Source organism: Artemia franciscana, chromosome 19 (assembly GCF_032884065.1).
Source record: "Artemia franciscana chromosome 19, ASM3288406v1, whole genome shotgun sequence".
Classification (NCBI taxonomy): Eukaryota; Metazoa; Arthropoda; class Branchiopoda; order Anostraca; family Artemiidae; genus Artemia; species Artemia franciscana.
Genome location: NC_088881.1, coordinates 5921581 through 6048070, shown reverse-complemented (window position 1 = coordinate 6048070; position 126490 = coordinate 5921581). Strand labels below are relative to the sequence as shown.

Genomic DNA, 126490 nt, shown 5'->3' with positions numbered 1-126490 from the left:
TCCAATTGAGAATTATATTTCGCAATTAACTTGTTACGATATTGTGACGTTTAACGTAAGTTGGCTAGTGCCCAGAAACAATACATTGATTGCCTAGAATTTATCACTAAGAACATAATAATAAAGAGCCAAAAATGACTTTGGCTCAGTTGACTAACGTCTCGTTCTTTTAACATAGGAAATCTTGGGTCTCACGCTCGTTTCCTACACCAGACGAAAATGTCATAATATCAAATGGAAACACTGCTTAGAGGCAAACCAATTTGTCGTTGGAAAAGAAATCTTATCGCCATCTATAACTGTAGTTAACAGTGATGCCACCTATGACTTTGGTTATGATTTCAGCATTGAGGGTCCCCATCCTATGTGGTCTTAAAAAAAAGTGCCAGTATCGGGATTAAAAAGGGTAGGGCTCCGCATGTACTTGTTGACCCCATACTACTTATTAATAATTGAAACTTAAACTTATCTCAAATATATCAGCAAAAAGTCAGAAAATAAAGTAATAATTTCGATCCTTCAAATTACCGGCCTATTTCCCTTCTTTCCACATTTTCAAAGATATTTAAAAAATTCATGGCGAATTTGTTACAACCCCGAGTTAGTGTAAATGTTTATAGAACTCGTAACTCTAAGGTTTTATTGGTTGCTAGAACTCCAACCGTGAGGTCAGGTTTTAGCCCTATATACGCGTATAGTAGGGTTTGGAACTCCCTGCCGAAGAATATCAGAGATTACCACTCCTTCGGGTCTTCAAAAGGTTAATGAAAATTCATTTGGACTAATTTTTCTTTTCTGCATGATGCATATATATATATATATATATATATATATATATATATATATATATATATATATATATATATATATATATATATATATATATATATATATATATAAAACTATTTGCATTTTTCTGCTTTTCTTTTTAGTAATTTTTTTCCTCTCCGTGTTTGTTTCCCTTATCTTGTATTATGAACGTTGATAGATATGATTGTAATGTTTTTTCCTTCGTTCACAGGCGCTGGAGCCTTCTATGGGGATGTATGTATTGATTATTTGATATCAATAAAGTTGAAGTTTAAAAAAAAAACAAGAATGTAATAAAAGAAAAGATACTTATGCGATCATCTATTAATTGCATAGCGATTTTTTTAGACCGTCCAAATCCACACACGCAGGTTGATATATGTAACCTAGATGAAGCTGTTTATGCTCTAGCTATTTATTAGTGCTATTTATGCACCAATGCATAATTTTTTAATATAAACAAATATAAAAATATAAATATAATATGTTTATGTCCAAGATACTTGCTATCCGATCCGACACCTATAAGTTCAAATACACTTATTGTATTTCAAATTAAGAAGTTTTATTTATCTCAAGGAAATCCATTGACAGAATATGAACGTGCTTTAGGAAACCTGAAGTGACTTAAAGGTCATAACTGTCAAAAATGAACACAGCTATAGGATGGCCAAAACGACGCTGTGCCGTTGATTGAAATTGTGCCGTTGATTATTGCCGAATCAGTGAATCTAAAAGGAGAAAATTCTTATAGAAAACATTTTAAAGCAACAAGGGCGCTAAAAATTAAATATAGTTGTTTGAATTGATTAAGTGGAGATTTGCACAATAATTATATTTTAACAAATAGGTAACAATCGGAAATTCAGTTTATAGTGGGAAATACCTTCATATTCAGTTATGAAGTCTTGGTAGTCGCAGGCGAGAAAAAGAAAAAAAAGAAAAAAAACTAAGTTGACACTGAGTATCGACGGGTCGTTAATGTTTGAATTTTTATGTCCTAAAAGTGAAGTCTAATTGGCTAATTAGTTATTTTTTTGACTTATTGACTAATTGACTTATTTATTTTGACAGCTCGTCTTTATCATTGACGGTAATGTGAAGGTGTCCTAAGACCTTCATAAGTTTTTATCTACAAAAATCTTAGAGAATTACGGTTTTGGGTATGAATAGACCTAAGATGATCAAGCGGGCAAAATATCATTTCATTTTGATGTCCTTGGTAGCTTGACCAAAGAGGAATCGTTTGCTTTTTAGAAAAAAAAGGGTTCCACCCCATGATTTAATTTGAGTTATTATGTGATCAGTGCTTTCAGTTAAGTTTTCATCGAAATTTTGGGTTCAGTAAATTTAGGCTCGAAATTTGACTGTACCGTCGCAATTCATATTGTCCTTTTCTTGTTAACAATAAACAGGCTCTTTAGGTTAAGAGACATAAAACGTTTCTAATTGTTTTTCTCTCGTATGACAGGAAACGACGACGAAATTGGCTCTGAAGCTTCTGGTTTGAACAGCAATCCCCCATCAGTGACCCCTCAATCGGCTCAAGTTACTGGCAATACATTCTTTGGACCTGATTTTAACCCAGAAGTTTTTAAAAGTAAGAAATCAGTCTCATGGCTCCTCGGGTTTTATTTAGTTGTTTATATATATATATATATATATATATATATATATATATATATATATATATATATATATATATATATATATACATATATATATATATATATATATATATATATATATATATATATATATATATATATATATATATATATATATATATATATATATATATATATATATATATATATATATATATATATATATATATATATATATATATATATATATATATATATATATATATTGAATTAAAAAAAGGGAATAGTTGTGGGAAAAGTCAAAGTTATGGCCAATTGTAGAAAAAATCAAGACAGATTGTCCAATTAAGTGGGCATCAAGTCAAGGTTAATTTTACCCCTTTGATTGCCGTTGTTACGTTGTTAGCATATATATATATTATATATATATATATATATATATATATATATATATATATATATATATATATATATATATATATATAATATATATATATATATATATATATATAATATATATATATATATATATATATATATATATATATATATATATATATATATATATATATATATAAAATATATATATATATATAATATATATATATATATATATATATATATATATATATATATATATATATATATATATATATATAGGGGACACACTAAATGAATGTTGTCTATTGTAAGCAGAAGGGTGTTCAAAATATGTAGTCTATGTAGGGGAATAGGTACTGCTATCTATGTCCCGTCATTTCAAGACAATATGTATGCACGTAGATGGCATATTGATAATAATTATAATAATTGAAGTACCGAGGACACTGGAACTTAAATCTGATTGTTTGAATTCTTTAAGCAGAAACTTACTTAACCATGTATATTTTAAGAAGTAAAAAAATTAGGAATTCAGTTCTTAAAGAAATAGTCTCCGTTGGTAATAGCGGGAGAGAAATGTTAAAAAAGTTGAAGCTCGGGTCAAAAATTGACAAAAATAAGGTTAATACGAATGGTACCGAACAGCTTAAGAGGTTTAGCTTTCCTATGGAGACTGTAGTTACCTTCGTGAATCCGCCGATTGTTAATGTAGGATTCCTTACGGCCAGAGCGCTTTGAAATTTATCTTATTAGTTTTTCTGGTTTCTTTTCACTATCCAACATCACAACACTGACAAAACTATCGTTTTACCCTATAAAACTGATAATTTTGAAAAAAAAACCTATAAAATGTTAGAAAATCATGGTTTTGGGGTATGGAAAGACCCAAGGTGGGGTCAGTGGTTTGTAACTCATCTAATCCAAGCCCCTGGGCAGGTGATTGGCTAGGCTGTGCCCAGTAATGTCTAGTCATTTACTGCAGAGGTCATCGGACAGGTTCTACTAACTCCTCTATATAAATTACATTTTGAGGCATTTTTGCTGAAACCAAGACCTGTTAACTTTTTTATACTTAAATAGATATTCGTCATTTTTTATTTCTAAGCTATTTAAAAGATTTTGATATATAAACGGGACAGTCTGAAAATTTTATAAGTTGTATTATGTATATAACATAAGTTATAAAAAAAAGTACGAAAATTCTGTAAAAGAAAAGTTTGGTATTAAAATGTTCTTTTTGGCATGTTGGTAGTTCTTCAAGCTAGTCTTCAGGGAAATTTTGTTGCCTATTTTATACTTTATTTTTTAGCCTACACTTCAGTCTATACTATAAAAAAAATGTACTTTTTTTTTTAATTCATTATAATACATTTTTAGTATACAAAATACGTTACGTTGTTGGACTCGAATAAATAAAAGTTACAATTTCTGTTTCTAGGGCTTTTTTCCTTTTAGCACTTTTTTAGGAGCCTCTACTAATTTTTTTTGTCTTTTTTTTTTATAGAACGTAAAAGAACGTAATTTTTAAAAACTTAAAAAACATTAAGCTTTTTTGTGTTTTATTATAACATATTATAACGTAATATATTCTATATTCTATTAACATTCTATAATATTAAAATATAATAGTGTATTTTTCAGGTGGTTATGTCAGTGATCCGACTGATGTGGCGTCACCCACCTTACAGTCGCCTCGAACCCCAAAAACTCCAGCTACTGCCTCCTCAGTGTCTGGGGGTGAGAAAAGTTTTTCATCCCTTAGGAAAATATTGGATCAAAGACGGCAACTAGTTATGCAACTCTTTAATGAACAGGGTATGTTTCCAACAACCCAAGCGACTTCAGCGTTCCAAGTAAGTGGTATTTAAACTATATTAGATTATATAATAAAGTGGTATTTATTTTTAATTATTCTAAATATTAATAATACATTAAAACTTAACATTTATTTAACACTTTGATTTATTTTATTACTTTTGATTTATTGTTGTTGCATATTGTGACTGTTTATTATTTGTTCTAATTATATTATGTTCATTATTTAAAAAATTAACAGCAATAAAAAACTAATTCGGAAATGTTGTATGAAATAGAAAATTATGTTCTACGGTAACTTTTTATAATCGAAAATTATTTGTTAAACGTGTACAAGACTAACAAATTTATATAGTTAAAGGTATAATTAATATTGTTAATTTACAATACTACTACTACTATTAACAAATTACTGCTGCGCTTCACCGCCTGAGAGGCGAAGTGACTCTATTGCGAAGTTCATGAGTCCTAGTAGAAGTTCGCTGAGGTAAGCATGTTGGGACTGTTTTGAAAAACTGTTCATTTTAGTTTTATTGATTTTATCCTCTTGTAAGTTGTTTTTTCTTATTTGTATTGCTGAGGACGGCCCTTGGACATAGGTCCGAAATACTCATTCTAATTTGTTTCCCACTGTCTTGAGAAATTCCCTACTTTTCTTCTTGTTTTTGGTGTTTGTTAACAATGTAAACTCTTTGTTGAGGACTTTCTGGTAAAAGACGCTGAAGAAGGGAGCATTGCATTTGCCCGACTACTGACCATTTGATTCCTGATTTGAAAAGATAGAGACATTTATTAATAAAAAGGTATGATATACTTTGCTGCAGGGAAAGTCTCAAGGGAGTTATTAAATACCAGATGAATGAAAGTATTTATATAAAACAAGTTAGACTGATTGCATATCAAAGAACAATCTGTATGAAAAACGTGGTTGGACCACACTTTCAAGTGCTCTGATGAAAGAAAGGTTAACATGGCTAGAACATATTGTACGGATGAAGGATGGTAGATTGCCAAAGATTGTTCTTTTTTGGTCAGCCTTCTGGGACCAAACGGAAAGCCGGTTATCCCCGAGAGTATTGGGAATAGGACACAGGTTAGCATGGCTAAGAGTAGGACATGTTGTGCGGATGAAGGGTGACAGATTACCAAAGATTGTTCTTTTTGGTCAGCCATATGGGACCAAACGGAAAGCAGTTCATCCCCGAGAGTACTGGGAATAGAACATATGTTAACATGGCTAGGACGTATTGTACGGATGAAGGGTGACAGATTACCAAAGATTGTTCTTTTTGGTCAGCCATATGGGACCACACGGAAAGCAGGTCATCCTCGAGAGTATTGGGAATAGCACATAGGGAAGGAGTTGATGGAAATTGGAACTTCTTGGCTTGAATCATACCCTGTGGAGGTATGATTACCTCCACAATAATAGAGCAAACGGTTGCTCTATTTTTTAACATTTATGTTTTATTTTTTTTTTCTATTTCTGTTTAGGGTTTAGTTGACAATTCATGCTTTAGCATATTATTATTTTAATATGCGTTCTCAGTTCTGTTTAAATTCTAGGCTAAGCATAGTGACGTGTTTCCTAATAAGAATTGCCTGCAGCTGAAGATTCGAGAAGTTAGACAAAAAGTAATGGCTCAAAATCCGCCACAAACACCCGGCCAGTTACAGCAAGATGAACTCCTTCAAAACCAGGGTTAGTTTTCCTTTTTTCTGAAATTCTCTTTCTTGATTTTTTTTTTCCGTGGGGGAAGGCAACATTTCTAGGACGGGTGCAAATCCGTGCAAAATAATGCCCAAATAGATGAGTCGTACGATCGGTCCATGTAGCCATTCTAGTTCTATTGCTTAAAAAAAATTGGTTAATAGAAAAAATATCTCCATTTTTATTTTATCGTCACTTATTATAAGTATTAGTATTATATATATTATATCATATATATTATTATTGTAATATATATATATATATATATATATATGATTATATTTTATTATCGTCACCGTAATCACTGCAATCACAGGATTTACGTATTTCCAGGTGACCCTATCGGGAATTGCTTTAACTTTCGCCTTATCCTCATCAGTATGCTTGGAGCATATTTTCTTTAAGAGGAACCAGAGCCTAGCGAAGGTACTTCTCCCAATCATCTAAATAATATTAATAAGAAATTACAAGTTGAATAAGAAGTGCCTAGAAATATGAGAAAATTTAGGATTGGAGGGGCCCAGGTACCGAGGCACACCCCAACGTACGTCCCTGCCCCAATGTCTATTATATGCCCAAATCCGCCTTATATACGATGAAATGCAATTTATAGTTTGTCTTTATAGTTTGGTCTAATCTATAATTGGTCTGTAAGTACCTTAATGGTGACAGACCTTTCGCCAACTCCTTCGCAGGCCAGATTAGTGACATTAAACATTAGCACTAAACATCGTAGCCATAATATCGGTCCATGTAGATCGGTCCATGTAGCACTAAATAGATCGGTCCATTAGCACTAAACATCGTAGCCATTATATCGGTCCATGTAGCCATAATATATATATATATATATATATATATATATATATATATATTTGATTATATTTTATTATCGTCACCGTAATCACTGCAACCACTGGATTTACGTATTACCAGGTGACCCTATCGGGAATTGCTTTAACTTTCGCCTTATCCTCATCAGTATGCTTGGAGCATATTTTCTTTAAGAGGAACCAGAGCATAGCGAAAGTACTTCTCCCAATCATCTAAATAATATTAATAAGAAATTACAAGTTGAATAAGAAGTGCCTAGAAATATGAGAAAATTTAGGATTGGAGGGGCTCAGGTACCGAGGCACACCCCAACGTACGTCCCTGCCCCCATTTCTATTATATGCCTTAATCCGCCTTATATACGATGAAATACAATTTATAGTTTGTCTTTATAGTTTGGTCTAATTTATAGTTGGCATTAAGTACCTTAATGCTGACAGACCTTTCGTCAACACCTTCGCAGCTTTTGGTTATGTACATGGGAATTTCTTTCATGTGGCCAGATTAGTGAAACTAAACATTAGCACTAAACAAAGAACTTACATTCCGAGCAACATTCTTCAAGCACAGGGGGGTGGGTATACAACCCCAAGACTTTCACCTTTCTATATTTTGAAAAAAAAAATACCTTTTGGTGATATTTTTATTCAACAGTGCTATTTTGGTGTTTTCGTTGAAAAAATAGAAAAAGCAGCAGATTTACTCTCCTCCTGATATTTTGAAAGGTACCCCCCCCCCCCTCCACCTTTCATAAATTTTGATGAATTGACGCCACTGTGCCTCTTCTGCTAGGGAGTTGGGTGAAGTAAGGTGGAGGCTCTAATGTTTGTGGTTCTGTGCTGCCAATACGTTTAAGTAAACCGGACAAGTTTTCCAACTAAAATCGTACCACAAAAGGTTAATTTGTGCCATCGTAATAACAGGTAAAATACTTGCCTTAACAAGAAGAAGAATTTCGATTAACTTTAATTTGAACAGATATTTGAGCATCAAGTATCACAAACTTAAAGAAGGAACCTTTTGGACGAAGAATACTTTGGCAATGCTTTTACTATGCATTCATCTATATGCTACTAAGAAACATAAAAAAATATTGTTAAGTTTTTCACTGGCATGTTATTGTCTTTGTCATTGTTATTGGCACAGACCTGTATCTGAAGTGAGATGTAGGGTGTTTGACCCCCCCCCCCCCTATCTTCCGAAATGTTTGTCTGGCTTGTAAAAATGTAACAAAATGCATGAAAAACTTTGATGCATTTTGTAAAGTTTTTTGTAACCCTCAACCCCCCCCCCAAACAAAATTCAGGATACGACTCTGCGTTGGCAGTTCATGTTCCTTCCTCACTGCCTATTATTTGCCACAAGTTTGCAACTTTCATACGATCAACGGATATAAATAGCTTCCTTTTTCTACTGGAAACATTTAACAATATTATAACTTTTTGGCAAAAAGTGACTCTCCATTATGCTTGAATGCCCCATTTTTGGGGTTGAATGCCCACTACCTATCTAAGTGCTGCTGGAAATAGGAATTCTAAACAGAGTGACTAATCTCCGCTTGATACTGTTAAACTAAATCGATTCTAATGAGTTTGGACGTTGTAATTAACTTGATTACTCATCTGTAAAACCCGACCACATGTATTCCCTTATAAAAATATAAGAAAATATTTATCCAAGTGCATTATCTTTTTTTTTTTTTTTTTTTTTTTTTTTTTTTTTTTTTTTTTTTTTTTAGCCTATTGTCACTCTTGCATGATTCTGAAAAAAAAAAATCTGTTTTTTTCTACAAACTCATGCAAGGATGATTATATAAATGAATACAAATTTGATTTTAAATATACTTACTAAACATTCGCTTGCACTATAGCCTCAACTTTGACTGAGAGGGTTAAAGAATAAATCCACTGCTGCCTATTTTTTTAAACATGGTTAATAGGTTAATAGTTAATATATGGTTAATAGTTAAACACGGTTAATAAACATGGTTAAACATGGAGCAGAGTTTCATAGCAAAAACGTTCAACATTATTATGTCTTTTTGAGGGAAAGCCATCTCATGGAGAGGGCCCTCCATGAGGTTTGAATGCCCTAGCTTTATAACTACCTTTCTAAGTATTTACTGGAAATAGGAACTGTAACCTATCCAAAAAATCTCTGCTTTATGCTACCTTTTATGGAAAATTGTCCCCAAGATTGAACTCGAGTGATTCTGAAAAGTGATGCTAATCACAGGCTCTAGAGATAATCTGATATTACCGTCTGTAGTATCAAGTGTAGAATCTTATCTACTCGCTTCTATTTCTTTTTATTGATACTCTTTCCTTTCATCTGAAAAGAGTTCCTTGCTTTTATTTTAGGAATAAACTTGTCATTCTCAGTGAAATCGGATAGCTTGAAATGGTTAACTGGGACCTTGTATAACACAATGGGAATGTACACGTGGAAAAATATCTTAAATATTTTTAGAGAATTCAGTTTTTTCAGATTTTCAGATTTGGGTTTTGGATAAATTGTTCAAAGACAATTTTTTTTTTTTTTTTTGTATTTTCCCAAAAGTCTTAGAGTTTTGAAATCGATAAGAAATTAGAAAGGAAATAAAATATTTTTGGATATTTTAATAATATTTTCTAATTGTGGGTTTTTACTTTCTTGTTTTTCTTTCAAAATTTTCCGTTATGTAAATACGCGTAAAAAAATTGTTTGTGGTTCGGAAATCCTCTGTAATTAAGAAGCCAAAAAAAAAACAAATAAAAAACACAAAGTCACTTAGTTGTGGGTAGCCTATTTTCTTCGTTTAATTCTAGTTTTTAAAATTGTATTTTTTAAATAAAATGGAAAAATTTCTTGTTGCAGGTTATTATGGTTCATCAGAGCAAAATACCAATATGGACACATCAACCGACTAACTACAACAGACTGAAGCTACTAACCCCTTAGCATGTGGATTTGTCTTTATGTTTATTGGAAACTGTGCTAAATCGAAATTTGATTTACGAACTAGCCATCTTCCTGCAGCTATTCGATAAAAAAAAATTATATGCCGTTGCTGTGTCGCCTAAGGTTCATAATTTACCTGTCATGAAATTAGAATAAAATATGTTTACGGAATATAGGGGGAATGAAGAAATGCATTCACGCCGAGCATAAACGTCAAACCTACCCAGGCACTTACTAGATATTCCAGATAAGACTTTTAGTGGATAGAGTGAAACTGCAATGTGCAAATTTGTGTAAAGCTTGGTTTTCAACAGAAACTGCAGTTACGACCTTTGGTTATACGAATGTCTAGGTCGAAACGAAGGAATGTAGATGCGTCGATTACAAATGCTGAACCAAGCTAGGCTCCTAGCATTTATTCCAAATAAGACTTTTAGTCGATTGAGTTAAATTACAGGATACAAAATTTTTGTATAGTTTTCAAGAAACTACAATTGCGACCTCTTGAGTCATAAGGATGTTTAGATCGAAGCGAAGAAACGCAGATACATCGAAGCTTAAGTCGAACATATCCAGGCTCCTAGTAGTTATTCCAGATAAGACTTAGTCGATGATGTTACACTATAGGATGCCAAATTTGTGGATTATTCGGTTTTCAAGAAACTATTGTTGCGACCATTTGAGTCATAAGGATGTTTAGGTCGAAAAGAAGAAACGCAGATACGTTGAGCTTAAATTCTGAGCCTACTCAGGCTCATAGTAGGTATGCCATATAAGACCTAGTCGATGGTGTTACACTACATGATGCCAAATTTGTGGATTGCTCAGTTTCCAAGAAACTGAAGTTGTGACCTTTGAGTCATAAGGACGTTTAGGCCGCAAAGAGGAAGGGCAGATACGTTGAGCTCGAATGTCGAACCTATCCAGGCTCCTAGTAGGTATTCCAAATAAGGATGGAGGTGCACAGCATGATGTAAAATTTGTGAATAGATTGGTTTAAAAAAAAAACAAACGAATGCAGTTACGGCCTTTAAGAGAAATGGAGAAATGCAGTTAAGTCGAGCGTAAACGTCAAATCTATCAGGGCTGCTAATAAATCTTGCAGATAAGGCTTGTCGACTGAGTAATGCTACATCATCCAAAATTTACAGCTTACTTGGTTCTTGTAAAACAAATTGCAGTTAAGACCTGAAAGTGAAGTGAAGAAATATTGTCACGTTGACCATCCATGTTGCACTTATGGTATATTCTCCAGCTAAGATATTTAGTCGATGGAATTACACTACAGGAAGAAAAATCTGTGCACAGCTTGTTTTTCAAAAATTTGCAGTTACATCCTTAAGTACAGTGAAGAAACGTATCGGCATTGAGAATATATATTGTAACAGGCTCCTAGTGTGTCTACGCATGCAGTTAAGAATTTGAAGTGAAATGAATGCAATTACATCCTTAAGTAGAGTGAAGAAATGTATGAGCACTGAGAATATATATAATACCAGGCTCCTAATGCGTCTACGTATGCAGTTAAGGATTTTAAGGGAAATGAGTGGAGTTAGATCCTTAAGTAGAGTGAAGAAATGTATCGGCACTGAGAATATATATTATACCAGGCTCCCAATGCGTCTACGCATGCAGTTAAGAGTTTCAAGTGGAATGAATGCAGTTACATCGAACCTAATTGGTAAATATACCAGGGCTGCTAGTAGAACCTCTATTTAATACATTTGGTTTATAAAACTATACTATGAGGTGTTAAATCTGTGAATAGATTTGTTTTTGAAACACGTCAGTCAAGACTTTTAGGTTTAGCAGGGACGATTTTACATTATTCTAGAAGCATCATTAATTTATTTTTGTTTTTTGTGTTTTGGTTTTTGACTTAATCGTCAAAAAACTACTCCATTTAATCTGGATATTGTTTGACAATCAAAATTGTCCAGTGAGCTGTGATAGTAAATAAAGTTTGAGAGATTTTTGGTAGGGTTAAAAAGTATGTGCAACTTAAATTAGTGGAAACTGTCGCTAGTGTTGACAAAATACCAATGTCATCAAGCACTTGTGTTTTTTTTTCTGAATGTTAGATCAGACACTTACTACTACACTAATTTTGCTAATTGCGCTAAGTTCTAATTTTTCCAATAATTAAATCAGAAATAAAAAAACAAGAAATGTCAAATGTTAGATGGCATTGGTGCTTGTTCGGCGACACATGTGCCAGATTTCTCTTTTTGAAATACCCTATAACCCTTTGGATAGGATTTTGGAGTGCAAACTTTTTATTTTGGAAACGTGGCTTAGTCTTTGATTTAACCAGACGTTGAATATGTAAAAAAATATATTTTTTTTGTACTCAGAAGTAGCAAAAATAATGCAAAAGGAATATCTAGAATATTATTATACACTTTATTATATTATATATATTAGATATATATTATAATATATATTAATATATATATTATAATATTAGAATACACATGTTTTTGATTCCTAGTATCTGAATGCATATCCGGGAGCTGAATCCTGAAAATTAATAACTGTTTATTATAATGAAGTAGACAGATGAGCAATAATTACTTAACAAAACAAATAAAGTTTGAGATTAAAGATAACATGATGCTTTAATTAAAGTAAGTAGAAAAATATGCTTCTTAAAAAAAAGCAGGTCCCATTAGTCAAACTGTCTTTTAATTATAAAAACTGTCGTTAATTATAAAAATATCGGTAGTTGATACTTTATTATGTGTTTTCGAGAGTCTAGATGCATCCCTGGGAACTGAGTTCCAGGTTCATTTCAAAAGGAATAACGTGCTAAACACCTTAGCCATGTATTTTTGAGGGTCTAAATGCATCCCTGGGACCTGAGTTCCAGGTTCATTTCAAAAGGAATAACGTGCTAAACACCTTAGCCATGTATTTTTGAGGGTCTAAATGTATCCCTGGGACCTGAGTTCCTGATAGTTTATGACATACAATTTTGATATATGATTTAAAAGAAATTAGGCTTTAGATTTGTTCGACCAGCAATAGTTATTGTCTGTTCAGACACATGGGAAAATTGATTGGTACGCGCGGAAGTATTCAAATGAGTGGTGATTTTTTTTTCTGAAAAACGCAGTCAACATACACTTATACGCGCTAAGTCTCCAAGCCAAGTTTTCTTGCCCAGCATCCTCCTCTTTTGTGAAGTTTTATGCAAAGTATCAGTTTTGCTGGATAAGAACTGATGGTTCTTGAACTAAATCTCAGAACTTTGACTTGACATGCTTTCCACATTTAAAAATGACTGGTCATTTTTGCTCCAAGACACACCAAAAACTTGTCAGTATCATAGGGAAACTAGAAAAAATTTTCTAGATCAAAAATCGATCAATTTTTAAGTGTTTCTCCATGTGCCTGAACGAGCTATTGTTCAATAAAACGTATGAAGCTTTAAATTCATTACGTAACTTAAAGATTTGAGTTAACTATATTTAGTTAAAAGTAAAAAATTACTGTAGTTCATACTTTATCCTATATTTTATTTTTGAGGGACACAATGTATATCCGAGTCCTTAATCTCAGAAAATAATGGTTAATAATTGCCACTGGCACACGAAAAGACAAAAAAACCTGCCCGTGTTCCCTTCAGAGTCATCAAATACATGTTATTAAATCTAGTTCTGTCAACTTGACCAAATCCTCTGAAAGTCATCCATCGTAGAAATTGGCGTACGTGCCTTATTATAGGTAATCGCGTAATGACGTAATTATTAGATGTTAATAATTAATGATAATAAATGCAACAAAAAGATAGAATTTGGGTTCCAAATAAATTGCCTAATTAAATGTTCCAAATAAATTGCCTAATAAATTGCTAATTAAATTAAGGCTCAAATGGGGGGGGGGGAGTGAAGCAAATAGGAAGTGCACAGACAACTTTTGTAAAAAAAGAATCGAAAATGTGAAACATATTAATAAATATTCTAGCAAAAATCGGAAGAGATACAAAATATTTCTGTAAGATTTATTTATTTATCCAACTGGAGTCTCTTATCCCATGTTCAACCCTATACGTAAAGAGTTGGCAATTTGCATAATTTTTGGGCCTTGCTCCAGGGGCTGGGAGTCGATGCAATCGCTAGAGATTTTCTTTGGACCTTTCGAACGTTTTGAACAAAGCAACTGCCTCAAAATATTGATCTAATACCATAAGGAGTTCTTAAAACGAATATTGGTTATATATTTTTAACGCAATCTGTTTAGTCTGTTGAAGAAAGAATATGAATTGACTCAATTAACAACTGTATTGAATGGTCAAATGATTGGTTGGTAAATGATTGACAAAGGATAGCAGGCTGTTTTGGAAAAACATGATTAACAAATGATTGACAAAAACATGATTGAATGATTGTCAAAGGCAAGAACAAAGGATAGTAGACTGTGCATACAAATTTACTATAGACGATGTTTCTATAGACTAGTGAGACTAGATTGATTGTTGAAAATGAAATAAAAGTCTCAGCAATTTTCGATTTTTTAAAATGTAATGACAAAGGAGAAACTGTTTACAACAAGGGCGCAGAAAATGTTAAGAGCTTATGGGCGAGATGCAAATGATGGTGTATATTGTATTATGAACCGAAGTGTGTTGAAGAGAATCATCCAACACTCAGGCCGATTGGGGGAGAAAATGCATCCTTTATATTTTTTCCATCGCTCTCTAGATTTGAGTAGCAATTTCCTTTGTATATTTCTTGTGAAATATTCTGTATTGGACATTAAATTGAAAAAAAAAATCGAAAAATGACGATAGATTTTGGAAAATACGCATTACCCCTAACTTTTACATTTTTGTGAATAGATACTCAGCTAACAGTTATTAATTCCCTATGCGTAATGTAACTACTTAACCTCCAGCTGGATTACATTTAAAACTATTCTAGAACTATAATATTACGATAATACAAATATTTAATATAATTGATAAGCCACATTGTATATTGATATTAAACAATAGGTTAAATTTTTCTCTTTTTTGATCGTGATGCTTTTAGAATAATGAATAACTTTTTTTTGTTTCTATTGGTGTATAGAAATTTATTTGATTTAAATTTATGATATATATCTTAAGGAAAACTGCTCCTTAATGGAAAGTTAGATAACTGTCTGTGATATGTAGTTATCTGTTTAAATTTAGTTTTTCTTCCGTTTTGAAATGATGATGGTGATTTTACTGAATTCAGTCGAGTGGTTGCTGAGATTTTTGGTAGAGTTGCTGTCTTCTAAACCGACGGAGAAAGTGCATTTTACTGTTGTTTTTTTTTCTATTTAGCAGGAATTTTTATCGGATCATGTATCTTTAATGTGAAAAAATAAACCTATCAAAAGTCAGGATTCAGTCTCTAATAGTAGTGTTTTGATGGTTAATTTCGTGTGAAACATACAATTTTTTGGCATGGTTAGAGTTGCCATGAAGAACGTCTGGATGATTTTTTGTTGGAAGGGGTAATTTTTAGGGTATTTTACAAAAAAACACAATACTTTTTATATGCATTTTTGTTATGTTTCTAAGTATCGGATTTTTTTTGGGGGGGGGGGGCTCAAATCCTGTACCTAACCCCCCTGGGTATAAACCTTTGTCTATAGCCTTGGCTGTAATTTGTTCTGAAAGGGTAACAAACAAAGGGGCCACAAGTATTGGTTAAATTTATTTGAAGTACTAAGGACATTGAAAATGAAATCTGGTATACTATGTGGTCACTCAAACAGCCGTATGTATCTTATAGATAGAAAGAATCTGGGATTATATTTTTTTATTGAAAAGAGCTTTATTTGCATTTTTCAGCTCTGGTAGTAGTGAGCGCCAAATTTCAATAAAGAAACACGAGTGAAAAATTAGCAGAAAGTCAGCTAAAAATATTTGGCACCAACAACCTCAAGAAGATGGATATGAACTCTTTAAATTTCTATTGAGGAAAAGTGTTGTCAAATTTAACTAATCAGTTTTGCTTATTTATTTTCACAGTTCAATATGACAACACTGATGAAAAAAATGGAAAACTTTAGAAAAACGAATCAAAAATTTGTTTATATGTATTTTTGTTTTTTTAAGGAGTTTGACACGATTTTTGGAGGCAATGTCAAACCATGTACACCTCCCCCCCCCCCCTGAATATGGTTTTTTTTTTGAAACAACAAATACAAAATCCTAGAAATTGAAGTTTTCAGGCATGAATTGAGTTAATATTAGTTCTGGATGCAATTTTTTTTTTTATGTCTTTGGTGCTTTAAGTTTCGTATTTTTTCAGAAACATACGATTTTGCGACAAGCCTAAAAATGTAAGTTGCATCGAAAGGTCAAGACGCTTGTATAAGCACGGGAATGGGTAAGGGCAAGATATCATTGAATTCATTATTTCATATTCGGAAATCTGACGGCGGAAGACGAAAGGTTCATTATCGGATGCTCCCAAGGGATAAGTCGCCATTGAAATATGTCAAGAATTCGGGGGTGGACGATGAATTTTGATTGAAAAGGCAGTGAATCTGTGTTGGCAAGTCTGTAATTCAACGTGGGAAAAATCACAGTTACTGTCGAAGCAGCCAGGTTTTTTGAATGGCGCTTCTTTTCAACAAGTTTTCCGAGCAGGTATCCTTGAACATTTTTAGGGACTGCCATTCCCTGAACTTTAAAGAGAAAATTCTGTTTATACTTCCTGAACTACGATCACTCATGGGAAAAAAGTAATCAAACAGTTCGTGGTAACGAACTGTAGTAAGGAGCGACCCGGCTCAATAGTAACCAAAACTCTAAAAAATGGAATTTTGATACCAATAGCTACATCAAAAGAATCGCATTTTAATGCTGATTTTAAATATATAAGTTTCATCAAGTTTAGTCTTACCCATCAAAAGTTACGAGCCTGAGAAAATTTGCGTTATTTTAGAAAATAGGGGGAAACGCCCCCTAAAAGTCATAGAATCTTAACGAAAATCACACCATCAGATTCAGCGTATTAGAGAACCCTACTGTAGAAGTTTCAAGCTCCTATCTACAAAAATGTGGAATTTTGCATTTTTTGCCAGAAGGCAGATCACGGATGCGTGTTTATTTGTTTTTTTGTTTTTTGTTTTTTTTTTCAGGGGTGATCGTATCGACCCAGTTGTCCTAGAATGTTGCAAGAGTGCTCATTCTAACGGAAATGAAAAGTTCTAGTGCCCTTTTTAAGTGACCAAAAAAATTGGAGGGCACCTAGGCCCCCTCCCACGCTAATTATTTTCCCAAAGTCAACGGATCAAAATTCTGAGATAGCCATTTTATTCAGCGTAGTCGAAAAACCTTATAACTATGTCTTTGGGGACGACTTACTCCCCCACAGTCCCCGTGGGAGGGGCAACAAGTTACAAACTTTGACCTGTGCTTACATATAGTAATGGTTATTGGGAAGTATACAGGCGTTTTCAGGAGGATTTTTTTGGTTTGGGGGAGGGGTTGAGAAGAGGGGGATATGCTGGGGGAACTTTCCTTCGAGAATTTGTAATGGGAGAAGAAAATTTCCATGAAGGGAGAGCAGGATTTACTAGCATTATTTAAAAAAAAACAATTAAAAAATAAAAGTGAAAAAGCTTTTTCAGCTGGAAGTAAGGAACAGCAATAAAACTTAAAACAAACAGAAATTATTACCCATATGAGGGGCTCACCTCCTTCTAATACCTCGCTCTTTACGCTAAAGTATTTTCGGTAATTTCAACTACTTATTCTACGGCTTTTGTGATTCAGGGGGTCATTCTTAATGAATTGGGATAAAATTAAGCTTTAGTGTAAAGAGCGAGGTACTGACGATGGGGCGAATCCCCTCATATATGTAATAAAAACATGAGAATACAAAAGTTCTTTACGTAAGCTAATTTATAAGTTACGTAAATCTTTTACCAATAAAAAGATTTGTAAAAAAATAAAAGTTCTAGTTGCCTTTTTAATTAACCAAAAAATCGGGGGGCAACTAGGCTTCGTCCCCCGCTCTTTTTTTCTCAAAATCATTCGATCAAAATTATGAGAAAGCCATTGAGCCAAAAAAAAAAAAAAATATGCAAATTTCGTTTTGATTATTCCTCTGCGGAGAGCCAAAATCAAAACATGCATTGATTCAAAAACGTTCAGAAATTAAATAAAAAAAACAAGTTTTTTCAACTGAAAGTAAGGAGTGACATCAAAACTTAAAACGCACAGAAATTACTTCGTATATGAAAGAGGCTGCTTCCTCATCAACGCCCCGCTCTTTACGCTAAAGTTTTTTTTACTGTTTTAGAAAGAAGAATTGAGAGAAAGAGTCAAACTTTAGCGTAAAGAGCGGGGCGTTGATGAGGAAGCAGCCTCTTTCATATACGAAGTAATTTCTGTGCGTTTTAAGTTTTGATGTCACTCCTTACTTTCAGTTGAAAAAACTTGTTTTTTTTATTTAATATCAATAAACACACATCCGTGATCTTTGTTGTAGTAAAAATACAAAATTCCATATTTTTGCAGATAGGAGCTCAAAAACTTTTAATTAAGGGTTCTATGATACGCTGAATCCGATGATAGGATTTTAATCAAGATTTCTTGACTTTCAGGCGTTGTTTTCTCTTTTTTTGAAAATCTGGCAAGCTTTCTCAGGCTCGTAGTCTTTGATAGGTAACACTAAACTTAATCTAACTAATCTAAACCTAGCAAATAGATCTAGGGCTATGTTCTTGGAGATGGTATTTGGCGTTTCAAAGTCACAAAACTCGCAAATTTGAAATACAACCTAACCTGACTTGCCATTTTTATTACTGCCGAAACAAGCAACTGTAAGCGCCTGTTCTGAACCCCAGTTTATTCAAGGCATTATTCTTCACCCCCTCCAATGAAGTTCTAATTTCCCTTAAACACTTTCCATCCCGTTAAGGGGTTAACTGCTTTTCTACTTTCCCAGATAATAATTTTAGGACGTAAAACGTATTGTCCGTAAAACGTGATCTAGCTGTCTCAAACTCTCTTTCAGTCCATCTCTAGAATTTGTAATCCAACTACTCTTTCAATAATTTTAATGCTACTTTAATAGTAAGCGTTTTCACCATGAGTGACACTTTCAAATAACACCAAAAAGTTGCCATTGGTGGTACAGTCTTGAGAACCATTCGATAAAAAAAAGGCTTATTGGCAATCTATGTTTCCCCATGAAAAACGAAATGTTTATTGTATGGTTTAAAAGGGAATTTCATTTACTTAGCATCTTGTAACTGATTTGTTCACAGCAACTTCATTTATGAGAGAACAAATTATATTCTACATCATTTAATTCAGATGAGGATATTATTTTCATTCTCCCAATTATATTCCAAATTTGATTTGCAATGCTTACAAAATAATCAGATCTTGAAAGTGTTTATGTTTCTGCTTGGTCATACACTTGGCAACTAAAACTAAGGAAGAAATAATGTTTGCGTAAAAATATAAAAACAAGGTAAATATGGCTCTACAAAAATTCTCTAATATGAGATTATAAGATGGACAATGCATTGTTATTTGGGCTACAGAATGCTTTGTACCATAACGCTTGGATCTGTTTTTGTACCTCCTCCCTAACATCATTGCTAAAGTACAAGTAACATCATAGTATGGCGACAAAACTTAAGTTACGTGTCTCTCAGAGGCTTTGCTCTATATTTCACGATTTTCCCCTATCTAAGCCCCTGACTGTTAGTGACAATTAAGCTAGTTAAAAAAATACAGTGGAAACTGTCAAAACTTTCGAGACAGTCTCCCTGCCGGGGATGTTATGTGAATAGTTTTAAATATGTATAGTCAATCAATAAAAGAACTTGGACTTGAGTCAACTTTCTTTCCTAAAAAATGCTATATAAAGGTATCTATGGCATAAATTTGGGAATAGACTGTCCCCCAAAATTATTTCTCCTTTTAGATTTTATAAGAAATAACTTCTTTTTTTTTTTTTTTTTTTTTTTTAAGAGTGTCCTTATGGAAAAAGTGCATCCTTCATTTTCATTGGACATGCTTAATACCAGAAAATTTATTAACAACTGAGCCTCTTGAATAACATAAAATATTACCTATATGAGGGGGATTGCCCCCTCCTCAACCACTCGGTTTTACTCTAATGTCTTAGGTACATATTGATCTAATTAAATGAGCCTTGTGTTCCAGGAGTCGTTCTTGAAAAATTGACACAAAATCCAACCTTAAGCGTGAAGAACAAGGTGATGAGGAGGGGTAATTCCCTTTATATGCGTAATAATTTCTGTTTGCTTTAAGTTTTAATGTTGCTCCTTACTTTCAGCGGATTTTTTTTATTTCTTGTCTTTTTTTAAATAATGCCAAGAAATTTGGCTTCACCTCCCCAAAAAATCCCACCCTCCACCGAAACGATCTCTATAAAATTTAATCCTGGTGAAAATTTACCCCAGACAACTGCCCTTAACCTCTCCACGCATAAAAGTGAGTCGATAAAGAGAAAGCAAGACATGAGGAGAATTTCGCACAGGATTTTTTTCAAATTTCCTAAGTGTAAAATTTCCCTTGAAAAATTCACCCCGTACCAACTTCCCTTCCCATTGAAAATTTTCTCCATGGAAACTCCCTTCAGCAGAAATTTCGTCCCCCCATACGAAATAAATATGCACACTTCCCAATAACAAATACTATACGTAGACAATGGGCAAATTTTATAACTTAAACACCTTTCCCCAGGGGCTGTGGGGGGTTTTGTTATCTCCAAAGCATAGTTTTTCGGCCTTTTAACCATGTTGAACAAAATGGCTATCGGAAAATTTTGATTGAATGATTTCGAGAAAAAGGGGCTTAGGAGGGGGTCCTAGTTGCCCTCTAATCATTTTGGTCACTTAAGAAAAGCACTAGAACTTTTAATTTCCATTTGAGTGAGCAATCTCTCGATATCCCGGCATCACTAGGTTGGTGTCACCCCTGGAAAAAAAAAAACAGGAACAAATAAACACGCACTCGTGATCTTTTTTCTTGCAAAAAACACAAATTCTACGTTTTTGTAGGTAGGAGCTTGAAACCTTTACAATAGGGTTCTATGATACACTGAATCTTATAGGATGATTTCCATTAAGATTATTCGACTTTTAAGGGGGTATTTTCCTTTTTTGGAAAATCAGGCAAATTTTCTCAGGCTCGTAGCCTTTGATGGTTAAAACTAAACTTAATTGAATTTACATATAGGCCTACGGAATCATCACAATAAGCTGATTCTTCTAGTGTATCTATTGTTATCGAAATTCCGTTTTTGGAGTTTTTGTTACTATTGAGCCGGGTCGCTCTTTGCTTACAGTTCGTTACCACAAACTGTTTGATTTGGAAAACTGATTTTTTTATTTAATGGATTTCGTATCAATGAATTTATGTTTATTTGATTTTTCGATCCTTTATAGCATAAACACTTTTCTCTCAACATCCCCCTCAACAAATTAATTAGTTCATTAAGGTAGTTCTTACAGACACAAACGGATAATTTTTTTAGAACTGTTTAAAATGAGAAGATAGAAAAGCAAATCAATGGTAAAATTTTATATGCTTTTTTAGGTTTCAGAGCCCAGTTTAGACTAACGTTTTTCATTTTTTAGGATGTTTTACAGTAAAAAAAAATATCCTGCAATATTTTGCAACTAATTCCAAACTATAAATTAAAATTTTAGAAACTTTTTTATAGATTTAGCAAATTTCAATTTGACTATTTAGTTTATTAAAATCTAATATATTGAATTGCGTAAAAATTTTCAATTGAAGAAACTCGAGGTCTACCATCTAAAATCAATTTTTGAAAGGGTTAGCTTACTAGGTAAACCCTAGGATTTATTGATAACCACTTTCTCTTTCTTCTAAGAAAATTAGCTTGTTAAACCAACATTTTGTCAAAAATAGAAAACTTGGTGAAAACCAGGGTTGCAACTGGTGGTTATATATCACTAAGTTTGTTGATTTGCTAAAAAAGTGGAGGGCACTCCATGGATGAATGGTCTTACTGAGTTAAAATAGTCAATGACTTTCACATTTTGTGTGTTTTTGTTCTGTATAACACAAGGTTGCCATCTGTAGCACGAAAGTGCTACTTTAGTACTATTTCAATATTTATAGCACTTGCTGCTTTGAAAGTAGTGTTTTTTCTCTTATATGACTAAAACGAAAATAGACATATAAAATGCAATTACCTATTATTTCTAACATCAATAAATATATAAGAAAATTTTTTATGCGTAACAATAATCTAAATGCATTTAAATACGGGGTATTTGTATTCGTGTACTTTTTCCAATTCAGCGCTCTGTTCAAGTTTAAATAGATTCTTATTCCTTTACATTAGAAAAGATAATAAAAAAAATTGACCTAATAATTAATCTAAGGACATTTAAACGGACCATGCGAGTGTCGTGGCACGAGCCGCGACACGTGCAATGGTTTTTTGACTGTAATACCGAAAATCGCCTTGTAGCACGCAAATTCGGGTGATTTTAGCACTTTAGAAAGTGACCATGAAGACAACCCTGTACCTGAATAAAGAGTTGCCTATATCCTGTATAGGGTGCCCAGTTATGGCCTTATTAGTTCATTTCCTGCCAGACTGTGATGGTGACTGGGGGGGGGGGGAATTTCTTACTTTTCCCGCCAGGCTTAAATCTTCGTTCATTGTATTTTGATAGGGCTTCTTTTTGTTGTGAACTCCTTTTTAGGGAAGAAATTAGCGTTTTTCATTTGAATCCAATAATTTATACGTCATATAACAAAGCTCTAATCTCTGTGTTCACAAAAGGCTGGAAAGGATAAACTAAATGACCTCCGTTGGTTCATTCATCCAATTGGCCAGGGTTATGTTCTCAGAGATCGCATTCAGCGCTTCAAAGTCATAAACCCACAAAATTTAAATACATATATGACTTATCATTTCTATTACTACTGAAGACTCACAAAACATACCGCCCGAGGCCGAAACAAGCTGCTGCACACGGTTATCTTCACCCCTAGTTTGCTCAAGGCATAAGTTTCATCAAGTTTAGTCTTACCCATCAAAGTTACGAGCCTGAGAAAATTTGCGTTATTTTAGAAAATAGGGGGAAACGCCCCCTAAAAGTCATAGAATCTTAACGAAAATCACACCATCAGATTCAGCGTATTAGAGAACCCTACTGTAGAAGTTTCGAGCTCCTATCTATGAAAATGTGGAATTTTGCATTTTTTGCCACCCCTAGTTTGCTCAAGGCTTTCTTCACCTCTTTCAATGGAGTTTTAATTTTTCTTAAGCACTCCCCCTCTCCATTATGGTATAAACTGCTTTTCTCTTTTCTTCAAATGTTTATCGTTAGGAATATATTGTCCGTAAAACATTAGCAAGCTGTTGTAACCTCTTTTTCAGTTCAGCTTCAAAAAAGAAATCCAACTACTTTTTGATTGTTTATTGAGTTTTAAGGCTCTGTGTAAAAATTCAATAAAAAAAACTCAGATCTTACACAATTATATTATGCACACTGAGCAAATATAACTTTATAGGATAGTAAATTAATGATATAAAATTTCTTCGTGGCATATGGTTAATAATTGAGAAGTCCCTTCGTTGTCAAACACCTTTGGTCCTTAGTTTTATCGATTATGAGCAAGCTTTCGATTCTGTTGATAGAACAGCGTTAACAAAGGTCTTACCGTTATATGGTATACCAGAAAAATACATTCAAGTGATTTGCGCTATGTACGAGAATAATACTGCTGCGGTTAAGGTAGGAAATGAGGTTAGCAACTGGTTTTGTATTAAATCAGGAGTTAAGCAGGGTTGTGTTCTATCCCCCTTTATATGGATCATTTTGATGGACTTCGTCTTAAGGAGCACAGGAAAGGCAATTGGAGACCATGGAATCAAATGGGGAGGAAGAACGCTCCTGGACTTAGATTATGCTGATGATTTAAGCATATTAGATGAAAGTGTGAGCAAAATGAATGAATTTTTAGAGGTTTTACGAGTTCAGGGTGCTAAAATAGGCTTGAAAATTAATGTTAAGAAGACTAAGTCACTAAGGTTAGGAATAAGTGAAGATGAACAGGTGACCTTAGGTAACGAAAAGATTGATCAGGTTGGGAGCTTCAGTTACCTTGGTAGTATTATTAGTAAAGATGGTGGGAGCAGTGAAGATGTTAAAAGTAGAATAGCTAAAGCTCAGGGTGTTTTTTCACAGTTAAAAAAAGTTTGGAAGAATAGAAAGATAAGCCTACAAACCAAGATTAGAATATTGGAAGCTACAGTGATGACAGTGGTCAAATATGGCTCTGAAGCATGGACACTCCGAAAAGCAGATGAAAATTTACTAGATGTTTTCTAGAGAAATTGCCTACGGATTGTTCTGGGTACCCGGCTGACTGACCGTAAACAGTGACCGTCAAACAGTAGGTTGTACGAAAAGTGTGGTTCAATCCCGCTTTCTGGGGCTATAATGAAAGAAAGGTTGAGATGGCTAGGCCACGTTCAACGGATGAAGGATGACAGATTACCGAAGATTGTCCTTTTTGGCCAACCGTCTGGGGCTACACGGAAAGCAGGTCGTCCTTGTCTGGGTTGGGAGGATGTCATAAATAAGGATTTAAAGGAAATGGGAACTTCCTGGGAGGGTGTAAAGAGGGAGACTTTAAATAGATTAGGTTGGAGGAGGAGCGTGCGTAGCTGTGTTGGCCTCAGGCGGCTTGGTGCTGCAGTGAGTTATTAGTAGTAGTAGTAGTAGTATATGGTTGCTAATAACTAAAATAAACTTTTTAACAAAATATGGGTTTCAAAGAAAAGTAAAAAACTCTATTGAGCCAAAAATGATAAAACATAGAATCAAATAATCTACCAAGCGTAGAACTACTATAAATCAGCATAGATAGATAAATGAACCCCAGAACGAACAGAAATTACAATAGATAACCGAGTCAAACTCAAAACATGCCCAAATTAGCATGAGTAGGGCTCAAAACCCCCCTATGTTTTCCCAAGGGCGGAATAGAATTTGCACTTTACTGAAAAAATACAAATGAATGTAAATTGTCAGTTTATGTACATATGCTGATATTTATTTCTTAAAATGTTAACAGTATTTGATTTATTAAAGCTATAAAAGTGAAAACATCCAAAAAAATATTTCAGCAAAGTTTAAATCATATTCCGACCTTGGGATGGCATAAGGGTTTTGATCCTCGTATCAGCAAACTGTATACAAGTAGTATGTTTTGATTTAGTTCAACTTTCATCTCAACTTTTCGCTTGGTATTTTTTTCAATATTCTTAGCCTTAGTAGTACTCGCTAAAGAAGTAGTAGTTTTAGTGATAGTAGTGGTAATATTAATAGTACTTGTGGTAGCAAAAGAAGCAGCAGTAGTTGTAGTAGTAATGGCGTGCAAATATTGCCTTTTTGGTCAGTTGATTATCTCTCTTATCATTTCCTGAAAATTCAAAATTAAAATACTTAGTCGCACCTGATTTACACCCTTTTGACAACCCATATACACATAACATGTTTTGACTTAGTTCAACACTCCCCTGAACATTCCCTAAGAGAAAAATCTTAATGACCGTTATTTTACAAAATACGACTGTATTTATAGTGAAGTATTTTGTGAGTTAAACTAAAAATTTTGTCCATCGGGATTTGAACCCTGAAATTACCAAAACCTCGTCGATCAAATTAAGTTTTGAGCAATAGTGATCTTGCTTCCGGCCAAAGAAATTATAGTGAAGTATTTTATGAATTAAACTAAAAATTTTGTCCATCAGGATTTGAACCCTAAAATTACCAAAACCTCGTCGATCAAATTAAGTTTTGAGCAATAGTGATCTTACTTCCGGCAGAAAAAAATTATGGTGAAGTATTTTATGAATTAAACTAAAAATTTTGTCCATCGGGATTTGAACCCTGAAATTACCGAAACCTCGTCGGTCAAATTAAGTTCTGAGTAATAACCAAAACCGCTTCCCCAACTTGACATATTGATAAATAATATTGAACGGATATTATAAGTTAAATTCTTTTTGAAAGCAAAGAAAGTTCGTAAGTAAAACTGAAAGTAAGGAGCAACAATAAAACTTAAAACAAACAAAAATACTTTGTTGTTGCTAACACAATAATGGGCCACCGATAACTATTCCTCTTGATTAAAAAGGTCCTTGCATCGGTTCTACAGTTTCTTGTTACATTTGAGATCTAACTCTGGATCCCGTACTACTATGCTGAGTTCAAACCTGCTGTGACACAACAGGGCTAAAATATTAAGTAGGAAGCATGCCCCCTCCTATATAATAATTTATGTTGGTTATAAGTTTTATTGTTGCAACTTAATTTCAGTTAAAAATACTTTTATTTGTTTGATTTCTGATTTTTTCAATAATGAAGGAAAATCCAGCTCCCTTTTCATGGAAAATTCTCTTCCCCCATGAAAAATTCGTCCATTGGAAGATAATCTTAGCTTCCACCTACCCCTCCACCCTTCCCTGTGAAAAATCTCCCCCCACAAAAAATATCTATACTTTTCAATAGCCGATAATATATGTAAGCTATAAGCCAAGTTCATAGATGTCGGCCCACTTTACAGGGTCTCTGCTGGGTCAAGTATTCCCAAAAGACATAGTTATTAGGTCTCTCGAATTTGTTGAATAAAATGGTCATCTAAAAATTTTGTTTGAACAACTTAGGGAAAACGAGGCGTTAGAGGTGGGCTGGCTGCCCCCCAATATTTTTCGTCATTTTTTAAGGGTACTTGAAATTTTTATTTCCTATCAAAAGAACCCTGTTCCCATCTTCTAGAATCAATGGCTTAATACGATAACTCCTGGGAAAAAATAATATTATCACGCATCGGTGATCTTGCTTATGGCAAAAAAATCCATGTTTTTTCTTCCATATCACAGCTCTGAACTGCTGGAGTGGGGTTCTCTGACATGCTGATTCTGACGGTGTTATTTTTACTGGAACCACTTGAAGTGTTAGGTGTGTTTGACTCTTTTTTAAAAATTGGTAAAATATTCTCAGGCTCGTAACTTTTCATGGTTAGTTGGCAGGGTTGTCCAGTTGGCAACCATGTGACACCAATATAAATACTGAGCCCTAAATTAATAGTTACGGTCATCTTAACATTTGCCATGAACCAATCAGGACATTTATTTAAGACATTTCTGGCAAAACAAGAAGTATAAAAAAAGTGTTGGGAAGTGTTTCGTTCTATTCTTTTGCTGAACTATATCTTTTGCTCAATTTCCGTAATCACATTAAGTCTGATTAGGGTTTATAAGAATATGTAATAAATTGGGGGCAATAACTTAATAAAGTAGCTTGTGGTTTGCGACAAAGGATTTAGTTATTAAGTTGCTCATTGCTTACGTGCAGGATTTGTCATTGGATGACGTCATAACTAACACAATATATTCAATACGAACAACGCTCCATAAAAAGACTTTCCCCATAGTTATGTTCAGTTTAGGTCAAATTTTTTAAAAAATAAATGAGAAAGTCTATTTATAAAAAAAATGTGGAGCCATTTTCGATGATGAGGAAACACATTTACAACAAAAATACCTTTATAAGATTATGAATTTGAGTAAAAGTTTCGTCTGGTGGGTTTTGTACCCACAAACTAGCCGAACCTTGGCAACCAAATCGAGTCAGATTAGATTAGAGACACTAGACAGGCCAGACCAAACTAGAGGGACCAGAAAGACCAGACAGACCATCTGGTGTGTCTAGTCTGTCTGTTCTGTCTAGTCTGGTTTAGTCTGTCTAGTCTTTCTGGTCTGTCTAGTATCTCTAGTCTAATCTGGTCTGGTTACTGAGTGATTGTGTGCCTGTCTGTGTCTTTCGGTATGTCTGTTCTTGTGTATATGTGTCTTTTTGTCCATCTGTATTTGTGTCTATGTGTATTTTTTCTGTCTGTCGGTTTGTCTTTTTTTAGTCATTTTTTTGTGTCTTTGTTTCATTTTTTTGTCTGTCTGTGTATCATTTTTTGCGTCGGTATTTGTCTTTTTGCTCCCTCTGTCTGTGTGTCTATGTCTCATTTTCTATCTGTGTGTCAATTTGTCTATTTGTGTGTCTGTCCGTCTGCCTATTTGTCAATTTGTAGTTCCTTTTCTGTCTGCCTGTATGTCTTTTTGTATGTTTGTCTGTGTTCCTATGTGTCTTTTTCTGTCTGTTTGTGTGTTTTCTGATCCGTCTATGTGTATTTGAGTCTTTGTCGGTCTGTCCGTGTGTCTTTTATCTCTCTGACTATGTGATTTTATGTCTGTTCATGTGTCTTTTTTCTCTCCGATCGTTTGTTTTTTTGTCTATTTGTCCATCTGTCAGTGTTTCTCTGTGTCTTTTTGTCCATCTATCTGTGTTTCAATGCGTTTTTTTTTCTGTCTGTGTGTCTATCTGTCTTTTTGGCCATCTGTCTGTGTGTCCCTATGTCTTTTTTTGTCTGTATTTGTGTCTCTGTCTGTCTGTGTGTCTTTTTATGCGCATGTCTGTGTCATTTTGCCCTCTCTGTCTGTGCTTCTTTATGTCTGTCTATCCGTGTGTCTTTTTTCTCTCTGACCATGTGTTTATGTGTCTATCTTTGTTTCTCTTTGCCCAACAGTCCATTTGTCCTTGTCACTTTTTGTCAATCTGTCTCTGTGTCTATGTGCTATTTTTCTGTCTGTCTGTTGTCTTTTTATATGTCTGTCTCTGTGTCTATGTTTCGTTTTTTCTGTCTGTGTTTCTATATGTCTTTTGTACGTCTGGTCTTTACATTTTTTGCTCTCTCTGTCTTTGTGTCTATGTGACATTTCTCTGTATGTGTGCCTTTGTGTCCTTTTGTCTGTCTGTCCGTCTGCCTTTTTTTCAATGCAACTTTTTCTGTCTGTCTGTGGGTCTTTTTGTATGTCTGTATGTGTGTATGTAAAAAATTCTCCAGAAGTCCACCTCCAAAAAACATTCTAAGGTCCAAAAAAGGTTGGGGAAGGGGCTAAAAGTTGGTTGGTGGTTTGGATTGCCTAGTGGTGGACATGGGGCCCTGAGGGTATATGTGGGCCCAAACTTATGCACATACCCGGTAATGGGAAACCATTGTGCTCGGGACCATTACATTATAAAAAGGAAACCTGCCGGCCGCAGTGGTCATGATTTTTGGCACCGTTACAGTTTATGTATCGAAACAAGTCTTCGCATTAATTAAAAACGTTCTGAAATCTATATATATAAAAATAAGTTGTCTGTCTGTCTGTGGATGGATCAGGTGACGTCACCTGAAAAAACTGGATCAGGTGACGTCAAAACTGAAAAAACTAAAAAAAGGCAAAAACTACAAAAAAAAACTAAAAACTAATAAAAAAAATAAAAAAGCTAAAAAACTAAAAAAACTAAAAAAACTAAAAAAAGGCAAAAACTACAAAAAAAACTAAAAACTAATAAAAAAGCTAAAAAACTAAAAAAACTAAAAAAAGGCAAAAACTACAAAAAAAAATAAAAACTAATAAAAAAATAAAAAAGCTAAAAAACTAAAAAAACTAAAAAAAGGTAAAAAACTAAAAAAACTAAAAACTAAAAAAAACTAAAAAAAAAGGAAAAAACTGAAAAATAAGCTAAAATAAAGGTAAAAACCAATAAAAAACTAAAAAAAAAACTGAAAAAACTAAAAAAAGGCAAAAACTACAAAAAAAAACTAAAAACTAATAAAAAAAGTAAAAAAGCTAAAAAACTAAAAAAACTAAAAAAAACTAAAAAAAGGTAAAAAACTAAAAAAAATAAAAAATTAAAAAAAAACTAAAAAAAAGGAAAAAACTGAAAAATAAGCTAAAATAAAGGTAAAAACCAATAAAAAACTAAAAAGAAAAAAAGGAAAAAACTAAAAAAAATTTTCATCTAAAAAACTAAAAAAAACTAAAAAAGGTAAAAACTAAAAGAACTAAAAAAGAAAAAAATAAATGACGAAACTCAAAGAGAAAGCGACCAGGACAAAAGGAATGTTCGATTAGCAATCAACAAAGCACCGGGACACAGGGAGTATAAATGACGACCAGGACATAAGTAAAAAAAAAAAACTATCTATATATATAAAAATAAGTTGTCTGTGGATCTGTGGATCGTGGATCAGGTGACGTCACCTGAAAAAACTGGATCAGGTGACGTCAAAACTGAAAAAACTAAAAAAAGGCAAAAACTACAAAAAAAACTAAAAACTAATAAAAAAAATAAAAAAGCTAAAAAACTAAAAAAACTAAAAAAGGCAAAAACTACAAAAAAAACTAAAAACTAATAAAAAAGCTAAAAAACTAAAAAAACTAAAAAAAAGGCAAAAACTACAAAAAAAACTAAAAACCAATAAAAAAAATAAAAAAGCTAAAAAACTAAAAAAACTAAAAAAACTAAAAAAAGGTAAAAAACTAAAAAAACTAAAAAAAACTAAAAAAAAAGGAAAAAACTGAAAAATAAGCTAAAATAAAGGTAAAAACCAATAAAAAACTAAAAAAAAAAACTGAAAAAACTAAAAAAAGGCAAAAACTACAAAAAAACTAAAAACTAATAAAAAAAGTAAAAAAGCTAAAAAACTAAAAAAACTAAAAAAACTAAAAAAAGGTAAAAAACTAAAAAAAATAAAAAATAAAAAAAAATAAAAAAAAGGAAAAAACTGAAAAATAAGCTAACATAAAGGTAAAAACCAATAAAAAACTAAAAAGAAAAAAAGGAAAAAACTAAAAAAAATTTTCATCTAAAAAAACTAAAAAAAACTAAAAAAGGTAAAAACTAAAAGAACTAAAAAAGAAAAAAATAAATGACGAAACTCAAAGAGAAAGCGACCAGGACAAAAGGAATGTTCGATTAGCAATCAACAAAGCACCGGGACACAGGGAGTATAAATGACGACCAGGACATAAGTAAAAAAAAAAATTAACAAAACTAAAAAGAAGGTAAAAACTACAAAAAAACTAAAAAGAAAAAAAAACTAAAAACTAATTAAAAAAACTAAAAAATCTAAAAATCTAAATAAACTAAAAAAGAAAAAAAAAGGAAAAAAATAAAGGAGAAAAACAAAACTAAAAAACGAATGTATATACAGACCGGTACACCGGGATACAAATGACGACCGGGACACAGGGAATATAAATGACGACCGGGACACAGGGACACAACTACAACGGGGACACCGGGGGAAACAGGGGGATATAAATGACGACCGGGACAAAAAAACTAAAAAGAAAAAAAAACTAAAAACTAATAAAAAAACTAAAAAATCTAAAAATCTAAATAAGCTAAAAAAGAAAAAAAAAGGAAAAAAATAAAGGAGAAAAACAAAACTAAAAAACGAATGTATATACAGACCGGGACACCGGGATACAAATGACGACCGGGACACAGGGAATATAAATGACGACCGGGACACAGGGACACAACTACAACGGGGACACCGGGGGAAACAGGGGGATGTAAATGACGACCGGGACAGGGAATGGTCGATTAGCAATCACCATCAACAAAGCTCAAGGGCAATCATTAGAATCATGAGGTATAGATCTGAATACAGATTGTTTTCCCATGGACCATTATATGTTGCATGTTCAAGAGTCGGTAAACCTGACAATCTATTTATATGCAAAGACAATGGGACAGCAAAGAATGTTGTATATTCGCAAGTTTTACGTAGTTAAAACCATATATATATATATATATATATATATATATATATATATATATATATATATATATATATATATATATATATATCTATCTATATTCACAGGTGGGACATAGGGACACAACTACAATGGCGCGTAACTATTATGGCGCGTAACGACTTACGCGCGCGGGGGGGCTTGGGGGGGGGGCGCGAAGCGCCCCCACCAACTAGGTGTTGGGGTGGCGCGAAGCGCCACCCCAACAGCTAGTTAAATATAAAAACAAGTTTTTTAACTGTAAATAAGAAGTGAGACTAAAACCTATATATAAAGGAGTTGTCCCCTCCTCAACGCCTTGCTCTTTACGCTTAAGTTTTTACTTGTTTTAAAAAGTAGAGTGGTGAGAAAGAGTCAAACGCTAGCGTAAAGAGCGGGCGTTGAGGAAGGACAACCCCAGTCATATACGGAATAATTTCTGTTCGTTTTATGTTATACAAATTAAATAAAAAAAAGTTTTATTATTTAATTTGTAGAAAGAATCAAGTTGGGGCTGTCAGGTAGTGCTGGCTTCTCAGCATAAAGTTGGCTTCTTAGTTATTCAGTTTCGATGCATATGTGGCACCATTTGAAGCATCAGGCACAAACTACAGCTAATGCCATATTTTAAGCAACAGAAAGAGCTTATCCAAGATCCTTTAAAAATTTATTTTCTTTTTAATTGTAACTTCGTTATATTTTTTATCAAGAAAGATCTGAGGGCTTTTGGCGTGCGTTTTATTTCCTTCATAGAGATTCCCCCTCCTTTTGTAGGAGAGCCAATGAAAACAAAATTTACATTTTGTGCTAAAGTGATTTATATTTTAAGAGGGCATTGGATTCCGTTTTTATCTAGCTTTGTTTTGGTCAAATTTCATTACGCTCCAAAAGACGGAGAAGGATATTTAAAGAGACTATTTAAGAGGATATTTAAAAATACTCTAAAGAGAAACTGTCAACGTATTCTTTTGAGTATCCGTCTAACTGGCTGTATTTCAAACAGTAGGTTGTACACAAAATGTGAGTCTTGGGCAATAATGAGGGAAAAAATGGATTGTTTGGACATGCTGTACAGATGAAGGGTGACTAATTGCCAAAGATCGTCCTTTTCGGCCAACTGTCTAGGATCAAACGAAAAGCAAGCTGTCCCTGAATTGAGTGGGAGGAGGTCGTAAGGAAGAACTTAATGGAGATTGGAACTTTTGGGAGGGTTTAAAGAGGGAACGAGCGTAGCTGTGCTGGCCTCAGGCAGCTTGGTCCTGTTGTGATTTGTTAGTAGTAGTGTGATATGGATTATTTTTTATATTTAGATTCTGGCCACTTGTATTTCAGATGTTCGTATTATGTCTTTTTCAACTTATAAAGAGCTGATCCAAGTCCCCACATGACCAAGACTTAAATCTTACGACAAGTCTTTTAACCAAAGCAATTTTTAAATCCCCATGATTTTTTTAAATGTAAATATTACGAATTTAAAATTTTAAGTTGAAGCAGATGAATAGTAGGTAAATATTGACAATATATGCTACGTCAGATTAGCCTGTCACAAAGATTAACTCAGCCTCGGTTATACTTTTTAGACTAGCAAGGCTTTTCTGGTTAGACTAGGTTAGTTAGGGCTAGTTTAGCTTGTCAAAAAGAAAAAATTTTGAGCTTTTTCCAAATATATATTATATATATATATATATATATATATATATATATATATATATATATATATATATATATATATATATATATATATATATATATATATATATATATATCGCCAGAAGATACCAATCAATTACTCATTGTTACAATTACACCATTATAAATGCCTTACAATGTCATATTTATTTTCCAGTCCAGCACATAAAAACAAATTATTCTTTCGATTAATTCCTCTAGCCAATCCCAAGTAACCCTGCTTCCCTCTTGCCTGGTGTGTGCACCGTAGGCACATCTACATTTTTTGGTTTGGGTGGGGGAATTGCCCGTATATAGGGTTAGATACCTTAATCTGAAAACAATGAATAACGCTCGAATATGATGAGCAAAGTTATGCGCTGTTTGTCTGGTGGCAAACCTGACATCTATAGCACAGATAATTCTGAATTTAACTCCAGGCTTGGTCAATCCCCATGACTACATCTCAAGAACCCTTATTTCAGTCAAACTTTATTATTGTTGGACCAATTCTAAATCACTTTAAACATCAAAATATATTAGAAAAAATAACTTTAACCACACGAGAAAATTGACAAATTATGCAACGCTGTCATACTCAGCGATTATATACTTCAATTTCCGAATCGCTGCTTCAATATCTTTTCTTGACAAGTCAGCATGCGTAGTTATGCGCATACGTGTTCGAGTCATTCCAAAGCAACGCACCACAATCTTCTCCTTTAACTCTTCAGATTCCTTTTCCGTTATCTGAAAAATAAATTACAAAATTCCTCTAAAATAACTTAGACAAAAACTGTGATCTAGTTCTTTAGCAAATCAATAACCTTACTTCTTACTTCTTCTATCTTACTTCTTAGGCCCTTTTTTCAAACACCTTTCTTCATTCATCCCCTAATCAGTGGTCTAAGGATGTCAACGATATTGTCATCAAAGTTCTCTTTTCGTTTTTCTATTTGGCAAAAATATTTGATTTTTAGCCAAAAATATTTGGCTAAAATCAGCAAGGTGTTAGATCTCTGCACTTCGGTTGCGCAAAAAAGCTATAATTTGAGCAGAAGGAAGTAACATCATAGGTGAGGATCTTAGCACTTTGATTAGTCAAAAACAGGCTTTGTGCTCAGTGAGGTTCTTGCATTTACAATCCTTCCCCCCACGCATCCCCGTTAAAAAAAAAACTTCCTCGACATTCGCACTAAACGACTTTCTGTATTAAAATTACGGATTTATCTGGAAATCATAACTTAATATATTTCGAGTTCTATTTTAACAAAATGTACCAACAAGCTTATCACCAACAGCAGTCGACAACACTGGACATCGGTCCCTTCCTCAACCTGGGCGTTTGCCCTTCCGAAAAACCGTTATAATATAACTACCACAAGGAAACGATCTTTTTGATATGTCCGTGTTTTGCCATATAAGGGATAATTGCAAAATAAGGGGTCACCAGCCCTTATAGGTTGCACTAGAGTTGTATTGCCTAGAGCTGTACTGAAAAACAAGTTAAACTTTAGTTTATAGAAAATGGTCATTCGTATATAATATAAAAACAAATTTGAAATTCTCAATAATAATTAAAAATTTTCGATTTTCCCCATTTCTCTTCGTGAAGCTCTAGCATAAAGGATTGGAAACAATCTGTAAGAAATTAAAAAGATCTTAAAAATTTATGGAACAATTTTACATAACATAATGAAATTTTTCCATATAGGCTACAGCATTTGTTTTTTCTATCAAATAAAAACAACTTAGAAAAAATGGGGAAATTTTTCCCTCATTTTTGTTTTTGTTTGATACGAAAAGGCAATGTGGACTTCGTCGCTATTCTTTTGCTGTTTTTTTTTATTATTATTATTCTTTAACGCACATTTGTAGCTAATTCATAATAAAAGCAAGAAGTAGACGATTTTTTCGGTACATTTTCTCTAAAATCTTCATCAAGAAGATTTTTAATCTTCTTTTTTAATAAAGACTTTTTAAGAGACATTAAACTTTACCATCAATAAACTCCAATTAGAAGCTACAAAAATGCAGATAATCACCAACAATTTATGAACTATTTATGAACTAAAAATAATAAAAACACCTAAGTGGTAGCCTATTTAAAGCACCCCTGACAAGTGGCACTTGCTGTCATTCTAAAAAAAAAAATAATTCGGAAGAAACTAAATTAAGGTTTATTTTCGAAAAATGAAAAATGAATTACAAGCCCAGACGGGCTGAAGCTGCACTTTAGAATACACAAAAACGGCAAGAAAACAAAATGAAAAAAGGTCAAAAACAACGAACACCAAAAACAAGAAGAGCAACAGCGAATTTCTCAAGACGGTGGGAAACAAATTAGAATGAATATTTCGGCCCTATGTCCAAGGGCCGTTCAATACAAAAATATATAAAAAGAAAAAACTTTCAAAAGGATAAAATCAATATCCCTGCTGTTCTTCTTGTTTTTGGTGTTTATGATGGAAAGGCAGTGTGGTCTTCGTCGCTAAAAACAACTTAAGTCATGAGACTTATTGGGTCCACGTACCATCACCACAAAACTCGATTCAATTTAGAAATAGGAGAAGGACATATAATAAAAAAGATCATAGTCCCCTATCACTTCCAAGAACGTCACTATGCAAATATTTTAAACCTCGCTCTTTACGCTTAAATTCGACCTTCTGTCACAATTCTTTGGGAATGATTCGTGAAACACAAGGGCCGTTGAATTTGGATAACAAGTATTTTGAAAGAACCTAAAGACTTCAGTGTTAAAAGCGAAGGTTGCATAAGGTGTAGCCTCCTCAAATGCGGATTAGTTTCTGTACTTTTAACGTTTAATGTAGCTCCTTACTTTCTGCTGAAAAATTTATCTATCTTAAAATTTATAAAAAACTTTACTTTTAAACTAAAATTCATGCTTACAAAGTGAATTGCAAGTCTTATGTATAATGTACCCTACCGGCAGTTCTTCATTGGGTTTTTTACAGTCATGAAAAGGTGATTTGGCAATTTGAACTAAAGAGGTTGCTGATCACTGGTATAGTACAATGTAGTGTATAGTGAATATGTATGAGATAGTAATGTATACCATGACGTATAGTATAATAAAAATTTGTAGTATAATATATTTATGCAATATAGCAATTTATGGTTCAATGTATCATAGGTGTGCTGTCTGTCAATCGTATTTGATACTCCAGATTAATCAAGTCGGAATTCGCTGATTCGTTTGCCAAATTCCCAAAGGTGGTTTGAAAATTGGATACAAAATTTTTCATTTTACCAATTTAAAAACCTATCGAGATGCTGCTTTAATTTTTGTTCTAAACAGTATATTAAAGCGGGATGCTGTTTCAAAAAGTTTCAAAGTCTTGAAACTTTGCCAAAGTGTACTCGATGCTCTGGAAACCAATTATCTACTGACTTGCAGCAATATAATTTAACTCCAAAGTGGGCCATTGGTAACGGCTCTCTTGTGCTATACATTTTTATTTACACTGTGACAAAAAGTGTCCTTGCTGCAACAGGAAAAATTGTAAATGATGAAAAAAATAAATCTTAGCAACGGGACGCTTCACAAGGACTCTATAATCAACGAAAATCTCGTTGATAATGGCGTTTCCCCCAAAATATTTTCGTTTGAAAAACCAGTATCAAGGTCCCTAAACGATGTATTGATAACACAGCCATGTTGCCCGTATTGCCCCTGGCCGTCCCTCAAGAGGGCTTGTCTGCATATTTTAGAAAACATTTGCATTTTTTACCCTATTATTCTTGATTCTGATGTGATTTACTTCTGATGGCAGTTAAATTTGGCTCTACAGTCCTTCTGATGGTGATTTACTTCTGATGGCAGTTGAATTTGGCTCTACAGTCCTTCTGATGGAGATTTATTTCTGATGGTGATTTATTTCTGATGGTGATTTATTTCTGATGGCAGTTAAATTTGGCTCTACAGTCCTTTTGATGGTGATTTATTTCTGATGGTGATTTATTCCTGACGGCACTTAAATTTGGCTCTACGGTCCTTCTGATGGTGATTTATTTCTGATGGTGATTTACTTCTGATGGCAGTTGAATTTGGCTCTACAGTCCTTCTGATGTTGATTTATTTCTGATGGTGATTCATTCCTGATGGCAGTTGAATTCGGATCTACAGTCCTTCTGATGATGGTTTATTTCTGATGGTGATTTACTTCTGATGGCAGTTGAATTTGGCTCTACAGTCCTTCTGATGGAGATTTATTTCTGATGGTGATTTATTTCTGACGGTGATTTATTTCTGATGGCAGTTAAATTTGGCTCTACAGTCCTTCTGATGTTGATTTATTTCTGATGGCAGTTAAATTTGGCTCTACAGTCCTTCTGATGTTGATTTATCTCTGATGGTGATTTATTTCTGATGGCAGTTGAATTCAGATCTACAGTCCTTCTGATGGTGATTTATTTCTGATGGTGATTTATTTCTGATGGCAGTTAATTTTGGCTCTACAGTCAATTACACTATAAATCTGATGGTGACTTATTTCTGATGGTGATTTATTTTTGATGGCAGTTGAATTTGGCTCTATAGTCCTTCTGATGGTGATTTATTTCTGATGGCAGTTAAGTTTGGCTCTACAGTCCTTCTGATGGTCATTTATTTATGATGGCAGTTGAATTTGGCTCTACAGTCCTTCTGATGGCGATTTATTTCTGATGGCAGTTGGATTTGCCTCTGCAGTCCTTCTGATGGTGATTTATTTCTGATGGCAGTTGAATTTGCCTTTACAGTCCTTCTGATGGTGATTTATTTCTTATGGTTATTTATTTCTGATGGTGATTTATTTCTGATGGCAGTTAAATTTGGCTCTACAGTCCTTTTGATGGTGATTTATTTCAGATGGTGATTTATTCCTGACGGCAGTTAAAATTTGGCTCTACAGTCCTTCTGATGGTGATTTATGTCTGACAGAAGATAAATTTGGCTCTAAGTTCTTCTGATAGTGATTTATTTCTGATGGCATTTAAATTTAGCTCTACAGTCCTGAGAGATATCTAGTAACCGTATAATTATCGAACAGTAACTTCTACGAATCACTTTGCAAAGTCTTACAGTATGTTCAAAACTATTTTAAACTGATAATACTGCGAATAGATATCAATTCTTGGTCGTGGGTCAATTTTAATATGGACTCAAACTACCACACACCACGGTCAGATATGTTACTTAGTGTTCTGCCCCCCTATTGGTTATATATATTAGTATTACTATTAGTGTTGCAAAGAAATCACTTAATTGTTGGTACATCATTACTGGTAGTATGTCAGATCTGGGTCACTGCGGGCTCCAACGGTTTCTCATTGATGAGCAATGTGATCATCACGATTTAGACATTTACTACTTTAGTTCGAAGACTAAAGTACTACTTTAATATAAATTACTACTTTAATTATCACGATTAATAATTTAATAAAAATTAACAATTATTAAACAATTAATAATTAATAAAAATAATGATTAATAATTAGTAAAAATATCACGATTAAATAATCATCACGATTTAGACATTTATTACTTTAGTTCGGAGCTTTTACATTTACTACTTTTAGTACAAAGTACTACTAAAGTATACTTTTACTTCCTACATTTACTACTTCGAATAGATTTTCAGCTCGATGGTTGTGCAAGACCTAGCATGGTTCCTAGTGGTTCTAATGGTTCCACCAGACCTAGTGGTTCCACTAGACCTAGTGGTTTGCTGTTGGCGACTGGAAGCAAAACAGATTTGGCCCTTTATATGCTTACCTTGATTGTCCTACTAGCAAAGATCTGCGTTCCTTATCACCTTCTGCACTTTTTATGTTGGATATAGATAAAGTGAAGTAAGTCTTTATTATAATCAGATTGTTTCTTATCTAAAAGGTGTGGACAAATTAAGTGTTCCGAAAACTAGCGGGGACGCTGCGTATTCAGTATTTTCGATATTGTAAATATCTTCTTTTTCTCCATTCATGGGAAGATTCTGTCAAAATTCGGGATGAAAGATGTATTTAGTAAAGTTGCCGTGCTAAGTAGTAAGCTTTCGGATATTAGAAAAAACAAACGTCCTCCATTCTACTGTCTTGAAAGTATATTTTTTCATAGATAGTGCTTTTATTTCTTTTTCTTTGCATTTATATATATATATATATATATATATATATATATATATATATATATATATATATATATATATATATATATATATATATATATATATATATAAAGCATAATGATTGTGTATAGCATTGTAGTTCAGTGTACAGGGTAGTAAAAATAGTTCCAAGCCCAAAACTGAGAACTCTTCGTATATAGTATTTTTTATGTGTAACCGAAATAAGACATTAGTCTTAAATAATGAGTATTAAAAGGAAAAAAAACAAAGGAGAGAAGAAAAACAAATAAGAGAGACATGACAAAAGAGATACAAAAAAAGAAAGGAAGAAGGAAAAATAGAGAGAGATAAGGAGAAAGAAAAAAGAGACCTGAGAGAGGCGTGCAGCCACATCTTCTGGAGTTAAGGGTCTCTTGGTTTCAACCATTAAGATATTTGACTCTAGTGCTGACATATCAACCTGCATGTTCTCGCTATTCATGCTGTTGATCGCTGTAGATAAAAGAAAGCAAAAATTAAAAGATGGGTCATGACGAAATGTTTTAGATCAATGAGACAAGACATTAAGTTACGTAAACGGAATGAAATATTGAATTAAATAGAACAGAATAGATTAGAAAGAATTAATAGAAACATTATTAAATAGAAAAATAAAGAAGCCACTAACAAAACATTTAAGTACAATGTGACATCGGATTGAATCACATATATAGGATGCATATATGTTTCAAATTTAGGATGCTTAGACAAAGTCAACCATGTGAAGCAGCGGGGAGATCGGCTACTGGTGTTTACGAACGATAATGATTCTCTCTGATCTGTGGTAAGTGCCTTATATTCCGTATCACGCATCAGTGCTAAGGTTGTAAAGAAGAAATACCTACAAATTATACAGATTGACAATGGCTTTGAGGAATCAACTATTACTGGTCTGGTTAACTCTGCAGTGCAAGCAAAGCGCTTTGGAGGTAGTACAATCGTTTAGTTTTCCATTAAAACTCAAGTATATCTCGATACCACTCCAAAGTATGGCATTGAAATTGATTACTCGCTTTCCCGTGTGTCACGCCCGCTGAATTGACCCAAGCAGTGCTATAAATGCCAAGGCTTGGATCACTTCACACGCGAATGTATGAGTAAATTCTAATGGGGCAAATGTGGCAGGACTCCATGTTAAAAGCGACCAGGCCACATTTTAAATGCTAAGTTAATGCCTGCTTAGCCTCCACAGTGAAATTCACGAAACAAAGTAGAAACCCCAGATGTAAGAGCTGCTCCTGCACCGTTGTGAAGACCCGTATGCCTGCCAATGTTTCGAGTCCTCAATATTGGATCTCTTGCCCCCCCCCCCTGCCTCACTGCTATGGACAATCACACCAATTTTGACTGTATACACTTGTATCTTTGCAACATAAATGGGACGAGAGAGAAGTTAATAATTCTAGCCGAAATATTCAAGTCATCCAAAATAGTGTACAGTAGAGCACCAGTTAAGTTGCGTTAATAGTGATTAGCTTGAAGTTTTTTTCCAGCTAATTCATCCGTCCTGATAAAATTACAGAATTTTGTTGCTGGTGATATTTACTTTAATTTGCTTGAATTTTGTTGCTGTTGATTTAGGCCATACCATTGTTCTGGCAGTTTATATACCTACTGGTTACAGAAATGAGCAGTCGAACGAAGGTTTCACTACAGCATGTACAAGTGTCTGAAACCTGTTTATGCAAGCAAAGCGCTTTGGAGGTAGTACAATCGTTTAGTTTTCCATTAAAACTCAAGTATATCTCGATACCACTCCAAAGTGTGACAGTAAAATTTATTACCCGCTTTTCCGTATGTTACGTCCGCTGAATTGACCCAAGCAGTGCTACAAAGGCAAAGGCTTGGATCACTTTACACGTGAATGTATGAGTAAACTCAAATGGGGCAAATGTGGCCGGACCCCATGTTAAAAGTGACAGGGCCACATTTTAATAGGTATGTTAATGCCTGCTCAGCCTCCACAGTGAAATTCACGAAACATAGTGGAAATAACAGAAGCAACAGCTGCTCCTGCGCCGTGCTAAAGACCCGTAGGCCTGCCAATATTTCGATTCCTCAATATTGAGTCTTATGCCCCCTGCCTTCACTGATATGGACAATCACGGCAATTCGGACTGTATACACTTGTATCTTCACGACATAAATGGTGCAAGAGATAAGTTAATAATTCTAGCCGAAATATTCAAGTTATCCGAAATAGTGTATAGTAGAGCACCAGTTAAGTTGCGTTAATAGTGATTAGCTTGAAGTTTTTTTCCAGCTAATTCATCCGTCGTTCTTCATCCGTCCTGATAAAATTACAGAATTTTATTGCTGGTGATCTAGGCCATATCCTTGTTTTTACAGTTTATATACCTACTAATTACAGAAATGAACAGTCTACGGACGTTTCGCTACATTATGTAAAAGTGTCTCAAAACTATCTTATAAATACGAGCGTCAGGTAGAGCCATCTTGCTATTAAAATTGATTAACAACGATTTTAACACTGACCTTACTATTAATAGTTTATTAGATTCTTCAAAAAGTATTGTTGCTCGGAATCGATTTTACTATTTACAGAAAACCAACACAAAAGAATATATATCTTTATTTTAAATTAAATCGCCCCCACAAGTTATGAGAGCTGTTGTAATGTCTTTAGTCGATCGTGTCCTAAATATTTGCTTTGATTCTCACATTATAGCAAAACTAAACTTTATCAGGAACATACTTTTTGGAAACGAGAATCTCATTTTACTTATTAATAGTACAATTAGCAGTGGACTGAAAAGACACTCCAATGGTATTTTACCGTGTAAGAATCCCGATAAGTCCTCAAATACAATCTACCTCCCATACATCCCAAAAATGATTTAGGAAAAGGTTGCAGACAAATTAATCTGTAAGTAATATTTACTAATAATATCAAAACCAGGAGTTTCTTAAACTATGGTAAAGATAGAACCCCACGCCCCAGAGGGGTTTATCAAATACCATGTGATTATGACAAATGCTACGTAGGTAGAATCCAACACAATTTAGAAAAACACCTACAACAGCATGCAGATGATATCACCAAAGCTTTAAATTCCAATTGTGCTAATAGCTCCTTTGATTCTGCTTTAGCTTGCCATATATTTAATAATCCCTCCCACGATTTTTATTCTACTTTAACTCTTCTGATTTAATTATTCTGTTAATTCTGCCAATTGCTATTTTAATTATAAATCTAATTGCTAATGGCAATGAATTTGTATCAAAAGAAACATTTAGGCTAGCTGCCAAAAAAACAGCAAGGGCTGCGTTAAAAAAAGGCTTTTGATTTGTCTTCATTTTCGTCTTTGTTTTTCAGTCCTAGTTGATGAATTTCCTTGAAGTGATGATGCTAGGATTATTTTAATTTAATTTTTGTTTGATTTAAATGGTGACTATTTTATTATAAGTTTTATTTTATATTTATGCGTTGTTTGCTGAACACAGCTCTTAGATATAGAGCGAAATTTTCATTTTAAAATTATTTTATTATCTCGAAATAATTCATCGCTGTCTTATTTTTTGGGATTTATATTATGGAAAGGCAGTGTAGTCAAAAAAAAAAAAATGGTTAAAGCTCTAAATACCTTCTCCAATCATTTTGGCATGCAGATGATCATCAGCCAATCGGTCTACCATATTGTTAACAGCCAATAGGCCAGCAGCTGCCAATATACCAACTTGTCGCATTCCCCCTCCCAGAGACTTTCTCAGCCGCAAAGCTCTAAAAAACAAATGAAATATATATCGTCACTTTCCCAATAAGGGTCGTATCAAACATTATTAAGCTTCAGAAATTATTCCCATAAGGCTTTTTTATGCTGTTTCCCAAGAGAGAATCAGGAGGGCTATGTATGTTAAATTATGGTTCGACCCCCTCCCCCTATCTTCATTAACCTAGTCATCCTCCCTTTGTGAAGACGTTAACGAGCAGTTTCTGGTAATCATTTTAGAAGCGAGAACATGTCAGATACGACCAATAGGCATTAGCAGGGATCATATAGACAATTTATCAATGAAATCACAGAAAAAATTATCACATTTTATCAAAAAAAACGTTGTGCTAATTAGTGTATGTAAACTTGAAATAAAATTTGATTTTGTGCCAAAGATGTTATCATCCAGAAGACTAAAAAAATTGAAGACTAAAAAAATTGTGCTAATTAGTGTATGTAAACTTGAAATAAAATTTGATTTTGTGCCAAAGATGTTATCATCCAAAAGACTAAAAAAATTAAGGCTAAAATTTCCAGAAGACTAAAAAAATTTTGGATTTTGTGCCAAAAATGTTATCATCCAAAAAAACATTAAGAAAATTAATCTTTTTTTGGATGTGTGGCTCTGCGCACACTCCATGCACATGTACCTGTTTTATGGAATACTGAAGAATTTTACATGTAGTACATGTAACAACATGTAGTTACATGTAGTTGTCTGGTCTTACAGCTGGGGAGCCGAGTTAAAACTTTCAGGCAAATTTTCATTTTTTATGGGGGGAGGAATCTGAATTTCGAAACGGCGGAAAGGGGACAAATACTTTTCCTATTGACAAATTATACGCCATTATATATATATATATATATATATATATATATATATATATATATATATATATATATATATATATATATATATATATATATATATATATATGCTAGCTCAACGAGAACGAGTAAATAAGAAGAGAAAAACTGGCGCTAGTGTAGACAAAAAACACCCACCAACGCTATCGAACGTTTGGTATTTTTTTTTATCAAGATTCGTAATTATATTTTTTCAGAAACTGAAATGAGACTCTTGTGACTACGCTGATCTTGCTAATTACACTAATTTTACTTCATTCATTATTACACAGAAAATAAACCAAGAAACACCGAACGATAGATGGTGTTAGGGTTATCTTGTAAACTACAGGGCCAGTTTTCTCTCTTCTAAGTTACCCATACTCCTCACGCCAGTCACCTGGCAGGCTCTCTGGCTACCACATTGCATAATTATTGAATACATTTTGGATTAAGGATTTTTAGTCCAAAAAAGTAGACATGTCACATGTAGTCAATAAAAGAGTTTTAAAACCAAATTGGTATTAAAACCTCCAGTGCGAAATTTTGAACCAGTAAAAAGAACGTTTAATTTCCGGTTAAATTAAAATCAACAAGTTAAATGCCACCTGATTGGTTGCTTGTGTAAAAATTTAAGCCACTAAGAAGAAAGACAAAAATTGAGCCCCGAAAATTTTCAGAGGCTCTGTCTTTAAGATCTGAGTGGACCATGTAAATTCTGGGGGCATTTGTATAAATTTAGTAAGTTGGTGCTTGAATTAAAAGGCAAGCATACCTTTGAATAAAAGTTTTTGAACCAGATAGAACAGATCCAACAGGAGCCCCAAGTCCTTTACTTAAGCATATGCTGACCGACGCACACCCTCTCAATAGTCTAGATGGGGGTACGTTTAGGTGAACTGCAGCATTCATCAACCGAGCCCCATCTACATGCACTGGAATGTTTCTCTGGGTAGAGACGGCAACAACCTAAAGAGACAGTATATAATAGACAAGTATACAGTGTACAATACTTTCGCTTTATAGAAGGAAAAGAGAAGAAAAATAGGAGCCCTCTCCTCTTTGAAAAAAGAATATGGTGGAAACTAAATGTATACAAGAAAGAAAGAGAAAAATTTATCTTAAAACTAATAATAATAAAGAATGCAACATTAGTTTCACAACTAACCTGAGAAGCTATAACATCTCAGAATAGGACATTTCCTATTCCGCACTAAAAATATACAAAATAAAGATAACAATAACAGAGTAAGAAAAGCTAAAAGTTCTAATACTACTACTACTACTACTACTAATAACTCACTGCAGCACCAAGCCACCTGAGGTCAACATAGCTATGCACGCTCCTCCTCCAACCTAATCTATTTATAGCCTCCCTTTTTACACCCTCCCAGGAAGTTCTCATTTCCTTTAAATCTTTATGACATCCTCCCAATCAAGACAAGGACGACCTGCTTTCCGTGTAGCCCCAGACGGTTGGCCAAAAAGGACAATCTTCGGTAATCTGTCATCCTTCAACCGTAGAACGTGGCCCAGCCGTCTCAACCTTTCTTTCATTATAGCCCTAGAAAGCGGGATTGAACCACATTTTTCGTACAGCCTACTGTTTGAAATACGGTCAGTCAGCCGGGTACCCAGAAAAATCCGTAGGCCTAGTAAATTTTCATCTGCTTTTCGGAGTGCCCATGCTTCAGAGCCATATTTGACCACTGTCATCACTGTAGCTTCCATTATTCTAATCTTGGTTTGCTGACTTATCTTTCTATTCTTCCCAATTTTTTTAACTGTGAAAAAACACCCTGAGCTTTAGCTATTCTACTTTTAAGATCTTCACTTCTCCCACCATCTTTACTTATAATACTACCAAGGTAACTGAAGCTCCCAACCTGATCAATCTTTTAGTTACCTAATGTCACCTGTTCATCTTCACTTATTCCTAGCCTTAGTGACTTAGTCTTCTTAACATTAATTTTAAAGCCTATTTTAGAACCCTGAACTCGCAAAACCTCTAAAAATTCATTCATTTCGTTCACACTTTCATCTAATAGGCTTAAATCACCAGCATAATCTAAGTCCAGGAGCGTCTTTCCTCCCCATTTGATTCAGTAGTCTCCAATTGCCTTTCCTGTGCTCCTCAAGACGAAGTCCATCAAAATGATACATATAAAGGGGAATAGAACAAAACCCTGCTTAACTCCTGATTTAATATAAAAACCAGTTGCTAACCTCATTTCCTACCTTAACCGCAGCAGTATTATTCTCGTACATAGCACAAATCACTTTAATGTATTTTTCTGGCATACCATATAGCGATAAGACCTTTGTAAACGCTCTTCTATCAACAGAATCGAAAGCTTGCTCATAATCGACAAAACTGAGGACCAAAGGTGTTTGACAACGAAGGGACTTCTCAATTATTAACCTAAGAGTAAAAACTTGGTCGACACATCCTCTACCTTTTCTGAAACCGCATTGTTCTTCCCTTAAAACTTTGTCTACAGCATCTCTCAGTCTAAAGAGTATCACATTACTCAGTAATTTGCTACCTACAGAGACCAGACTAATGCCTCGATAATTACGACACTCACTCTTGTCACCTTTCTTATACAGTAGTTTAATTAAGGTTTTCCTAAGATCATTGGGTACATCCCCTTTTTCAAAAATCATGTTCATAATCTTCAGTAGCTTATTCCTAACCTCAGAGCCACCATATTTAAGAAACTCATTAATCATACTATCAGCACCTGGACCCTTATTATTTTTTAATCCTTTTAGTACTGTCGCTAAATCTTCCTTAATAAACAAATCTTCCTTCACATCCAAGGTATCACAAACTTTTTCATTTTCATCTATATCTTTTCCTGCAACAGTATCTCGGTTTAGTACATTCTCAAAATGTTCCACCCGTCTTTCTTTAACTTTTTCCTTATCACTAATTGTGGCCCCATTTCTATCTTTAACTGGGACTAGTCCGGATTGGCTACTCCCTTTCAATTTATTAACATGCCAGTATAATATTTTACTATTATGCCGTCTCTCCACTTCACATCTCCTTAGTTCATATTTTAATGCTTTCTCCGCTTTCTTTACATTTTTTTGTTTTCATGCGACCTATCACTCAGATAATTCTTGTACAAACCCCTTTTACTCTCTTACTCCTTTTACTCCTATTAAACCTAAAGCCTTTTCACTAATATTCCTAGTTGCAGTCTTAGCACTCTTCCCTAGGACACCATCAGCAACTTCACAAATTCTTTTTCTGAAATTTTTCCATCCATCTTCCACATTGTCAAATTTTAAACTCTCAAGTTTAGTATTCAAATTCAAATTCATTTTATTTAAAAAACATTCGACGGACAGAGCCGATTATTAGTTTTTATTGTCATACACACACAAAAATTCGTCGACAAGTCAAAATTAACATTCACAAAATTATAATATATACAATTAACAATAATAATTGTCACATACACACGAAAATAAATCAACAAGTATACACAAAATTATAATATTTACAATTAACAACAATAATCCGGATTAAAAAGTCGATCCAGCATTAAACAACTTAACAAACGAGGGCACAAAACTAAGCTCATAACGAGCATGTGACACAGTCACAGGTTGAAGTTTTGGTACAGGCTCTGCAACGGCCCTGAGTGGCCTTACCCGTGCCGGTTGATGTTGGGGAGGAAGGATATTTCGGTGTATAGGGCTGGACAAAATTTTATTACCAAAGGATAGGGCTAGTTTTAAACGACGAGATTGAAGGGTTTGAAGTTGAAACTGATTAAGGAGGGATATGTACGGTATTTTTGGGGCTTTTGAGATTACTAGGAGGGCACGGTATTGCACCCTCTCAACCCGGTCCGACTGTTCCCTAGTCAGCCCGAAATGCCATACAGGGCAACAGTATTCAAGTGTGGAACGTATAAAAGAGAAATAGATGCGTAGGAGGTGTGGTGCAGGGATTCCATGGCGAGCCAACAACTTTAGAGACCTGATGGCCAAATTAGCTTTTTTTAACATGCCATCAACATGTTTATTCCACTTCAGATCTGAAGTGATATGAACGCCGAGCAGTTTAATATCGGTCACGTGACTGGCGCTGGGAATAGGTGGATTAAAAACTGGCGCAGATTTTAAAAAAGAAAATGTTAAAATTACAGATTTATCAAAGTTGACAGTCATTTTGTCCACCTTTGCCTCTTGACATATATCTTTCATTAATGAACCTGCTCTGCTTGGTAGGTTTTTCCGACAACATTCAATGAGCGACAGATCGTCGACATACTTCCAGCGATCGTCCAGTGTTGTTGCCAAATCATTTATTATGACAAGAAACAAAAGTGGTCCCAAGAGGGTACCTTGGGGAACTCCACAAAAAATGGGCAGTGGGTCGGAGTAGGTGGACTTATATTTTGTCCGTTGACATCTACCAGAAAGAAAACTAGCAATTAAACGTACAAGGAATGAATCTACACCTAGTCCAAGAAGTTTTTTTACAAGAACTTTGTGGCAAATTAAATCAAAAGCTTTTCTTAGATCTATTGCAATAAGATTAATCCAAGAATCTGGTTCATCGAGTTTTTGCAAAATACTGTCAATTATACTTACTAAGTAATGAGATGTAGATGTGTTTGGCATATTTCCAAACTGCCTTGGATCAATTTTGTCCAGAATACGGTCTTTCAGCCATGCTGCAACAAAACTTTCATACACTTTGCTAAAAATGGGTGTCATAGTGATCGGTCGGACACCCGAAAAATCATTGGGCGCATCTTTTTTTGGTATTGGTGTAATGAACCCATTTTTCCAAATTGATGGATACTCACCTGTTTTTGTCACCTGATTAAAAAGGAGTGTTAGGGGGCCACTAAGATAATCTGGAAATGCTTTGATGAGATCAATGGGAATATCTACAGGGGTAATGCTTGTTCTTTTAAGCCTTTTTAATTTGAAAAACACCTGGGACTCTGATATCAAAGGGAAATCAAAAGACTCAGGAGGAGGGGTGGGTATTCCCACGCTCAGCAAAGGCGGGAGGGATTGCACAATGTTACCCAGATGTTTATTAAGGGAGTTGGCTGTTACGACGTCATCTTCATCAATGCCAAAATCGATTCCTTTTTCCACCTTGCCCGTCATCCTTTTGATTCGGTTGTACCACTGGCTTGGTTTGGACTCGAACAGATGATTAACTTTACGTTCTACATATTTGTTCGCGTGTTTTCGAGTGACTTTTCTTAGTTTGTTTTTCAACCTGTTGGCTTGTTGGGTATTACCATGACGGAAAAGCCATCTCTTTTCCATTACCATTTTCTTAACTTCTTGTGTAATATATGGTCGATCTGACGAGAAACGTTTTGTTGACTTCTCAGGAAAACAGGCCTTGTAATTATGAAGCAAAGCTTCTTGGAAAATAGTAGCTTTTTCGTTGCTACTTTTAGCATCTTGGAATTTTTCCCATTTCTCGCAGCTTAACCATTGGCCAAAAGTCAGAAGTCCCTCACTTGTGATTGGTCGACTGATAGTTACAGTTGTAGTGTAATCGATTTTAATGGAACAGGTGGGGTTAAGTTCAAGAGAAAAGTGGTAACTTCCTCCAATTGGAGCCCCGGTCGTAGGTATGTTGTAAAATTCGTGCATATTTGTGGAAATTCGGTCAAGGGAGGTGCCACCTTTGGTTGTGGGAAAATTGACGAGCTGCTTCAGGCCGATTCCGGCGTCCAGGTGATGGAGCTTTAATTCATTGGCATCGCCCATCATGAAAATTCCGCATGATGGGTATTTGCCCAAAACACAATCCGAACTGAGTTGTAGCTTTTCTACGAATGCTTGGCGGTATTCACTCGTCTGACCCGGCGAGTAATAATACACGCAGAGAGCAATACCAGTGAATTTCCGGGGGAGACGTCGTGGTTTTAGAATGACCCACATTATTTCGTCGTACTCAGTTAAAAAAGGGACATCAAGTCTAGCTGCTTTAAAAATTTCATGGGCATAAATAAGAACTCCGCCACCTTTTTTCCCCAGTGGATGGTCATCAGGTCGTATTTTTATAAATTCATCAAAACCACCTATTTTCAGGAGTTCTGGGTTTTGTCGATGAACTTCAGAAACCATTAGGACAGATGCCTTTGTTGCCTGAGCTAGACTTTCAAACTCAGCCACTTTATCAAAATTTAAACTTTCAGCATTTGCGTAAATAAACCTAGGGAAGGAAAAAACATCAGAATTATAATACTTTACCTTAGTGGTGTTTGATGTTCTTGTTGTAGGTCTTTGTAAGAATATGTTATTTCCCTGGTGGGCGAGGCTGTCATCAGGATTACCCATACCAACCAGGGGCTCAAATTTATTCAGTACTGGAATTTCGGCTGAAACGAAAGAAATTGTGTCCTCGCCATTGGGGGCTGTGAGGGTGGACAGGAGGGGGGAGGTACGGGGATTTGAAACACTGTCGGGGGGCTCGGGGACGTTATCTTTTGTGGGGGGTAGAAAAGTTGATGCTGCTGAGGTAGCGGATCCGGGAAAAACCTTCCGACCGACCGAGAAGGCACAACACACGCTTGGTTGGGGGTATGTTGATGTACGGGAGGGATTGTTGGTAAGGGGGGCCACGCAGGTCCGCAAAAGGTGTAATCGCGATGTTTTTGAATTCGTAACCCCCGTCCAATTAAGTTTTTTGATGCCGGGTTCGGATCCAGAAAAGTATTTTCCTGTCGATTGGTGTGACTGGAGCTACGTCTTTTTGATGTACCGCAACACGCATGCGCGAAAACACATTCTTTTTCCGTACATGATAAAACACAACATAAATCAACGTGGTCAAAATTACACTCATTATTACTGCAAGTTTTCGAAATAAAGCGCGGACATATATGTAAAAAACGACACTTTTTTCTGTGCTTACAGAAACCACTTTCATTAAAATACCGACATATCTTGTTAAATTTGGGAGCCTCTTTCACAAAAAACCTGCATATAATATTACATCCTTTACTGGTTAAGGGCTTGCGCTTAACTTTTTGTTGAACTATTTTCTCGAAAACAATTAACGGTTCATCTTCAGTCGGTTGAATGTTACGAAACTTATTCTCGTCAGTTAATCTTACGTCAGCTAATTTAACACTTTCCTGAATCTCGTTATCGAGGATCATTCTCACACTGCATGCACTTTTTACGTCACTTAATGAGTTACAAATCTGATTGCTCGGGCCTTGTATAGAATTATTCATTTCAGAGCTAAAGGGAGACGAGCGTAATTTCACGGGTGGCATGGGTGAAAGGATTCCCAACTGATTTAACTGCATCATTAGGGTGTCAATAGTTGTTGTTTTTTCGTCAGTTAAGTTCTGAAGGTTACGTAAATCAGATTGGAGTGATTCGTGGGCATTTCTTAAGGGTAATAGTTCATTTTGAATAGCTGAGAGTTGATTCTCAAGAACGGAACATCTGTTAGTTAAAGCTGAGACTTCATTAACGTATTCAGAACAATTCGTGCATGGAGTTTTATCCTCACTGCTGGGCCTAGTTACTGTCTTAGTTTTGGGATTAGAATTCCTTGGTGTGACTATGGGTGTGTTTTTGCCAAAGGATCTAGGTCTAGGGCACGCTTGTGGCGTAACTTTGCACGGAATTTTCATACCGCTAGTAAATGAAGGTGAAGTGGGGAAGTCACAATTTAAGCACAACCATACCAGTAGTTTTTCTCTTGCTCCAAGCGTGATCCTTGCACACTTAGGATGCCACCATTGACTGCATTTGGTGCACTGAACTGTCCCACTAGTTGCTGGGTTTCTACACTCAGGGCAGTAATATTTAGTCATAACTAACTTGGAAAAAAACTAGGTGCTGTGTACTAGGCTGATTGGGAGGAGGACTACCTCGAACCCGACCAACTCGTCTTCACCCGGGGTAAAAACCACAGAAATTCTCTACCTGCTGTGCGGAGATTCAATATCCAAAATAATCCTCAAGTTCATATTTTTAAAACGAAAATCATAGATTAGATACACAAATGTCAAACAACGCCACTGCGTGTAAATAAAATTGAAAATATAATTTTGACAGCACCTCTCCGCACGCAAGTCAGATGAAGACTGAGACAGTATTCAACTGTTCCTGGAAGTTTTTTCTCAAATTTTCATCCTGGAGTCTACCAACATCATAACTTTCCGGGAGGTAGTTACCCTTCAGAAATTTCAGCTTTAAATTAACCTTAGACACTACTAGATGGTGATCTTTACGTTTAACATCAGTAACAGCACTCCTATACACCCTAGTATCTTGTATTGATCCTGCTAGTCTTCTAGTTACAATAACATAGTAAATAAGGTTTGCTGTCTTACCCTCACGTGAATACCATGTCAACTTATGGGCCATTTTGTGACCAAACACCGTACTGGTTACAACTAGGTTGTTATACCTATAAAATTGCAAAAGCCTATAGCCACTACTGATTTTTTTCCTACACCAAGTTTACCTAGGCTAGGATACCATCTATTCCTATTTCTACCAACCTGGGCATTAAAATCTCCTAGTAAAAACACCATATTTCTCCTGGTACCCTGTCTATTTGCTCCTGTAACTGTAAGTAAAATTCATTTGAGTCACTAGTATCTCCATCAGTTGGTTCAACGGGGGCATATACTACTATAACTGATACCCTGAGCTTTTTAGTCATACAATGAGCAATTAGTATTCTATTACTAGTACCTTCCCAGCCTAAAAAAAACTTAGAAGCTTCCTTATTCATCATGAGCCCTACTCCCTGTCTATGTACCCCATCCTTCCTGCCTGAGTAAACAAATTCTATTTCACCTAATTTCATGCTTCCTACCCCTGGGGTATGAGTTTCTGAAACTCCTAATAAATCCAGTTCAAACCGTCGGAATTCGTCAGTCAAAACGTCGATGCGATAGTCATTTTTTAACGTCGTAACATTCCAAGTTCCAATCTTCGTGTTCATTAAATCTTTGAAATTATTTTGGCCTCACGAAAAGCAGTGATTCCGAATACTAGTGCAGGACGGGACCAATATATCTTCTCAAGTCTCCACCAAAGCGCTTAAGCCGGCTTAGAACCGGACATCAAGAAGTCCCTGGGACCTCCAGTAAGTTGAAGGCTTTGTGCAATCCTGGGCCCATCTTGGTCACAACATGGTTTTCAGCACTTGGCGATGCTCTTCTATCAACAAGAATCAGAATCCTGCAAGACAGTCCGACTCATTACATATTCATGCCTACAAATATTATGCTACTAGGGGGAGGCAACCCATAGTATATAAATTAGCTAGGAAGAGGGTTTTCAGCCCGAAAACGCCCATCAAAATAAACCAAGCCCAAAAAAAAATCCAGTAATCAGAATCCTGTACGAGTGCAGTGTTGTTTACTAGGCTATAATTTCCTCAAGGGACGCTACTCCTCAAGTGGGAAAAATTGACCGCAAGTTTCCCAGTCTTGCAGGTACCCCGAAAGGGTCGAGACAGCCCTTTACAGAGGACGTTGTCCATAAATCTGGATCTTAGCCCTGCCGCAGTTGTCCTCCTATAGAGGATCCTCCCACGATGGTGTTCTGCAACTCTTGTGACTCATCACTCTTGCAACTCTTGTAACTCATGTGACGTGTGAAAACGGCAGTGGGCCTTGTTGAGTGTACATTTAAGAGACCTTCTTCCTCCTCCACCCGTATTTATGACCCCTAAGAGAGGGTGCCCCAGTTTCTATTATGGACCCCCCTAGGACAAGGTCCTACTTGGTCTAAGCCTCCTATGGAGTTACTCTACCTATCTGTTGGGCATTCCCCTATCTGTTGTTCTCTACCAAAACCTAGCATGATTATCTAATAATTAACTAACTAATGCAACTAATAAACAGTTGCAGTAAATTGCAACTTTACTTTAATTTAGACTATAAAGTAAATGATAAAAATAACATATACAAGCTCTGTTGTCCTCTGCTAAAACCTAGCATGCAAAGAAACATTTCACAAGCCAACACCTTATAGAAAACATATTTGAGAATTTAAATTAAGAAGAATACTTACTACAAACAATTCTAGTACTACAAAAGTAGACCTAAGTAGCCAATTTAGCCTGTTTGAAACATCTCACAAGCCAACACCTTATGGAAAACACCTTTAAGAATTTAAATTAAGATGAAAACTTACCAAAACAATTCTAGTACTACAAAAGTAGACTTAAGTAGCCAATTTAGCCTGTTTGAAACATCTCACAAGCCAACACCTTGTACATTTTATTTGTTTCCAAAAGAAACTACCCAAAAAAGAAAAGAAAACTTATGGGTAACAGCATAACTAAAACATCAACACAAATAAATTTAAAATCATTATAATAAATTTAAATATTATTTTGTAAATAAATAAAAAGATAACATTGGTGACATGCAGGCATGTATGTAGAAATTTTTCAGGAGGTTGGGGGTCGATAATAACAAAACTCGGAGAGGGGACACTGATAAAAACAATTTTCATTTAACAATTAGAATAAGAAGCACCAAGAAACTCAAGAGAATTTGGCAATTCGGAAACTCAAGAAAATTTGGCATTCGGGTGGGAGGGGGAAGAGCAAAAGACACCAAAAAAGAATTATTCATAAAAGCTATTAATATCTTATCCAGATAACAATGTTTCCTAGACAGCGTAAAGGTTGCAGCATCCCTCTGTCGGTCTCATCAACAGGAATGTTGCAGGAGCAACGCTTTGGTCAGGAATACAAGGAAGAGATTAATAATATAATATAATAAATATTAATATAATAAAATATTAATATTAATATTAATGTAGTATAAATATTATATTGATCTTGCTGCCACTTCAACCTTAAATGTATATATGTGATATATTCTTGAAAGTAACGGAAACAGGACATGAGATTTGTGGCCAGTTATCTAGGGCATCAATTCGGACAGCCCATCATTTTTCACTAGAAAGGTGCACGGTAATACCCCCTCAAACTTTACCCACCGAGGTCAAATCTGCCCGGACACCACAGTAATGGTTAACTGACTTGCAAAATTATGTAGCGTACAAGAGTCAGACCAAAGTTCCAGTGGAGTGATAGTCTTGGGAATATCCTGGACCAAACTAGAATTTTGCTGTCTGATGCTGAGGCCCTTCCTGCAGACCACTCCACGTGGAGAAGGCTGACGACACTCTCAACACCACACTGGCATGAGGATATATATATATATATATATATATATATATATATATATATATATATATATATATATATACATATATATATATATATATATATATTTACTTTGTACCCAGTTGAACTTTATACTTTTTAATTGTTGGCATAGTTACAGATCAAAAATTACAATATCCTATTATAGAACCTGATTAGTACCACGTATATATCCGTCACTTTTTAGAATCATATTACTGCAGCTGCTCTTTACTATAATAATTGCAAAACTAATTCATTATGGTGTACCTTTATTTAAAAGGACTGTGTAGCCGCAAGCTGACCAACTATCTTACCGTCAAATGTATCAGAAACAAAGCAAATGTAGATAAACTATTTATCTTAGCTTAAAATTCATATCACGAATAAATAATTAATAAATTAACTAAGAAATGCTCCACCCTCCCCTCTCATCGACAAAGATGACTACGGTCTAGCAATCAAATATTAAATTCAAATCTCTAGATTCCACCTATTAGAACGGGTTAATAACACGGAGCGACAAATCTAGACAGAATTTATTTTAAATTTAAACATATTAATGCTTGAAATTTAGACCTGCATAGTAATCCCCAAACAAGTTCGGATGAGATCAATACTGGAAGGTGTCAACGGACCAGGGTTAAGTTAGCAAATCGAAAAAATCCTTGATTTTCTCTATAGTTCAAAATACTTCAACTTATAATTTAAATCCTGGGTCATGACCAAGGGCATATGTAATTTTTTTCCAAATAAATATAATATTACATTTTTTAGCTAGATCTCATTTCCAAATTAAAAACATACCAGAGATAATCTGCTGTACCAGAAACACAATCTGTAGCCTGTGTCATCCCATGTTGTTTATTTGCAGTGATTGCAGTGATATTTGGAATTGATTAAGATTTGAGTTTTATTGATTTTTTTATGTTTTTATCCTAATTAACTTTTTGTTCGATTCATTTCTTTTCTGCTTATAAAGGCTCCCAGACGTCGAGTCAAAATATTCGGATTTTTATTATTTAGACTTCGATGGATTTTTTTCTTCTTCGTTCCAACACTTTATTTAAAACATTATACCCGTTTTTCTATCTATTTTTCATTTATTAATTTCTGTAAATGGAAAGGCAGCGTGGTCTAAGAAATTATTTTAAATTTTTGCATGTTTTATATAATTTCTCTATTATTTTCGTAACCCCCCCCCCCAAAAAAAAGGCAAATACATGCACGTGTCGGACATGCAAACACATCTACATGAAACAATACGGCTCTCCTTGTCTAAGCAAGTCTTAGATACTTCTCTTTTCATCAAGAGCCCCACTCCCAGCCTATACACCTCCTCTTTCCTACCTGAATAGATACCATAGCGATAATGTATTGATTAACCATAGACAAACCTGATCGATCCATTCTAAGGGTAAAACGCGTCCACCACAAACATTATGAGTATTTTCAATACAAATAAGTCTGGTAATGGGGTTATGGATATCGACGGGGTCTCTAACTTTCGACAGCATTTCTTCAATGTCAAACGTGCCATCATCCTTATTTTTCACGGTCCTTAAACAAATACCACCAAACTGAAAGAAGAAAGTATTTCATTAAAGCACCAAGGACATTAAAAGTCGGTTTTGTCCCTGGAAGGAACCAAGGACAGCGCAAATGAAATATAATCTTTTTAAATGACTTACTTGACTTCAGGCTCCAGCCGCATGATTAGTGGCATAGATAGCATAGCAAATTTACGCCTCTAGTTGGACCGATCTGAAGCAATGAGATAGGCATCGTCTGCAGCAATTTCGTTGACAAACTTCTGCAAGCTGTCTTTACATCTGGTCCGAGGTCTACACCTCGGGCACGACCACCATGGGTTGTGGGATCAAAATCAAATATCATTCTACGAGGGGGTGTCAGTGGCATCCAAAAGAGATGTCAAAACCATCTGAGAGTTCACTGGGCTTATATTATTTATCATTTTACTATATTACTCATTATTTTTCTGAATTGGCAAAGTGAAAACTTAGAAAACATATTATTTATAACTTAACCATAAAACTCCCGTGCTTTTTAGTGATGAACACCATTCAATACTATCCCTCGCCACTACCGCCAGCCAAAACACACACCAAAAGAACAAACTTGAACCAGTGCACTGCAGAACCAATTGTTTCAGTAATACATTCGTTACTCTTTTTACTAGTGTGATAAATCGTACTTAGTGCTTAGTACGTTTTTTTAGGTTGCGGCACTACTTAGTAGGCGCGGCACTAATTAGTATACAGTAAATTAGTTGCGGTACTAGCCGCAACTGCCATAATTATTTTTATCAGATGAGCCTTGAATCTTGCAAAAAAAGAAAAATTAGGAATTCAACTTTTAATGGAAAAGACCTCCAAATACAGTTATACAGTTTTCTTTCTAGTAGTGAGTGCCAAATTAAAAGAACGAAATGCGGGTGAAGAATCAGCCAAAAAAAAGCTAAAATGCATGGCCCCAAACAGCTTAAGAAAGTGTATCTTTCCTTTGAAGGTGTAATTATCTTTGGGAAAAAACATTTTGTTATTGCTCAGATTTTTATGGACGAAAAGTATTTTAAAATTTAGGCAACAGGTTTCGCTTATTTATTTTCACGGTTCACTGTGGCAACAACGACAAACTGTAATACTGCCCTAGAGACTTCATAATTTTGGAACAAACGAAAGGAAAATCATAGATTTCAGGAATAAATAGACCCAAAATCCGTCCCGGGGACAAAATTTTATTTCATTTTATACCGAATTACTTTCAAATGTATGCCCATGTCCAATTTTATTGTAACCTTGACCTCTAAGTCGGTGCTCGAGTGTCCAGCCCTTGAGTTTTGTTATCATGAAGTCATGTTTTCATTTTTTGGAGTTCCATATTTGAGATTTTAGCATTTTGTGACCATTTTCATTCTCTTAATTTTAAATTTAGCATAAAAACATTTCAATGGTTTTAAAATTACACTGTATAAATTTTCACGGGCCAAGCCCAATTAGTTTAGATTATATTGGAGTGTAAGCACAAAAGCGCCCACACACAAAATCACTGATACTTCATTTCATATATATATCCTACCAGCAAAAGATGAGCTCGTATCTTGAATGTTTCAATTTAAATTCATCAAGTTATTCCAGTCTCCTTAACGAACAATAAACGGTCAAATGGGGATAAGTCCATTTATTTAGACAGTGAAAACAGTCTAAATTTTCAGATTCTTTGGAGTTTCATGCTTGAGATTTTATAGCCTAAGTCCATGGTTTCAAAATTATACTGTATGAATTTTCACGTGTCAAGCTCGGTTAGTTTAGGTTATTTTGCAGTGAAAACACAAAAGGGTTCCAAACAAAATCACAAATACTTATATTTCATACATACATCCTACCAGCAAAAGATGTGCTCGTATCTTGAATGTTTCAATTTAGTTTCATCAAGTTATTCCGGTCTCCTTAACGAACAAATAAACGGTCAAATGGGGATACGTCCATTTATTTAGACAGTGAAAACAGTCTAAATTTTCAGATTCTTTGGAGTTTCATGCTTGACATTTTATAGCCTAAGTCCATGGTTTCAAAATTATAATGTATGAATTTTCACGTGTCAAGCTCGGTTAGTTTGTTATTTTGCAGTGAAAACACAAAAGTGTTCGCAAACAAAATCCCAAATACTTTATTTCATACATATATCCTACCAGTAAAAGATTTGCTCTTATCTTGAATGTTTCAATTCAATTTCATCAAGTTATTCCGGTCTCCTTGACATTTCCAAAAATACCAACACTGTTCTATCAGTGAAGGCAGAGAAGTCCTAGTCATATTTTGGCTCCTATCCAAGTTGATTTTTTACATACCTGGGATGCTCCTCCTTGCTCATACTTGATAATGTGGGAGAGGTCTCCAATTATGATTTCTGACCCACGCTCCCAGCAGTGGGCTAACACGGCTATCAAATTGCCCATTGTCCCAGATGATACAAACAGACTATCCTCCATTCCTGTTATTTCTGTTACGCGTTTTTGTAACTCTAAAGAAGAAAGATTATAAAAAATTAGCATACTAAATATATTAGATAACTTTTGTCATTTATAATTTTTTTAGTGCTATCATAAATAACTGTGTGACCTGTTCTGGTTCATTTTTATTCTGATCAACCTTTCCCGTCTCCTCATACACCCAATCCTGTGAAAATAAGATCTAGTGTCCTTTTATCACTCGGGGTTACCCTATCCTTGTAACTCATATTTTACAGATTTTGTTGATGTTAGTTACATCAAAGCAATTTACGAGATGAGTGAAGGAAACAACATTATTCGTATTCATAATCATGCTGGATGCAACCCTGGCCAGTTGCCCACAATTATCATGGACACCACAACGGGATAAAATATTTGCACTTTTTTTTTAAGCGGCAAGGTAAAAACATCAGATATTTACACTATCTAAAGTAATCACTTCTAAGTCTCCGTAAAATCTTTTTCCTCGGTAGATGGTGCAATCGATGGTGGAGTAGATGGTAGATGGATGAGAAATTAAAAGCAAAAACTATTTTAAAGCCAAGTTAGACCTTTACAGTTATAATTCCCTCTATTTAGATTTATTCTACCGTGCTACTACTATTAATAACTCACCGCAGAACCAACCCACCTGAGGCCAACACAGCTACACACGCTCCTCCTCCATCCCAATCTATTCAAAACCTCCCTCTTTAGCCCCCCCCCCCCCCAGGAAGTTCCCATTTCCTTTAAGTCTTTCTTTATGACATCCTCCCACCCTACACGAGGACGACCTGCTTCCCCTTAACCCTAGACTGTTGGCCGAAAAGTAATATCTTCGGCAATCTGTCATCCTTCATCCGCAGAACGTGCCCTGGCTATCTCATTTTTTCCTTCATTATAGCCCTAGACAGCGGGATTGAACCACATTTTTCATAAGGCCTACTGTTTGAAATACGGTCAGTCAGTCGGGTAACCAGAGCAAACTGTAAGCAATTTCTCTGAAAAACCTCTAGCATATCTTAATCCACTTTTTGAAGCACCCATGCTTCCATATATGATCAATGTCATCACTGTAGCTTCTAATATTCTAATCTTGGTGTTCAAACTTATCTTCCTATTATTCAAAAAAAAAAATTTAACTGTGAAAAAAACACCCTAAGCCTTGGCTATTATACTTTTAACATCTTCACTGCTCCCACCGTCTTTACTAATAATACTACCAAGGTAAGTAAAGCTGCCCATCTGATCAATCTTTTCGTAACCAAACGTCACGTTGCCAGCTTCACGCTTTCCTAGCCTTAGTGACTTAGTCTTCTTAACATTAATTTTCAAACCTATTCTAGCACATCTCTAAAAGTTCGTTCATTTTGCTCACACTTTCATCTAGGATGCTTAATCATCAGAATAATCTAAGTCCATGAGAGTTTTCCGTCCCCATTTGATTCCATAGTCTCCCATTGCCTTTCCTGTACTCCTTAAGACAAAGTACATCAAAATGATCGATATAAAGGGGAATAGAACACAGCCCTGCTGAAATGCTGATTTAACACAAAACCAGCTGCTAACCGCATTTCCTACCTTAACCCCAGCAGTGTTGTTCTCTTATATTTCATTAATTACTTTAATGTATTTATCTGGTATACCACACAAGAATAAGACTTTTACTAAAACTCTTCTATCAACAGAATCGGACGCTTGCTCATAATCTATAAAACAGAGGACCAAAGGTGTTTGACAATTCAGGCACCTTTGCGTTTTTGCTAAAGGCAACTTTTGCTAAAGCTCTTCTATCAACAGAATTGGACGCTTGCTCATAATCTGTAAACAGAGGACCAATGGTGTTTGACAGTTCAGGCACCTTTGCGTTCAGGGGTCTCAAATTTTAGTCTCCGCGAAAAATATCGGGAAGGCGCTGGGGGGGGGGGGAAGAATATTGTTCCTAAAACCTTCGCAAAAGTGTACAGCAACTTCTTTAAGGTTTCTTGGCGATCGGATGGACAGCGCAGTAATGCATCCAGAACATACACACACCCCAACAGACATGCATTCGATATTATTTATATAGATAAAACACCTCCTTGTCTATCTTCTTTCCTCCTCTCCTTAATGGATTTCCTTACTCCGGTCTATCTCCTTACCAGATGAGAAATACCGAACAGCCACTTAGTACGTATATAAGAATTCTCATGCGAATAACACAATATAAAAATAACTGGATAATTTGCCTCGGGAATAGGCAAGGGAATACAATGCCTGAATATGAACAGCATTATCAAAAACCTCAGAAATGTCTACTATGCAGCAGCGTAACGACTGCTTCTGCGCAAAAACTTCTTTTCAGCAACAAGCTGTGTGCAAGATTGTCTTCTCACCTTAGTTGTAATATGAAAAATCATGCTTAGAATATATTTGAGGCAAAAGAATATACTAAAAAATCTTCATTATAAAACAAGTTAAAGTAATCGTCTATAATTTGGGCACGAATCAAATCGAGATCGATGATCTTTATCTTGTTTAATGCCCTATTTAAACGTTGTGATCTCCTACGGCATAGGGCATCATAGGAGAATTTGCTCCTATTCCTTCCTTCAGCACAGGAATTAATTCACACATACTCGTTGCAAGAACTCTATATTGACAAACGGATACTGGCAGGACTGAACCACATATATACCAAATTTGAAAAATGTTTCTGAACATACTGATCAAATACGGAAAATATGTCATTACAAAGGCGAAATGACTCTATACCAAGTCGTTTTGCTATTTGAAGCATTCTACGTGTTGAGCCTTGCATTATGTAAGCAAAATTTGCCTTCCTTCTTCGTTTTTGCATGATTGCAAACCCTACACAAGATGGGGGTCTAAATCGGTTTCCAAATTAGAAAAATATTCAGTTTTCTTGGCCCACCCATGGGGTACACCAGTCACGTCCATTCCATAGTAACTCGCGATTGGAAGACCCAGCTCTTAAAAGCCGTCAATGATGGTAATAGCAATAAGTATATTCAGTCGTCCGTTTTTTAGACGTGAAGCAATTATTACACTTATCAATACCAATTCGTTTCCTTAGGTTTATGAACACGTATACAATTTTCTTAGGAACATTCTTAGACTTCGTCAGTAATTTATTCACATAGTTTTTCCCATTTACATGGGATAGCCCCCCCCCCCAAAAAAAAGTCGAATCAGGCTCTTTAAGTCTCAATTAATTGAACCTCTCTTTGAGTGATATCTCAAAAATAAACAGTAGCGCCACTAATAAGTGAGACATAAAATATCGTGAGGCAATAAACTTAGAATAGTTTAGTGTCCAAACAAAACTTTCTTTTCTTCTGCGTGGTAACGAAAGTCATTTTCAATCAATCAGGCATTCTGAGTCAGATTAATATGCCTGAGTATAATACCTTTGTGGGGATAATACAGCCGTGTAAACGATCTGCACGTGCGAACAGCATGCATTGAACATGGCGATCAAACTACTCTCCTTTTTCTCTTTACTGAACTCTAAAATCGTTTTCCAGGAAAAAATGTCATTCTCTTTTACGTTTAATTTTTTTGTCATTATAATTTCTTTATTAATTTTTACTTAATTTTCAATATCTTAATTGTTTCAATTAACATTACAATTTTTCACTTAATTATCACTTTATCCACTAGTTTCTTTTTTTCTACGACAAGAATATTCGCTTTGTAATTTTGCGCACAAAGTAAGATAAATTCAGGTGAATAGCTAGTACTGATTCCTACTGCTATTTCCCTTGATTGAATTGCACCGAAATGCGAATAACACCACTCGGGATAATTAGAGGTAACAATGCAGACGCTGTGAACATGTTCCAATTAAATCTTAACCCGAAGCTTCGACTTCACCCTTCGCATGTACTTTCTCTTTTTCTCAAGCAGTAAAAAAAATTCCCCTTGCTGATAAGTGTCCATTTAGTTCTTCCACTTTAACCCTTGCCATAAAACAAATTTCCTCCCCTCCGCAATACTTTCTTAACCCTAGAATAGAGACAGATGGGGATAATACAGATATGATGATGATAATAACTTTAAATTGCAGGGTTGAAAAGTGAAATTGTTCTAACTCGCCATATCTAGCACGGTGTACGTTATTGGCGCTGTGGTCGAGCGTAATTTCATCATCATCAGCAAAAGTGGCTCGGGCGTTAGTCAATCCATTTTTTTAAAGGAAACAAAACAAAAATAGATAATAATAAAATATATAAAAAAGAAAAGTAGCTAAAACAAATAGATAAACAAGAACTAAGAACTCATATGGCACTTGTGACGAGGTCGGAAGAGCGAAGAGACAAGAGCTCATATGGCATGATCTCTAGCAAAATTCTAAAAATAAATAGATTAATTTAAAAGGAAAATCAGAGGCTTAATACCGGTCGAGATTCAAAATAAGAGCTCTCAGACACGAGGTCCTTCTAAATATCAAAATTCATTAAGATCCATACCTCTTTTTTCTAATTTTTCCTCTCCCTTCAGCCCCCCCCCCCAGATGGTCGAAGCGGGGAAAACAACTTTATCAAGTATATCTGTGCAGGTCCCTGACACACCTACCAATTTTCATCGTCCTAGCACGTCCAGAAGCACCGAACTCGCCAAAGCACGGGACCCCCCCCCCCCAACTCCCCCAAAGAAAGTGGATCCAGTCCAGTTACGTCAATTACGTATCTACGACATTTGCTTATTCTACCAACCAAGTTTCATCCTGATCTCTCCACTCTAAGCGTTTTCCGAGATTTCCGGTTTCCCCATCAAACTCCCCCCTCAATGTCACCAGATCTGGTCAGGATTTAAAATTGGAGCTCTGAGACATGAAATCCTTCTAAATAAAAAAAAAATTTAAATTACCTCACGAACGGTCACGCGTTCTTAAGTTAAAAATACTTCAATTTTTCAAATTTTTCCGAACTAACACCCCCTCAAACTCCCCACATGACAGTGGATTCAGTCCAGTTATTTCAATCACGTATCTAGGACTTGTACTTATTCTTCCCACCAAGTACCATCCTGATCTCTCCACATCTAAGCGTCTTCCAAGATTTCAAGTTCCCCCTCCCCAGCTCCCCCCAATGACACTGGATCCGGCCGGATTTAAAATAAGAGATCTGAGTTAATAGATACTTCTAAATATGAAATTTTATTAAGATCCGATCACAACTTCGTAAGTTAAAGTAACACATTTTTTCTAATTTTTCAGAATTAACCCTCCTCCCAACTCCCCCAAAGAGAGCGAATCCGTTCCATGAAACAGTGCCATGTTTTTAAGTGCCATAAAAACAGAACGAAAAATAGCAATAATAAAAAGGAGAACAAGAAAATAACAAAAAAGTTGTACTCAGAACTGTAGGATCTTCTGCATATACGTCATCGCCTACTTCTGCTTCCGCCATTGCTCTTCTCATTTCAGGTGACGGCCTAGTGATGGTATCACTTCTCATATCCACAACATGAACCTAAAATTTAGGCTAAAATCAATTTTAAAGGATTTACTTTTCTCTTCAGTAGTGAGGCCCCTGCGCTTTTAACAAAGCCCATAGCCCTTTCTCCTTTCTTCCTTTAATGATTTAAGTTGAACGACAATTCCCTCAGGGCAAGCCGCAGTTTACGTCATAGAGAATGTTTTCTAAACAATGAAAGCGCAGGCTACGTAATAGAATTTGCGAGTTCCATAAAAGTTTCTATGAGTATTTAAAAAACATTCAGGGGCTTCCTTACTCTGGGATATTTAAGATTGCTACGTCACAGTGAATGTTTACTTTTACATGTTATGTTTGCTTTTTACCTAATAGAGAAAAAACCGGACTATAGCAACCAATTCCAATGGGCCCCCTAGCATCCAATTCCATCGGGGTGCTAGACACAGATTCCGATGGGGCCCTAGGATCCAATTCTACTGGGGTATTAGCGTCCAATTTCAACAGCTCTTAACCTTACCACCCTAGCATCCAATTTCACTGAGGGGGGGTAGCATCCAATTCCAAAGGGGCCCTAGCATCCAATTTCACCGCCCCCCTAATTTAACAACTGGGGCTCTAGCATCTAATTTCACTGGGGGGAGGGCTTGGCTTTTTAAATCCATCGGGGCCCTAACCTAACCAACGGGGGTGGGATAGCCGTAGCAACCGGTGTCACCGACAAAACACGTTTCAAGAAGTTCCAAGATTTCTTTGGTTGTTATTTATAGGGGACAGTTTACTTATGTTAAGGATGATGTATATTAACATGACTTAAGGGCCCGAGGGGAATCCCCACTTGCAAGGTAGAGGGCGCACACTTAGAGAATTTCGTAATGACGGTGCAAATATGGTGTCACAAACATTCAGGGCTTCCTTACTCCGAGATATCCAAGATTTTAACGTCTTTGCGAATGTTTACTTTTCCATGTCATGTTTGCTTGTTACCTAATAAAGAATGCTTGTCTTAAAAAACCTACGAGGGCCAGGAAAAACCTTCATGGCCCACTAGTGGGGGACCTTAAAGACGCCGGACCCTAGCAACCATTCCCAATTGCATCGAGGTCCTAGAAACCGATTCCAATGAGGCCTAACATCCAATGTCATTGGGCCCTAGAATCCAATTATATTGGGATCTTAGCATCCAATTTCATTGGCCCCTAACCTAATAACCGGTGGCCCTAGCATCCAATTTCACTGGGGGCCCTAGCATCCAATTCGATCGGTACCCTAGCATCCGATTCCCCACCCAAAACCTATTAACTGGGGCCCTAGCATCAAATTTCACATGGGGAGGTTCTAGCATCCAATTCTATAGGGGTCCTAACATAATCACCCGAGGGGGAGGAGTAACCCAAACAAACAATTTCACTGACAACACTTTTCAAGAAGTTAAAAGATTTCTTTGGTTGTTATTTCATAGGGGAATGTTTAGTTATGTTAAGGATGGCGCAGGCTAATATGACTTGTATCTTCCCCGTAGGGAATCTCCGCTTGTAAAAGTGGTGCATAGGCAATTAAGTAATATCGGTGCACACATGGGTGTTATATGATACTTTAAGATATTATTTTCTTTCAATACGTTTTAACAAAGAAACTTAATATTCCCAAGATTTTATGTCCATATTAGGATACGAAAGAGGCTTCCCCTCCATAGAGCGGTGCCTTGGAAAATCGGACAAACAAGTCATTCTACTATTATACAATTAAAAAAATCCATGGTTCACGTGTTTCCCAACCATCATCTCTGAGCCCTGTACCACAAAGCTATTGATTTTTGCTATATTAGATGCACCTGCTTGCTAAATTCTATTAGTGATCTAACGTGACATAGACAGGTTAAGTTACATAGGAAATATTAAACAGCACTGGCGTTAGATTTGTCACAAAGTAAATGGTTACGTTTGGTACTTTTATCTTGCAACAAGATATCTCAAAAGCACACTTTTGTACATACAAATTTCATTAATAAAAAGGTTATAAAATCTTGAAATCACAGGAAAAGCAGTTAAAGCATAACAAACGAAAAACCAAAACGTGAAAAAAGCTTATATGAGATAAAATATAAGTAAAAAGAGCCATGAATTTACAAAAGGTGGGGGTCCTAGCAACCAATTCCAGAGGAGAGAGTTGATATTAGAGGTAAATTTAAACCCTATTAAGAACTATTTATGAGAGCTTTAATGAGTTTCTTTGAGCTAATGCATATTCAAACTACCGCGACAATATGTGGCTAGCCCACCCAGGCAAGCAATTCAAAAGGGAGAGAGTTTTTATTAGAGATAAATTTAAGCAATATTGAGAGGTATTTCTGAGAGGTCATAATCGAAATCCATCATTTCTTTTGACTGAGTGTTAGTTTTCAGTCCCCCTGAAACTGTTAGTGTTAATAGAGAGAGAGAGAGAGAGAGAGGAGAGAGAGAGAGAGAGAGAGAGAGAGGAGAGAGAGAGAGAGAGAGAGAGAGAGAGAGGAGAGAGAGAGAGAGAGAGAGAGAGAGAGAGAGAGAGAGAGAGAGAGAGAGAGGAGAGAGAGAGAGTTAGACATACAAGCACGGAGAAAGACACAAACGTAGAGGGAAAAACAAACACACACACACAACCAATCAAAGTCAGAAACACAGGCACACACACACAGGAGAACAAACAAACACACAACCACACCAAGTCAGACGCACAGGCACACACACAGTTAGACACAGAGGCACGGAGAAAGGCAAACACAGACACTCGCAAACTCACACTATTTTTTAAGGACTGAGCCTTTTTATTACATACTAATAGGTTAAGTTAACCTAACCGACACACAAAAGGTAAGGTTAGATTGCGCGCCATCTAACCTAGCCTATATGTATTCTTTTGTGTCTGACTGTGTGTGTGCCGGTGAGTCTGACTCCTTGCGGTTTTTTGTGTGTGTGTTTTTCCCCTATGTATTTTTTCTCTCCGTGCCTGTGTGTCTGATTGTGTGTGTGTACCTGTATGTCTGACTTTGTGTGTGTGATTGTGTCTTTACCTCTACGTGTTTTTTATCTCCCTCTGTGCCAGTGTTTTTGACAGTGTGTTTGCCTGTGTGTCTTACTCTATGTGGTTGTATGTACGTTTTTTTCTTCTGTATGTTTTGTCTCTCTCTCCGTGCCACGTTAGAACGCATCATCCTTAACATAAGTAAGCATTCCCTGTTACATAACCACCAAAGAAATTTTGAAACGTTTTGTCGGTGAAATTAGTTGCTAGGGCCTCCCCCAGTTGTTAGGTTAGGGCCCCGATGGAATTGGATGCCAGGGCCCCCAGTGAAATAGGATGCTAGGGCCCCTTGTGGTTACATTAGGGGCCCGATGAAATTGGATCTAGGGCCCAAATTGAATTGGATGCTAGGGCCCCATTGGAATCGATTGCTAGGATCTCGATGGAATTGGATGCTAAGCGACACACTGGAATTGGTTGCTAGGGTCCGGCGTCTTGAAGGTCCCACACTAGCTGGCTCTGAAGTTTTCTTCCTGGCCCTCGTAGGTTTTTTCAAGTAGAAAATTCTCCATTAGGTAACAAGAAAACATGATATAAAAAAGTAAACATTTACTATGACGTAACAATCGTTGAAATCCCAGATTAAGGAAGCCCCTGAAGGTTTTTTGACCACTCAAAGAAACTATTATGTAACAAGCAAAGTCTATTGCCTAGCAATTACCCGCATCGTTTAGAAAACATTCCCTCTGACGTAACATGTACCTGAGTCTTGCTCTGAGGGAATCGCCGTTAAACTTAAATCATCATAGGAAAAAAGAGCAGTGGCTATGAGTGTTGTTAAAAGCAGCGGGACCTCACTACTCTCGTCAAAATTATAAAAACTTTTAAATCTTAAATCGCCACTGCTATATCAAAACTAAGAAAACAGTCACATAACACGAATAACAACATAAAAAATAACAATGAAAAACACATACACTAGTTAAAAAGACGAGAATATCAGGGGGAGGGGGCAAAGACTAAAAAATCCTGTTTTATTCAGGTTTCTGAAAACATTCTTCTCTATCAGAACTTATTTATTGCATTTCTTACCTTACGAGGGTGGCCAAGGCACCCCCGCTCAATCCTATATTAATAACCATGAAAAACTCTTGCTTAAAGTTCGTCCACCCTTTCCCAAAATGGAAAAAATTTATAGCCTCATACCTACATCTATATCTGGGTAAATCATAAGTTAATAGTGGCATTATCTTAAATAAGATTAGTAACTTCTAGTTTAACCCAAGTCAAAGTTTGGCTAAGGAACGCAAAGGGATCCACGTACCCCCATCTCATTAAAAGCTTGTGATTTTAGCGTTACCCTATATTTATTTAATAAACCTCACTTGAATTATTTTTTTTAGTATTATCACTCTTTGTTGAATAAATATAGAATACAGACATTGCCCAGCTGCTTGCGGGGCTCATGGACTAATATACTACGCATTTTTAGTTTCATTGGAGGGGAATTTTAGAAAGCTGAAAAATGGATGCGCTTCTCTAATAATGACAAAGAAACAATATGGGATCATCAGATTCTTGCTATATGCAGTAATACGCACTTTAGATATATTGATGATACAAAATATCAAAATAAATAATAATTTTAGCATTAAAACCAATATCTACTGCATATTCCATTTTATTCCGTTTGTTTCAAAATAATCCCCTTCCTTTTGAAAAAGATTCTGGCATCTCTAAGAGCAAAAAATATACTGATGATTACAAAAAAATCATTGTCCCCATAATTTACTATATAATTCATTTAATTTACTTGTTTCATTTAAATCACCTCCATTGCTTTGACAAAGAAACAATATGCGGTCATTAGAATCTTGCTATATGCAGTAATACGCACTTCAGATATAGTGTTACCCCATCTTCCATTGCTTTGAAAAATATATCCAAGATACTTAATTTTATCCACAACTTGTACCTCCTTCCCCTTAAACCAAAATTAAAATGAAAAAATATGCTGATGACGCAAAAATAAATTATTATTTTAGCATTACCACTACAATTTGCTATATAGTTCATTTGTTGCTATCTTTTTTTGTAATCTCGTACCCTTTGAAAAAGACTTACACCCCTACGAGCAGGAAAACAATATATCGATAATATTTACATCTTTTCCAAAATTATTTGCCTGCCGTAGACCTGCTTTGTATGAAGTTCCACTTTGTTGTTTGTCTTCCGTTAATACCTTCAAGTCACCAGTCATTTTTGAATACTAGAAGAAAAAATAAACTCTTTCAGCTTATCTCATAGACAATGACTCGTCTAAGATAAAATGGAAACTCAAGAGGTACTTTGTTACGTATGTAAATTACGAAACCAAATTAAACGGATTTACTCGTAACAACTGTCTTGAAAACTGGTTGTTCTTATCTATAACGGTTCAATTAATATTCTTGGGCACAGAGAATAGCAGATAGGAGTGGGGGGAATATGTGGAGGCCATATCCTCCGTATATTTTTGGAAGAACTGACTTCGATAAACAAAAAATAAGCACTTCAGGGTTTAATCCTCCTCCAAAGGGGATTACACCTTGTAGTATCTTGGCAGAGAATGATCCCAATGACGTCGTCAATCCAGAGAAGCAGGGAGGTGCAGACTCCCCCCTTCAGATTGACGTATACAAGAGGCCTACAAACTAAAAAGAGGTCGTAAGAATTACAGGTCATGGAGATTTAATTAATAGAGGGTGTCCATTTTCTACCACCTGGTTTAAATATTGCGGCGCTATATGTGCTGCTAGGTAAGGCATAGTTGTACCGTACTTGGAACATTTCTGTCACACTTTGCATATTTGCACCATACTTGGCATAATTCCAAAATGCCTAGCATAGATCCGTGACGCACGTGTCATCTGCTGAACATCATTTTTTAGAGTAGACAGCCCGTTACAATTGACTAGGATTACGGAGTCGTTAGTAATGGACCTGACTTGGTAAGTTAATAAGACCAAGTCAGGTCCGTAAAGAAATTAGTGAATACAACAAAACCCTTACGGAAAATCTGAGAGCAATATAAGTAAACAAGAGCTAAGAGCCCATATGGCACTTGTGATGAGGTCGGAAGAGCCAAGAGCTCATTGGCATGAGCTCTAGAAAATTCTAAGAATCAATAGATTGATTTAAAAGGAAAAGCATAGACTTAACACCGGTCGAGATTTAAAATAAAAGCTCTGAGACACGAGGTCCTTCTAAATATCAAGTTTCATTAAGATCCGATCACCCATTCGTAAGTTAAAAAACCTCATTTTTTAATTTTTCCTCTCCCTCCAGCCCCCTAGATGGGCGAATCGGGGAAAACGACGGTTATCAAGTCAATTTGTGCAGGTCCCGGACACGCCTACCAATTTTCATCGTGCCAGCACGTCCAGAAGCTCCGAACTCGCCAAAGCACTGAAAATCCCCCCCCCCCCCAACTCCCCTGAAGAGAGCGGGTCCGTTCCAATTATGTCAATCACGTATCTAGAACTTGTGCTTATTCTTCTGATCAAGTTTCATCCCGATTTCTTCACTCTAGGCGTTTTTCAAGATTTTAGGTTTCCAAGATTTCTGTTTTCCCCCTCCATTCCCCCATGTCCCCGGATCCGATTCGAATTGAAAATGGAGCATCTGAGACATAATACCTTTCTATATATCAAGTTTCATTAAGATACGGTCACCCATAAGTAAGATAAAGATACCTCAATTTTCATGTTTTCGAAGATTTCCGGTTTTCCCCTCCAACTCCCCCCAACGTCCCCGGATCTGGCGGGATTTAAAATAAGAGCGGATCCGGTCCGGTTATGTTAATCACGTATCTTGGACTTGTGCTTATTCTTCCCACCAAGTTTCATCCTGATCTCTCCACTCTAAGGGTTTTCCAAGATTTCCGGTCCCCCCAACTCGCCCCAATGATATTGGATCCCGTCGGGATTTAAAATGCGAGATCTGAATTACGAGGTCTTTCTAAATATGGAATTTCATTCGATCACTCCTTCGCAAGTTAAAAATACCTCATTTTTTCTAATTTTCCCGAATTAACCCTCCCCCCCCCAAACTCCCCCAAAAGAGAGCAGATCCATCCGGTTATGTCAATCACGTATCTAGAACTTATGTTCATGCTTCCCACCAATTTTCATCCCGATCTCTTCACTTTAAGCGTTTTCCAAGATTTTAGGTTTCCCCCTCCAACTCCCCCCAATGTCACTAGATCTGGTCGCGATTTCAAATAAGAGCTCTGAGACACGATATCCTTCTAAATATCAAATTTTATTTAGATCTGATCACCCGTTCGTAACTTAAAAATACCTCATTTTGTCTAATTTTTGCGAATTAACCGTTCCCTCACTCCCCCCTTATGGTCGAATCGGGGAAACTATTTTCCAATTTCTAATTTAATCTGGTCTGATCCCTGATACGCCTGCCAAATCCATCGCCCTAGCTTATCTGGAAGTGCCTAAACTAGCAAAAGCGGGACCGACAGAATTTACGATCGCTATATGTCACTTGGTGAATATCAAGTGCCATAAAAACTAATAAGGATTCAATTCATCGTTACTGTTAGGACTACTGTTATCATTTTTGGAATCATTTATTAACTGCTGAAATGCATAATCAAGGCTCAAATTATTAGCTTAAGAGATACATATTTGGACGGAATAAAATTAAATTTGACGATGTACGGTCTTTTTATGGCACTTGGTATTAACCAAGTGACATATAGCAATCGCAAATTCTGTCGGTCCCGGTTTTGCTACTTTAGGCAATTCCAGGTAAGCTAGGACGATGAAATTTGGCAGGCGTATCAGGGACCGGACCAGATTAAATTAGAAATAGTCTTTTTCCCGATTAGACCGTCTGGGGGGGGGGGGGAGTGGGGGCCCGTTATACTGAAAAAATAGAAAAATTGAAGTATTTTTAACTTACGAACGGTTGGTCAGATCTTAATGAAATTTGATGTTTGGAAGGATATCGTGTCTCAGAGCTGTAATTTTAAATCCCGACCGGATCTGGTAACATTGGGGGGGGGGGGGTATTTGGGAGGGGGAAACCTAAAATCTTGGAAAACACTTAGAGCGGAGGGATCGGGATGAAACTTGGTGGGAAAATAAACAAAAGTCCTAGATACATGATTGAGATAACCGGAACAGATCCACTCTCTTTGGTGTAGTTGGGGGGGGGGGGGTAATTCTGAAAAATTAGAGAAAATGAGGTATTTTTAACTTACAAACGGGTGATCAGATCTCAATGAAATTTGATATTTAGAAGGCTATCGTGTCTCAGAGCTCTAATTTTAAATCCCGACCGGATCAGGTGACATTGACGGGGGGGGGGGTTGGGAGGGGGAAACCTAAAATCTTGGAAAACACTTAGAGTGGAGGGATCGGGATGAAACTTGGTGGATAAAATAAGCACAAGTCCTAGATACATGATTGACATAACCGGAACGGATCCACTCTCTTTGGGGTAGTTGGGGGGGGGGGGTGTTAATTCTGAAAAATTAGAAAAATGAGGTATTTTTAACTTACGAACGGGTGATCGGATCTCAATGAAATTTGATATTTAGAAGGATATCGTGTCTCAGAGCTCTTATTTTAAATCTCGACCGGATCTGGTGACATTGGGGGGGGAGTTGGGAGGGGGAAACCTAAAATCTTGGAAAACACTTAGAGTGGAGGGATCAGGATGAAACTTGGTGGGAAAAATAAGCACAAGTCCTAGATACATGATTGACATAACCAGAACGGATCCGGTCTCTTTGGGGTAGTTGAGGGGGGAGGGTAATTCTGAAAAATTAGAAAAATGAGGTACTTTTAACTTATGAACGGGTGATCGGATCTCAATGAAATTCGATACTTAGAAGGATATCAAGCTCTTATTTTAAATCCCGACCGGATCTGGTAACATTGGGGGGAGTTTGGGGTGGGAGAACCTAAAATCATGGAAAAGGCTTAGATTGGAGGGATCGGGATGAAACTTGTTGGAAAAAATAAGCAGAAGTCTTAGATACGTGATTTACATAATTGGGACGGATCCGCTCTATTGGGGGGGGGGGGGTTAATTCTGAAAAATTAGAAAAAATGAAGTATTTTTAACTTACGAAGGAGTGATCAGATCTTCATGAAACTTCATATTTAGAAGGACTTCGTAACTCAGATCTCTTATTTTAAATCTCAACCAGATCCAGCGTCATTGGGGGGGGGGGCAGTTGGGGGGGACTGGATATCTTAGAAAATACTTAAAGCGGGGAGATCAGGATGAAACAGGATGGGAAGAATAAGAACCTGTCTAAGATACGTGACTGACATAACCGGACCGGATCTGCTCTCTTTGGTGGAGTTGGGGGAAGGGGGTAATTTTGAAAATTGAAGTATTTGTAACTTACGAAAGGGTGACCAAATCTTAATGGAACTTGATATTTAGAAGGATTTTGTGCTTTAAAGCTCTAATTTTAAATTCCGACCAGATCCTGTGACATTGGGGGGAGTTGGAGGGGGAAACCTTTAATTCTTGGAAAACGTAAAAATTGGGATATTTTTATCTTACGAATAGATGATCGGATCTTAATGAAATTTGATATTTAGAAGGAAGTCATGTCTCATAGCTCTTATTTCAAATACCGACCAGATCTTTTGACATTGGGGGGAGTTGGAGAGGGAAATCTTGGAAAAAACTTGGAGCGGAGGAATCGGGATGAAGCTTGGTGGATAGAATAAGCAAATGTCCTTGATACGTGATCGACGTAACCGTAGTGGATTCGCTCTCTTTGGGGGAGTTGGGGGGAGGGGTTCAGTGATTTGGCGAGTTTGGTGCTTCTGGATGTGCTAGGACGATGAAAATTGGTAGGCGTGTCAGGGAGCTGCACAAATTGACTTGATAAAGTCGTTTTCTCGACTCTAATTTTGATATTTAGAAGGACATCGTGACTCAGAGCTCTTATTTTAAATCCTGACCGGCATTAAGCCTCTGATGTTCCTTTTAAATCAATCTATTGATTGTTAGAATTTTGTTACAGCTCATACCATATGAACTTTTGGCTCTTCTTGCCTCGTCACAAGCGCCATATGGGCTCTTAGCTCTTGTTTTAAAACAATGTAGAAACAAACCCACGTTTATGCAACCCACCATTCCAAATTTTTGAACAATGCTAGACACTGAACACATGTACGCACACGTGACAGATGACACACATGAACACATGGCAGGCAGGTGTGGTCAAATATGGCTCTGAAGCATGGGCGCTCCGAAAAGCAGATGACAATTTACTAGATGTTTTCCAGAGAAATTGCCTACGGATTGTTCTGGATACCCAGCTGACTGATCGTATTTCAAACAGTAGGTTGTACGAAAAATGTGGTTCAATCCCGCTTTCTATGGCTATAATAAAAGAAAGGTTGAGATGGCTAGGCCACGTTCTGCGGATGAAGGATGACAGATTGCCGAAGATTGTCACTTTTTGGCCAACCATCTGGGGCTACACGGAAAGCAGGTCGTCCTTGTCTGGGTTGGGAGGATGTCATAAATAAAGATTTAAAGGAAATGGGAACTTCCCGGGAGGGTATAAAGAGCCTTGAATAGATTAGGTTGGAGGAGTGTGCGTAGCTGTGTTGGCCTTAGGCGGCTTGGTGCTGCAGTGAGTTATTAGTAGTAGTAGTAGTATGCAAGAGGGTGTAGGAGAGAGGGATAGGGACACATCTTTTCGAAATGCTAAATTTCTTCGAATTTCAGGACACTTCTTTTTCAACTTTTCAACAACTTATTTTCTTATTATCATTCACTACCCCAGAAATAATTCCGGCGCATGACCCTGCACCACGTCACGGTTCTACGTGGCAACGCTTCCGGATAAATTTTTAGTACACAGACCAAAAAACTGTCTGCCGGAAATTCTGGTGCACAGATCAAATCTCATACTGCTCTAACATTTCATAGTTTTGGTACAATCAAAGGGAAAGTGTCAGAATATCACAATTTTCAGTCTTGAATAGCCCTAAGACGGGTACAGGAGGCAAAAAGGATGACCTTGGTACTTTGAATGAAAGTTGTACATCGTTGTGGTTTTCCACGCACGGCCCCGGAAGGGCATATGCAATCATGAAACAAAAATTTTAGTGTAAAGGTAAGCCCATGAGACCCAGATTAGCTGAAATACTGAAATGTCTGTTAGAAAGACATAAGCAGTAAATTGTTACATCGTTGCACTCTTTATTTAATCCATTAAAAAGGGCTATAGGTACTTGTATGATATACCCCCGACCTAATATTCTTCACTGGCACCCAATCCTAATGGGATATACCTAGGTATGATAAAAATATAATATTTTAAGAACATATTTGGGCTATATATTTTCATATTACGGGGGGGGGGGGGTAAAGTATAGCTGGTCTGCATGCCTAATGTGTTAGGTACAATTATTCTGCATATTATGTATTAAGAATTGTTTTCTAACTCCACACTCTCCAAATACTTTTCACCAACCCCCTAAAGTGCAAATATGTAGCCCAAATTATATATTTTCTATCTATTCTGTCACTTTTCTTTGTCTTGACTCATGCCAAACTGAAAGAAACTAACAAAAAAACCGGTTCTACAATGCGTCAACGAAGGAACAACTTGAGCGGTCGGGGGTTTATCATATAAGTACCAAGCTATCTTTTATAATCTATAGCAACCATTTTATTCCACAGTGTATGATATCATCACTAGGAAGAACTATAAGATAACTCGGTACTTTTAGTCACAGAAAGAGGAGGAAAAATGAAGAGAGAAGTGGAAAGATGAAGCAAAAAATAGTTATCAAGTTTGTATAAGCACAAATTTAACAATAATTTATTGTGACTACAAACTATCTTAGAACATCCATTTTCTACACTGATGTCAACGTAGGCTTTTTATAACAAAGGCAGATCGGGAACATTTTTGTTTTGAGAAGCTTTTTTGGGCATATTGTGTAAATTGAGCTTTTTGTTATAGATTGAGCATTAGTCCCACAATGAGGGGCAGTAGATTTGAAGAAATTGTGTTCAAGACTTGAATCCTTTTAGAAGGAGAAACTAGAACAGTTATGACTAGAAAGCCGTATTATTAAGCCTTTTTTGGACATGCCATCATGCTTCAAGCTGTCACCCAGCTATATTAGAAAGCATTTGAGAATGTTTGTGAAGACCAGGAAAATGATTTTTCAAGAATTCTTTACGATCTTATTAATGTTTTTGAAGAAAGCCATATTATACCTTTTCTGGACATTTCATCATGCTTAAACCTGTCACCCAGCTATATTAGAAAGCATTTGAGAATGTTTGTGAAGACCAGGAAAATGATTTTTCGAGAATTCTTTACAAGCTTATCAATGTTCTTTAAGATCTAAAACTTATGACAATTTTGTTGGTGTTGTTAAAGCCGTCAAGGAGAAACTCCAGCCTTTATCTTTACGGTGCAGAAATCAATCGTGACAGTTCAATCAAAACCCCAAGATTTGGAAGCAGAACAAAAAGACGATCACTTTCTAGCAGTTTCATTGTGACGAGGGTCCTAGCTTCTGGTCTGACCACCTCCTAAATGGCAAGTTAATGCTACCATTCTTTATAGCTGTAGGCCATCACAGGTCCATCGCCAACTGTCTGATAAAGTACGTCTTAGAGATGAAGAATCTATCAGATAAAGCGCAAGGCCTATCTGAAAGAAGTTTATTCAATTCAAAAAGGTGACCAGACTTGTTGAGCCTTGTCCCACCGGGTAATAATGTTGAATCCACCATAAATCTTGATTATAGATCATTATTTCTTAACTGTCCCAAGAAGCCTTTTACTTACTAAAGTACCTTTCAAAATAAAGCTTTGGATATCACCCACTGAAAATGATAACGTTCACCACTACTTGGTCCTTTTCCTTACCGTTCTCAAAAACGTTCCAGTCAATAGGTTAGGGCGCTAGAATTGAAATCCTTCGTCTCTGAGGACAGAGATTTGAGTTCTGGTGTCACTGGTTATTTGGTAAAGAGCGGTGTCAGTAGCATGACTCTGTAAGCCCAGGCAGAGTCAATCTAGTTCTAAATGGGCATCTGAAGAAATCTTGGGAAGGTAAACAGGAATTGCACTTCCTGACTGTAAAGTCCAGTGCCGTATAACCATCATGTTCCAAGTATACATTGAGGTAACTAGCTCTCATCATACACAGAACATTCTAATCACTCACTCATTTCTACTTAAATATTTTCAACATTCCCATTCAAAATTTAGGCTCATTTAAATAATTGAAGCACCAAGGACATCAAAATATAAAGAGTTTTTGTCCTCTAGACCAATGTTGATCTATCCGTAATTGAAAATCACGATTTTTCAATATTGTTCTTTTTTCAAACTATAAAGTTTTGGGGGAGTACCATATTTTCGTCAGCGTTGCTACGCTGAGCCGTAAAAGTAAATAAGTAAAACTAATTAGTTTAATTTGTTAACGGTTTTAATCCATACAAATTCAAACATTAACAGTCTATTAAGCTGTTTGGTGTCATATATTTTTACGTTATTTCTGCTCCTTTTTTCCGTACATGTTTCTTTTTCTAAAATTTGCTACCCACTACTACCAAAAACTTCATAACTGCATACGGTGTTTTTTTTTCTTCTTTTTTTAATAAAAATTGACCTCTCCATTTCATTAAGCCTTTTATGATATACAAGCTATAATCATCGACTGGGTTGTACCTGAATGCCAGGCGATAACTTTCAGGTTGCTCTGATTCCTCGGCACGCTTTCTTTTCTTACTTTCTCTATCAGCAGCAAGCCTGATTTCTTGCTGTTCTTGTGATTCCTCGGCACGCTTTCTTTTCTTACTTTCTCTATCAGCAGCAAGCCTGATTTCTTGCTGTTCTTGTAATTCCTCGGCACGCCTTCTTTTTTCACTTTCTCTTTTAGCAGCAAGTCTGCTTCCGCGTTGCTCTGGTAGTTCCTCGGCACGCTTTCTGTTCTTTCTTTCTCTATCAGCCTCAAGCCTGTTTCCTTGCTGTTCTTTTGATTCCTCGGCACGCTTTCTGTTCTTTCTTTCTCTATCAGCCTCAAGCCTGTTTCCTTGCTGTTCTTTTGATTCCTCGGCACGCTTTCTGTTCTTTCTTTCTCTATCAGCCTCAAGCCTGTTTCCTTGCTGTTCTTTTGATTCCTCGGCACGCTTTCTTTTCTGACTTTCTCTATCAGCAGCAAGTTTTTTGGCATAGACTCTTTGAGCATCTTCATCGGCTTTTGCCATTGTAAGTTCATCAGTCATTTTAAACTTAAACATTAATAGATTTCTACGTGAACATATGTCTTAAATATCTTGAATGACGTCACCGTCAAAGCAAAAATGACGACAACTAATTTCATGACGTCAGTCAACACAGAAACATGACGTCACCTGACAGACAGACAGACACACAGACAGACAACTTATTTTTATATATATAGATGTGGCTATAAAACATTTCCACTTAAGGGAATTAAATACCTTAAAATAGTTTTGCAAGCCTCGGATTCATTAGTTGATTTTTTCAAGGGACTAGCCTTGACGATTTTAGTCTGGGTATAAAAGCTTGGAGCTATTCTGGCGCTGTGAGAAGGATAGGGATCGCAGCTCCAATACAAGCTCCTGTCTCCGTCCCTACCTCTCACAGGTAAATCCATGTTCCGTGGTCTCAGAGTGGTGTCAGGATGGAATTTTCACAGGTTTGCGTAACCAGAACCATGACTGCAAACTACGCCGGAGGGTGTCCTTGGGGAGCTGAGCCCCTAAAGGATATTATGGACTAGGTAGGTAGGTTTTCTTTTTATCCACAATATAAACATAAATAAAAATGACAACACTAATAAATTATTGCAGCAAAAAGAAAGTCCTAAGGACTTGTGCTGCAAATTCATATTATGATTTATATCTTATAAATAAATATCTAAACATAACATCTCATGATTATCCACCTAGCCTATCTTATATATAAAAAACAACAACACATACACATGAAAACAATGCACAAATTCTATTAATCCTATTAAATATTATTATCCGGCTTCAGCCCCAACCCCACCCCAAGAAACTGCGAAAAAAGACATCAAAAACCTCCCGTCCTTCAAAATCTATTATCAAAATAAAATGTTTTCAATTTATTTTTACACCCGTATAAAGTGACAGACTCCCTGATGCTAGCCGGCAGATTATTCCAAACAGAAGGCCCCAGATTATGAACCACATATGATGATCTGACTGTTTTTCTTTTTTCATGGCTTAAAAGTTGTGAATTTCTTGTATCATAATTATGGTGCTCCTGATTCATGGAAAAATAATCATGAAAATACTCAGGGCATATATGTCTCATGCTTTGGAACACAAAAATTCATGCCTGGTAGTCACGAATCTGACCAACATTTAAAACATTACACCGGGAAAAGCTAGCAATAGTTTTGGATTCAACCTGCTCTTTTATGTCCGCAATCAATCGAATGCTTTTATTTTGCAAAATCTGGATCCTTTTATAATTAGAAAAAAAACTGCTGGCCCAATGAACACAACCTTAATCTATATAAGGATGAACAAGGGAAAAATAAATGAATTTAAAATCTTGAATGGAAATGTTTTTTTTTTTTTACACGTCTCATAATTCCTAGACACTACAATACCTTTTCCAACTAATATTATTATCTAAATAAAACCCCAAATACCTAACTTCAAAAACTTGATTAATGGGTAAATGTCCAAAAAATTTTTTTATTATTGTCATTAAGTAACCTACCTGTTCTACTAAAGATAATGTAATTTGTTTTAGATGCGTTAACTGCTAGGGAACTACCTACTATAAAACTGCGCAAACGTTTAAGTGCTAAATTGCCTTATGTACAACCTGCACCAAACAACTACCAATTACTGTTATCGCAGTGTCGTCCGCGAAAGAGGTTAGCGCCTCAACTCCAACATGTGAAGCCAAAGAATTAACATAAATAAGATAAAGTAGAGGTCCCGGCACGGAACCTTGAGGCACTCCACACTTAACACCGAGCTCTCGGCTTAATATATCTGATAAAGCAACTTTGATAGTCCGGCCATGCAAGTACGATGAAAAACACTTTACACAAGTACTACCTAACCCAAGCCCACTTAGTCTACTTACAGGAATATTAAAATCAACAGTGTCAAAAGCCTCACGGAAATCTACAAAAAACAGTTAAAGGAACCATATTATTTTCAAGCGCATTATCAACAAAACTTAAAAGATGGTGTGCTGCATGGCTAGTGGAATGTTTACTTCTGAAACTAATCTGTCCATTATGCATTATTTTCTTCGAATCCAAAAAATCATACGATCGCTTATGAATAACTTTGTCATAAATTTTACTAAATAAAGGTAAAATGGAAATTGGTCGCCAATTACAGGGGTCCGAGGGGTCCCCACCTTTATGTAAAGGTATGATTTTAGACTGTTTCAGTTCCGACGGGAAATGTCCTTTAAGCATTGAGAGATTAATTAAATAAACCAGTACCGGCGAAAGATACACCGACACAAAATTAAAAGCCTTTAGGTTCAATCCATCTACACCAGAAGAATTTGATTTAAGGCTACAAACAATTTTTTCAACTTCTTCAACAGTACATGGTACAAATTCAAACCCATCCTGCATGCTTAAAGGATGTGTGTTAATATTGACGGCACCACCACCTCTAGACACTTCATTCAGTTTAACACTACCAATCTTCGAAGAATACTCAACCATGTAATTTACTATTTCCAATTTATCATGAATAATTCTATTATTAGTTTTTAAATCGGTTATACTCGTATCTTTTTTTTCACTTCCTATCACTTCACGGACAATTCCCCAAGTATATTTTTATATCACTAGTAAACGCCAAAGCATGTGTGGATGACAGATTGTGAAATACCAGGATGTCGTACGGAAAGATTTAAAGGAAATTAGAACTTCTTGAGAGGGTGTAAAGATGAGGGCTTGAAGAGAAAAGGATGGAGGAGTGTGCGTAGCTATGTTGGCCTCATGCGGCTTGGCACTGCAGTGATCTGCTAGTAGTATTAGTAGTACTTACCACCATGGAGAACTATTGCGAATCTGCAGTTTGACAAGGTTTTCAATCCAAGTGGGTAGCACCATAGGGAGCTCACAATGTTGCCAAATTGCTCAAATGATATTTCATTTAAACCAATTTTTAACGTCTTCTAAAATCGGCTGCTATCCCAGGCATGCTAAAGTATTTTGAGGGACTTCCCTTACCTGAACTTTAGTGCGAAATTCTGCTCCATTTTAACCAAAAATCAGAATTCACACTTTCTAATGATATAAGTTTCATTAAAACGGAATATCTCTGTCTCTAGTACAAAATGGGAGAAGTTAAATACTTTTTCAAAAATTTCTAGGAAAGTTGATGTCGGCTTTTAGTTTTCTGTCGCTTATTCAGATCCCATATCCAAGCTTAGAAGTTATGGCAAGACCACCCAACCAATTCTAAACAATTTGGCAACAAAAAACTGTTCTAATCGACAAGATAGGGTAATCCTTTAAGGAGTAAAATCCTTTTAACCAAATCAACTATTGTTTATTTTCACTGTTCTTCTTATTTGAACAAGAAATTTAAAGCTAATTTTGGAATATATCACCCTGTGAGAAAAAAAACTTTATACAAATAACTTTAAACATAACTTTATACAATTATAAAACCCTAATTTTTATTTCCTTACCTTTCTAACAAGGGGTTTAAATCGAAATTTCCGTTCCATCGATAAGCAGTTGCACCAGAATGTTTTGTTCATCTTTGAGCAAGGGGGATAAAATCTCTTGAGCTTCTTTCACGCTGTTAAGGTCACCTTCTTCTAGGGCCAATAATAAATTCCCTAAGCCGAATGCTATGCCTAAAAACACAGACCGTATTTTGATTTTTGATGGTGATCCATTCACATGCGAAATTGATCAATTCAAAAAAAAAACGAAGATGTGACACATGATACAAAATACTGGTTTTTATTATTACACAAATTGTCAGGGGCATTTACTTCTACAGCCGAAGCTATATTCCCAATACTGAATACTAGCTTAGAATAAAAGTTACACTTGAAATTTCTGATAGCTGAGCTATTCCTTTGCCAAGTTGATAAAGTTGGGAAATAAAGTTGCAAAATTTCTGGGTTTTAGAATTTTGCATTCATCTCTTTTTTGTGTTTGGTACCGTATATGAGGATTCAGTAGGAAAATATTGGTAGGAAAAAGTATTTTTAGCCCTAGGGAATATAGTACTGGGGAAGAGTATTTTAGACTCCAGGAAAATATAGCACTAAGGAAAAGTGGTTTTGTCCCACCATGGAAAAAGTGGGGTATCAAAGCAGCAATGTCACTTGGCAGTTTTCAAATTTGTTGGCAGATTTTGCCTGAAAATACAATTTTTTACATATAAAAACACTTTTTGCTAAAAAAAAAAGCTTTCAAAACACAAGTTGTGCTGCTAAAGTGTCGGCAGCTTTTGGAATTCTGTCGAATTCTGCTCCTGGCAGCTTTGGAACTTTGTCCATACCTGTTTTTATCTCTAGGGAAGTGTTTTTAGCACTAGCGAAATGTAATATAAGCGAAAGTATTTATAGCACAATAGAATTGTAGCATAGTAGATCTCAGTTCAATAAAATTATATTCTTTCAGTACAATAATTTTTATTTAATAACCAAAGAGTTTTCGTCAGTAAAGAGACTCTTTTATTTTTCATAACTTTTAGTTATTTATATAATTTTTGGATTAAGTTTTAATAGCTTTTATTTCACTTATTTAACTAACTTTAAAGAATTAGCAAATCAAACTAATCGACTTGCTAACTAAAATTAAATTAATAATTATAATAACTTAATTAAAGAAAATTAACAGCTTTTTCGCTAATCATCATTCATTTATTTTTGCTTAGCGTGCTTTTCGCTGAACCTACTGGTTCAGTTTGGCCAACTCTTTCACGAAAGCTGTCTGACTAGAAGGGTGTAATTCGAAAGAAAATCTTGGAGATAGACATAATTCTCGCGTAAGACACAATTTTGTAACTATTTTCTCTCAGATTTATAAGGAATTTATTTTATTAATAAAATTCATAAGTTTGGCATTTTGTTTTAAGGGCAAATTCAACCTCTGTTGCTTCTGCAAGTCGTTTTCGAATGAAAGATCTTAAGCCAAACTGGCCAACCATGACAAAGGACAAAAAAGAGAGAAAAAACTCAATGAAGAACAAATAAACATGACTGCGGCCAGTGGCGAGAAAAACTAAAACGCGCGGATATTTCGTCTGTATGAAAACGAGGCGTCTTCAGCATAGAAGAAACAAAGATAAAAACTAAAATAAACTAGAAACAAATAAACTACTACCAATATTAATAAAATGCAACCGTCACGACTGATCCACATAGGTCACAGAAGATAATAGAGTTGCTTCGACTAGAACACCAAAGGAACTGAAGCAACAATTGCCAGCAAGCAAGGCTTAGAGTGTATCCAGAAAAGGAAGTGTGTTCGGAAACCACAAACTAAATTTCACACGTTTTTCTGGGGTTAAAAATCTAACACGTTTTTTTGGGTTCAACGTCCCCTTTCTAATAGATGAGTTTATTTCAAGAACTTGGAAGCCCCTATTCAAGTGTCCCTTCTTAGATAAAGGTCAAAATGGGTCCAGACTAACAAGTTTCCAAAAGTCACAGATAAGACACTAGTTGTTATTCCCCCGAATCCGGTTGTGATCTCACCTGCTCTTATGAAAGATGTCTTGATAAAACTAGCACATCAAACTTTATCTGTGGCTAAGTCTGCTTGATACCCGGAAACTCCTCCTGGTAGATACCCTGATTTCAAAAATTGAGACACTCTACTTTCCTCCGCCGAATGAATTCAAATCCCATATTATGGGAGAAATTCATAGTTTGAACACTGCCTCTTTCCCCCTGTTCCGTTGAGATCAAATAACCCTTGACAACACCAAATTAGGGACCCCTTCGAGCTCCTTACGTAGATGTCAGACGGTGACACAACTAGTACACTAACTTTTACCTCCTACCAGATCTCGTGTGCATTATCATTCCATTCTTGTAGATGCGCTGCTGACAAGGATTTTGAGAACCCTTCTGCGTCCCTAAAATAAGGATCGTTAGATCGGGCCTTAATTCCAAAAAGGCGCTACTAGCCAACTAGTCTTTTCATACCTGAAGCTTGGTGAGAAACCAACGACGCATTCTGGAAGAATCAACTACCCTAGGAATGATTTATGGACGGATGGATGATAGACTTATCTATCAGCAAGTGAAATGACATCATTTCACTCAAAAAAAGACACAATTAAGACACAATCTTCTTTCCAAAAATTTTCAAGTGAGATCTGAAAGCCTTTTCTGTTGGATTTACAGACCAATAAGATTTGTGAACCTCCTTTAGACCAACAGGATTTGTGAACCTCCATTCCTCTCTCCACAGAGGTGAAATCGGGTCCATGTGTTCCACATCAGTTCCACGAAATCGGTTTCCACGAAATGTCGTGGAAATCGGTTCCACGACACATAGTGGAAGTTTCTGCTTGTTTTCCACAAATTTTATAGGATTCTTAAATTTTGTGATTATAAAATTTAGGCTCCGCGTCTAAATTCCCCCTCAAATAGGATCCAGGTATCATGCAACGACTCCGAGAGCTCCAAGACCAGGTGATAGAAAAATGACGCCAAATCGGCCAAAAAATAAATAATGAGAAAACGAAATGCATGGCTACCCGGACTTAATCTTGACCATCAAATGTGGATAGCAGCATACAGAGCAAGTCATTGATTTTCAATACATCGGAAGCATAATTTAGAAAATTAATTCAATCTCTAAAAAATTACTCACAAAAATTAGTCAAAACAATGGAGCCTTGAACAGACTAGGGAAGTTTTGGCACCCAAAGGGGTGGCAAATTTTCTCTCTATGGCTCTATTTTCAACAGCAAATTTACGACAGTTCTCTTTCACACAGCCGAAAACTGATACTCGAACTAGGAACAAGAGTCAATGATACTTGCTTTCGAAAATTTATATCTAAGAAGAATCCTCAAAATCCACGGGTAGCAGAAGATGAATGACATTCCATCCACCACAAGACAGGCCAGTTTCTTGTGAGAGATTTCACAAGAAACCACGGGTAGGGATACCGTGGCCATATACAGTGAAAGGGGAATCCCCAACTACCAGAAGCAGCGCTTCACTGGTAACCAACTGGTTCACACCATAGAGGAAGCCCAAAAAAATATACCAGAACGAACGAACAGCCTACAACGTACAACAAACGTAGAAGATCGATCTGCGTACGTAAATCCATCCTCTATGTGAGGATGTTTTTGCAACAACTAAACATCAGGAATAATGAAGTCTCCTTCTGGTTGCCTAAGAAGGCTTAAGCAGGTCCAAAGTCTAAACTAAGGTAGCAGGATCGAGTCTGCATCCCCTAAATACTGCTAGTAGAACACTAGCTCTTACAACCTAACCGAGTTTAAAATTGGTCCGTTGAACCAATCTTAAGGGGGAAATTCCCCTTCTTACTCACCATCATAGTTTTAATTAAATTCATTATTCCAGGAACAAGAAATTCACTTGAAGATCACCAGCCAATATACCCAAACTTTAGCATATTTCTATGTGTGTATTAAAATTTTTGCTTTAATTAGCCTCTTCCGAACTTTATTTTTTCACACAAATGAGTGCAACCACCCTAAAATCATTTTTCAAGAAAAACTTCTTCAGATCTTCAGCAAATTTTTGATGATTTAGTGTCTTTTGAGTCCGTTCACCACATTCAATCTTTAACGAGTTCAATCTTCTCAGGCGTCCAGAAACAAACATAGCATCATAAAAAAAAATTGTGCCGTCACAAAGTCTCAAGTTCCTAAGCTAAGTGAAATGAAATAATAAATAAATCAAAAATCAAACAATCGAAAAATAATCAATTTTTTCTAAATAGTAAAAAAAACGATAAAACTTAAGTCGGTGCTTCGTTACCCTGGCCGGACCTCTATGGATCTGAGGTCAGGGCAGTAGCTTCTGAGTTTTAGTACCTAAGAAAACTGAAGCTATCTAACTGGGGATAGTACAGAGGCACTTTTAGGGGGGAGTGGTAGCAGAGGGGCACTTGCTCCTGGCGCAGAAATTTCAGGAGCGAACAATTTGAAAAATAAATAATCGAACGGGTTATAATCGTTTTATGTATTTTTTTTTTTCAAAATAAAGTAGAATGCTCAGTTAATAAATGAAATTAATAAATAAATTGTTAATTAATTAAAAAAATATAAATCAAAATTAAAAAAAAAATACGGATAAGTAAATTGAACAATAACAATTAAAATAATTTAATTCAAATAACTAATAATAATTAAATAATAAATTTAGTTAAGAACAAATTGTTAATGAATTAATAAATTATAAATAGATTATTAATAAATTGAAAATAATTTTGTTAATAAATGAAAAATTTGTCCAACTTTGGCCTGAAAATTTGGTGTGAACAAGGGGAAGGGAAGGAAATCAAGACTTTTCCCAGGACACAAGAGAGGCTAGAGCCATCAACAGGATACTGTTGGCTAAATTCAGTGCTCAGGAGGATCAGTAAAGTAATTAGATAAAATGATAGTGCGTTCGATGAGTACCAATGGGATCAGTACTTTGCTAGGAAAACGTCATTAACGTCATTAACGTAGATGAAATAAAGCAGGGAACAAACGTTCCTTGATGCACTAACAGCCAAAGTAGGCTCTTATAAGAATGAAACATTTATGTCTTGCGCAGAACGTCCGTAGTTACTCTAAACAATGACAAATGAAAGCAAAATTTCATAGAGGCCCTACTCTTTAGAATGGGCACGCCAATCAGGAGGGGGAGGACTGGTAAATGCAACATTGACTTCAAAATCCATTTCTTTTCTCTCTCCACTTAGCAAAAACAAATTAAAAAGCTCTTTTACTAGATTTTGTGTGTTCATTAAACAAAATCAAAAAAAAAAATCCTTGCCTCGTCCCCAAGTTCCCGTGAACTGGTACCATCGCTTGGAACCTAATTAGAAAACTTTATGAACCAAAATCCTAGGACACCGGAATTGGGAACTACTCTCCTAACTTAAAATGCCTTTGGATCCCAAAATTAACAAACTACTGCCCCAATTTTAGATCCCAAAAAATACTGACCTATGTACCCAAGATCCAGTTTTAGCGAGAACCACAAATACTGGCTTAGCATATCGATAAGCTTCGGGTCGAAGACCTGTGTTTCGACAAATAGAAAATTTTTAAGAGATCCACATGTTTTTTCTACATTTTTCAGAACAAATTTCCAGAGCATTTGAATAAACAATACCTACCCCGCATTACAAAAAGTATTGTCCGACAGAAATCGAGAAATTAGAATTCGCAGAAAGATTTTAGAAAGAGAAGGAGATGAAAATCGATTTTGTTACATCTTTGATGCCCCAACGTACTTCCCTTTGGAACGTACACACAACCCGACCCAACGTATCATTTGTACAGAAAAGGATTAATATATATAATGATTACAGACAATACAAATTCTATATACAAATCTACAAATGTATGTATTTTATATACAAATCTACAAGCTGGCAACCCTACCTTCGGAAAAATACTAATCTACAAATCTACAATAAAAAAAATAAAACTACAATCTATATAAAATAAATCAAAATTACAAATCTATATGTTCTATATACAAATTTACAAGCTGGCAACCGTACCTTCAGACAAATTTGTCTCTTGAAACTCTTTAATCTCAGTCGACCAAACTTCAACAAAATCGTAACCAGTGCGTGGTTTCAGGACAGAATACAATAAAAGTATTGACACCTTCAATGTTGCTATTTCTTCTTTCAAAAGCTGAAAACTCGATTTCTTGTCACTTTGTAAATCTTTGAGAGACTCTGAAGCTACAGAAAGGGCTTGATGCAAATCGCCTAAAATTTTAGTACTTCAGTAAGACATTGCGGTCGTTGTGTACATATCTTCCATAAAGAGATCTATATTTCTATACACAACATAATTATTTACGCTAAATAATCATATATAAAATTATATATATATATATATATATATATATATATATATATATATATATATATATATATATCTTCTGTATATATAAAAATAAGTTGTCTTTCTGTCTGTCTGTGGATCAGGTGACGTCATGTTTCTGTGTTGACTCTTCGACAAACGAAATTACAAACCGGGACATCGGGACACAAATGACGACCGGGACACCGCCACATAGGGAATATAAATGACGACCGGGACACTCAAAGAGAAAGCGACCGGGACACAAGGAATGTTCGATTAGCAATCACCATCAACAAAGCACCGGGACACAAATGACGACCGGGACACAGGGAGTATAAATGACGACCAGGACATAAGTAAAAAAAAACTAAAAAAACTAAAAAAAAAGGTAAAAACTACAAAAAAACTAAAAAGAAAAAAAAACTAAAAACTTATAAAAAAACTCAAAAAGCTAAAAACCTAAAAAAAAAAAAAAAATGAAAAAAAAAGGAAAAAAAAATGAAAAATAAAGGAGAAAAACAAAACAAAAAAAAATAAAAAAAAAAAAAAAGAAAAAAAAAAAAAAACTAAAAAAAAGTAAAAACCAAAAAAAAAACTAAAAAGACAAAAAGGGGAAAAATACAAAAATTTATTTCATCATATACCATTTCAAAAACGAATGTATATACAGACCGGGACACTGGGATACAAATGACGACCGGGACACAGGGAATATAAATGACGACCGGGACACAACTACAACGGGGACGCCGGGGGGCACAGGGGGATATATAAATGACGACGGGGACACAGGGAATGTTCGATTAGCAATCACCATCAACAAAGCTCAAGGACAATCATTAGAATCATAAGGTATAACTAAAAAAACTAAAAAAAGGTAAAAAACTAAAAACTAAAAAAAAAACAATTCAAAAACGAATGTATATACAGACCGGGACACCGGGACACAAATGACGACCGGGACACCGGGACACAAGGAATATAAATGACGCCCGGGACACTCAAAGAGAAATCACAGACTGGGACACCGGGACACAAATGACGACCGGGACACATGGAATATAAATGACGACCGGGACACAGGGACACAACTACAACGGGGACGCCGGGGGGCACAGGGGGATATATAAATGACGACGGCGACACAGGGAATCGTCGATTAGCAATCACCATCAACAAAGCTCAAGGGCAATCATTAGAATCATGAGGTATAGATCTGAATACGGATTGTTTTCCCATGGACCATTATATGTTGCATGTTCAAGAGTCGGTAAACCTGACAATTTATTTATATGCATCGACAATAGGACAGCAAAGAAACATATATATATATACATATATATATATATATATATATATATATATATATATATATATATATATATATATATATATATATATATATATATATATATATATATATATATATATATATATATATATATATATATATATATATATATATATATATATATATATATATATATATATATATATATATATATATATATATATATATATATATATATATATATATATATATATATATATATATATATATATATATATATATCTATTCACAGGTGGGACATAGGGACACAACTACAATGGCGCGTAACTAATATGGCGCGTAACGACTTACGCGCGCGGGGGGGCTTGGGGGGCGCGAAGCGCCCCACCAACTAGGTGTTGGGGTGGCGCGAAGCGCCACCCCAACAGCTAGTATATATATATATATATATATATATATATATATATATATATAGTGCAAGGTGAGTGCCAACAAACACATAGTCGCTTAATGTTGGCCACCTGAGGCCAACAGAGCTGCGCATGCTCCTGCTCCACCCCAATCTATTCAAATCTTCACTGTCTATCTCCTCTCATGAAGTTTCTGTTTCATTTAAATTCTTCTTATGTCCATTCCGCACCTTATTTGGGCATAACCTTTGGCAATATTTCATCCTTCTCCTGTAATATATGGCCAAGCCATCTTAACCTTTCTTTTATTATAATCCTAAAAAGTGAAATCGAACCACATTTATTGAACAACTTATTCTTTGATAGACGGCCTGTCAGACGGGTATCTAAGAGTATTCTTAGCCAATTCCTTTGGGAAAAACAGTTAAAAGATCTTCCTTAGCCTCTCTAAGCACCCATGCTTCATAACCATACTTTCTAAAACCACAGTGTTTTCTAAAACGGTACAGTATTTTCTAAAACCATACTTTATAAAACATAGAAACCGTGCTCTAGAAAGTGTTTTCCAAAAACTTCACTTTCTAAAACCAAAATAAATTCAAGTCAGCTCACTGACAAAACATTGCTATCACAGTAAAGTTTAAAGCCTTGATATCACCCTCCCGCGGAACTATCATAATTGCAGCGACAAGTGCAGCCTAATCACGAGCGAACCACGGCCTATAGCGACGGAAAGTTTAAAAGCACATTTTGAAAAAAAAACTATTTAGTACAAAAGAATGCCACTTGAGTTTGATTCATGAATGGTAACTATAATTTCAATTAATCTTTAGGCCTATAGTAAAAGATTATTACAAAAACAGATGTACGTGAATTTTGAAAAAGAGCCAGAAGCCCCTTAAAAGGCGTCAGATTGGAATAAAAAATCACCATTGGAATCACCATGGTCAAAAACACTCTCCTACCGGAAAATTACAGTTCCCCACCTTGAACAAGAAGGAAAATTACTTTTTCACATGGGGAGTACTGATGTATCCCCTTTCTTTATGTGCTTTTTACAAATTCGTCTCGATAACGGCGTAATAAAAAGCCATATTATACTAAAAAAACTATACTTTTTTGGTGTCATTTCTGAAGCTGAAAGGTTGGGACACATTATAAGGGTACCATCATGATGTACATGGTCGACAACCCTAAGCCTAAGGTTTACAACTTCATTCTCCCACCCCTCTTGCATTGCCCCCTCCCAGCCCCTTAGGAAGTTATGTAAATCGTGCGCTGACTAGCAGTAACAGCGGACTGCTACAACACCATAGAGAGATGTTTAATGGCTAATTTCCAAACTCTTGATAGTATCAACGTACTTTTTACAGAATCGTCTTGAAAACCATCATAAAACACCAAATACCACAAACTTTTGGTTCAATTTTCTGGACTAGAAAGTACGGGAAGCATGAAAAAGGTATTGTTAAAATCTACATGATCAAAAACAATGAACTAGAGTTTTCAACCCCCCCCCCTTAACTAACTACTGAAGACCAAGCTACGACCCACAGTAACCAGAAGTTTGAAGACAAGCTTAAAAAATATTTTCCCGGAAAAAAATTGCCATTTGAAGCTGATTCAGGAATGGTAACTATTATTTCAATTAATCTTAATGTTCATCCGAAAACAACCTTAAAGGAATTTCGAAAAAGAGTCATCCGAAGACATGTTTAAAAGCTCTTAATTGTATCTTGTGTTTTTTTTATATATATTCATGTTGATAACACCATTGTATAGCTTCAAACATAGCTTTTTTGTGCCACTTCTGGAGTGGAAAGCCTGGGAAGCAAAACAGCGTTCCCTTAGTTTGTAAAAACTAAAAAAAACGTGTTTTGAAAAAATCTGTCAAATCAAAATTTCGTTTAATTTTATCTAGGAATAGCAGCTATTATTTAAGTTTACCCCAGCAGTAAAAATTAATCACGAAAATATTTTTTGGGGTATTTCGAAATAATACTTGCAATGCTGATTTCTATTGCTACCGTGTCTATTCTTTCTTGTGCATTTCTCCAGCAACATAGGGGCCCTCAAATAACACAAAAAGCCGTCTAAGTGCGCATTTAAAAGCTAATGCTTACGTCTACGCGTCGTAAAGCCTGATAACATAAAGATCATAAAGAGTTACCGAAGTGCGCATTTAAAAGCTAATGCTTACATCTACTTGTCGTAAGCCTTGATAATGTCATGATAAGTCTCGATGTCTTGATAACACCATCGTGAAGTGTCCTATGGCACCCCTTTGTTTGTAAAAATTGAAAAAACGTGTTTTGAAAAAACATTTCAAATTAAAAATTTCTTTTAATTTGATCAAAGAATAACAGCTGTATTCAAGTTGATCCTAAGATTTCCCAAAAATCTCGATCATCCCTTAGTTCTATAGCTATCTACCTTAGTTCTGCCCTAGGATAGATGAATGGATGATAGATTATCTATAAATAAGCAAAAATGGCATCATTTTTATACAATCCTGAAAAAGGCTCAAGCCGGCTTTTCCTCTCACTCAGACTATCTGTCTTGGCTTTGTCTTCAATTGGTCAATGGCTTGATGGCAAATTGATTTTAATTCAAACAACAGTCAGGTTTGAGCCAGAGAGGCGTGATATTCCACAACCCCACTAGCGACGAAGAAAAATAAAACAAGAATGAAAAAGAGACACTACCCTGCTTCGCGTACGAAAAAGTGATTTTTCCCGTTACTCCAGATGGAGAACTGCAATTCTCCCACATGAGGCTTTCGGCTATAAAGGTTCCAATGGTGCAGTTTCCTTTCGATGTGACACAATTTTTGTGGGGTTTCAGGCTATTTTTCGAGATTCCCATGAAAGAAAAATAGAAATAAACTTTTGCGATTTAGATTAATCGATATAATAGTTACCATTCGTGAATCAGCTTCAGATTGCGATTCTTCCTTACCCGAAAGTTTTTGGCGTTTTAAAAGTTTCGGTTACCTTGTGATAGAGTTCGTTCTTTACTAGACTGTGGCGGAGTTACTACCTATGTTAATTTCAGTGTCTATCTTCAACCGAGATATAGACTTTATAAAGTCAACCAAGGTATAAACCAAGGCATAGAACCGTGGATAATTAAAACACGTCTTACATATTAAATTCTCTAATAACAATTCAACAGCGGTCAATTTTTGAGCGTTATTTCCTGTATCAATTTCAGTGACTCTTCGCAACCAATACGATATATAGACTTTATAAATTCTACTGAGGTAACAACCAAGGTAATTTCATGGATAATAGAACGTACCTTCGTATATTAAACTCTTTAACTCCAAGTCAACAGCGGCCAATTTGTGGCTATTACTCCCCGTGTCAATTTCAGTGGCTCTTTCCAACCAGTACGATACATAGACTTTATAAATTCAACTGAGTTAACAACCAAGGTAATTTAATGGATAATAGAACGTACCTTCATATATTAAACTCTTTAGCAGCAAGTCAACGGCGGTCAATTTATGAATATTGCTTCCCGTGTCAATTTCAGTGGCTCTTTTCAACCAAGGTACAGATTTTGCATAAAAATCAAGATGAACACACGCAGAGCTAGCTTCTAAGCACAGCTTAAAGGCCAAAAATGAGCAGTTTTGACGGGTACAGATATCAATTGCTCTTCCCAATAAGCTCAGGCCTGACAATAAATTATCTGAAATAACACGAGACAAATTAATAGGAAGCTCTTTATGCACTAGTGAAAACTTTGGCTATGAAGGGGGAGGTGGCATTAAGGGTATGTAAACTTAAACTGATATTTTCAAAATGTCAAAAAATACTGTGCAATAAATTCTTAAAGTTCATTAGTTTGTAAAATTTGATCTGAAGCGAAAAGAAAAGAAAAAAGTTCAAGTGCTTGGAAAGAGCTTTAGATGCAATTTTGATACTAAATTCTAAATGCCACTAGATTTGCTTTGCCCCCAGTAAGTGAGTCAAAGGGAGGAAGGGAGACTTGAAAGATTTTGTTACAAGCAGCGATGCCACATGTCAGGAATAGATGTAAAAAAAATTCTCGACTGCTCACGTTAGAAGAAGTGCTTTGTGCGAAAAAGATAAAATATTCAATAACAAATATAGGGGCTCGAATAGAAAACAGAAATAATCAGTATCTTCTTAGAATCCGTTGGATGTTCATGAAAAATAAACATTAGTATATTAGCTTCTACAGAGATATCATTTTCAATGGTTTTTCACAGAACATGTGCGCGTATTAATACATATATATATATATATATATATATATATATATATATATATATATATATATATATATATATATATATATATATATATATATATATATATATATATATATATATATATATATATATATATATATATATATATATATATATATATATATATGTATATATATATATATATATATATACTAGCTGTTGGGGTGGCGCTTGGCACCACCCCAACACCTAGTTGGTGGGGGCGCTTCGCGCCCCCCCCCAAGCCCCCCCCCGCGCGGGTAAGTCGTTACGCGCCATTTTAGTTACACGCCATTGTAGTTGTGTCCCTGTGTCCCACCTGTGAATATATATATATATATATATATATATATATATATATATATATATATATATATATATATATATATATATATATATATATATATATATATATATATATATATATATATATATATATATATATATATATATATGTTTTTAACTACGTAAAACTTGCGAATATACAACATTCTTCGCTATCCCATTGTCTGTGCATATAAATAGATTGTCAAGGTTTACCAACTCTTGAACATGCAACATATAATTGTGCATGGGAAAACAATCTTTATTCAGATCTATACACCCCAACACCTAGTTGGTGGGGGCGCTTCGCGCCCCCCAAGACCCCCCCCCCCGCGCGGGTAAGTCGTTACGCGCCATTTTAGTTACACGCCATTGTAGTTGTGTCCCTGTGTCCCAACTGTGAATATATATATATATATATATATATATATATATATATATATATATATATATATATATATATATATATATATATATATATATATATATATATGTTTTTAACTACGTAAAACTTGCGAATATACAACATTCTTCGCTATCCCATTGTCTGTGCATATAAATAGATTGTCAAGGTTTACCAACTCTTGAACATGCAACATATAATTGTGCATTGGAAAACAATCTGTATTCAGATCTATACCTCATGATTCTAATGATTGCCCTTGAGCTTTGTTGATGGTGACTGCTAATCGAACATTCCCTGTGTCCCCGTCGTCATTCATATATCCCCCCGTGCCCCCCGGCGTCCCCGTTGTAGTTGTGTTCCGGTCGTCATTTATATTCCCTGTGTCCCGGTCGTCATTTGTGTCCCAGTGTCCCGGTCTGTACAAACATTCGTTTTTAATTTGGTATATGATGAAATAAATTTTTGTGTTTTTCCCTTTTTTTCTTTTTAGTTTTTTTTTTGGTTTTTACTCTTTTTTTAGTTTTTTTTTAGTTTTTTTTTTTTTTTTGTAGTTTCTACCTTTTTAGTTTTTTTTCATTTTAATTTTTTTTAGTTTTGGTTTTCTGCTTTTTTTTTTTCTTTTTTAGTTTTTTAGCTTTTTTATTAGTTTTTAGTTTTTTTTTTCTTTTTATTTTTTGCAGTTTTTACCTTTTTTTTAGTTTTTTTAGTTTTTTTTTTACTTATGTCCTGGTCGTCATTTATACTCCCTGTGTCCGGTCGTCATTTGTGTCCCGGTGCTTTGTTGATGGTGATTGCTAATCGAACATTCCTTGTGTCCCGGTCGCTTTCTCTTTGAGTGTCCGGATCGTCATTTATATTCCCTATGTCCCGGTGTCCCGGTCGTCATTTGTGTCCCGATGTCCCGGTCTGTAATTTCGTCAGTCGAAAACATGACGTCAGTCAACAAACAAACATGACGTCACCCGACAGACCCACACACAGACAACTTATTTATATATATATATATATATATATATATATATATATATATATATATATATATATATATATATATATATATATTACTGCTAATAAGCAACCCGCTGCAGCACCAAGCCACCTGGGGACAGCGCAGCTACGCACATTCCTCCTCCATCCCAATCTATTCAAAACCTGCCTCTTTACACCCTCTCGGGAAGTAACCATTTCCCTTAAATATTTCCTTACAATATCTTCCAAGCCGATTTTGGGGACGACCTGCCTTTCGTTTGACCCTATATGGTTGGCCAACAAGGACAACCTTTAGCAATTTGTCATCTTACATCCGCAGAACGTGCCTTAGCCATCTCAACCTTTCTCTTATTATAACCCTAGAAAAAGGTATTGAATTACAATTTTTGTACAGCTTGCTGTCTGAGATACGGTCAGTCAGTGGGGTACCCAAAACAATATGTAGGCAATGTCTCTCGAAAACATCTAGCAATCCCTCCTCAGCCTTTCGGAGTGTCTACACTTAGCAATTCTAGGAAGAAATACTGTATTGATTTTTGTCACAATTCTTTAATAAAGATTAAGGTATTAAGCAAAAGGGCCATGAAAAGTATTTTTCAAGGACTTCAAAGACTATCGTAAAAGGCGAGGGTCGAAGAGGGGGTACCCTCTCATATACGGAATAATCTCTGTGCGTTTTATATTTTAATGTTATTCTTTACTTTCAGTTGAGAAAACTTTTTCTAACTTAATTCCAATTAAGCGGCCCATATGTTTGAACAATTGTTCATAAAGGATTAAGACAAACGGTCAAACTTTACAGTTAAGATCAAGGGGGCAGACCTTCTCATACTTAGAAGTATTTCTCTTTGTAATATTATGTTTGTAATTGTTTCTGTGGAATTATTCCTAGAATTGTATTTGGAATAAAACAAAAACTAAGCATGTGTTTAAAAAAAACGTCTGCGATCAAGCCGATATAAAGGATTAGAATGTCCTACCAGTTAGATTGTGGAATATATAGGAAGTATAATAGAAATACAAAATTTCTTTGTATTTTTTAAATTTATATTTTTTACTAAAAAAAAATTAGTAAAAGACTAAGAAACTTTATTAACCCTCTGCGATAGTCTAAGTTTAGACCGGCTAATTAGAAGAATGATATTGCATACCTTGCTTATGCTGCTTATTATGCATACATTGCTTATGCATGAAAAATACTTTTCATGGCCCTTGTGCTTGAATACCGTAATCTTTATTAAAGAATTGTGGCAAAAATCAATACAGTATTTCTTCCTAAAATTGCCCATATATTAACACGATATTCACATGATTGCACCAAATATTATATAATATATGTCAGACTACCAATTAGATGTGGATTAGAATGAACGGAACAAAGTGATTAATTCATTGAAATTAGATAACTCAGCAAATCTTAATTGCCCCAGCTCACCAGCTGCGTGGTCTAACCATTATTCAGTTATATTTTCTAAAGTGAATTAAGCAGTGCACGCATTTTACTCAAAGATGCTTGATTCGGTTTTCCCGTGTTCCTTGACTCAGGCACAAGTTCTACCTGTTTCTGTTAATGCTGTAATTGCATCTGCTAAGAAACTGAAATCAGTTACAATTTCTGTAATTGAAACTGAAATTGAAATTGAAACTTGAAATTGAAATAAGAAACTGAAATCAGAAACTGAATCTAAGAAATTGAAATCAAGCTCTGTTGATGTTGATGGCATTAGTGTTTATCATCTTAAAGTAAATTACCCGTCTTTGTTTTTCCATTTACAGTTACTTTTCCAAATGTGTATTTATTGTTCTCTTGTTCCTGATAGCTTTTTGTGTGGAACTGTCACTTCCGTTATTAAGTGAGGTAAGAATCCATTGGATTGTTCTTCTTACAGGCCAATTACGGTTACTTGTAATCTTAGTAAAATCCTTGAATATACCCTACTTCCTTTTATCAATTTTAACACTAATTTTAAGGAGAACCAGCTCAGTTTTTGGTCTGGCATCGGTTGCCAGGCATCGTTGCTCATCGTGGCATCCTTGCAGGCATCGTTGCTCATCGATCTGACATAGGTTGCTCACCGTGCGCTGGCTTGCCTATTTGAAGATGCTTCTGCTAAAGGGTATGGTCTTGACATTTGTGCCCTTCATCTTTCCAAGGTTTTCGATAGTATTGCATAGTCAGGCTTTTTATTCTCTTTATAGTCACGGCATTAACCTTTCGCTGATTTTTCTTCTTAAACTATGGTATGGTAAATCCTATCTTCGAATTAAAACTAATGATACCCTTTCTCCTTTTATTGTCCCTGTTTGTCGGGGTGTACGGCAGGGTGGAGTATTATCTCCAAGTATTTTATTGTTTTTTTATTTTTAGTATTCTTGAGAATGTATCTTCTATGTGTTTTGTTGGGTTAACTCATATTTCATACCTTGCTTATGCTGATGATACTCTTCTAATTAGCTGGTCTAAACTCAGACTATCGCAGATGGTTAATAAAGTTTCCTTTTTTTTTTTACTAAAATCGGTCTTTCGCTTAACGTTGACAAACGTGGGTATCATTCTTTCAATTCTCCATCGCCTCCTAAACCTCTAAGGTCAAAATTTTTTCCATCCCTCATTTAGATTCGATGCGGCAGTTGGGTATTACACTTACCAAAAATTTAAAAACTTTTCGTGAGTGTGCCGTCCGGGATGCCAATATTCGATAGCTGTCTTTTTCAGGTTCCCTTTTGAGTCAACATTGAAGATAAAAGCTTCAGTTTCACGTGAGTAAGTTAGAAATTATTTGAAACAAAAAATTGTGCTTATTCATATGACTAATATTCGACAGTTGTCGTTTTGAGGTTCCCTTTTGAGCCAACATAGAAGATAAAACTTCGGTTTTACGTAAGTAAATTAGAAATTATTTTAAACAAAAATTCTGCTTAAGAACATGACTAATATTTGATATTTGTCTTTTTCAGGTTCCCTTTTGAGTCAAAATGGAAGGAAAAATCTTCAGTTTCACGTAAGTTATAAATTATTTGAACAAAAAAATTCTGATTAAGTATATTAATATTTTTTTAGGTTACCTTTTTAGTCAACATGGAAGAATAAAAATTCCAGTTCCACGTAAGTAAGCTAGAAATTATTTATAAGAAAAAGTTGTGCTTAACGATATTTGTCTTTTCGAGTTCCCTTTTGTGTCAACATGGAAGACCAATAGCTAAATTGTAGAACGCATGCGCGCTTCCAAATCTTGTAGCTTGCTCTTTCTTTGGCGCACCTTCTCGGTAACGGAAACAAATAACTATGGCAAATTTACTACCGATAAGCGATGTATCTCCTCGGCCTCCCACCTTAGGTGAGTGATTCTTGGGCCACCAGGAGATACGATATTATAGAACCTAATGCATTGAAGTGTATAAAAAAAGAATCAATGAACACTCATGGTGTTCGGTTTTAAAACATTAAATATGTCGTGTTTTTATTAATGTAATTATGTTGTTAAGATGAATTCCACCAGCCTTTTTTTTTTAAATCTAGCTTGCATTAAATAGCATATGTTATTTTGTATAACATATGCATTTATAACATTTAATAGCATATAGTTATTTTGATATCAAAGATTTTAAAAGAGCTGCTGAAAAAAATGTAATTTTTAAAAGTGATGTTAGGTATGTGATTGTATTATGACAAGAATTTCGATTTTATTTTATTTGTCGTTTTTCAGTCTTTTTCCTTTTTACATCATACTCCGTCTGTTATTGCATTTAGAACAGATCATAAATTCAATTAAATTTAATGGGAAACTAGAAAAAAAGACAAAATTACAATAAAAACAATATGAAAAACTCCAAAAAGCTCGCTAATTTTTTTCCACTGTTGTACATTTCTGTATTTCATTTAATTATAAAAAAAGAGAGTGATTTAGAAAATAAAATACCATACATATTTATTTGCCATATTTTAATTATTACCTGTGTTAACCTAATTAACTGAAATCTTTCTAGATTTGTTAGAATCTTAATCCTAGAACAAATCAGAATCAGTCCTCCAAAATGCTCATCTATTTACACATTTGTGGCCATTTACTACTTATTTCCACTTATAATAATAAAAAAAAATACAACTTATCATTTATAATAAATACCTCTATTTAGTGCATCTGAACCGTCTGTCTAATGAACAACTGTTTTCTGCTAGATAGTTGTTGCTTCACTGAACATATGTGACATATCAATATATAGGACCGACAGACTATGAGGGGAGGGGGATCATTAAAGAAAGTATGTACCTTAGGCCAGTAAATAAGAATATATTATAGCAATAGCAAGAAATAACTAGAATAATAATATAATAAGAAAAATAACTTATAATAATGAATATGGTCATATTACAACATTAGTAACATTTGTAATAATAAATTATAGTAATGATTAATAATAATTACTAATAATAATAAATAAAACTATAATAACGATAAAAAATTACAATAAACAGTGAGAACTATTTAATTATAATTTATAATTACTCATAATAATAAATCGGAAATAATTTTCACTCTTATTTAAAATTGAAAGAGTGCGAGATATACCCTTTTTTCAGGGCACGATGAAATTTACCTTCACGGTTACCCTCCTCCTCTTTCAGCAAAAGCACTGCAGCAGACACTAATTGTTTTACTTGTTCAATTTCTTCACCACAGCTCTTATAGCATTGTGAAGCACCAATGTGACACAGACTCTTTTGTTCAGGAGGTAACTGTTTTGAATAGCTATCTAAAATAATAATTTATGACTTAAATCAGTTATAAATTGCTAAATACTCTTGAACTGAATCAAAACGAAAATAGTTCCTATTTTATATATATATATATATACATATATATATATATATATATATATATATATATATATATATATATATATATATATATATTATATAGTATTTCCTAACATTTCCCCTAGACTCATCTTAGTTCTATTCATACCTGAAAACCAAAATACCCTAAGGTTATTTTGTTGTTGAGGTTGATAGGACAGATTCTGCGGCTGAAGGATGACAGATTGCCAAAGATCGTCCTTGTCAGCCAATCCTTTAGGGCGAAAAAAAGCTGGTCGTCCCCAAAGATGGTAGGAGGAGGTCGTAAGTAAAGATATACGGGAAACTGAAACTTCCTGGGAAGGTGTAAAGAGGGAGGCTTTGAATAGATTGCTATACCACTGCCAAAGCCTACTGAAACTAAGAAAAAAGGAACGAACACATCAAACCCAGTTACAAAAACAAAATAAACACAGGTGTATTCCAACAAAGCAACGCAGGAAGGAAGGAAAACGGGAACAAATTCAGGAAAAGGACTAATTGGAATGATAGGAACGAAAGAACAATTGGGATACAGCAACAAGGACAGGGATAAATCCATACAGATATCAGAGAAAATTGAGGCTGGAGCATAGTCTCAGGAACAGCTAAAGATCTTAAGTTGAACTTTTAAGAGATTTTGAGGGAGATGTTGAGCTAAATCAAGAAATTATATGTATCCAGGTTGCTAATTGAGTGTATCTGCCATACCTTAGGATCAAAGAACCCCCATTTAGAGACTTTTAAGTAAAGAACAATGTTGCCACTATGTATTCTCTCTCCAGCAACTTTGTATAGAAGGGATGATCATAGAAATATTAATAAGCAACATAAATGAACTGTCAACTAAATGGGAAAATATAGAGAAAATTGAGGCTGAAGCATAGTCTCAGGAACAGCTAAAGATACTAAGTTGATACTTTTAGGGAATTTTGAGGGAGATGCTGAACTATATCAAGAGATTATATGCATCCAGGTTGCTAATTGAGTGTATCTGCCATACCTCAGAATCAAAGGGTCCCCATTTAGAGACCCTTAAGTAGAAACAATATGGCCACTATGTATTCCCCCCTCCCCTTCAGCAACTTCATATAGAAGGGATGGTCATAAAAACATTAATAAACAACATAGCTGAACTGTCAACTGTACTTTTGATGACAATAACAGCAAATATGTAAAGTCTGGCTCAGCAACGATTCGGGTGGATATGCTGAGGTAGTCACAACACCACAATGGTTACGATTACGAACAGATTCATACTTTTCATCGGAAGCAGAGTCTAAAGTTAGTATTAATAAACAATGTAAATAATCAATATAAAATAAACAATTTTTTAATAACAATATAAAATAAAACAATATTAATAACCAAGCTATAACTGTGCTTTTTATGACAGTTTAGTTAGATTTCTATCTCAAAGTGGAAGCAGGTGAAAACTTAAGACATTTTGGCGAATGAGAAGCTGAATATATTTTAAAACATATCTGGAAAATATGTATCAACCGCTATTTTCAACTTTTCTCCGGGCTTGTATCATCCAGACAAATCAATGAACAACATTAGAAGTTACTATAAAAAGACTGGGGCCGAAGCTGAAGGACAGAGCTGACAGGACTGGCTGGAGCTGAAACTTGACACCAACGGAGTTTTGGGAACTATGCGCCAGCTCCTGAGAGTCAAAGAGTACCTGAAAGATTTGGCAACCGAAGAAGGTATTATGACAGGTCAATTTTACTTATCATGCAACTAAAACAACTTGAGAAGAAACTTCACAGGGTTAGCATTGACTATGTAGAAAGCGAGACCGAAGGATTCTGGTTAATTTTAAAAGAAACTGATTGAAAGAAATTTTGAAAGAAAAGATGTAAAAAAAATGAAATACCTTTTAAAAATATATAAAAAGGGGTGACAGAAATTTGCTGGATGTTATCCAGAGAAATTGCCAACCGATTGTTTTGGGTAGCAGGCTGACTTACTGTATTCCAAACAGTAGGCTGTACGAAAAGGTTAGTTCAAGGCAAGTTATGTAGAAGAAGGATGACAGATTGCCGAAGATTGTCCTTTTTGGCCAACCGTCTAGGGCTAAGCGGAATGCAGGTTGTCCACTGTTGGGGTTGGAGGACATCGTAAAGGAATAGATAAGGGAAATGGGAAAACTTCCTGGGAGTGTACGGAGGGAGGTTTTAAATAGATTTGGATGGAGGAGCGTCTGTAGCTGTGTTGGTCTCAGGCGGCTTAGTGCTGCGGTGAGTTGTTAGTAGTAGCAGTAGTAGCAGTAGGTGACAGAGAGTTGAGCTTGCCATGCTGACAGAAGCAATATTCATTACCTTACTCATTTGTACATTCCATATTGATCGTTTTAATATCTAGGCTATATTTTAGTTAAAAATTGCAATTTAATATTCTAATAAATACGAGAGTTCAAATTTCGTTCAAGCGAAAGAAGAAGAGAATGTAGTTCAGATGCTAAGAACGCACCTTGATATAACTTAGAGTTCAAAAGAATTAGGATTGTGTATATAGGATAAATGTAGAGGCACAAAAATAGCCATTATTATGGGTGGAAATGCGTTAAGACACTTGCACATTGGTTGAACCAACGTTAGAGTCTGCTGTAACAGTAACTAAAGAACTACATGATAAAATCACTTCTGCTGCCAGTCTTGCTATAAAAGTTAGTACAAAAGTCCGCTCACTTGACATGATTAAGGCAAGAGTAAAAGAATATAAAAAAAGGGCCTTCAAGGGATAGACTCGAAAAGAGAGAAAAGAGGAGGCTATTTGTAATCAATAACGCCGCCATGAAGGAGATCAGGGCCATTCCTTGAAAAGAGATCAACTCAAGGGATGGACTCGAAAAAGAGAGAAAAGAGAGAGAAGAGACTATTTGTAATCATTAACGCCGCCATGGAGGAGATCAGAGCCATTCCATGATAATTTTGGAAAAAAGTTGATGAGAAATTTATCGTGGATATTCTTCCTCTTCAAGTCTATCACTTGGGCGTTGTTGCTGCAATAAAATCACAAGACTAAGAGAAAATTATGGGATATGTCCACAAATTCATTCCCACTGATTGTCACGGAGTTCATTTGTATTTCAAATTCGTGGTTTGTGTGCTGAAGATATTACTAACCAATCAAATAAGTTTCCCTAGCTTTTCCCTTTGCTTTTGAACTTTTTTTTTCGGAAAATGTCGCATTTAACTAAGTTTTTTTTTTATCAATCTCTATTGGTTCTAAATTTGATTTTTTTTTTTTTTTGCCATGGGTCAACTTTCTATAATACTATTTAGAAAGTAGCAAAGTATAAGCCCCGGTTTCTTAGGAAATGAGTGGAACATTCAAGTTTAGGTGGCACATGCAATACCATTGCTCCAAAGGCGGACCTGAGCAAAATCTTGGGGGGGGGGCACTGTGACAAGGGCGTCAATAATTGACCAAATTGACAAGTTTATTTTAAAAAGAGTAAAAAAAGAAAAAAGGAATGAGGACGCCAGAAAAACCCGCTACCCCCTGGATACACCCCAGTATTCTTCTGCATCATTCACAAAAGCAGAAATGGAGAGGCAAAATCAATCAAAATACTGAACAGAAATGGATAATAACAATAGATGGTAGCACTTTCGGACATGGAAAAAATATTCCTTTTTACATCATTAAATGCGACTACTTCTTAGTCCAAACCTTTTACACTACGTAATTAATACTTTTCTATTATTGCATTAATTTTATTAAACAGCCTCAACGACCTCTCAATAACTATGAATATCAATTGGATACGAATTGACTGGTTAAAAAATACAAGAGTCCTTAAACAACAAAGAGATAAAACTCCACAAAAAAAAACTTCAAACGAGACTGCGGCCAGTAGAGACGAAAGACTAAAATAACGCTCAGCACAAGATAAAAAGAAAAAACACTAAACTAAAAACAAACAAAACCACCACCAATAATAATAAATACAATTGTCGCTACTGATCCACGTAGGGAAAAGAAGCTATTAGTTACTTCAATGAGAACATCAAAGCAACTGAGGAAAAATTATGAAAATAGAAACTTAGTTAACTATTCTGTTGCGAAATAATCCTCTTGTAAGCTAATATTGAAGCAACTCTTTTTGGTCTAGTAGGTAATCTTGTCCCCTGGTGATTGTGTAAAATTTTAATTCCCTTATTGACTATTGGTTCATTTTTCAAAAGACAATCATAAATTGGGTCAATATTTAAATTCCGTGTCTCTATTTATTGAAAGATTAGCAAATACAAGTTTTTTAATTTCTATAGCCTCCCTCGCCCACTGAGAAAAACCTCTATGATTAGAAATAGCTGTAGCCTCATCAAATTGTATAAAATGTTCGGGACCAAAGAATGTATGTTCAGCCAGAGCCGAAACAAAAATTTCAGGAGGCTTTCTTAATTGTAGGGTTTTTTCTAATGAGTTGCGATGCTCAATAAATCTTTCAGTAAATGGTTAGTGAGTTCTACCAATATAAAACTTTCCACAAGAACAAGGAATTTTATACACCCCACTAACTAAATCTCCCCGGGTTAAATCCTTCCCAGAATTAAGGAAACTACCTAATGGTCTTACTGATTAGAAACAAGTATCAATGTTATGTTTACCTAAAATTCGTTTAAGCATCTCCCCAAAAGTAGGTACATAAGGCAAAGAAATGAACCTTTTCGGCATGTTTAATTCTGTACACTGTGAAACCTCAATAACCCTATTGTTGTGTTTAATGCGTCTATTTTTTATTATTTTATCAATGAATTTAATCAGGTAACTATTACAAAATAAAATATCCCTCATGTACAACAATTCAGAATCTAAAAACTCCTGAGAACAAATTCTGAAAGCCTAGTTTGGATACAGGCAAAATATCCGCGTTATTTTAGTTTTTCGTCTCTACTGGCCGCAGTCTCGTTTTTTTTTTGCGGAGTTTTATCTCTCTTTGTTGTTTATTGTCATGTATAGCCAGTTCGGCTTAAGAACTTTCATTCGACAAGAGTCCTTATCTATCTTTGTACTGTCTCATCTGCAGGAAATGACTATAAATTTTCAAAGTTGAGCCAAAATTTCGAATATCATTTAACTATACGGTAGCTTTAGCATGAAAAAATTGGCAGCTCTATTGCCCTGTGTAGCTGTTGCGACTGCAGCTCTATTGCCCTGTGTAGCTCTATTGCCCTGTGTAGCTGTTGCGACTGCAGCTCTATTGACTGCAAGTTTAGGTTTCTTCATCCGCACTTCGTTTTGGTTATACCTAAAGAAATTCTCCAAAAATTCATAAAAAAAAATTAAGGAGACTTTGAGTTTCCATGGCGACTGAGTATGCGCCTTATGGATTATTATGAAAAGTAGAGCCATTCCTTATTCACCCAAGATTGCCCAATAATAATCATTCAATTTTACACTTAAATTCAACTCTGCAATTCCACTGATCAAAGATTCTACTCCGTAGGTTTCTACCAGGAACTTATGAATTGAGAGATTACGGATTACGAATTGGTCAGTACTGAGGCTAAAATTCCTGCATAGATACTAACGATTTTCTTGAAATAGACCAGAATCAGTGCTAAAGGATAAAAAAAAAACAATACAAAAAAAACAACCGAACAACCGAAGTGTATACACAATTACCGAAGTACGAAGTGTGCTACACAATTACCCCGAATAAAGATGGCGATGCTAATAGTGCCATCTGCACTTCATTTAAAGTGAAAATGTATTGTTTAAAGTGAAACTTTAAAGATGCCAATCCTCTTAACTATATTTTTCAAAATAACGCATCGAAAAGGCTGAAAATGACAAAAAAAGATTTATTCAAAAAAAAAAAAAATAGTCACAAGCATTTTAAAGCCAATGTTCAAATAATTTATTTCCTCAAAAAACTTTAACTAAATTTGGACTTTTTGCCCTTACGGTTTTCTTTTGTATCCGGCGCATTTATTTTCCGCATTTATTAGGCGCATTATTTTCCACAGAAAATGGTATAAAATGATTTTTTTTATGAAAGCGATAAACACTAAAAAGGCTTGGAACAGTAGTTAAATTGTTTTAAACTAGTGTTTCCAAACTCAAGCAGAGGCACCATCAAACTTAAAACGGACAAGAACTACTCCCAAAAGGAAGGTAATTGTCCCCCCTCGGTCTCCCACTCAGAATGTTCACGTAGTTGCTCTTGCTTTATTAAAAACCAGAAACTACACAACAAATAGTCTACAATAACTATAAAAGTTCTACCGACTTCAAAAATAAAAGCACTTTTGATGTGATATTGAATATGTATTATTTTTTTTCCTTTACTATGCCTATACTTTAAAAAGGCATTTTTGAAGCACCAGGGACATTAGAATAAAAAAAATCCGTCTGAATCCGCCTTAGGTCTATTCATACTTAAAAACTATGGGTTTCGTAGCTTTTTTCGGCGCCAATTTGAGCTTGAAAAATCCTCTAGTTTTGGGTTCCGATTTACAAAAACGGCGCCAAATTTCATCGTGATCATAAAAAAAAGAAATCCTCAATTGCTTCCTTCTCTTCAGCAGGAAAATCAAAAGAACTAGATAATAATAATAATTAAGTATTTAATAATAAAATAACATCACAATTTAATAATGAACGAAAAATTTAATTAATTTTTGGTTAACGAAATAAAAATTTAAAAGAATACAAATTTATATAATAAAAGAACTTAATAATAATAAAAAAAGAACTAAATAATAAATTAAGACCAATCATGCAATTATTAATAACCTGCAGCTGTCTATCGGTAACCTGCAGTTGTCTAGGGATGTTTAGTTTTGGAAATCTCGCACAAAGGAGATTGTCTTTCTGCCGCTATCGTTCGCCCATAGAGCTGCTGAAATCAGTGCCCGAAAAAAGCTACGTGTTCTGGGCCCTTTTGGGCAGTACTACATTTTCGCCAGTGTTGCCACGAAGAACTGAGGAGCAAAACTAATTAGCTAGATTCGAAAAGGATTATCCTCTGCAATGGTTCAAATATTAATAATATCTTGATTCCCAAAGATAAATACACTTGGGTGCCACTTTTTTTTTTTTACAGCAGTATATTATTTTGTAATTTTTGTAAGTTTCGTTTTTTTTTTGTTTTGTTTTTTTAACAACTTCCGTAAATTCCATAGCGGCATATAAGTCTTTCTAAATATACACTGAGTTCTCATTTTTTTTTAGTGGTGTAATTTCATCAATCCTGGGGGGAGAGGCAAAGTTGGAGCCAATTTTCCAAATAAAATGAAAATGAGAGTGAAAATGGGAAAATGAGCCATATAGTACTATAAGGGCAAAGATATACTAAAGAAAACTAACCAGTTTCTCATAGTGCTTATGCAGGCTTATCCTAAATTTAACGAGTTTTTTGCAGAGACTACATTTCAGCTAGGAGGGAGGGTAAAATAAGGTCTGGAGGAGGTCAAAATGAGGGTTGGAGGGGACAGTTGCCCCCTGTCCCATAGCAAATTACGCCCCTGAATTTTTTCCAAAATTTTAAGAATATGGTGATGTAAATTTCAACTGAATAAATTCAAACATTCAGATTTCATTTTCGTTGACCCTGGTACTTTAAAAAATACTAGTATTAGGTCAGTAATACAAGATGTAGCACTGAAATGACAAAAGAAAAATTCATACCAAAAAGCTCAGCTGCTTCTAGCAACCCAGGTTTTTTGACAATTTTCCTGCAAAAGAAAAATAGCTGAAATAGTTTTTTTCTATCTGGAAATGGCTATGCCCCAATGCGACTCCTCACTGGGTCGTTCGCGTCCACTCTCCTTATTTTCTGGAATTCTTATCTGTACAAGTTCCATGTTGTCATCTCATCAAACAAAAATTCTTAATCACAGACATTTTTCCAACAGGTCACAAAAAAAATACAAAAGTACTATTGGTTCGAGACCTCCAAAACAAGATATTAAAAGTGAAAATTTAGTAGCCTGACTTACATTCAAAATCTTGTCAGATTCTGTATGAACAAAGTACTACAGGGTGACATACGTAGCGTATCAGTCTCATAGTCATTTTAAAAATGATCGTTCTTGCTATTTTGGACCATCATTCCCAACAAAATGGCACCAGAACCCATTTTTATAAACTGGACACCAAATATTAAATTCATGTATGTAGCCTCATTAAATTTGATTTTTTTGAATAAATAAACACAATTTTTCTGGCTTTTCCCAGCCAGTTCTTTAAATTTTCCAACATTGATTCCTTTTTTAGGCACAACAAAAGTAGTGTTGCGCGATATTAGATATCGATATCGATATATTACACCGAATATCGAAACCTAAATATTTTAGGTTTATTATTTTATCGTTGTTGACTTTTATTTTTGCTCTTTACTTATGTTATTATTTTATTTATCATTTTATTTATCATTTTATTGATAAATAGGGTTACAACCAATGGGTCCACGGAATTTACATCGAAACACAAAATTAGAATTGAACGAAGCTCGTGCAGGTAAGATAAAGTATTATTATTCTTATATGATATGATTTTAACTATTATTATTTTACTATTATTATTCTATGAGCTTATCATTGTTGATTTTTATTATTTACTATTTATTTATTTTTTCATAAAACTGAGACACCAAATATTACGTTCAGACTACGCAATCTCATTAAATTTTTATTTTTTTAATAAATAAACATAGTTTTTCTGGCTTTTCCTATTCAGTTATTTAAAATTTTCAACATTGATTCCTTTTTTAGGCACAACAAAAGTAGTGTTGAGATATTAGATATCGATATACTGCACCGAATATCGATATCGAAACCTAAATATCGATATCGAAAACGATATTATTTTGGCATTCAAATAAAAAAAGACAGTGGTCTAGGGTTTCATTGGGAATATAGTATATTTAGCACAATTAGAAGGACTGATCGCTAAGGCCTCAGTAGCAGAGTTATTAATTCTTCTACAAAGCATTATGCTTCATGGGGCAGCAATGTTTAAACTGTCAAACTTTTCAAACATTGTCAAAACTTTTTTTGATAGTTCATTTATATAAGCACCACTTAACTCAGTGAGATTCTATGAATTGTAGATCCTATCAGAGCCATTTTAAATCACTCATCAAGTTCTTTTCAGCTTACCATTTTTTCAGTGTTATCTGATTTTTGGGTCTTAATTCAGCTGATAGAGAAAACTCTAGAGTAAAAAAGGAGGGCACACATTGCCTTCGTCGATTTTCGATCCGCTTTCTAATGTTAGGCAATATTGAGTGTCTATATCGATATATCGCACCAAATGTCGATATCGAAACATAAATATCAATCAAAAACGATATTATTTCGGCTTTTTTATTATTTACCACTGAACATCCAGCAGAAAAGATCCAACAGAGAAAATTGTTTCGCAAATGACCGAGAAAAAGAATGATGTATTCTATCCACTGACTCATAAATGCTAATACACAGCATGCAAGTTGATAAAGCCTGTTCTTAAACTATGTTTAGTGTGGGTGGACTCTCAAAAGTCGCTGAGAGCCTCCAAAAGTCGTGTCTACATATAATTAAATACAAAAAACAAGTTTTTTCAACTGAAAGTAAGGAGTGACATCAAAACTTAAAACGCACAGAAATTACTTCGTATATGAAAGAGGCTGCTTCCTCATCAACGCCCCGCTCTTTACGCTAAAGTTTTTTACTGTTTTAGAAAGAAGAATTGAGAGAAAGAGTCAAACTTTAGCGTAAAGAGCGGGGCGTTGATGAGGAAGCAGCCTCTTTCATATACGAAGTAATTTCTGTGCGTTTTAAGTTTTGATGTCACTCCTTACTTTCAGTTGAAAAAACTTGTTTTTTTGTATTTAATTTCTGAACGTTTTTGAATCAATGCATGTTTTGATTTTGGCTCTCCGCAGAGGAATAATCAAAACGAAATTTTAATATTTTTTAGGGGGGGGGCTAAATGGCTTTCTCATAATTTTGATCGAATGATTTTGAGAAAAAAAGAGCGGGGGCGAAGCCTAGTTGCCCTCCGATTTTTTGGTTAATTAAAAAGGCGACTAGAACTTTCAATTTTTTACGAATCTTTTTATTGGTAAAAGATTTACGTAGCTTATAAATTAGCTTACGTAAAGAACTTTTGTATTCTCATGTTTTTATTACATATATGAGGGGATTCGCCCCATCGTCAGTACCTCGCTCTTTACACTAAAGCTTAAATTTTATCCCAATTCATTAAGAATGACCCCTGAATCACAAAAGCCGTAGAATAAATAGTTGAAATTACTAAAAATACTTTAGCGTAAAGAGCTAGGTATCATAAGGAGGTGATCCCCTTATATGGGTAATAATTTCTGTTTGTTTTAAGTTTTATTGCTGTTCCTTACTTCCAGCTGAAAAAGCTTTTTCACATTTTTTTTTTTTTTTTTTTTTTAAATAATGCTAGTAAATCCTGCTCTCCCTTCATGGAAGATTTCTTTTCCCATGACAAATTCTCGATGGAAAGTTCCCCCAGCATATCCCCCTCTTCTCAACCCCTCCCCCCAACCAAAAAAATCCTCCTGAAAACGCCTGTATACTTCCCAATAACCATTACTGTATGTAAGCACAGGTCAAAGTTTGTAACTTGTTGCCCCTCCCAGGGGGACTGTGGGGGAGTAAGTCGTCCCCAAAGACATAGTTATAAGGTTTTTCGACTACGCTGAATAAAATGGCTATCTCAGAATTTTGATCCGTTGACTTTGGGAAAATAATTAGCGTGGGAGGGGGCCTAGGTGCCCTCCAATTTTTTTGGTCACTTAAAAAGGGCACTAGAACTTTTTATTTCCGTTAGAATGAGCCCTCTTGCAACATTCTAGGACAACTGGGTCGATACGATCATCCCTGGGGAAAAAAAAAAACAAAAAAAAAAACAAAAAAACAAAAAAACAAATAAACACGCATCCGTGATCTGCCTTCTGGCAAAAAATGCAAAATTCCACATTTTTGTAGATAGGAGCTCGAAACTTCTACAATCGGGTTCTCTGATACGCTGAATCTGATGGTGTGATTTTCGTTAAGATTCTATGACTTTTAGGGGGTGTTTTCCCCTATTTTCTAAAATAATGCAAATTTTCTCAGGCTCGTAACTTTTGATGGGTAAGACTAAACTTGATGAAACTTATATATTTAAAACCAGCATTAAAATGCGATTCTTTTGATATAGCTATTGGTATCAAAATTCCATTTTTTAGAGTTTTGGTTACTATTGAGCCGGGTCGCTCCTTACTACAGTTCGTTACCACGAACTGTTTGATATCTTCTAAGCTTATAGGCCTTGTTCAGATCACACTTTAGGTCAGGTCACGATTGCCACATACCTCAATTGTGTATTAACTATGACGATCATCTCCAAGTTGAGAGTAAAATGGAAAGAGACATGAGTTGGGCCTTACTGGAATCTGTATCAATAGATGGAAGTGCTGTCACAGTCCCTGTGATTCAGCCACTACAGAATCAAGCCAGTTTGTGGGGGGCACATGATGGAGTTTCAGTAGTCAATGCAAAGCAAGCTTCTTCAGTAGCTGCATCTATCATGGCTCTCTAGATTTTCAGTAGGGAGTCTTTAATTCCAAGAAAAACTGATCCAGTCAAGTCATTGAAGTCCTTGTAATATAGATCTCAGAAATACCTATACAAAATTGCCATAAAATTAATGTCCATTTTCGCCACCAATGTCCTTTCTGAAAGTGTATTCCAAGCCAAATTAGTCATGAATTCCATGCCAAATTAGTTATGAATTCCAAGCCAAATTAGTGAATTATTGTCAAAATTAGTAATATACAAATCTCAGAAAGTTTGTAGTCATATACAGATCTCAGAAATTGAGAAGTCATATACAGAGATTACAAGTCATTATACAGATCTCAGAAGAAGTCACATGATTGTCAAAATTAGTCCTATACAAAATTGTCATAAAATTAGTGTCCATTTTCGCCACCAATGTCCTTTCTGAAAGTGAATTCCAAGCGAAATTAGTCATGAATTCCATGCCAAATTAGTTATGAATTCCGAGCCAAATTAGTGAATTATTGTCAAAATTAGTCATATACAAATCTCAGAAAGTTTGTAGTCATATACAGATCTCAGAAATTGAGAAGTCATATACAGAGATTAGATGTCATTATACAGATCTCAGAAGAAGTCATATAATTGTCAAAATTTAGTCCTATACAAAATTGTCCTATAATTAGTGTCCATTTTCGCCACCAATGTCCTTTCTGAAAGTGAATTCCAAGCCTGATCAGTTAATCAAATAGTTTGTGTTAACAATATGTAAGTAAGGAGCAACTCGGCCCAATAACAATCAAAACTCCAAACAATTAATTTGATAACAATAGATACATCAAATGAATTGGCTTTTTATACCGACTCCAGATATATAAAATTCATTAAGTTTCATGTACCCATCAAAAGCTGCGAGCCTCAGAAAAATTGTATGAAAATTTATATAGAAATTGTTTTTAAACATAGTGGGAACTCTGTCTAAGAGTTCATCGAGTCTGAGTCGATCTAATAGTTCTGAGTAAACTTTAATATCTATTAATTTCGTTTAATATACTTTTGAATCAGATTCGGTTAATGTTCAGGTGTCTATTTGCTAGCAAACTAAATATATTATTGACATTTGAAAGTGAAGTTTTACATTTGAAAGTAAAGTCTTGGTATATCAAGTCTAAAATACACTAATAGCTATTCTTAACTTTGTGTGGCTGTAGGGAGTAGATTTAGTGATTTTGTAACTTGAATTTTTATTTGGTTTACCTCTATAACTCGTTACCTTTATATGTCGAATTTTAAGTAAATGACGTCTATAAGCTATGCATAAGTCGAACCATAAAAAACTCAAAGAAAAATGGTAGTTCCGTAAATTTCGATTTAGTGATAGTCAACAAAATTTCATCAGAACCACCAGTTTCAGAAACTAGATCTCAAGTCTCAAATTTTGAACAACACAGTCTCACAAAATTCTGATTTTGGGGAGTAAATAGACATAATTTATCCTACTTTTCACTGTCAGTTCTTTATATTTTTAGTTGCTGACTTACTTACAGATAGAATAAAAGTTGTGACCTTTAGTAGATAAACTAATTTTGACTAAAGGTTAACAATTTATACCTTGTAATACCCTGAATAAACAAGCATGGTCATATGAACGGAAGAAACGGAATATCCAGAAGGAACTTCTTGATTGAATAGTTAGAATTATTTCCGCGGCGTTATTCATGTCTGTGTGGGTAATTTAATTCAAAATATTAGCAGGTTATTACATAGCAGAAGTAAATAGTAAAATGAGAAATCTGGATAATTTTGCTTGAAGCACAAACATCAGATAAAAAAAAAAATGTACTATTTGATTCCCAATTACATGTTCTTTCCAAACACAATAATAAATTCCACTGTAATTGCGTCTCAGCCCCCATTCCCTTTAATACCTATACATTGAGTTTACTGATTTTGTGGGTATTTATATTTTGTTGGTATATTTCTCATCAACAGTTGGTTCAAAATTCGGAATAAAGCCAATTAAAAAACGAATCAGCAATGTTTTGTACAAAACTTAGTTTTGTACCTGGTTGGCTAGGGGGAGAGGGGAAGGGAAGACATTATATTAGCAATGTGTATTATGTTTGGAAGGAATATTGGAAGGGGAATAAAATGGCATATTTCTTTTTTTTTCTCTGTAATTCCTATCATATAACCTAAATTAATCCAGTTAATTTAGTTTATCCCCATAAACGAACTATACACCATAGTTTTAAATTTTAATACTGCTTATTAATGTCATTGGGAAAAACCCCGTTTTATTTAATAAGGTGTTATAAGTTGTTACTACCTTGTTATAAGTTGTTATACTACCACCACCTATACAGTGTTACACAGCAAAATTGGAAAATTCAAACAGGCTTAATGTTATAAACATCCAACCATAAGTTATAATTTAATATTTTATTCAATATACTTGTTATTTATTTACATATATTATTAAATCTAATATCTTAAAATTCGGATTTTCAATTAAGGTCTAATTTTCCTCGGATATAACCAAAAAAAATTTCGAAAGTAGGAAGATTTTTTTTTAGCTACTTTTAGATTACAAAATTGGTTGGGCTATGTTAGACTGCAGCAGAAGGGCTTGTTAAAAAAAAAATGCTCACAGATACCCCCTTTGTGTCGTTTTGCTAAGCGTAAGTATTGCAGCTTTAGACCATTATAAAGTAAAAAATAAATAAATAAGCAAAAGAAATGAGGCCGATTATCTTTTGTTCAAGTTTTTATAGTTAGCTAATGACTTTGCAAGGCAATACTAGAAGGTCATAGGTTATTACTGTAATTATTTATTTATTAATTAATAATTATCATTTATTATCTTTTTAAGATATGTTTTAAGAATTTGTAAGAATAATAATTATAAAATAACTTTTCAGGATCAATCAGTTAAGGTTTGTAATTAAAATAAGCTTTTCTAAGATTACAACTAAGAATTATTCATTAACTACCATATTTTTTTTTACTCTTAGATCAGTTTCCTAAAATCTTGAACTTACTTTCACTTAATTGCTTCCAATTTCATAGGATGCAAAAATTTAGAATGTTCAGCAGGTTCGATTTGAATAACTTTGCTTTTCTTCTTTTTTTGTCCATTTATTCCAAAATATGATTCTGAAGAACTGTGAGGGACCAAATTTCTGTTGTTTTCTCTCTCTCTCTCTCTCTCTCTTATCAAACAAATGAGAGCTTACAGCAAAATGCGCCCATCACCCCGTCAGCACCCAGTCTCTCCAGCTATCAACTATTTATCGAGGCATTGGGCCTGTTGCACCTTACCTGATGCGGAATCATACAAGAATATTATATAGAATCATATAAAATCGTATAGAATTATATAAAATTTGCTACTTGTATGATATACCCCCTACCTAATCTTCTTCTAATATGTTTCTCTGATGCTCAATATAATGAAATATACCAAAATAAGGTAAAAACATAATACTTTATAAAACAAATTTGGGCTATATATTTGCACATGGGGGGGGGGAAATTATAGAGGGTCTGCATGCCTAACGTGTTGGGTACAATTATTCTGCATATCATATAAGAATTGTTTTCTAACTTCACATTGTCCAAATACTTTACCCCACCCCTAATGTGTAAATATATAGCCCAAATTAAATATTTTCTATCTATTCTGTCACTTCTCTTTGTCTTGTCTCACGCTAAGCTGACAGTACAGCGGGTCTGCATGCCTATTGTGTTCGGTGCAATTATTCTGTATATTATGTAGTAAGAATTATTTTCTAACTTCACACTGTCCAAATACTTTACCCCTCCCCCCCCCCCTATTTTGCAAACCTAACAAAAAAAAATCAGCTCTATAATGCGTCAATGAATGAACAACTTGAGCATTAGAGGGTTTATCATACAAGTACATAGAATTTTTAAAATATAGAATTTATGTTATATATAGTCAAATAGAATGTTCTTATCTGAATTTGAATCATACGAAATGTAGATGTCCAATCAGATAATTATAAGGAAATAAAATAATCAGTCTTGTTTCATTTTTCAACTGCATAGAATATCCTTTATTCTCATAGAGGTGTTTGATCTTCTTCACGAGTTTTTAATCGATTTTGTAGCACTTGAATATTTTACCGAGTAAATATTGATTAACAGAGTTGAACACTTTCTTGAAGTCTTTGAAGATCAAAACAAATTCAGGGGTGGAAGACGAAATCCATCGTTGGTATTCGGAGCTACTCCTAGGGTTGGAGGCACTAGAAAAATTTATTACAGGACACCCCCCCCCCACTTCTGACTCAAATATAAACAATAAAAGCCAAATCAAAGTGAAAAAGTGGATCAAAATGGGCAATTCCCCAACCGCATCTTCCCCCCAAGCCATGGCGCTAGGGGCAACTACCCTAGGCACCCTCCCCTCTAAAAACGGCTCTATTGGTATTTTCAATCCACGCTGTTGAACAACTTAACCTACTTATTAGCATGTGGATGCAATGCACCCTAGCGCCTTGAACCTGTATTGGTAGCTCCACCCATGCGTGATGTAATGTAAGTATAAGCAGTAGAATAAAATCCATGTTTCTATTTCTACCTATGGGCTAATAAAGTAATTGAAATGTGGATTCTAAGAGAAAATCGTCTATGCTAGACTCCCTCACAGGGTTGTCAAATGGATACTTTTTTATGTTAAAAGGACACATTTGTGCCAGGACACAATGACATAAAGGGGTAAAAAATGACACATTTTAGAAATTTGGGACATAAAAGGGCAAAAAGGAATATATTTTGTAAATTTATGACATAAAACGAAACATTTACCAACTGGATATATATTTTGGTAAAAAAAAATGTAACTTTTCATCAAAGTAGTGCTTTTTCTCAGTTCTTTTTCTGAGCTTCCAGGTTTTGCCAGAGATGTCATAAGTAAAGCAATATCTCCAAAGTAAGGGATTTACATGTTTTACAGGTTTAACTTCGCGCTTTCACACTAAATCATTTTGCAGGAATGTTTCATATGGATTTTTTTCATTATCATTATATTTGATGTTAACTGGCCTCTTTGAAAGAGGTTTACAAAGCATCTTTTGATCAAAGATACAACTGGTAAAAATTTAACTCCTAGTGTAAGAAACTTCAAGACGGGACATTTTTAGCTAAAAATGATACATTTTTGGATGCTAAAGGGATAAATTCATGGACCAAAAAGTTAACAACCCTTCTGCCTGATGATTCAGAGCTAGGAGTGAATGAAGGGATTTATTCAGTGGAATGATATATGAATTAGTATGATAGATGCGTTTTAAGGAATTTAGATAGACTTTGTGGAGATAAACATTCTAAAGAAGTTCAAATCACATGGAATATGTGGTTAGCTATAGGATATGGTTGAACTTGTTAACAAGGCAGCAAGAATGACTTGGATAAGAATCCGGGGATAAGATCCCGTGTAGAAATATGGCATATATATTAAAAGATTTTACTGGCCACATCAGTAGAAATAGGGACAGATGGTATCCTAGCCTAGGTAAATTTGGTGTAGAAGAAGAAAACAGTGATGATTACAGACTGCTGCAATTTTCTATATATAAAAAGCTAGCTATAACCAATACATATTTGGTCATAAAATGGCCTGCAACTTAACATGGTAGGACAGCTAAACTTACTGATTTATGTTATTGTAAAGCAGACTGGCAGGATAGATAAAAGACACTAGGGTATATGGGAGTGCTGTTACTGATGTTAAAAGTAAAGATAATCATCTACAAGTGTCCTGGGTTAATCTACCGAAATTTAGGAAGGGTAACTATCTTCTGGGGAGGTTTGGTGTCAGTAGACTCCAGAAAAATAATTTAAGACAAACTTTCAAGGACCAGTCTAATACTATACTTAAGAGTTTAAATTTTGACAATTTAGAAGATGGATGGAATAATTTTTAGAAAATACTTTGTGAAGATGCTTTACGTTTATAGAAAGGAGAAGGGGCTTGAACAAGAATTATTTGATTGATAAATCATATATAAATAATATAAATCTAAAGAAAGTAGAGAAAGCATTTAAACATGAATTGAAGAGGTGTGAAGTAGAGACCATGGATAAAATTCCTGAAGATCTGGGAGATGCAGCAAGATGGCCCAACAGTAAAACATTGCACCGACATGTCAATAAATTCAAGGCAATAGTTAATCTGGACCTGTCCTAATTAAAAATTGGAACATGCCACACTTAGTGATAAGGAAAAGGTTAAAGAGAAATGGCCAGGTCATTTTGAGAATATGCTAAACCACAACAGTCATAGGAATATATAAATAAAACAGTGAAAAAGTCTGTGACACTTCCAATGAAAAGAAAGATTTTCTTTGTGAGGTGGTGTTGATATTGTAGTGATGATGAGTTTCTTAAATATGGTGGTTATGAATTTAGAGAGTAAATACTGAAGAAAATGAATATGATTTTTGAAAGTGTGGTGATTATAGAGACATTACCTTGGTTTCTGTAGGAAGCTAATTATATATGATTATACAATGATATGATGAAGATAAAGTTTTAAAAGAAGAGCAGTGTAGTATAGGAAGGGGAGAGGATGTGTCCAACAAGCTTTCAAGATGTTAATCTCTTAGGTTAATAATTGAGAAGTGCCTGATTCATCAAACCGCTTTAGTCCCTGGTTTTACAGGTTTATACCGGTTATGTAAAACCGGTTTTACATAAGCTAATGTTTGATTCAACTGACAGAGGAGCTTTAGTGAGGGTCTTTCCTAGTATGGTATATTTGATACATAAATTAAAGTGATTAGTGTAGTCATTAGTGTAGAATAATGACATTACTGCAGTCCAGGTAGGAAATGACATTAATAGCTGGTTCTGTAGTAAATCAGGAGTTAAGCAGGGTTAACTTCATTCCCTGTCTGTATTGATTATTTTGACGGACTTTGTCCTAAGAAGCACAGCAAAGGTAATGGGAGGACACAGAATCAATTTGAGAGGTAAAACGCTCCTAGACTAAGATTATGCTGATGATTTAAGCATCCTAGATGAAAATGTTAGAATAATTAATGAATTTCTAAAGGTTTGGAGAGTTCAGGGTGCAAGAATAGATTTTAAAATTAATATTAAGAAGACTAAGTCACTAGGGATAAGAATAAGTGAAAACAAATAGGTAATGCAGAGTAACAAGAAGATCAATCAAGTAGACAGCTTTACTTACCTAGGTAGCATCATATTAAAGAGCAATGAAGGTACAGTGTCTTATTACTAGTTTTTTGATTTTTTTTTTTTTTTTTTTTTTTTTTTTTTTTTTTTTTTTTTTTTTTTTTTTTTTTTTTTTTTTTTTTTTTTTAGACAAGGGTATTCTGTATAGAGACATGTCGTAGAAACTCGAAAAAGGACTCATTTGATAGGAAATTGAAAGCGCGGGTGCCCTTTTTATTAGTCAAAATTGATTGGGGGGCAACTATCCCCCCTTTCCTGCCTATCCCCATCATTTCCCTAAACATATCCAATCAAAATATTGAGATAGCCATTTTATTCTGTGTAGTTGAAAGGTCTGAAAATTATATCTCTGAGGATGAACCCCCCCCCCCCCCCCCCCCCACAGCCCTCGGGGCAAGAGTTGTAAGCTATGCCCTGGGGCATACAAGGTTTTTATAGGAAGGGTGGTTGTATAAACTTCACGGGGAAAGATGCTCATTGGACTCGTAATTAGAAGTTCTAGTGTTTTTAAGAGCCAAAGAGATTGGAGGGAAGTTACCCCCCATCATGTTGTATTTTCCCAAAACGCATCAGATAATAGTTTTGAGACAACCAATTATGGTTGAAGAAACTTTGAACAAGACTCATTTAATTGGAAAATGAAATGGATAGTGCCTTTTTTAATAGTTGAAAGTGATTGGAGGGCAGCCAGCCACCCCGCCTTCATCATTTTTCAAACACATTAAAACAAAATTTTGAAAGTCATTTCGTTCAGCATAGTTGAGAGGTCTGGAAATTATGTGTTTGAGGAGGACCATCCCCCCACAGCGCTCAGGGCAAGGGCTGTAAATTATGTCCTGGGGACAAATAAAGTTTTTATAGAAAGGGTGGTTGTATAAACTTCAAAGGGGGCTCATTTGACCAGCAATCAGAGGTTCTAGTGTCCTTTTTAAAATTCAAAGTGATTGGAGGGCGGCTCCCCCTATTTTGGTTTTAAGCCAGGGAACTTCACATACAAGGCATTGTTGTAGAAACTTCGTATGGGGCCAATTCAATTGGACATTGCAATGTCTAGTGTCATTTTCAATAGTCAAAATGTTATGGGAGGGCACTGTCCCTTTAAGAGTCAAAGTGTTAGGGCAGAACTATCCTATAAAAATTTTGAGATAGATTTGTTCAAAAAAAGTCCAAAGATAACATAATAAGGCCATGGGGTTGACGCCGCCCCCCTGGAGTCTGGGGGGCAAGGATTGTAAGTTATTCCCTAGCACATATAAGCTTTATATGGAAAGGGTTATTCTTTCAAGTTTGGAGGAAGCTTGTTTGATTTGAACTTTAAAGTTCTAGTTCTCTTTTAAAAGTCAAAAGTGATGGATGGCAACTTACTAGACCTGCTCTTTTCCTTAAACACATCCAATTAAAATTGTGAAATACCAATTTTGTTTAGAATAGTCCATAAAGCATATAATAATGCATTCAGGGCAGACATAACCCTACAGAGCCTAGGGGCAAGGATTGTAAGTTATGCCACAGAGCATATAAGGTGTTTTTGGAATGGATGGTTGTAAAAATTTTGGAATGGATGGGCCTCATTTGATTGGAAGTTATGAGGGTCTAGTGGCCTTGTTAAGAGTCAAAAGTGACTGGAGGGCAAACAGCCCCTCCCCCAAAAGCCTACTATTCCCCAAAACACATCCAACCAAAATTTTTAGAGAATTATTCTTTTCAGCATTGTTGAAAGGTCCACCAACTATGTCTTTGTGAATGTCAGCCTACCCACTGTCCTCAGGCAAAGGGCTGTAAGTTAGGCAATTTGTTCATTATATATATATATATATATATATATATATATATATATATATATATATATATATATATATATATATATATATATATATATATATATATATATATATATATATATATATATATATATATATATATATATATATATATATATATATATATATATATGTATATATATATATATATATATATATATATATATATATATATATATATATATATATATATATATATATATATATATATATATATATATATAGTACATATTATTGAGAAAAATATGGATGTTTGAACCTTATTTTCCAAAAAGACAAAGGAAATTTAGGTGAGCCTTTCAGAGAATGAGCTGCTCTCAAAGTTTCTACATCAAATCTTTCTATATGAAGTGCCCTGATATATAAAAAAAATTAATAATAATAATAATAAAGAAATAAATAAAACATTTTGTTCAAATTGCTCTTACTTAGGCAGCACTACTTTACTGTGATTATTTTGTATGTTTTAGCTGTTTCTAATCTAATTGTTTCTTTGTTGATACAGATTTTTGGACCTGCAGCTGGGATATTCATAAAGTTTTTTGTTGTTTTTTTTCACTATTGTAATTAAAATTTTTACCTGTTATATATGTGTTTGTCTACATTCCTTTAAATTAATAATTATGTTGCAAATCAATAATTTAAACATAGCATCACATAGGTAAATACAACTTTTTATACTTAGATTATGCAAATGCTTTTGAGTGTCCTAGTTTAATCTTAAGCTGCAGCCAAAATTTTGAAAAGTTGTTCTTTTTCCAAAACTAATGATTGATTTGTTATTCACTATCATACAGTGACATATTTACAAGAAGAGTCTAAATTAGTGAGCCATAGATTCTTCAAAGTTGACTTCCTTAATTTTGACTGTGTATACCTGAACTTCTAATGATAGGCTCTAGCCATGGATGAAAGCTCCCCAGGCCTCATTTTTTATGTGTTCTTTTGGAAATACACCAATATGCTTTACAACCAGAATGGTTCCTGATAAGCTGGTTTTTTTTTGTTTTTTTTTTTCTTCAAAACAATACTATGTAGCATAGTATTCTCTTTTTATTAATGCATGCACTTCCTAATTTTGGGATAAATGTTAAATTTATTAGTTTTTCTCTTGATGGCATAAACAAAATTCAGGAGACTATAGCACAAGAGGACACACATTTATCCCAGAATTATGGGATAAATGTGTCTGGAGTGACACATGTCACTCCAAAGCATTGTTGTGCCCTACAAGTGGCATTCATCTGAAATTGTAAATTTGTGTTCCATTTACTTCAACAGTATTCTAATAGTAAATTAGTGAGTTTTTATTTTGTTTATAGGCCTATATGCTTAAAAATGAATGGTCTTACTAATATTTTTTTAGTTAGAACCTTTAATTTTGTTTCTGTTTGTAGCCCTTTCATTAATAATATGTGAAGCTGAAAACAGTTTCCTTGCACTTCATTTATGCAAAAGATCTGTTTTGCAAGGTTTCACTTGCATAATACAAACATTTTTGAAGGTCATCAAAAATAACTCTCTAGAGGCAAAGGAGTAGAGTTAGGTACTTCAAAATACCTTCCTGGGACATATTTTAGTCTGTATTACCTATTCCTGAAAGTTCCATTAGCCTTACCTAGCCTCTTCCCAAGATATGTCAAGAGAATGGACCATGACCGTCTACCAAAAATCTCCCTTGAAGGAACCATAGACGGATCTTGACCACAAGGAAGACCTAGCAAGAGGTGGATTGAAAACTTTGACCGAAAGCGCATTGTTGAGTTGACTCAAACTGAACACAATAGAACAACATACTGAGCCCTAGTTCATGCCCTGTCAAAAGAAGTGGCCCCAAAATGTCCCGCAAGGATGGACGGGACTTAAGTAAGTAAGTAAGTAAGTATATATATATATATATATATATATATATATATATATATATATATATATATATATATATATATATATATATATATATATATATATATATATATATAATGAGAAGAGAAATCACCAGTGCAACAGCACAAACACATAAAAAAAAAACAGAAGGAGAAAAGGAAGACTGATTTCCTACATTAGTGATTAATATAGATCAGCACTTGAATGAGGCCTTAACCCTACTCATCTATACAATCACATAGGTCAAACAGCATGGCCATACAAAATCAACCATAAAGAATAATCCATGGACAGGCAGTCTTATCATCAGTAAGTATAAGTTGTCATTTACCAAACATAAAAAAAAGAAAAAAAAAGAAAAATAATTCAGAGGCAACAACCCAACAGAAGGGCCCATCAGGAGAAAACACACTTGCATATAGGGTTTTGGCGCTTTAAATTCTTGCTATCTCAGAAAGGGTTTAGGTTAGGAAAATGAAACTTTCAGAGACGAATCTACAGACTAAAGTATGTCCCAGGAAGGTATTTTGAAGCAAATATCTCCACTTCTTCTCCCTCTAGAGGGGCCTGACCTTTGATGACCTTTAAAAATATGTGTGATATAAAATTGAAACCTTCTAAAATAGATTTTCTGCTTAATTGAAGGGCAAAAAAAAATGTTTTCAGCTTCATAACTTTGCTCAATTCTATTTTATAAGGTTTTACAGATATGCAAATACATTTCCTAAATTTAAAAAAAAATTGATATGGCTCAAAATTCTACTCAAATAATAGGAATTACAATTTCAGAACTAAAGGCAGAGAAAGGGCAACTGGTAACTGAAAATTAAGATAAAATGTTGTTTTGTCAAAATTTTGATAGGTATAGACCTGTCATGTAGGCAAATTTCAGGAACCTCTAGAGGGAGAAGGATTAGAGATGGGTACTTAAAATACCTTCCTAGGACATACTTTAGCCTTTAGAATCATCCCTAAAAGTTTCATTTTCCAAACCTAAACACTTTCCAAGATAGCATGAAGTCAATATGGAGCAAAATGCTGCTTCTTCTCAAACCAGATTGTGAACCTCTGGAACAACCTCAAGGAGAACACTGTTTCTGCTGAATCAACAGTTGTATTCAAACACCATCTGGATGCTGAGTGGAGTGACAAGCCATAGAGATTTAACTGGGATGCACCAGAATCTAATCAACCATGTATGCAACTGTCATCATAAGGAATGATTCAACAGGATCAAAGTCCTTATTTCACTCCAAGTTGTAATTTAAGGTATATGGATATATATAACAAATCCAAATATTATTTCAGGAAACACCACAAAATATTGAATCCAATTAGGCCTGTGCTAGCCTACTCTTTTACTTTATAAGTTTATCTCAATAAGAGCTGTACGTTGGCAATATTACCTATAATGGAAATACTTTTCGTTATTATAGTGTTTCCTTCATAGAAGGAGTAAACATGCACAATTAGCCTAACCTACCAAATATTGTGTCATGACTATAGCCCATGTCCTGGGCCTATCTTGCTAAGAGGATAATATTTCATATCCAAAAAAACATTGACTCATTTTTAAAATTAAAAACCTGCGTACTTTTTTGTTCTATCATAAAGATTTCCAAATTGAGTAACAAAATCACTCATACTATTTACTCATGCTTTCGGATATTTAAATTCCTTGCCAAGCAATCCTTGAGTTGCGCTGACTGAATAATTTTACATAGCTAAAAGATCAAAAAGTAAAAACTGATCTCAGTTTCTCCCTGAAACATTTATGATAGTTTGGATCAGTTTTTATGTGACAGACAGGAATTTAATCGATTAAAAAAAATTTTAATTTCCAAATATAGAATATTATATAAAATAAATTTATTGCCGACAAAAATCAAATTCAACTATGCGGTGTACAAAAAATTAAAAAGAAAAGAAAGCAAAATAAACTAAAATAACTTTAAATACTATAAGTAAGAAAATGAATTAACTAGCTTCAGAAAGAAAAAATGCAAAACAGATCTATAAACAGAGACAAAATTTTAGTTTCAAACATATAAAGCAACAGTAAGACCATTCATTTGAAAGGATATTTTAACAAAATCAAACCTATCCACTAATTTGTTATTTCGATACCATTGCTGCAAACGGAGCAAATGCTTACAATTTTGGATGAATTGTAGGGTAAAAAATGTAGAGTACAATTTCGGATCACTTGTAGGATACAAAAAAAGCAGGATTCAACAGTGCTTCGGAGTGACATGTGTCACTCTGGACATGCTTATCCCATAACTCTGGGATAGATGTGTTTCCTCTTGTGCTGTGGTCTCCTGAATTTTTTTTTGTACCATCAAGAAGTATTGAGAAAATTTACCCCAAAATTATGAAGCGTACGCATTGATAAGAAGAGAATATTATGCTACAAGGTATTACTCTCGAAAAAAAACAGCTTACCAGTCATTATTCTGGTTATGGAGGCTTTTGGCATATTTCCAAAGGCACACATGAAAAATCAGGCCTGGAGAGCTTTCTCCCATTGCTAGAGTCTGTGTAGTATTGACAAGGCTATTAAAAAAAATAATTTCTGCTTCTGGGTTTCAAGTTGTTGACAAAGAACCGCCAACAAGA

General features: G+C 35.1%; 2 protein-coding genes across 4 annotated transcripts in view; one reads left to right on the top strand and one right to left on the bottom strand.

Annotated features, from left to right (window-relative positions):
* The window catches only part of LOC136039221 (protein capicua homolog), a gene marked incomplete in the record, with an annotated part of 223751 nt that extends 208282 nt beyond the window's left edge, over nt 1-15469 (top strand). Inside the window, 4 exon segments of the mRNA XM_065722753.1 lie at nt 2282-2410; nt 4440-4651; nt 6180-6315; nt 10015-15469. Coding sequence (XP_065578825.1) covers nt 2282-2410; nt 4440-4651; nt 6180-6315; nt 10015-10067 — 530 coding nt within the window.
* An 18470-nt stretch (nt 15470-33939) lies between these two features.
* Nucleotides 33940-125551, bottom strand: LOC136039217 (uncharacterized). Of its 3 annotated transcripts, XM_065722748.1 has the most exons (14): nt 125466-125551; nt 109075-109121; nt 101190-101345; nt 94072-94305; nt 88593-88808; nt 82553-82723; nt 69978-70082; nt 64735-64852; nt 59235-59407; nt 56761-56943; nt 44945-45138; nt 43195-43331; nt 39921-40042; nt 33940-34172 (listed from the first exon to the last, which is right to left on the bottom strand). In XM_065722748.1, exons 6-14 carry the CDS (start codon nt 82622-82624, stop codon nt 34002-34004), a joined length of 1275 nt encoding a protein of 424 aa, XP_065578820.1. In that variant the 5' UTR covers nt 82625-82723; nt 88593-88808; nt 94072-94305; nt 101190-101345; nt 109075-109121; nt 125466-125551; the 3' UTR covers nt 33940-34001. The 3 variants fall into 3 exon arrangements, with proteins under 3 accessions (XP_065578820.1, XP_065578821.1, XP_065578822.1); XM_065722749.1 differs by lacking the exon at nt 109075-109121 and having other exon boundaries at nt 125466-125550; XM_065722750.1 differs by lacking the exons at nt 33940-34172; nt 94072-94305; nt 101190-101345; nt 109075-109121; nt 125466-125551 and adding an exon at nt 34928-35063 and having other exon boundaries at nt 88593-88797.
* Between the last annotated feature and the right edge of the window lie 939 nt (nt 125552-126490).

Excerpts from the sequence above, each read along its gene's own strand:
- LOC136039217 (XM_065722748.1), bottom strand. The coding sequence starts at position 82,624 with ATGAACAAAACATTCTGGTGCAACTGCTTATCGATGGAACGGAAATTT. Across the intron at positions 59,408-64,734 it reads AGAAGATCCTACAGTTCTGA|AGTTACAAAAACGCGTAACA; the intron begins GTACAACTTTTT and ends TTTCTTCTTTAG. Across the intron at positions 45,139-56,760 it reads CCTTAGAATGGATCGATCAG|GTTGTTGCCGTCTCTACCCA; the intron begins GTTTGTCTATGG and ends CTGTCTCTTTAG.